This window comes from Macrotis lagotis, chromosome X, assembly GCF_037893015.1.
Source record: "Macrotis lagotis isolate mMagLag1 chromosome X, bilby.v1.9.chrom.fasta, whole genome shotgun sequence".
Taxonomy (NCBI): Eukaryota; Metazoa; Chordata; class Mammalia; order Peramelemorphia; family Peramelidae; genus Macrotis; species Macrotis lagotis.
In genome coordinates, this window is record NC_133666.1 from 67,649,428 (window position 1) to 67,791,016 (window position 141,589).

Sequence of the window (141,589 nt, forward strand, 5' to 3'; positions counted from 1 at the left end):
TAATATAGCCCATTTCCTTATATTGAATGAACCTTTCATTCCTTATCTAAATTCAATCAATTTATAGTGTATGATCTTTTAAACATATTGTTGTGGTCTATTTGCTAATATCTTATTTATTATTTTTGTAACAGTGTTCATTTGGGTTAGTGATCTATAATTTTCTCTCTCTGCCTTGTCTCTCTCTCTCCATGTTGTAACTACCAAGACCATATATATACATCATGGATAAAGTACTGAAGTGTTCCTTTTTTCCCTATTTCTGAAAGCCATTTATGTAATATTGGAATTAATTGCTTTTTGGTTGATAAAGTTCTCTTGTAAATCAGTAACATCCTAGACCCTTTGGGAGTTCATTTTTGACTTGAATTTGACTTGACATTTTTAACTTAAATTTATTTTTATTTAAATGACTTGTGTCTTTTTTGTTAATCTAAGTATTTTGTGGTTTTTAAAGTAGCTGCTATTTCATCTAATTTATGAGATTTGTTGTCAGATAATTATGCAAAATAGTTTCCTATGATTTCCTTTACTTGCTTTTCAGCTGTTATGAATTTTACTTTTTCATTTTTGAAATGAAAAATTTTGTTGCAGTGGATAGAGCACCTACCCTGGAGTCCAGAGTACCTGAGTTCAAATCCAGTCTCAGACACTTAATGATTACCTAGCTGTGTGGCCTTGGGCAAGCCACTTAACCCCATTGCCTTGCAACAAAACCTTTAAAAAATTTTGCTTTCATCTCTGGAGATTAGCTAATTGCTTATTTTATTCATTTTTTCCAAAAACATCTCACTTCTAGTTTTATTTATTAATTCTTTTTTATGCTTTCAATGTCTAATTTCTTCTTTCATTTTTATAATTTCTACTTTGGTTTTTAGTTGAAAGATTTTGCTTTGTAGCTTTTCCTAGGTTTTACGTTTGTAACTCAATTTATTAGTTTGCTCTTTCTTTTCTTGATAAAAGTCTTCAGAAATATAAATTTTCCCCTAAGAAATCCTTTTTTTTTTTTTTAGGTTTTTGCAAGGCAAACGGGGTTAAGTAGCTTGCCCAAGGCCACACAGCTAGGTAATCATTAAGTGTCTGAGACGGAATTTGAACCCAGGTGCTCCTGACTCCAGGGCCGGTGCTTTGTCCACTACACCACCTAGCCACCCCTCCCCTAAGAAATCTTAACTGCCATCCATAAATTTGGATCTATTGTCCTATTGTGATTTTCTTGGATGAAATTTTCTTTTATTTCTATGATTTGTTCTTTACTCATCAAGTTTTTAGAATTTATTTGACCTATACTTTCTCCTTCTTGTGGCCTGAAGCCTAGGTTAATACTGTGTAAGTCTGGAGGGGAGATGAGGCTTACCAGAGAGGGAAGGAAAAGAGTTTTGATATTTTTGTGACTCAGATGCAATTCCTTTGCATTTTCTGCTGGGTGAAATAAATTCTGTCCTACATTTAGTGACTTGCTAACCTGAGTGCTTCTTTGGAAACTTGAGGACTCCCTACCTTTTCTGTAGGATTATAGGCATAATCCCAGATGTCTTGTTCTTGAGGGAAACCTTAGGTTGAGGTACAAGCCAGAAGGAGATTTTCTTAAAATGTCCCCCAAACTAGACCTTTTTATTTCAAAATGCAAGAAGATAAGGGCAGCTAGGTGGCGTAGTGGATAAAGCACCAGCCTTGGAGTCAGGAGCACCTGGGTTCAAATTCGGACTCAGACACTTAATTAATTGCCTAGCTGTGTGGCCTTGGGCAAGCCACTTAACCCCATTTGCCTTGCAAAAAAAAATGCAAGAAGATGGGAGAGGACTGGTCCTGTAGGCCAACTGGAGAGTTTGCTGCTTTGGAGGGTCTGCAATAAACAAGAGAAATGCTTTAGGGCAGAGACTTTAGGGAAGTGATAAACTACCCAACCTCCCTAAAATATTTTGACATTCATCTTCTCCCTAGCCCAGCAGGACTGAACTGTCAGGAGAAGTATTCTTAAATCTTAAAAAAAAAATCATGCTAATGACATAACTTCAACCTTCAAAGAAAGAGTCAGAGCCAAGACTTTCTCAGTCCTAACTAGGAGACAGTGCTTGATTTTTGTCTCTAGGAAATGGGCTCCCAGAGTTCTGAATCAACCACATTTATGAATGTGCACCTGGAGAAAGAACTGACAGCAGACTGAGAAGACTGAGATTAATCAGGCCCATTCAATCCCTCTGTGAAAGTTTGCCACTGGGCATCCCAGACTACTTTGGAATCCGCAGGCTGACCTGTAGGGGAGGGACAAGGCAGTGCAGAAAACAAAAGGAATAATGGTAGCAAAAGAACTAGCAGGGAACGGGCAAGGGGCTAAGGAGGGGCAGAAATCAGCCTCAATCTAGAGAAAGCCTGAGCAGCCAAGAGCTAATGAGGACACAGATGGCTGAGATGCTAAACTTCCTCTTTCACCAATTGGAAATCATTTGCATGGAACCCAGTTTCATCTCCCTGTCAATCGATCAATCAATCAATCATTCAGCATCCTGCCGAACTTAATTATTTCATTTTATTATTGTTTTATTAAAATTATTTAAATCTAATGAATTGTAAAAACTTAATTTAAAAATAATTATTTACAAGTACAAAGAATGAAACAATTTCTCCATTCAAGGAATTCTTCTGGGAGAGATAACATATACAAATTTTTACAGAAGGTGTATAAAGTATTAATACAAGGTAATTTAAGGGGGAGCAGGGAGGCAGCGTTTGGGGTGAGCTTTGAAAGAAGCCAGGGATTCTGAGGAAGAAGTGAATATCAAAACAGTATATTATCATTTTGTTCAGATCAGTTAAGGGCTCAGCTCCATGGAATGCCATTGGCTAAGTCTCCCCAGATGAGCGTCTCAAGTGTCTAACTTCCTAGAGTAATGCTGCAGGTTATTGGAAATGGAAAGTTGAAGTCTTGAAGCCAGGAAGACTTTGTTTCAGGTCTCACCTCTGACACCTATTAGCTGTGTGATCCTGAGCAGAGCACTTTCCCTCTCAGTGCTTTAAACAACTCTAAGACTTTTAAGTTGCAGGGAAAGTTCTAGCTCCATCAGAAGGAGTCTCCTGTTTGGGGAGTTCTCAGTATCAATGAAATCAGTCAAAAAGACTGATGAGTTCCATGAAGGTATCAGTCTACACTAATTGGTCCCTTTTTCACCTGCCTCATCTGCCACAATTCTGAAATTTCTAAAGCCTGGGGTCCATGCTGAAGAGCTTCCAATAGAAAGTAAGCTCCTGCAAAGCCTCTGTCTCCCCAGTACCTAGAATGGCACCTGGCATCTAATAGATGGTGACTAAATCTTGTTGAATTGAATCAAAGAAAATAGTCACTTGCAATCTTTTCCCAACAGTGTCAAGATTGCTATGTCTTTCCTGATTGCTTTCCCCCTTGACCTACTTCTCTCTATGTCCAATTGCTAGCGGCAGAAACAAAGCAGGAGCTAGGGGGAAGGCTTGGTTAGTCTGGAAGAGTCCTGTACCCTGCCATGAAGTAGGGGGCAGATTGTCTATCATTGATCCTAAGGGGAAAGCTCCCCTCAAACCCAAAAACTACTTCCCTGGGCTCCTCTGGCTCTTTTTTCCCAGTGGCCTAGCCATTTCACTGGGCCCCCAGTCTCTCTACCAATGGAAGAAGAGCTCCCAGCTATATGACCCTTAGCCACTCTGTACAAGCCAGTTTGTGTGGTTGAAGCATATTGCAGAGGCCTGGAAGCTTTGGGAGGGCTACTTCTCCCTGGCCCAGTTGTGGCCAGGAAATGGGATTGGTCAGGCCAAAGAATCTTCAGTATCAAGGGACTGACTTGGACCCTGGACCAAAGGAAGTCTACACTGCTCTTGTTTCCCCTTCCCATGATTCTGAGATGGACAAGGAGTGCCATCAAGGGACCCCCAGCTTCAGGCTAAACTCAAAAACAGTGTGAGTGTAGAGAACAATCTGAGCAGTTGCCCAAAATGCTAACATTCCAGGCCATGGGGGTCAAGGTGGAGATAGGCAACCTTCTCTGTATCCTAATTTTGCTGAACTCTATCCCACCTCCATCAAGGGGACTGAGAGAAAGGCTCCTGAGAAAGGACCTTGCCAATAGCTCTAGGTATATACATGTCCACTGGGCTCTAGATGATTAAGTGCATGTTGGGTAGACCAAGTCCCTCAGGGTTCCAAGTGACAGTGAAATTCTTGATCCAATGTAAATCTGGAGAAAACTCAGGCTAGACCACAAAGCTGCACAGGAAGTACAAATCCAGAGAATGTCTTGGCCCATGAAGGCCCTACAGAAAAGAGGAGTATTGACTTTGGAGAGGAGATAGAGTCCAAAGCCTAAAGTGGCACTACTAATCTCAACCCTTTTGGGCTTATTCGCAGGATCTTGCTTCTCTTTCAGTCATTGCCTTTCCTTTCTTCCCAGTCTGGAAGAGCTAGAAAGAGTTGGAGCTCAATTTAGGTTCTTTCCTTTAATATCTCCAAGCTTCATAGTCATCATTGTGTTTCCCTCTGTATCAGTTCATACAAGTCTTTCTAGTTTCTCATATTAGTTCTTTTTTTTTTGCAAGGCAAATGGGGTTAAGTGACTTGCCCAAGGTCACACAACTAGGTAATTATTAAGTGCCTGAGGCTGGATTTGAACTCAGGTACACCTGACTCCAGGGCCAGTGCTCCATCCACAGTGCCACCTAGCCGCCCCCATACTTATTTCTTACAAGAGAATAATAATCTATTATAGTCATATGTAGTGGCAGGACACCTGAGGTGGAGATGGGAGGCCGAATGTGCCAGGCAAGTCAGACCAGTCATCACCACCTTGACCTCCAACTGTATCAGCTCCAGATGGAGACCAGGACCCTGAACCAAGAGTCCCTTAAGCCACCAGACCAGCCCAGTCTCTGCAGCCATAATTGTGGAGAAGGGGCCCACCTTCCTCATCCTTCCTCATGCAATTCCAACTGCTCAAAAACTGCCACCTATGGGCAGATAAGCATAGAAACCCCAAGATGGGCAACCATCCTCAGATCACTAGTCCTGCTTCTAACCCAGCCCCCACAGTCATTATCCATGGAGGCATCTTCTGAAGGGAAGGGATCAGCCATCCCTACTGCCACATGTGGGTTATTTTGAGAGACAGGAGGTAGTATGTGCCATGTAAGCCAAGCTGCTGCCACCCACTTGACCACCATCTTCCCTCAGACCCTGATGGAGACAGCCCAGGACCTTGAGCCCTTGAGGATAACAGGACTTCCAGTCATTTTGGGAAGCAGCTACTGTTGAGATTGTAGCCTCACCATTGCCCCTGTGGGTGCTATGGCCACAGCTACTGAAGACCTAGAAAGGAAGTCCTTGGCCAAGGTACTTCAGGGCTCTAGATGCTTTTATCTATGAAATGAGGGGATTGGACTAGATAACCCTGAAGTCATCTATCCTGCCTAGGCAAGGTTATTGAGTTATAGCTTCAGAATTGGTTAGAGGATACACCAAGAATCCCATTTTCTTTGTTCCTAGAGTCCAAGGGAATAAGAGAAGGCACAGACAAATGTTTTGAGGGGGTAAATCCTAAGCCTCAGCTGTACCCTCTAAGTGGAAGGAAGGAATGCTAGTGCCCAAAATACCAAGTGGAGGACCATTTGGTTCCAGTAGATCAGGACTTTTGCTAGAGGTGGGCACAAGACTAGGATTGAACAGGTTGTGGGGAACAGAAGAGCAGAGCAAGATTAGGAGTCCGGAGCAAGGGGAGAGAATTCTGCTTAGGGCAGCAATTTGTGTCAACAGAGTGGAAGAGGTAGGAAATACCATTAGACTAACTGGCCTCAGAGGTCCTTTCCAATTCCTGATAATATGATTCAGGAATGTTGAGATGTGACTCAGGAGACCTAAAAACAAAGGCCCAAGAAGATTGCCTGAGGTAGTTGGTGGGCTGGTGAGGAGGCAGGCATGCTGCAGAAGCCTTGACCCACCTGACTCTTCCTTTTTGTTGAGGAGCATCTCCAATGGGGAGCTCATCTTCCACAGTTGGTTACCTCCCACCCACTTCTGCGAATCCCAAGCTTCTGGTAAATTGGGCCCAGCAGCAGGGGTGTTATGTAACCAAATGAGGTGCTCTATTTAGACCAAAGCTAGGCTGCAGTCAAAATGGGAAAGTGGAAAGAGGACTAGGCTAGGCAGCACAAGCGGAGGAATCTGGTCCTGGCTCAGTGACCTTGGGCATAGCACTTACATTTTTGGAAAAAGAAGGCTATGCGTTGCATCTAAGTGTGTCCCATCCTCCCTCTCAGAGCCGTTGTGAGGATGAATTCAAATAGAGCTTACTCATCCCAGCCCCAACCAATCCTGAGGAACACATGGTGATTGATATAAGAGCCCTAGCCCCATTCTGAAAAGTTCCCAAACTTTGGTCTCCCAGAGCTTGAACTTGGACATCACTAAATAAGTGTAAACCCACAGTGAATTTTGAACAGTTTTGATCCTGAAAAAAAGCAGATCCCAACCTGCCACACATCATCCCTCCATATACAAGGAAAACTATTATTGTTGCATGTTTTCTATGTCATAGGCACAACTCTTGCAGAAACCATTTAGGCAGCAAATTTATCACTATTTGGAGCCATGCACTGGGGAGAGAAAGTTTCTTCATGCCTTTGGATGTGTTTCTTTCATTCAAGTCATTTGTAAGTCCCATTTATATGCTTTTTGAACAAGGAACATTTCCCATTATGATAAAAAAAAGTTGTACAACTTTGGGTTAAGTACAAGGTAATAAACTGCTTCATCAACCCAGAACAAGTCATTTAATCTAGAAGTTTTCCTAAAGCCACTCAATCCTTCTCTGATGCCCCCCTATGAACCCTTCAACAAAGCTTGAAGTACCCCAGAGATGTTTTTCCTCTGTTCTGTTCCCTTCAGGGATAGGGGAAGGCAAAGCATCTTGTTCTAAGTCTGATTACCACTCTTAATCCGTTTTCCATGGCCTTAGCTTTCTTGTTGAATTTTTATGTTCTTTCTTAAAAGAATGGGATTAGGCCTAAGAGAAAAAGGGAGAAGACAATTTTCTTAGAAAGCATTGTTTCTTGAACAAAGAAGTCCAAGCAAATACTAATAAAGTTTCTTTCTTCGGGTACAGTCCAAGTCTAGAAAGGACTTTTGAAGGAATATTTCTTTTTTTCTCTGGAATTCCAAAGGAGGCTATAATATGCTTCTGCGAACCCAATCCAACAGTATGTAATAGCACCCCCCGCCCCAAACACTTGGTCAAGACTAAGAAGTCTCTCCTAGGAAGAGGCTCTAATAGCAGACTGAACAGAAAGCCCCAGGACCCTTCCTCCAGTTGCTCCTTGTTACGCCCCATAGTTCTTGCCAGGCCTTGCCTCATCCCTTTTGAGCCAGGTGGGCTCATTTGCTGGACGGCCCATAGACTGGCAGGAAGGTGCTTGGCTGTCTTACAGTAAATCAAAAGAATCAGCTCTCCTTACTGCCTTTTTATTGCAGCAGCCATTGCCACGGCCCTATTTCCTTTTCCTGTATTCTTTCTCTGCCTTCTCCCACCCCCAACCATTCTACTGGCCATTGAAACCTCTTTGCATTAGTCTACCCCAATCTCAAGCATAATATGCCTATCATTAACTAAGCTTTCCAGAGAGTACTCCAGAGGCCCACAATCATTCAGCTTCAATTACTGCTGCAGAAACCACAAGCTAACCAGATCTTCCCACTTGATGAGTGGAGAGAAACTGAGGTACAGTGGCTCAATGAAATGATATTCCAGTTTTTTTTTTAAGTCATCAAACCATTCCTATCCATAAGTGAAAAACCAAGCTTACCTGCCCTTCTGGGCCCTGGTTGTTCCCCTTAAGGGTAGTCAGGACAGCAGACCAAATGGGCACAGCTGGGTGACTGTCCGAAAACTATAGAGGGCAATTTCACTTTTCAGTTTCTCTTGACTTCTGACCATCCAACTGCTGTCCATGACCTAATTGTCTCAAGCCAGCTTCATTGACTACAATTTCAATATTCTCAGTTGACTGATCTGAGTTCCATTCATTGAAGGAATGGGGGTTGGTCAAGCCCATAGGGATCCTGAAAAAGGAAAGACCCTGTGCTCATACCAGAAGTCTCCTAAACATTAAAGATGCGGAGGCCTATGGGGCTTCAGGTTGAACCAGTGCAAACTCAGTTGACAAACAAAAAATGAGAAAAGATCATCCTCCTGTGTGGCTTGCTTGTATTTATCTGCCCAGAACTTTGCATAAAGGAAGGACTTGGGAAAAGCTCTATCAATCAATCCCATCCTAAGTTCATTTAGGTCAGGAAATAAATAGTGGCGCTTAGAAAAGCCAAGGCAATTAGGGTCATCCCTGTCTGAGGGACCTTGGATTTCTTAAGGGGGTGCCAGGACCTACGCTCCAATGCTGATGAGAGAAAGACAAAATTGAGATAATACCTGCCATCACTGAGCTTGCACTCTACAAAAGGGCAAGGCCAATCTAGTGGATGGAATGGAGGAGTCTATTCCTCTCCTCCATCCCCTTTCTGGGGGCCTTCCAAACATTCAGTAGTTGTGTCTCCCTGGACCCCCAGAGCTGAGGAGGATAGTAGAGACTGAGATTGAGGGGGTGGAGAGAAGAGAAGGTGGTCTGGGGCAGGTGGAGGTCGGGTCCATTTTGCTTCCTGTACAGGTTAAGACCCTTTTTGGCCATACAGAAGGAAGGGAGAGTGAGGGCAGCACTGAGAATAGAAAGAGGGACTAAGCTTTCTCTATTTTGCTGGGGAGGATCCTCCCCCTCCCAATATTTTTCTCCCCCCCCCCAAGAGAACCCAAAGCTCCACCTGGCTCTTTCATCTCCTCCCTCCTTTCTGGGTTCCTCTCTGCCACCCACTCCCAAGCACCCCGGCCTCCCAGGACTCCTCCTCCTCCTCCCCAGAGCCCCCACCCGCCCCCCAGGCCCGCCAGCTTTTCAGGATTGTCCTTTCTCCTCCGGCGTTCGCCCAGTCAAGGGTATCTTGGCCTGAGGTCGGAGTGATGCTGTTGGAACTGGGGATATGATTGCATAGCAACACAAGAGAACCAGGAGGAGGGGGGCGGAGAGGAGGAAGAGGAGGGGGAGGAGAGAGGGGAGGGAGAGGGAGGCGGGGAGAGGGGGGAGGCAGAGACAGAAGAGGAGAGTGTGTTCCCAGCAGCTGTGGGCATCCCTGCCACAGCGACTTCTTTGCTGATTCACAGAGGCTGCCAGCCCCAGCGCCCTGCCTCCTTCCTGGGCTTCTGCGACCTGCGGGCATTGCAAGGTAGGCCCCGGAGGAAATGCTCCCCAGCCCCTGCTGGTGCTCAGGTGGCTGGGGGGGCCGGGGGGGGCATGTGTGCCGGTGGCTCTGGCTGTTTGCGGCCGGATTTCCTGTTCCTGTGGGTGCTTCTGGGGAAACTTGCCCAAAGGCTTGCCTGCTGCAGAAGGAAGACACCCCAGGGTTGGGGGGGCAAAGAGGGGAGCAGTTTGGCCATCTGAGTTGGGGGGGGCTTTTCCCTTGTCAATCTCAGGCTTTGTTCCCAGAGCTCATTTGCTGATGGGAAAATCTGTGGCCCAGAGAGGAGGAGAAGGGTGGGGCCTAGGAGCTCCCCCCTCAGCAAATAAGTAGCCAGCCGTCCGGAACTGCCCCCCGAAGTTCCGACTCTCTGCCTTCACTCGATTTTCTGGCCTGTGACATTCCCCTCCCACCTCCGGTTTCCTTTCTGACCACCTGGAAAGTGTCGGGCTACTCCTAAGAACTGCCCTGGAAGGAGTGAGCCACAGCTTACCAGGTGGGAGCGAAGCACTGCCACTGGCCTGCTCTGCCTTGATGGGCTCCATCAGGAGCATAGTGTTGACTGTCCGTAGAGGAAGGCGGAGTTTGTTTTTGCTCCCCCCCCCCCCCCCCGTTGATCCAAACATCCATTGCCTTTTCTGGGTCCAATTCCCCTTAGTTCCTGACTTTTCTTAAACCATCCTCTCTCTTAGGTAGACCCCTTCAGGTAAGCCATCGGGGAAACTCTCCTTCCCCCTGCCTCCCAAGGAAAGCCAAAGGGATCTGGATGGGGCAAGATGGAACAGGCTTGCTGACCGTATCCAGGGTAGTTACTCCTCCCCCACCCCCAGATAGGGGTGCTGGAAGTGTAAATGACAAACATATGGGAGAACTGTTAGGACCTATGCCCACGTATGCAAGGCTGTGCTGAGCTGTGCTGCCCCTATGCTGCCCTGCCCTGCCCTGGCTGAACCCTCTGAGGGCCCCAGCCTCTGAGTCCTTGCTGTCTGATACTTATGAGTCTGAATATCCACTTAGCTCAAGGTGGGAGGCACCCGGCTTGACTTGGTCATTTCAGCTAAGCTGGGGAGTGTATCCCCTCCTCCCCCAAGGAGAGTGTCTAAAGGTCTTGGGGATCCCTAAGAAACCTCAAGAAGAGAACCGCTTAAACCTATACAGGTGTGTCCCTCGTGGTGTTCCGGTGTTCATGATGTCATGATTCATGGATGTCAGAACTGTACTTTACTGTTCTCCTTCCTAACAAAGGATACTGCCCAGACACATCAGTGCCTGAGATGGCAGCTTATGTTAGAGCCCTTTAGGAAAAAACAGTGAAAAGCTAAGAGTTTCTAAAATCTTACAAATAAGGATCCAGACTGCTCAAATTGGCCAGGCAACATGCTTTCTTCTCCCATGGGTCTCCCTCCCGAGAGACTCAGGGTATGTTAAAGATTTGATGCAGTAGGATTTCCACTTTAGCTTACTTCAGTGTATTGTTAGCAGAGAAAGACCTTTTGCCTTTAAGGAGAAGATTTGTTGCACTCTTCCTTGTCATTTTTATTGTCTCTTGGGACTAATTTTTCCCCTCCTTAATGGGAATTCCAAGTTACTAATGGAAATGAATGGAAAATAGGATTTGACTTCTGAGAATGGCCTGACAAGCAAAGCTTTCAGGAATTGTCTCTTTACCTTTGCCTCCTGTGAAGTCAGGTTTGGATTGGCTGATCCCTAAGGTCCTTTCCAGAGATACAATTCTGTAGTCCTGATTCTTCTGGTTCAATGAAGCACTTTCTTTCTTTCTTGAATTTGTTTCCAATGACATGCACTTTCCACTTTCATTCTTGAGCAAGTTTTTGAGTGCCACATTTTCCCACCCACCCCCCTTTCCTTCCCTTTCCCCAGGGCAGCAAACAATCCAGTATAGATGATATATGTACAACAAATTAGTCATGTTGTGAAAGAAGACTGGAAAACAACCATGAGAAAGAAAAGAAAACAAGAAATGTTTAAAAAGTGAACATAGTATGTTGAGAGGCCATACTCTCTTAGGGCAACCACCTTCAGGAAGGCTTGGTTCTTTAGGACTCTCACTATGGCTTTCCCCTCCACCTTGTCATTCTCCCTAACTTTCAGTTCTCTGATTCCCATATGGAAGTTCAGGAATTTGATACATCATGTGCTCTGGGTCTCTCTTCTCCTATCTGAGACTTTGATGCCCTTTCTTCCTGGGACGTTCTAGCCCAAGAACCTTCTGGTGACGTAAACTTAACTTTTGCCTGGCTGCCACCTGGATGAGGCAGAACAGTCAGTTCCTTGGATTTTAGAGTCAATAAATTGCTCTTCCCTCCACTTTACTCTTTTCAAAGAAACTCAGAAGGGACCTTAATTGTCCTCATATCCAGTCTCCCAATCACCATACCCTCAAGTGTCCAACCTCTGCTTCAAGACCTGAGTTCCATGATGGGCCAGACCTCATTGCTGGCAAGTTTTTCCTGATATTGAGCCAAATCTAACTCTTTGGAGGCTTCACTCATGACATCCAATTTTGCCCTCTAGGACCATATGAAACAATGGAGCAGCATTCTATCTCAATAGTCCTCTGCCACTGTTTCATCAATTGTTCTTTCTCTATCCAGAAGCTAGGGCAATTAGGTGGCACAGTGGCTAGAGCACTGGCCTTGGAGTCAGGAGGATGAGAGTTCAAATCCAGCCTCAGACACTTGACTGTAACTAGCTGGATGACCTGGGCAAGTCAATTCACCCTGATTGCCTCACATCCAGGGCTATCTCCAGTAGTCCAGGTTCTTCCTATCTTGCCACTGGACCCAGACAGCTCTGGAGAAGAAAGTGAGGCTGGAGACTCAGCACAGAACCCCCTCCAATCCAGGTTCATGTGCTTGTCATGGCATCACCTCCTTGAGGCCATGGTCTTCCTCGAGAACAAAACACAAACATCACCCAGGGGTTGCATCTCTGTCCCAGGTCCTCTTGTCCTGTTACACTTGCTTGGTGAGTCATATGGTCACCCATGACTTTCATTTTAGTATCTAAGATGGTGACTCCCAGATGAACATGTCTAACCCTGATCTCTAGTCCCATACCTTCAACTGCTATGTCTTCTTAAGTTCCTGTCTCTATAGAAGGCACAGTCATCCTGCCAGTCACATTCAGGTTCCCCTCTGTCAAATTTTATCACTTCTACCCCCTGTCATATCATCTTGTTGTCTTCTCTCTACTCACCTGGCCAGCACCCTGGTTTAGATCTTTGTCACCTCAGCTGGTCTAAAGTTATAGGTTCCTCACTAGTCTCTCTGCCTCCATTCTTTCCCCTTGAATCCATCTTGGACATAACTGCTCTAATGACTTTCTGTTACAAACTGCTCTTTTTGAGAGACTTATCCCAGCCCATCCTTCTGGGCTTATTATACCATTCTTCTATTTTATAAACGACATCCACCTAAACTGGTTTATTTGATGTTCCCTTGCTAAAGCTTCTCATTGCCCACCTTGAACCTTTGCTTGTCCCCCATGTCACACAGTGCTCTTCTTTCTCTCCTCCAACTCCCTTAAGTACCAGATTATCCATGTGACTTTTCCTGATTCCCCCCACTGATAGTTGCTAGTATTTCCTGCCAAATTACTTGGTGTTTACTTCATATATTTTCAAGCAATAAGCATTTAGTGAGTGGCAGTCAGTGTCCTTAGGTGGAGAGGAGAAAAACATCACTAAAGGAAAATAGAGAACATAGATTTCCAGGTTGTGGACAAAATAGAGCAGGACTTCCTGCCCAGATGGATGCCTGAACAAGAAAAAGGCAGGCTGCCCAGCTTCTTCCATAGCTACCCCAGCCAAACCCTGAAGCAAACATCAGACCAAATAATGATCAATAAATCCAATGAGAAACTATAGTAATTCTGTCTTCCACCCAAGAATGGCTCAGAAAATAAGCCAAAAGCCCAAGGACAATAGGAAAGGGGGTCCCTCCAGGAAAGCAAGGTCCGGCCAACCAGAGATAGAACACATGTAGCCTTCAAGCTTCAGTGTCCTGAAGAAGCAATAGCAGTAGGAAGTGACCAGCTTGGTACTGATCAGAGTTATGGTGCAGTTCTCAGACTTGGACAGTGCAGGCTCAAGGGCTCTGAGATCCCGAAATCTGTCCTGAGATGCCCAACAGGTCCTGAAGATCCAGTGGACTCAGCCTCAGAGATGCATGGAGATCTAACCAGTATGTGGGGCTCATCTCAAGAGCCTAGAGGATCCAGAGCAAAGCAAATTCAATCACCCCATCCCAGAGGCCAGTAAGGGACAAAGGTTGATGCTGGCATAGAGCCCCATTTCAGAAATTAAAGCTAGAAAGATGAGAAAATCAAAGAATACCCCAACCAAAATAAAAAAAAAAGTGATTGCAAAACCAGCAACTAGAAGAGACTCCAAGCTAAAAATAGCTTTTCTATAAGGACTACAGGAATGCCTAAAAGAAATGAAGCAAGGGATTTTAAAAAGTGGGAAAAAATGGGGCAGCTAGGCAGTGCAGTGGATAGAGCACTGGCCCTGGAGTCAGGAGGACCTGAGTTCAAATCCAGCCTCAGACACTTAATAATGACCTAGCTGTGTGGCCTTGGGCAAGCCACTTAACCCCATTGCCTTGCAAAAATACCAAAAACCAAAAAACGAAAAAAAAAGAAAAAAATGGAGAGTATCTTAGAGAAATTGGTAAATAAATGGAATCCCCCAAACTAGAAAAGACCAATCATAAATTAATGACTCTATAAGATAGTAAGAAATATTAAAATAAAATCCAAAGTTTGAAAAAGTGAAAAAAACTGACCTGGAAAACAGGAAAAAATTTAAAATCATTGAACTCCCTGAAAACCTCAAACTTTTAAAAGTCTGGACACTGTATTTCAAAAAAATCTTAAATGAGAACTACCAGAATCTATTAGAACCAGAGGAAATATTGGAGGAAGAAAGGAAACAAGCATCTATCAAGTGTCTTCTTTGAGCTCAGAACTGTAAAAATTGATGTAAAAATTGATCCTCACAACAATCCTGGGAGGTAGATACAATTATTATCCCAATTCACTGAGACAGAGGTTAAGTGACTTGCCCAGGGTCTCACAGCTAGTAAGTGCTTGAGGTTGGGTTTGAACTCACATTATCCTGATTCCAGCTTCGGTGCTCTATTCCCTGTGCCACCTAAACTGCCACTAAGAATCCCAGAATCTGAAAGGAGCCCCAAAATGAGCAATTTCAAAATATCATAACCAAAATCCAGACCTCCTGTGTCAAAGAAAAAATATTGCAATATCCATAAAGAAGCTATTGAAATATCAAGAAGTAATTTGTGTAGTATTGGTTCTAATTGTTCTATACAGTTTGATACAATTCTCCTATGAATTCATCTAGCCTAGAAGTTATTCCCCGCTCCCACCCCCGCCTTGGTAATTCCTTTATAGTTCGTTTGATTTCCTTGTCTGATACTGGATTACTTAAAATCTCTGGTCTTCACTTAGCTTGAGACCTTTATATTTGTGAAGATATTCCCCTCTTTCTTTAGTGTTCTCAGTCTTGTTAGCATATAACTGGGCATAGTGGATTCTGATAATTACTTTGATGTTTTTTCTGGTTTTGCAATCATTTCATCTTGCTTGTCTGCTATTTTGTGGGTTTGATTTTCTGTCCTTTTAAAAATCAGCTTGGCTACAGGTTCATACATTTTACTGGTCTTTTCAAAGAACCAGCTTTTAGTTTTATTTATCATTTTTTATTGCTTTTCTTTCCTTCTAGTTTATTTCTCTTCTAGTTTTCTTAATATCTCCTCTCTGGCGCTTATTTTGGATTTGTATATTTGTTGGCTTTCTAATATTTAGTGTTTATTTGTTCATTAATCCTCTCTTTTTCTATTTTGTGAATGTGTGTTTGTAGGGATATGATTTTCCCCCTGAGGACTGCTTTAGCTGCATCCCAGAAATTTTGGTATGTTGTTTAATCATTATCATTTTCTTTCACATAATTATTAATTGTCTCTATGATTTCTTTGATCCATTCATTATTTAGGATTCCCTTATAAATCTTCATTTGGCTCTCTGTTTTTTTGTTTGTGTTCACTGAAGAGATTCGTATGTTATTGTGTTATGATCTATAGGGGATTTGTTTACTATTTCTGTCTTTTTACATTTATTTGCAATTTTTCTGTGCCCTAATAATACATGTTGGATTTTGTAAAAAGTTTCATGTGGTACCAAAATGTTTAATTTTAGCATTTCTATAGTGCTTTAAGGTTTGCAAAGCGTTGTATGTATTCTTTCATTTGATCCTCACAATCCTTTGAGGTCAATGCCTTTATTATCCTTATTTTACAGTCAAGGAAACTGAGACAGGTTAAACAACTTGGCCAGGGTCATACAGTAAGTGTGTGAGGCAGGATTTGAACTCAGATATTCCTGACTCTTATATACTGTCCCACTGTGCCACCTAGCTGCCTCAGTATGTTTATTTTTAAGCATTACCATTTAGAATATGCCATAAGCCTTTAAGCTCTAGAATCACTATTGTTTGAAGCATATATGTTTCATAATGATAATTAGTTTAGAAACATAACAGGTTCCTTATTTGTCCCTTTTATGTAGTGGATTTTTGTTTTTGCTCTTTCTGGTAGAATGATTACAAGTCCTGCTTTTTTGAATTCACACAATGTATAACACATTTTTTTCCTAGCCTCTCATTGCTATTCTGTGTATATCTTTGGGTTATTTTTTTTTAACATTTCTTGTAGGCAACAGTTTATGTAGTTTTGTTTTCATATCCATTCCATTGTCCTTTTCTACTTTATTGGATTATTTGATCTATTAACATTTAAAGTTATGAATTAGTTTCATATTTTCTTCCAATTGTCTGTAATGTTTTTAATTAGCATTTTCTCTGTCTTTCTCTGTAAAAAACAGTCTCTTTAGTTATTTTAGCTTATCTATTCTAAGGCAACCTAAATTCCCACTGGCTCTCTTGGCTATCTTCCACATACAGTGGAAGTATCCCTTTACCCCTCACTATGTATTTCCTTGATCCTTTCTTTTAGAATTGTTTAACTTATTCTTTTTTCTTTCTTCCTTTTATTTAGTTATTTAATTTTTCCTCTCTTTTTTTCTACCTCTTAGTTAAGTAGTCAGGTAGTATCCCTTGTCCTCTCCCATTCTGAGAGAGAAGAAATAGTTTTTAAAAACCACATTAGTGTGTAAAGGAGGAGAAGGTTCATGAGGATGGTATACAGACATGGGAGAAAAGATGGGGCGAGTATCAGATGAATGAAAATGAACAGAAGACTGAACACACTGGTTCAAAGGAAGTGTGAAGCAAGGAGTAAGATGAAATAAGTCTCTGAGGTAGGGTTGAGGCCAGGTCATAAAGGATATTTATTGCTAAGCGGAGGAGATTGCATTTTTTTTAAAATTGTTGTAAAACTTTTTTGCAAGGCAGTGGGGTTCAGTGACTTGCCCAAGGTCACACATCTAGGTAATTATGAACTGTCTGAGGCTGAACTCAGGTCCTCTGACTCCAGGGCCGGTGCTCTATCCACTGCGCCACCGAGCTGCTTCAATTGTATTTGTATTTGGAAGTAATAAGGTATTACTAGAGTTTATTGAGTAAGTTAGTGACATGGTCAGATCTATTTGTATTTTAGTAAAAGCATTTTCCAAGCTATGTGAAAAATGTATGGGAATAGGGAGAGAGAGGCAGAGAGACCTATTAGGAGAGGTGGGTTATACATTTCTACATATACTATAGAATCTGTGTTGAAGCTAGCTTGAATTTGCTCATGAAAGCCAATTGTTAAATTTTCGCTGTGAGCTTTTTTGTTTTGTTTTTTGTTTGTTTGTTTTTTGCTAGGCAATGGGGTTAAGTGACTTGACCAAGGTCATACAGCTAGGTAATTATTAAGTGTCTGAGGTTGGATTTGAACTCAGGTAATCCTGATTCCAGGACCAGTGCTCTATCTACTGTGCCACCTAGCCGCCCCCATTTTGGTTTTTTTGCAAGGCAATGGGATTGACTCCCTCAAGGTCACACAGTTAAGTATTAAGTGTCTGAGTCCACATTTGAACTCAGGTCCTCCTGGCTCCAGGGTGGTATTCTATCCTCTGTGCTACCTTACTGTCCCTCAGTGTGAGCTTTTACACCTTAAAAATTAGCAAAGGCTACAAAATGGGGTTTGATTTATTGTTTTGTTTGTCTAGACTTAATAAAGTGATGAGATAATATTAATAATGCAGATTAAACTTAAAAACGTCATAAGTATATTTTCTTGAGAGCTAGTTGTTAAACATGCTACAAATTCTTTGAGGTCAGGGACTGTTTCAGTTTGATTTTTTTTTCTTTGTTTACCTAACCCCTAGAATAGTACCTGGCATTGCACTAAGTTTGCTTTAAATAAATTCGTGTTGAATTGAATTAAATTCTCCAGGCAGGACCAAGACCAACGATTCTCAGTACTCAGGATTCAATCTTCTTTTAGGGATCTTTTTTTTAAATTAATGTTACTGTAGATCTTGTGGATGTCATTTTTCAGTTTTGCTTACTTCACTGAAACAATGCCAGTCCAGTCACTATGCCATGGGACAACCCCTCAAGTCCCCCCACCAAAGGCCTCTCTTTTCAGACTCAAATAGCCCACTGTCACATGACATGGTCTCGGGCCCCTTCTCTGCCCTGTTCTCCAGCAAAGAGGCCCTCTACAGAATCAAGAGATATACTAGATGTGATTTGCCCAATGTAAGATCTAATTACAACCTGCAAGGTAAGTGCTATTAGTAACCCCATTTTACAGGTGAGAAAACTGAGGCAAACTGAGGGACTCACCTAGATTCACACAGCTATTCAAATCTGAAGCCACTGTAGACCTGACTCTGGACCCTGTGCTCTATCCACTGTGCCACCAGCTAGCTGTCTCTAAGGTTGACTTATATTAAGGTCATTGAAAAGCTTCAAGAATTTCCAGGAGAGGGCAACCAGCATGGGAATAGTCTTGAGTCCATAACATATGAGGATCACTTGAAGGAACTGAACATGTTTTAATTGGAGAAAAGAAGACTCAGTAACAAGTTGACTGTGTTCAAGTATTTGAAGGACTGTCATGTGGAAGAGTCCTGATCTTTTTGCCCTTTCTCTCTCCCCCCTCCACTCCCAGGGTAGGACCAGTTGGGAAGAGGCAGATTTAGACTTGATGTCAAGAAAATCTTCCTAACCTTGAGAGCTGTCTACAGGGGAATTTCTACCTTCACCCTAGGTCTTGAAATGCAGGCCAGATGCCCATTTGTTGAATATTTTCTAAAGGAGATTTCTTTGTGTATGGACCCTTAGCTCTCAAATTCTTCTCCAAAATGCCTTCTAGCCAAGCTTTTCCCTTGTCATTGTGAAGCTGATTCTTTTTGTATCCAGGTTCACTTTGCATCTATCCCAATTAAATTGAATCTAATCCAATTCTGCTCAGTGTTCTGGCTGGTCAAGGTCTTGACTCTTATTTATCCTCCCCAAATTTATGTCATTCGTGAATTTGACAAGCGTGCCATTTATAACTTCGTCCAATTCATTGCTCAAAATGTTAAATAGGACAGGGCCAACCAAAGATACCTGGAACACTCTGCTTGAACTCTCCAAGCTGACCACTGAACTTTTCATAACTATCCTTTGAGTTTTCCAACCAGTTTCAAAGCTATCTGATTGGACAATTTAGCTCATATCTCACTATCAAATGCTCCTCTAAAACTAGCATTCCCTTGATTTAACTTTTTAGGAACCATGTCAAAAAAGGCAGCAAGATTAATCTGGTATGTTCTGTATTTGGTGAGGTCAGCTGGCCAGGCGACGAGGAAAGGTTAGGAGTAGGGTTGAAATTGCAGGTGGGAGTCTAGTAGCCTTGTCCCTGGGTGACCACTTGTAGGGGGTATTGAGGGTGGGACTTCTTTTGGGGCTGGAAGTTCAAGTGATAGTGGCCTCACAGTTCCCATCTAACCACTTCTCTTGCTTTCCCTGTTCTCTGTTTGGAACAACTCTATTCTTAGACTATAGAAGATCCTTAACTTTGAGAAAAACATCTCTTGTCCATTCAAACCTGCAGTTTGTAAAGCAGTTCAGTCAACACATTCATAGGATCTTTGGCTCAGAGATGGAAGAAACTTTAAAGATCACTTAATAGATGAGGAAACTGAGGCCCAGAGATGGAGATCATTTGCCTGAGGTCACAGGCACATAGATAATCATTGGCAGAGCCAGACCTTGAATTCAGGACCTCTGATACCATATCCAGCATTCATGTCTCTCCCCCTAGATCTTTTTAAGGTACTCAGCTTAAGAAGAGAACAATGAATATTGCCATAGGCCTCATGAGAATAAAAAGAACCCCCATCATGGTTCTAAAGACCAGTCTTAAAAATTCCCCGCCACTCTTTGCCCTTACCTCAGTCATTCCTTCCCCTCTATCATAAGTCACTCCAAGCATCCCATGGGAACAAAGTGACTCCTGACAGAAAAGTCACCCAACCACAGCAGTAACAGGTGATGGAGGGAGGACAGTGACCCACTTCAGAGGCACCTGAACATCCTCTAGCTGTCCATTTCTTAGAGTGGAAAGAGTTTGCTGCCTTCTTTTATTTCAGTTGGGTTTCAAGACAATAACCTGAGGTTGGTTGTTTTATGGGCCATTGACCTGTGACAGGGTCAACAGAAGAATAGGAAGAAATTATCTACCAGGGTTCTTTTGTCTTTCCACACTTGGAATGCACCATCACACCTGTGCTTTGGTTTCTGATGATCACTCTCACAGACATCTCTCGTTCAAAGGATACTTTTTTTTCCTATTCATTCTAGGGAGCTTTGTGTAGGACTGAGAAGAATGAGCATTAGGGGCAGCTAGGTGGCGTAGTGGATAAAGCAATGGCCTTGGAGTCAGGAGTACCTGGGTTCAAATCTGGTCTCAGACACTTAATAATTACCTAGCTGTGTGGCCTTGGGCAAGCCACTTAACCCCATTTGCCTTGCAAAAACCTAAAAAAAAAGAGAGAGAAGAATGAGAATATTTTGAGAATTCATGTATGTTTCATGTGAGATGTGAAATATCGTAATCTCTGAAGAAATGAAAACAAACTCCTAGAACACAGTGGAGAGAAGAGCAGACTGTGACATGTTATGAACAGGGGATTACAAAGGATGATGTGATCAAAGAAATAATAAAAAATATAAGCTAGTTCCATGAAGAGAATGATGAATCATTGATGGGGGAACCCATTTACTCCATTGATCACCCCTCACTCGACCCTACTATTCTCCATCTACCCTTGCCTTTCCATTGCCTTCCCTCTCAGTCTTCTGAACCTGCTGCAGTCTGTTTTCTGACCTCATCACGCTACTGAAATTGCCTTCACCAAAGTTTATTTGCCAAATCTGTCTTTTTTCAGTCCTCATCCATTTTGGCTTCTCTGCAGCATTGAATCCTGCTGACCACCCTGAATCCTCTCTCTTTCCTTGGTCTTTGTGACACTCTTCTCTTGGCTATCATCATTCCTATCTGACCACTCCCTGGTCTCCCTTGCTGCCCTATTGTGCAGATCATGCCCTTTGTGGATATTCCCTAAAGCTGCCCTGAGAGTGTTTCTCTTTTCTGTTTCCGCTCTTGCAGTAACCTCATTGGCTTCCACGAGTTTAATTATCATCATTATGTAGATGACTCCAGGATCTCTATATCCAGCCCCAGTCTCCTGGGTTCCAGGCATAAATCACCATCTGACATTTTACCTGGAATGTTCTGCTGGTTTTCCAAATTCAGCATGTCCAAACAACTCACTCCTACCCCAGCACCTTCCCAAACCAGTACCACCAAGCTTTCTGATCTTGGTGAAGGAAACCATCATACTTCCAATTATCTAGATGTGTGACCTCAGGGTTGTCCTCAACTCCTTCCTTTTGCCTACCACCCATATCCAATCTGTTCCTAAATACTGTCACTTCCTTACATCTTTCGTACATATTCCCTTCTCTCCATAGAACCTACCACCTTAGTTTGATCATCATGTCTTCTCATCTGAACCAGAGCAATAGCCCTAATGGCTCTTATTGATTCAAGTGTCTCCCCTCTTTAATCCATCCTCCTCACAGCTGCCCAGGTGGATTTTCTACAGCTCAGATCCATGTCCCTCCCTCTTCTACTCAGTAAATTCCCTGTGGCTTCCTATTACCTCTAACATCTAATACAGATTTCTTTGCCATTTATAACTTGGTCCCAGCCTTTCTTTCAAGACCTCTCATGTCTCACTCCCTTCTGTATATTCTACAGTGTAGTCAAATTGACCTTGTGGGATACTGCCCATCTCTGCATAATTGTTCAGAATGCTCTCTTTCCTCCCCTTTTCTCTGGAGACCCTTAGTCTTCTTCGGGCCTCAGCTCAAGCACCTCCTTGAGGGCCTTTGCTGGTGTCCAAGGTACTGTTTTGCATTTACTTAGATTTGTGCATATTGTCTCTTCCATTAGAGTGTAAGTTTCCTGGTTTTGTCTGCTTTGGACTGCAAGGGAATCAGAAGACCTAAGTTGAAATGCTTTGCCACTTTGGGCAAGTTCCTTGACCTTCCTCACCCTGTTTCCTCATCTGTAAAAGGGGAATAATAATGGCATCTGCCTCCAAGGGTTGTTGTAAAGATGAAATAAACAACAAAGTGCTATGTAAATGCTCACTATTACTGTTATTTTGAGTTAGTATTTCCTGCACAGTGCCTGTCACCTAGTAGGTGCAGAATCAATTCTGACTGATCCATTGGTACCCTTGAGATGTTAAGCTGTTGGATAGAGTCCCCATCTCCACCTCTTGGGGGATCATGGATAGGTTGCCATCTCTACCATTGAAGGGAAATCAGATTCATTGGAGTGGAACAAGGTGGTGGGGGAGGTAACCAGTGGGCACACTGTAGTATCATTTGCCTCATAGACCTCTCAGGTTTGCTACCCCACCCACCCATCCTTTGGATCCTTCACTTCATTCTCTTTATTCCTTGTACCACTTCCACCAGGGAGACCAGGCTGAGAGACCAGGCATTGAATGGTGGGGCCTTTGCCAGGACCTAATAGAGGCTCTCTCTATTACTCTTCCAGGTGCTTTTGTCCTCCTGCCCTGCCCTGCCCCTCCATGAGCTGCTGTTCTGATGCAGCCCATGGTCATGCAGGGATGTCCCTACACATTCCCACGATGTCATGAATGGCGGGCAGCTGACCAAGCCCAGCAGAACGGTGGCCTCAGTACCACCCGCCCCCAACCTCAGGTAAGAACCAAAGGAAATAGAAGGAAGCTCAAAGGGCAGCTCTTTCCTTGACTGAGGAGGAAACTGAATCCCAGGGATGGGAAGTGACTTGCCTCAGGCCACCCAGGAAATAAATAAGAAAGAAAGATGAGATTTGAACCCAGGTCAGATGGCCTTGAAATCCAATATCCTTTCCTCTGTTAGGCCATCTCCAGTCCTTAGGAGCTTAAGAGTGAAAAGGACTGCAGAGGCCAGCCAGATCAATAGAGGAGGTCCAGAAGGGCCAGTTGCCTGGCCTGGGGCATACAGGAACAGAGGTAACATTTCACCCTAGGTCTTTTGTCTCCAGATCTAGTGAATGATTTTGTCTTTCAAATGGTGCCACTTGGCCTAACAGAAGGAGTAGACTTCAGGTGGATAGGCTCCAGGTGGGGGTAGTCATCTTTGTGTGAATATCTAGACCCCCTCTTCCTCCACCCATGGCCTGGATGATCTGTCCAAATGGGGCCTTCCTTTGGTATGGCCATCTAGGTTTTCTCCTTTCCTTGCTTCCTTGGAGGATAGGGGAGCAGAGCAGAACTGGGGGTCCCCTTGAGCTGGGAAGGGCCAAGTTAGATGGTTCCCTGGCCTGGGAATGCCAGGTGTGACACAAGCCCTCTGCTGTCCAGATTCAGAAGTGATTGCCACTGAGTTCAGGAGACTTGAGCCTGGCTAGATTTCAGCTATTTCCCACATTTCCCTCATCACCACCTCCAATCCTCAACCCCCAAGACCTTTCTCTTTTTCATTGACCTATTCCAGTGTTGCTCTCTTTCATCCCCTTTTTACCCTTTTCCAGCCAAATCTAAATCTCGAGGGGGGGGGGTGGGAGCTGCATCTGGCTCAATGTCTCTGTCTCCAGTGAAAGGATCCTGGGGAAGAAGGAGCCCCTAGAGGCTTGTCTGGGGTATGCTGTATGTAACTTCTCCCCTCTCCTTAGGGCCTCCAATTCAAGTCCTAGGGCTCACATCTTACAACAGAGAGATTTGGGTGATTGGCCTCTTCCTAAGAATCCTCAAGCAGCTTGGGAAAAGTTCCCCCCCCCCCCACCTTCCCTATCCCACCCCCAGCCACTGACATTGAGAGAGCTCATCAGGATTGCCCCAGCCCCATGAAGGGGAAAATGGGTTCGATATCTTTAGGCTGGAGTGGGGGGTAGGGGATGGTGGGGAGAAAGTAGTTTCTCCCGTCTAGAAGCCAGGGGCTCACAGCTGGGCCTGCAGTGCTGACTCACCAATGAGGGCCTTGCGGGTGGCGGCTAAATATATGGTAGACAGGAAGGGAGCCAGCACAGCACATGGGAACTGAGGTGCAGGGACATCTCATGAGAGATACAAGGAAAAGAAGATGGGATGGTCAGAAGGCCTAGGAGACAGGTTTCTTCTGACTTGGCTCTCAAGGATCTAGATGGAAAACTTGGCACCTTCAAGAGGATCAGGAGAAATAGTGATCACCTAGGCAGGAGATGGGATTGAGCCAAGGCACAGCCACTTGTGAACACAGGAGCAGACCTGCAGAATTCTCTGGAGGGTCATCCTCAAGGTCAGCTACCTCCTTAAACACGCCAGGGCTCAGAGATCCTGCCCATTTCCCAAAGGCTGGCCCTCCCCATTGTGCCCAAGGCAGACCTAGCCTGATAGCCCACCAGAGCTTGAAGATGGAATTGGATCCCTTAACTTGGAAAGAGGGTGGGAAGGCGGTAGCATTCTGCAGGTGACTGATCCAGCCTAGCCACACGCTCTGAGGTGGGAGCAGGGAGAAGAGGCCTGGTGCTCAGCTGGGAGGGAGGAGAGAAGGCAGAAAGAAGGGCAGGGGTCCCTCAGGGCAGGCAGGCCAGAGAAGGACCAGCTCAACTCCAGGGCAAAGTCCGGGGTGGGGGAGGGGGGAACTGGAAGGGAGAGGTCCACTCTAGGAGGGCCAGGCAGCTGGGCCAGCTATTCCTGTAGGTGGGCCCGAGCATGGGAACAATGTGCAGCGGGTTCTGTGGGAGCAGCTGAGGACGGGAATGGAAACCAACCCTTTTGGCAAAAACAAAGTGTTTTCCATTGAGAGGTAGCAGGGAGGGGGAGCCCCCAAGCTTGGAATGTTAACCTTTCCCCAGGCAGGTCTGCTGGGAGGAGGAGGGAAGGTGGTGCTGAAAGGTCAGGCCAGGCCAGGCTGAGCCAAGACCCAGCAGAGGCTTCCTTGTACCACAACAATGGTGTCTTCCATAGCACAGTTCTAGGCTTGCCCTGACTCAGTTCACCTATGCCATCCCCATCCTTCATCATTCCTAGGTTTTGGAGTCAGTGAAGCCTCAGTTTACATCCCACCTTTGACACTGCCAGGGATGCAACCTCTCTCAGCTTCAGTTTCCCTGCAAAACAGGATAGTGTCACACCTACCTCCCAGGGCTGTTGGGAAACTCAAAGAAGAATCTTTGCTTTAATGTTATTAGGATGACTTTAGGATTAGGGAGCACTGTTCCTTAAGTTTAGAGCTAGTCTGCAGTGGATAGAGAGAGCTGAACCTGGAGTCAGGAAAACCTGAGTGCAAATCCAGCCTCAGATACTAGCTGTGGGACTGTGAATCACTTCACCTGCTTGCCTCAGTTTCTTCAACTGTAAAATGGGGAAAACAACAGTACCTACCCCTCGTGGTTGTGAGAATGAAATGAGATTGTATTTCTAAAGGCCTTGGCATAGTATCTGATGTATCCCAAGTTCAATATAAAAGCTTCTTCCCTTCCCCTCCCCTCCCTTCCCCTTCCCTCTGTTCTGCCTCTGGGTTAGTCCTTAATGGGTACCATTCACTGTCAAGGGGCACCTCCTACCTATCACTCCCAACCCCTACTCAAGCCCAGTAAATCCCCCCAACCACATTGCCCAAGATAACTGAACCAGTAGAGAGAGAGAGAGAGAGACAGAGAGAGAGAGAGACAGAGAGAGACAGAGAGAGACAGAGAGAGACAGAGAAAGCGAGCACAGAAATTCCACATGGACAAAGCTATGATTCACCATCAGATCTCTGCTGTAACCGCCCCCCTCTGGATTCCTGGAGGGTCAGTAAACAGGGTGACAGTGGCTGCCTGCTCCTGCTCCCAGCCCACCAGCCCACCCGCCTGCTGAGAGCAAATCCACCTCCCTTGATTGAAGTCAGTGCTCTGTTGGGTCTCTGCTTGGCAGTGCCAAGGCAGCAAGTGGGGTGAGAACATTAATGCCAGGGTCCATGGAGCTGCTGCTGCCTGAGCCTGTGGAGGAGCCCCTCCCCAACACAGGTAGGATTCCTCTATGGTGGGGAAGGAAGAGGAGGGCAGGGGGAAGTTTCCCAGGCTGTATCTAGTCCTCTTTGGGCCACCTAGAGGTCCTGCTGGTTCTGGATGGGGGGAGGAGGACATAGATGCCTAGGTTCCCCCCCAATTGAGTCCATGTTTGGACCTGCTTGGTTGCCACCTTGTGCCAGCATCCTTGAAGATGGGGGAAAAGATGTTGTCTAGGAGGATACAAGCTAAGTCCTTGCTCATCCCAGAGCCAGAAGCTGACAGGAGTTATAATGAGCTCAGTTTCCCTAATTCCTGTCCAACCATTCTTAAATAGCTTGGGGGGGAGTAAAGGGAAAAAAGGGGCACTGTTCCAGAGCTCCCTGGGGTAAACCAGCTTGGGCAGCTACAACACAAGGTTTGCAGAGAGGCAAGGTGACCTGGGTTCAAGTCCTGCCTTCCACATAGACTGCAGTATGACCTTGGGCAAATCACTGAACCACTCATGTCCTTTACAGCTCTCTCATCCGTGCAGTTCCTTCTACCAGTGGCATGCCTAGGTGTTCTCCCCTTTTGGGGGCCTCTGTTGCCCACCCAGGTGGAGTGTGATCGCCAGAGATGAGGCAAGAACCTGGCAGTGAACAGAGCTCCCTGGCCCTTGGGGCCTCTGGGCTTTTCTCTTTATAAAGCAAGGGGCTCAACTGGAAGGTGAAGCCCAAGTGCCACCGACCTTGGGGCCCTGCCTCTGGCCTAGCATCTCCCTTCCCCAGGGCATGGTGGTGGGTCCTCAGCCACTTGTGTGCCTTTGTCCAGGTTAGAGCCACAGCTGCGGCTTCTCAGGATGGCCCAGGGCCGGCCTGTGTGAGACAAGTCCTGAATGGTGCCATCGGGCCCCTGGAGGCTCCAGTCATGAATCTGTGTTGGAATGAAATAAAAAAGAAGTCACACAACCTCCGGTAAGCCCACGACTGTGACCTGGGCCCTGGAACTACCTTCTTGTGGCCTCCCTCACTCCCCTGCCTGCGGCCTTAGCTCAGGGCCAGCTTCCTCCCTTCTTTTTGTCGTCCCAGACCCTTGGGCCTCCTCCGCCCCTGCAAACCCCCTTTCTCCTTCCTCTCTCCATTCCCTCTGCCATCTGGGGTGAGTCCCAAACATGCCATTTCCTGTGAGGTAATTCATTTTATTTCTTGAAGTATCTCATTTGTCAAAAAATAAAGAAAAATGGGGGTGATCCCGATGCTGCTTTCTCACAGGGCTATTGGATCTGAATGTTGGTGCTGGGCAGCTGGCGCCTGATTTACCTTTTCTCTGGGGCTCCCCCAGTTCTCTAACCCTAACCCTAACCCTAACCCAGCTCCACCCTAGTGCTCTTCCCCTGGTCAGATCTCCAGTGGCAGGCCTCTGAGGCTTGAAGGGGGGTTGGCAAGCCTCTGTGCTTTCTCATCTGACTAAAGTCTCCCTGTCCCAGCACTGGAACTGTCCAATCCCCATTCCTGTTCAGCTTGCCCGGCCTGGCCTCCTCAAAGCCCTTACCGTGGCGGGTAGTGCATTACTGGTTCCACTTGTCTGTGGCTCTGATCATTAAGAAAGGATAAGGACAAGACCAAACTTGTTTTGCCACTGGGTGGAGGGTGATCACTGCTCTGCCATTTCTAGTCTGGGAGAGGTCACACAGCCCACACATACACTGGAGGTAGGACTTGAACCCAAGTCTTCACCAGGCTGTGTGTTGAAGGAGCTGCTGGAGGAAATTCCACCTCATTGAGGCCTCACTTTGACCTAGTTGGAATTCTGCTTCTATTTCCCTCAGGCCAAGATCATCTAAGTGAATCAGTGCCTTGATGAGCCAGGTAAGTGAGTGATGGGGCTGTTCATGGGTCTTCTGGTCTACTCCCTGCAGGGCTCGACTTGAGGCCTTCTCCGATCCCAGTGGGAAGCTGCAACCCCCTTTACAAGAGATCATTGACTGGCTCAGCCAGAAGGATGAGGAGCTGTCTGCTCAGCTGCCGCTCCAAGGGGCCGTGGCCCTGGTGCAGAAGGAAAAGGAGACTCATTCGGTAGGTCAACACTTCCAATGGCCACGAGACCAGTTCAGAGCCTGGGAACTCCCCCTTTCTTCCATTTCTGAGGGGCTCTGATGGCTTTATAGCAAACTGAAATGTACATATCTCCATTTAGGACCTGTTGGTCCTATTTTAGCCCCCCCCTTGCCCTAACACGAACCTTCAAATGTTTGCAGATAATGCCCAGAGGTCTTTTAGACCTGACTGTGTCCAGTTTCAAGAGCCCCGGGCCCTTAAATGCCCCATGGAACCCATTTGTTTCAGGAGGAAGGTCCCAAGACTGACTAGACTGTATTGCTGACCGGCATAGGGCCTGCTGATGTCACCTTACTCCACTCAGCAGAAGCCTTCAGAGGCTCCAGGAAGGACTGGGTTCTTGGGAAGAATGGGAGTCAATTCGAGCCGTAGGGGACTAGACCAGGTCTTCCAGGGGAGACAGGTCTTGGGGGGCCTGGGGACTCTCAGTCTTCCTGTTCTTCACAGGCTTTTATGGAAGAAGTCAAGTCCCGAGGCCCCTATATCTACTCAGTCCTCGAGTCGGCCCAGGCCTTCCTATCTCAGCACCCATTTGAGGAACTGGAAGAACCCCATTGTGAGAACAAAGGTGGGTGGCTTTTCTTCCTCCTACCTTCTACTGAGTGTTTCCCACCTTCTCAACACTGATGCCAATCCTAGCTGCCTTGAGGGGAAAGTGGATTGCAGGAGGGGAGATTCAGGACTGGGGAGGGCAAGAATAGGCAGGGAAGACCACTCTGTGGCCCTCAAAACCACCTATGGAAACTCTCTCTCATCTGGAAGTGATTGTTCTCACATTGGGTCCCAAAACATTCTAGAGCTATAATATGCTTTTCCCACTCTTTAGTTGGGGAGGACTTCTGGTGTGGAAATGCCTCCCACTAGTACATGTACACAGCTGGGTTGTCATCTATAGCCTCAGGCCCCCTCATTATGTATTGTCCTGTCAGCATTTGGATGATCTTTCTCTTTGTACATGGTTCCCCTTCCCCATCAGCCCTAGATTCTAAGCTCCCGGGGGGCAGAGATTTTGTCTCTTAGCCTTTGTCACTTCCAGGCCTCCAGTGTTGCTTCAGAAGCATAGGGAGAGGGACCGGCTCTGTGATGGCTCTGGTGCAGCACATTTCAAACCCTGGGGTGAGGAAATCCTTTCTACAAAGGCAGCTTGGCTCCTCTGCCCCTGATTTCTCCAGTTATGTGGGAGCCCTGAGAAAATGAAGGGCTTTGCCAAGGGTCCCCCAGCCAGTGTGTCTCCAAAGCAGAACCTGAACCCAGGGCTTCCTGATTAGGAAGCCAATTCTCTAGCTTATGTCTCATACTGCCTTGATGCTAGGATAAGAAATATGATGATGAGGGGTGGCTAGGTGGCGCAGTGGATAGAACACCGGCCCTGGAGTCAGGAGCACCTGGGTTCCAATCCAGCCTCAGACACTTAATAATTACCTAACTGTGTGGCCTTGGGCAGCCACTTAACCCCCTTGTCTTGCAAAAACCTATGATGGCCTTGGAAAGCTCCTCTGTCACTCAAAGGCCTCAATGAAGGGAGGGACATGATTTTTCAAAAACTTTGCGGAACTCCAGCCCTGCCCACCCCCCACCCCCCGCCCCGGCCTTTTGGGATGATCCTGATGCCTTCTGACTTCTCCCCTGCTCAGGCTGGTTATGCTTGGTCTGGATCCTCAGAAACCAGGCCTGACTAGGGGAGGGGCCTGACATTGGACCAGTCAGAAAGTCTGGGTCCCTGGGCCCCTTGGGATTGAGGTGTCCAGACAGCAGCCAGCTATTGGCTCTGGCATCGTCTCTGGATATTCGCAGCCCAGAGTGGGGTGCACACGTAGAGGAACTTGTTAGACAGACACATAGAGACAGACAGAGAAACAGACAGAGACAGAGAGAGAGAGAGACAGAGAGACAGAGACAGAAAAGAAAAGGACAGGAAAGAAAGCAGGCAGGCCGGCCCCTTGGGCCCCTCCCCATCATCTGGCCATCTCTGCCTCTCACTCCGTTTGATGCTCTGGCTGTTCCCACCCCTTCCTTGGCAGATGCTTCCCCCAGACAGAAGATTCAGAACCTCAGCCGTTTTGTGTGGAAGCAGGCGACTGTGGCCAGTGAGCTGTGGGAGAAGCTGACCGCCCGCTGCGTAGATCAGCACCGCCACATTGAACGGACCCTAGAGCAGCTGCTGGAGATCCAGGCGGCCATGGGAGAGCTGGGGAATGCCCTGACCCAAGCTGAGGGCATCCGGGCTACCTGGGAGCCCATTGGAGACCTCTTCATAGACTCCTTGCCAGAGCACATCCAGGCCATTAAGGTACAAGGGGCCTGCACCCAGTAGGTCTCTGCCATGGGCTCCTAGGACCAATTATCTTCTCAGACCCTCTTGTACTAATGCTAGCCTGGGCTCCAAGAGGGGCTGAGGACATCACTGGGCATGGGGGGGGGGGCTGGCCTTAGGCCCCAAGGACATCACTGGGCATAGGGGGCCTGGCCTTCGGCTCCTGCAGTGTTTCTAAAGGGATAGAAGTAGAGAGGGTCAGAGCAGTGGGTGAGGATCCTCATCCAAGGGGGTTGTTTGCTCACACTGACTAGCCTCATGGTTGCTTGAGATGGAGCCTAGTTCCTGGATGAGGAAGGAGGAGTGTAGGAGAGTGACCACCGGGCCCCTTGTCCCTCCTGGCTTCTTCCCTGTAGCTGTTCACAGAGGAACTGTCACCAGTGAAGGAGGGAGTGAAGCTAGTGAATGAGCTGGCTCACCAGCTGGCCATCTCTGACGTCCACCTCTCCATGGAGAACTCCCGGACCCTGGAGCAAATCAATACTCGGTGGAAACAGCTTCAGGTAAGAGCACTGACAGGCAGGGAGCTGGAGGGGGCTAGAGGAAGCTGGCTACATTAGGTCTCACTGAAGTCAAGGAGGAAAGCCCTCGAGCCCCCAACTCTCCCAGAGGCCAAGGGAAAGAGTGGCTCTCAGGGTTTAGGGTGAGGTCAGGGTGGGGAGTGCCTGTGGCCCAGTTTTAGGAGCTCAGGAGAAACCAGTCCAGGAAAAGATTAATGGATGATTCCAGGGCATCCAGAAATCTCTTGAACTCTGGAGTCACCTTCATTTCCCACAGGCTTCAGTTAATGAACGGCTCAAGCAGCTCCAGGATGCCCACCGGGACTTTGGGCCGGGATCCCAGCACTTCCTGTCCAGTGCGTGAGCCAAGATGGCGTGGCTCACCAGAGCATACCCAAGTTTGGAGAGGCCCCCTTAGTCACTTGGGAGCCCAGAAACCTAGTGAAGGGTCATGGGGGGAGGAGGAGCCCCTGACACTGAGACATACCTCTGAACTGGCCACTTGGACATGGCCAGCCTCAGGCACTAATCAGGGGAGAGCTTTGTTCCCTTTACAAGGTCCACAGGTAGAAGACCTTTCAAAAGGCCCCAAGGCCCCATGTTCTAATAGCTTAGTATCCCCTAGCACCTGAGCCTTCTCTGACATGCTGCCATTTTCATAGATACCCCTGAGGTCCTGGGATTGTGACATTGGCCAAGGTTAGGGATGGGGTGGGGGGGCAATAGAGCCAGCAGTCATGGGGCACAGACAGAAATAGGCTGGGCTTTAGCCCAGTGTTAATGCCCTTCCCCCCCACCCCAGCCAGCTGTAGATTGTTTGCCATCTTCAGCATGTCAGGGGGAGAGGTGGGAATCCAATGCTTTTGCCCCCAAACAGGCTGGCTGCTTGGCCACCGTGGGTGGTGGGTTGGGTGGGGGCCACAGGACCAGTTGGCATTCTCATTTTTCCATTCCCAGCCTCTGTGCAGGTCCCCTGGGAAAGAGCAATTTCACCCAATAAAGTGCCCTACTACATCAAGTGAGTGTGAGAGTGGGGGTGTGTGTGTGTGTGTCTGTGTGTGTGTGTGTGTGTGTGTGTGTGTGTGTGTGTGTAGGTGGGTGGGTGTGTACCATCTCCCTATGCTGGTGCTGAGTGCCTCGGCTCTGGATTCTGTTGGAGATGTTTTGGAATCTCCCTTGTATCTGGGGGGGGGGGGGAGAGTCTGAGCAAACCCTGGGGTGCATGATTCTCGGGTCTTTCTATTTTGTAGCCACCAGGCTCAGACCACCTGCTGGGACCACCCCAAGATGACAGAGTTGTACCAAACATTGGGTAAGTTGAATGTGCAAGGGGAGCCCCACAGCTGCCTCAGGCTTTGGGGAGATCCTGGCCCTCTTCTTCCTTGATTTCCCAGTCAAGCTGAGGAGCATCATTTGGCTGGGGTCACGCTCTCCGACTTGGAGGTCCAGAGGCTGCCCCATTCCCCAGGACCTCACCCCCAACTGATCCCCAATGACTCCAAGAACCCTTGTCCTGTCTCTGACCCCAGAGAGGTCTCTTTTTTCTCTTGGCAGCTGACCTCAACAACATCAAGTTCTCGGCATATCGGACAGCCATGAAACTGCGCCGAGTCCAGAAGGCCCTCCGCTGTATGTCTCTAGGTCCCACCTCCCTGACTGCCTCCAAACCCTCCTGGTCCCCCCTGCTCATAGTTGACTGGCCTTTGGGGGTATGATGGCAAGGGGCAGTGTCCAGAGGCTGGGAGGGGTGTTTGAGCCAAACCCAGTGCTCATTTCTTCTTGGCCCCCTTGAGTGGGCCCCAGATCCTCAGGTTCTTCGCTGGAGTTCCATAGCAAGCATGTGGAGGGAAATGCTGGTGCTTGCTCCATGCCCCAGGTTTGCCAGGTCTGAGGGTAATGAAGTGTCTTCTAGGGCATGGCAGGACGAGCTCCTCACAGTGGGCCTTCTGTGGCCAGTATCCACCAAGGCAGACAGGACTGAGGAGGGGGCTTATAAGAGACCCAGAGTAGGAGTGACAACATTCCAGAACAGATGGACCTGGATGGGGCATCCTGGAAGGAGGAAAGGCTCAGACTTGGCTTGTCCCCAGGGGGCAGGGGGGTCTGATATTGGCTCACCCTCCCCGCAGTGGACCTGGTAACCTTGAACACAGCTTTGGAGATCTTCAATGAGCACGATCTACAGCCCAGTGAGCACGTGATGGATGTGGTGGAGGTCATCCACTGCCTGACAGCCCTGTATGAGAGGCTAGAGGAGGAAAGGGGCATCCTGGTGAACGTGCCACTCTGTGTGGACATGAGCCTCAACTGGCTCCTCAACGTGTTCGATAGGTAAGCCAGGATGACTCTGGTACAGCTCCGGGAAAGAGGTGTAGGTTGAGAAAGTTGCCAGCCCCCTCTGAAATGAGCCTCATAGGCACCCAGGGCCCTCCCCACATCAGCACTCAGTCTCTTTCCCTTTCATCTCCCAGTGGGCGCAGCGGGAAGATGCGAGCCCTGTCTTTTAAGACTGGCATTGCCTGCTTGTGTGGAACAGAAGTGAAAGAGAAATTTCAGTGTGAGTTTTCTTCTGAAACCCGGGAAGGGGGCATGGCAGGCATGGGGAGGGGCATGGTACATGGGACCACAGAGGCATGGTTCCCCTAACTGGATTTGAGAACTGTCCTGCAAGGCTGCTTGGGCCTACAAGCTATCTGGAGAGCCCCAGAGAGATGGGAAGCCACCCTTGAGGCATATTTTTGAAGACCTGGCCCAGGGCCCACCTGGCAGCCCAGGGCCAGGTGGGTTTGAGCCAGAATGAAACACTTCCTCTTTAGCTCTTCCACTATTGATCTGTCTAGGGATGAAGATGCAGGAAGCTTGCAGGAGGCCCTTGATCTTGGGGTTAAGCGGAGCTATTTACCATTGTTCTCCTATCTTGGAGAGCCGCTAGAGAATTTGCCTTGTTTCCATCTTGTTTCTTCTCCTTCTCTGCTGTATGACCCTGAGCAAGGAATTGTCTGAGCTTCAGTTTCCTTATTTCTAAAATGGAGATAGGAATTGGATTCAGGAGTTTCTGTTGGAATCCATAGACAGTGGGTAGGCAGGGAAGGGTTTTGAGGTGAGGCAAGGACTTTGTCAAAGGGGATTGAAGAGAATAGTGGCAGGGGGACAAGTGAAGACACTTCTGTCCTAGGGGAGAACACCCCACAATCACCAAATTTCCGAGTTGGAAAGGATTCAACTGCCATCAGTCCATTCCTGAAGGGAATTTTCCAGTGTCACACCCCCTCTGAGTAGTTGACTAGCCTTGGTTGAAAGACCACCACAGAGAGGGAAGTGTCTGTCCCACTCTGGAACATCTCTAGTTTTGGGGAAAGTTGAACCTAAGCTGGCCTCTTGGCCACTTCCTCTCCAGTGCTCTGAGTATTGGCCTCTTGTGCCCTTTTCCACCTGCCAGCCTTTCAAATACTGGATGACAGCCCTCCTGGCCTCCCTGAGTCTTCTCTTCTTCAAGCAAAACACTCCCTGTTCTTTTAACCAGTCCTCACATGACATGAACCCAAGACCCTTCCCCACCATTGTCACTGTATTCTGGGGTTCTCTTCAGCTTTTCAGTGGCCTTAAACCACAGTGCTCCAGATTAGGCCTGACCAGGGCAGAGGTTGGTGAGCCTGATACTTCTTTGTTGGCCCTCCTGATGCTGCCCAAGATGGTGGCAACCTGTTTGGTGGCCACCTCTCGTTGCCAATTCATATGGAACTTGCAGTTCACTACAACCACTGGTCTAAGACTTTCCATTTGTCGCCATGAAATTCCATCTTCTTTGATTCAGCTCAGCACTGGAGCCTCTCAGGATCCTTGAGGATCCTGATGCTGTCAGCCAGTGGATTGGCTCCCTCTCCCAACTTCCAGAAATCTGTGTCTTTATCTGAGTCATTGATGAACATGTTAAGCAGCCCAGGGCTCCCTGTGAGCCTTCTGTGGAGACCTCTCACCACACTGAAATTGAATCGTTACCCACTCCCAGGAAGCTGACCTAGGCTAACTGCAGTGGAAATGGAAAGATATTGCCATGATAGGACCCATAGCAATTAGCATCTCCTAGCAGGAAGGGGCAGAGGGAAGAGGCCAGGCTACTTGACCTTACAAACCTGGGTGACTGGGAAAAGGATGGGGCCTTCCAAAGAAATTGGCAAGTTGAAAGGAGGGATAAGTGGGACATTGGCAACCTTCTTTGGGAATATGCTGAATAGAGGGAAGAGACCCACTCCTTCCAAGGGTGGGGAGATCCATACTTTCCCAGCAGGGAGCTTAGGAACTCCCTGAGCGTAGGCTCAAAGGCCTCAAGACCAGAGATTCCAGAGCCACTTTGATTATTTGCTCTTTGAGGATGATTCATGTGGTTAACCAAGAGCTGACCACAGTTGTGGACAACTGGCCGAAAGAGGGGATGGACCAGGGAGCCTTCCATTTAGCTTCCCAAGACTTGTGTAGATCCCTGACCTATGCTTCCGCCTGTCTGCCCCCCCCTTCCTCAAGACTCTCTTTTGACTGTTCTCCTCTGACCTATCTTGCTCTGGTCTGACTCTGTCCATCACTCAGGGACAATATGCTCTCAGTGTTTCTGGCCATAACTAGGCCAAGTTGAACAGGGTTTTGTACCCAGTGCCAAACTTTAGGGGGGGCCCCGCATTTCTATTTCTTCAGCAGGGAGAAACAATTGAGCTTAGTCTCTAGTTAGCAAGACTATTACTGAGGAGCTAAGGCCAGTCTTGCCTAGCTCCCTTCCTTGGCAGGGCGGCCTTCCTAGCAGCAGCCTGGTGGTAACTCCAGGCTCCCTCTTTTTATCTTTTACCTCTTCCCTTCATCCCATAGTATCCCATGCTTCCAGACCTCTCCCTGAGTTATCTCCTCCCACCACACACCCTCAACTAAAGCCACCTTAAAAAGTAGAACCTGGGGCATCTTTTGTACTGCCTGCTCAGGGCCCAGCTTTCACAGAGCCATGGCTTCCTGGGTCTTCAGCAAAATGTGGGTCTTCTTTGCTCTTTCCTCCTTGCTGGCTGGCCTGCAGATCTCTTCAGCCAGGTGGCCACCTCAGGCAGCCAATGCGACCAGCGTCACCTGGGTGTTCTGCTCCATGAGGCCATCCAGGTGCCTCGCCAGCTGGGAGAAGTAGCAGCCTTTGGAGGAAGCAATGTGGAGCCCAGTGTCCGCAGCTGCTTCCGCTTTGTGAGTACAGACTGAGAGGAAGGCTTGTTGAGGGTGGGACAGCAGGGCTGATTGAAGCCAGCAGAGGGGGAGTGGGGGGGGCTTGGGGGGAAGGTATTGACTGGGAAGGTCCCCCACCCCAGGCTTACCTTGGGCCTCAGCTCTCTTCCTGTGGCACTGGAAAAACATTTCCCCAGAGCACCGGGAAGCCGGTCATTGAAGCTGCTCAGTTTCTGGAGTGGGCCAACTTGGAGCCGCAGTCCATGGTGTGGCTGGCTGTGCTACACCGTGTCACCATTGCAGAGCAGGTGAAGCACCAGACCAAGTGTTCCGTCTGCAGACAGTGCCCCATCAAAGGCTTCAGGTAGGGGCACCACTGCAGCAGCAGCCCCAGGGCCACCTCTCATACTTCATAACCTGGCAGTACCATCTGTAGGGCTGCCAGTAGAGGGTACCCCCACACACATGAAGAAACTGAGACACACAGATTGAATCAGTAAGTGGATGAGGCAGAAATGGAAGTTAGGCATCCTGAGGCCCATGATGGGACAGGTGTCCTGGTTGGCACACCCTATCCCCCACATCAAATGTAGGAATTAGAAGCCCAGGGAGTGCCATGTGACTTAGTGTAGCCATCAGGGCTAAAAATGGCATCATTTCAGCAGTCTTGGGAAATAACCACTTGCTGATTGATCCATTCAATTAAGGCTCAATCAAATAGATGAGAGTGGAAAGTCTTGCATGACTGAGTCACTTTGAGCCCCTTCATCAAGAGGGAGCAAAGGCTGCCTTGGGCCTGCCCTTGATCTGGTTCATGTTGGGACGGGGTCTTTTTCCACATGGCCTCACTCTCTCTAAGCACCTTTTCTCTAGTCCTGGGACTGGCCCAAAGCAGGTGTTTTAGTCAACCCTTGTTGAATTGAATTGAAGCCTTTGGGAAGCTGGCGAGATGAACTTCTGACTCCCTTCCCAAGGGGCCAGACTTGGGTTCATTCAATCCTTCTTGTCCCCCTCATCTGCCCCAAGGTACCGGAGTCTTAAACAGTTCAATGTGGACATCTGCCAGACCTGCTTCCTCACAGGCAGGGCCAGTAAAGGGAACAAGCTCCATTACCCCATCATGGAATATTACACACCGGTAAGGAGGGAGCATGCCAACGAGATTTTGGCCTTCACCCATTGGCCAACATGCCTGGCCTGGGCTGGGGGATGAAGGGGATTGAACTCTAGTTGGAAGGAGAGAGCCAACTCCACTTTAAGGACTATGTCAGCTTGACTTGGCCCCAGTCCCTTGCAGGTTTGCCCTGTTTGACCCTCCACAGTGGCTGGGGTGCCCCAGGGCCAATTCGTATACAGGCTGAAACTCTTCCTACCCCAAACTTGGCACTGCCTTGGGTCCCTGGCTACAGAATTTCAATGAGCTGCTCTCTCTATTCTGGGCATCCACTTGCTTCTCCCTACACTCTGACTCATGCTTACTTACATACACACATACACACACACACACACACACACACACACACACACACAGCTTCCCTTTTTCTTCAGGTTTCTTATGTCTTTCTTCTCCTCTGGATTCTCTGAATTGCAGAATTTCTGACTTGAAAGAAGGCTCTCAGCAGCCCTTCCATCCTCCCTGCCCCTCACCCCTACATCCAGGCCCCACTTGCAGACTCCTCCTTCTTTTCCTCCTCCTCCCTGGAACAGCTCTCATGGCTAAGAAATGTCTCCCAACACTCACTCAAAATCTGCCTCTGCAACATCCACCATAATTGCCCTAAATAGAAAGACTGAGGCTGGCCACCTCGGACTTTCTCAGGTTAAACATAATGAGCATTTGAGACCATCCTCATCTTGGCAGCCATCCCCTCCCAGTGGCCTTATGTAGGGGAGAATTTGGCATGGCTGGCCCAGGGCAGCAGGGGTTCCCAGTGACCTTTTGGGCCCCCTGCTCTCTAGCTTTCAAGTCTTACCAAACCCCTCAGATTCTTTTCTGACATGCTGCTGTCTAGCCCTGCCAGTGTCTTCCTGGACCTGAGAAGGGTTTCTAGTTCAAGGGCAAGAATTTACATTTATCCTTCCTGACTTCCATTTTGTTAGTCAAGCCAACACTCTCTATAGGAATACTAGATGGCGCTGCAGTGGATAGAGTGCCAGGGCTAAAGTCCCTAAATCGGCTTCCTGAGTTGCAGTCTGGCCTCAGACACTTCCTAGCTGTGTGACCCTGGGCAAGTTCCTTTACCCCGTTTACTTAGGTTTGGTCAACTATTGTGGAGAATAGCCAAGCAGCTCCAAGGCACTGGGGCCAGTAGAGGCAGGTGTCAAGCCGTCAGCTCTGTCTCTCTCCAGACTACTTCGAGCGAGAACGTGAGGGATTTTGCAACGACCCTGAAAAACAAATTCCGATCCAAACAGTATTTCAGCAAACACCCTCAGAGAGGCTACCTGCCTGTGCAGTCGGTGCTGGAGGCCGACTACAGTGAGCCGTGAGTCTGTTTCCTGAGCCCTGGGTGGCTCATCGGAGCTAAGACACCCCAGGATCAGATGCATCCCTCTGTGCTGAATCTGGGAGCATTTGGGAGGGAAGGTGACACCGTGCCCTGCCCATGGGAACCTATGGTGGTTTGGGGGCAGGGGCTTGGGATAAAGGCAGAGGCATCTAGGTGCTGACCTCTGGCTGCCTTCTCCCAGGCCTGCCTCCTCCCCGATGTTACCACACTCTGATACACATTCCCGCATCGAACACTTTGCCAGCAGGTACCAGAGGGGCTGCTGAAAGTCCAGGGTCGGGGGAGGGCAAAGGAGGGGGAGCACATAAGGCAAGGCCGTGAGGGTGGGCAAGCTAGCCAGACGACGCATCCCATAGGCCCATACCCCATGACGCAGGAGAGCTTTGACTAGAACAGTGGAGTAAGTTCTAGTGAGAAAATACTAGTAGGCCTCATGTCTGACCAGGGAAAGCATGGAATCCCAGCTCTGGGAGGCTGCTGGTTCTGTTATGAAAGCTGGGCTTTTGGCAGCAAACAGGCATCCTCCCCTCCCCATCGCCCCCTGACCTTACTCCTCTTTCTATTTCTCTGTGTCCAGGCTTGCTGAGATGGAAAGTCAGAACTGCTCCTTCTTTAATGATAGTCTGTCCCCTGATGATAGCATGTGAGTCCTTCTGGAACCTCCTGCCATTTCCTAGGGAAATACTGCCTTACCATGTGGAAATTAGGGTGCTTGGATGGGGTGGGAATCAAACAAGAAAATTGGATGTCACTAAGCATGGCAAGATGGAGGCTTCCCCAGATCTACTTCCCCACTCCCTCCACCCCACATTCTGCCTTTGGTCTCTCCCTCCACCCCACATTCTGCCTTTGGTCTCTCCCTCCACCCCACATTCTGCCTTTGGACTCTCCCTCCACCCCACCTTCTTCCTGTGGTCTCTCCCTTCACCCCACAGTTTTCCTTTGGTCTCTCCCTGCACCACACTTTCTGCTTTGGTCTCTCCCTCCACCCCACATTCTTCCTTTGGTCTCTTCCTCCAACCCACTTTCTGCCTTTGGTCTCTCCCTGCACCACACATTCTGCCTTTGGTCTCTCCCAAGGCCCAGTGTTTTCCTTTGGTCTCTCCCTGTACCCCAAATTCTCCCTTTGGTGTCTCCCTCCAACCCATTTTCTGCCTTTGGTCTCTCCCTCCACCCCACTTTCTGCATTTATTTTCTCCCTCCACCCCACTTTCTGCCTTTGGTTTCTCCCTCCACCCTATATTCTCCCTTTGGTGTCTCCCTGCACCCCACCTTCTGCTTCTGGTCTCTTCCTCCAAGCTACTTTCTGCCTGTGGTCTCCCCCTCCACCCTACTTTCTACCTGTGGTTTCTCCCTCCACCCCAATTTCTGCCTTTGGTCTCTCTCTCCACCCCACTTTTTGCCTTTGGTCTCTCCCAAGGCCCAGTGTTTTCCTTTGGTCTCTCCCTGCACCCCACTTTCTTCCTTTGGTCTCTCCCTGCACCCCACTTTCTGCCTTTGGTCTCTCCCTCCCCCCCTTTCTGCTTTTATCTCTCCCTCCACCCCATTTTCTGCCTTTGGTCTCTCCCAAGGCTCAGTGCTTTCCTTTGGTCTCTCCCTGTACCCCACCTTCTGCCTTTGGTCTCTCCCTCCACCCCACATTCTGCCTTTGGTTTCTCCCTCCACCCTATGTTCTCCCTTTGGTCTCTCCCTGCATCCCACTTTCTGCCTTTGGTCTCTCCCAAGGCCCAGTGTTTTCTTTTTTTTTTCCTTTCCTTTTCTTTTTTTAGATTTTTCAAGGTAATGGGGTTAAGTGGCTTGCCCAAGGCCACGCAGCTAGGTAATTATTAAGTGTGAGGTGGGATTTGAACCCAGGTACTCCTGACTCCAGGGCAGGTGCTCTATTTACTGTGCCGCCTAGCTGCCCCCCCCCCCCCAGTGTTTTCTTTTGGTCTCTCCCTCCACCCCACATTCTGCCTTTGGTTTCTCCCTCCACCCTATATTCTCCCTTTGGTCTTTCCCTGCACCCCACTTTCTGCCTTTGGTCTCTCCCTCCACCCCACTTTCTGCCTTTGGTTTCTCCCTCCACCCTATATTCTCCCTTTGGTCTCTCCCTGCTCCCCACTTTCTGCCTTTGGTCTCTCCCTGCACCCCACTTTCTGCCTTTGGTCTCTCCCTCCACCCCACTTTCTGCCTTTGGTTTCTCCCTCCACCCTATATTCTCCCTTTGGTCTTTCCCTGCACCCTACCTTCTGCCTCTGGTCTCTTCCTCCACCCCACTTTCTGCCTCTGGTCTCTTACTTCACTCTATTTTCTGCCTTTGGTCTCTCCCAAGGCCCAATGTTTTCCTTTGTTCTGTCCCTGAACCCCAAATTCTCCCTTTGGTCTCTCCCTCCACCCCATTTTCTGCCTTTGGTCTCTCCCTCCACCCCACATTGTGCCTTTGGTCTCTCCCTCCACCCCACATTGTGCCTTTGGTCTCTCCCTCCACCCCACTTTCTGCTTTGGTCTCTCCACCCCATTTTCTGCATTTAATCTCTCCCTGCATCCCACTTTCTTCATTTGGTTTCTCCATTCACCACACCTTCTGTCTGTGGTCTCTCCCTGCACCCCACTTTCTGCTTTTGGTCTCTCCTTCCACCCCACATTCTACCTCTGGTCTCTCCCTTCACCCCATATTCTGTGTTTGGTCTTTCCCATCCCCTTTGCTTTTTTGCCTTTGTTCACTCCCTGCACCCCACTTTCTGACTTTGGTCACTCCTTGCACTGCACATTTTGCTTTTGGTCACTGCCTGCACCCCACATTTGTCTTTGCTTTTTCCCATATCCCACCTTCTGCCTTTGCTCTCTCCCTTTACCACACTGTCTCCCTCTGGTTTCTCCCACACCCCATTTCTTGCCTCTGGTCACAATGGCCCAGCTTTTGTAGGAGGGAAGGAATCTTCTCCTGTAATTTCTCCCCAAGATCCCAGGGTTCCAACTGTCCACCTGGGGGAATACCGGAGATTGACAGAGACCCGCCTCAACAAGGGCCCCCTTCCTGCCCAGAGTGGTCCTTGGAAGGAAAGTGATCTCAGGTCCCAGGGCCAGTGTCCCTTGGACTGAAACTGAAGTATTACAGCCACCTTCCAGATGGGAAGCTCAGGCACAGAAAAGGGAGGTGTGCTGCTCCCAACTCTACAGTGACCTGCAAGACCCCGTTGGCCCCCAAAGCCAAGCCTTCTCCCCAGCTCCATGCCAGCCCTCTTCTCCCAGCAAAGTCTGGATAAATGACCCTCCTTTCTCACTCCCATGACCCCCTTAGGAAGAGAGCTAAAAAACAAGAGCCCTCTGCCAGGGGGTCCTCTGCCTAGTGGATGATGCTCTCCTTTCTCCCCTGTCTCATGGCAGAGATGAAGATCAGTATTTGCTGAGACACTCCAGCCCCATCACAGACCGGGAGCCTACCTTTGGACAACAAACCCAGAATGCCATGGTTGCTGATGACAAGGGGGAACTGGAGAAGATCCTGGCTCACCTGGAGGATGAGAACCGGTGGGTGTGGACTTGGGTTTGAGGTGGGCTGACGAGAGAGGCTGGCTGGAGAGCGAGGAGCAATGGCGAGGCCTGCACTGCTTCCTCTGGAGGTCCCCCAAGGGTGATCTGAAAAAAGAATCCAGAAGAAAATAGGATCAAGCTATATATGATGTGTTGGTTATTGGAAGTGGGGCTGGGCTGGGAGCAGGCCTAAGGCCAGGCCCTGTACTCTCACTGTGTTGAGGCAAAGCTCCCCTTCCCTCCTGACCAAGCACTGACGTTCGGGCTGTTGGGGGATGGATCGGGGTGGAAGGATGGAGTAAAATCACCCTACAAATGGCTCCCAAATGAGCTGCATTTCTAGGCAGACTGCCTGTGGTTCCAAAGGAGTGCTGGAAACTCAGCAGGGATCTGTCCTGTATAATGTGGACTCTTGTTCCTCTGAGTTTGGGGTGAGGCTGAGGATTGCTTTGTCTTCCAGATGTGCAAATATGGTCAGTAAGAAGGTGTGTGTGTGGGGGGGGTGGCGCCTGCATCTGGACAAACCTGATCCAAGCTCCCCTCCATGACAGGTCTCCCAGCCTAGCCTGAGGAGCTGGCCTCAGGGTCCGTGGTACATTGGCCAAGGCCCCAGCTTGGGCTTTGGACCTCAGACCCCATATATTTGGCAGGATCCTCCAAGGGGAGCTCCGGCGCTTAAAGTGGCAACACGAAGAGGCTGCCGAGGGTCCCCCAGAGGCTGCCCAGGACTCCCGCAATGAGGAGCTCTTGGCTGAAGCCAGGCTCCTTCGGCAGCACAAGAGCCGTCTGGAAACCCGCATGCAGATTCTAGAGGACCACAACAGGCAGCTGGAGTCTCAACTGCTGCGCCTAAGGGAGCTGCTGCTGCAGGTGAGGAGGCTGGCAGCCGTGGGCGCAGGCCTGGGAACAGAGAACCACTCTGAAGCAGCTTAGTTTGGGCCTATTTTATCTGGAATGACCTTGGAACCCTGTGACCCAACTGCCCCCCTACCCCCCATGCTCCATATGCTCTGACCTGTCATAGAGGCTCTGTTGTCCAATACCAAGTGTTAATGAGACCATGGGCATCCCTATGATGTCAGTTAGAAATTGGCCACAAATTGCCCCTAAGCCCCAGGCCATGGACCTTTCACACTTTTGGACATAGCTATGGCTCCTGGAGTCTGCACTTTTAATCCCTTCCAGGAAATGGTTGGCATAGAGCTGGGTGAAACCAGCTATTGGACAGGGAGGGGTGTGGGTGTGCATGGTGGTTGTTTCCAGAACAGAGGCCAGAAAGAAGTGGCTTCAAAATAATGCCACAGATTGTAAGGCTCTTGAGGGCAGGGTCTTTTTTTATCTTTGTATTTTGGGCCTCAGTGCTGGCTGACTGAAGTCCTTGCTGAACCCAAGGGAGAGAGTAGAATGTTGCTGTACACCAAGCCCTCAGAGGTCCTTGGCTCCCCAGCTGCAAAGGACAGGAAAGTCACTCTTCCTTCCCCTTTGCAGCCACCCCCTGAATCAGAAGGCACTGGTTCTGGGGGATCCTCTCTGGCCTCTTCCCCGCAGCAGTCAGAGGACAGTCATGCCCGGGAAGAGGAGCGGGCCACCCCAGACACTGAGGTGGCAGGTGAGCTGCTCTTTCCTCCAGGGCTCTGGCCCAACCTTTCTCCATCTTCTGGCAGTGGGTGCATGCAGTGGCTAAAAGGCCCCTCCCTTGCTTCCCTCCCTTCTCCACCCTAGATGACTTGGGGCAGAAAAGCCAGGACGTCAGCCTGTGCTTGGAAGACATCATGGAGAAGCTCCGCCATGCCTTCCCTAACGTCCGAGGCCCAGAGGTGCCTGCCAACACTCTATTGGCTTCCTGAGGTGTCCCACCATTTCCCCCATCCTCTGGATCCCTTCCCCTGGCTCTGGCCAGGCCCCCTCCCCACACCACACCCAGGCCCACCCTGTGACATTTATCCCCCCTGGCTTAACAGGCTTCAGGTAGCGCAGCAGGAACTTGAGAAAAGCCAGATTGGGGGAGGGGGTAAGCCAGTAGCCTGCTTCCTCTCCACACACTGCTGCCATAGCCCATGGGTGGGGGTGGGGTTGGGGGGTTGGGGCAGTGCCTATTCTGTTCCCTCTCCTCTTTTTAGACCACAGGAGCTGTTGCCTTCTAGCCCAGCTCCAGGTCCACGTGGGCACAAACCCACCCCTTTCCCGGAGTATTGATGGTTTGCTGCCTGGAGCTCCTTCCTCTCTCTGCTTCACATTCTCCCCCACCCCCTAACTCAACCTCCCCTCACTTGGCAGGCCTTCAGACTAGTCTTACTTGTTCCACTAACCCTCAGTGTCATGCTGGCAGCCACTTGCTCCTTATGGGCACTCTGATAGGATGGGCGCTATGGGCTCTTTCTGCTTTTGGGAAGGAGCCTTGGTTTTTGCTGGCTCCTAACAGCACTTAACACTTAGGCCACACTGGGAAAAATGGAAGTGATGCTAGTAGAGGTGCCCTGCCCCCTTCCAGTTCCTCAAGGCCTCCACCTCCTGGGAAACTGGCCAGCAGTGCCCTGGGAAACCCCACTGAGGAGCTTTGGAATCAGGAGAGGCCACATCAGGCCAGCTTTCTGAAAAAGCTTTTTCCTTTTGATCTAAAAGTGCCCCCCCCCCACCAGCCTGGCAGCTTGGCCTCTAAAGGCTTTGGGAGGAAGGAGCAGTTGCAAGGATGCCTTAGCAATTCCCTGGGCAGGGATCAGACCTAGTGCCTCCTCCCAGGGTGAGGCGTGAGGCCGCCCAGCTTCATCCAGCCCAGCACATATACTGTTGGTGGCATTGGGTGGCAACTGCTTCTCCAGAGCATCTAGAGATAGCAGGAGGGCTTTCCCATTTGCAAACTCTGATCTGATTCTATTTTGCCAGCTGAACTAACCTGCCTGAACCTGTAGCATGGGCCCTGGGCCCAGAAGTAGGTCTGAGCAGGCAGAGGGCTCTGGGCTCCAGGCCCTGGGCCTTGGAGACACTCTAGAGCTGCCTCCATCATCCTCTGCTCCAGCTGGCCAGGGCTGTCACTTGGATAGGTAGATCCATCTGTGGCTGTCGAGTGCATCGGTGTTCCCATGGCCTCACTCCCACACTCAATTCTAATACCTCCGGAAATACTCCTGTTCTGCCTTGCTCTTTGGCTGCTAGGGGAAAAGTGCCTGGGGGACGGGACTCCCGGGGGACTCCCTGCAGCTCCAGCAGGGACCTTTCTCCAGGTTTGCTGCAGCTACTCTGGGACCCAGGCTCCTGAGCCTGTGGCTGGAATCCCCAGGACCTAGGTCAGATTAAATCAAAGCTGTCCTGGATCTCCAAGGATCCCAGAGAGGAAATTAAGGGCTCGGCGGGGGCTTCTGCTTCTCTTCTTCCCTGTCCACTCCTGATTCCTAGGCAAGGCAATAGAGCTCATCCTCCAACAGTGGCTGCCCCCCCCCGGGGGGGGGGCCAGCCATGAAGCCAGCTTGGTGGTGAGGAGAGGAAGGGAATCCATCTGCATCTGCTGCAGTCAAGCTGGGCTAGCCAACGCTGGGCACAGGGGGCGAAGAGTTTGGTACCATCAGCCACCTAGGCCTCAGGTCTCCAGGCACAAGGCCTCAAACGGACAGGGTGACAATGGCAGAAAGGCATCAGGGAGCTCAGACAGGGCAAGCACAGGGTCTCCCCTGGGACCCAAGGAAAAGCTGTTGGATGGAATGGGAGACACTTCACTTGCTCCCAGAGCAAAGAGCTCCTTTGGCGAGCAAGCTAAGCTGGCAGGCCTGGATGGGACCTGCCTAGTGCAGGTGTATGGACTCCAGTCCAGGGGGATGACTAACGCCATGTAGTCCCACTTGAGCCAGAGGGTTAATGGGCCTGAGAATCCTTGAAATGTGCAGTATGTTAGCAAAGCAGTTATCGTGTTGTGAGTTGGATGCTGTGGAATTTCTTGTCATGTATACAAGTGGTTGGGTGGGGGGTGTTGCTAGCAGCCTAGAGAAGGTCTTCTCATTGATGGGTTCGAGGAGCTCGAGGAGGCGGAAGTTAAATGATGCCAGTGAGAAGTGAGGAGTGACAGAGGGTGTCTGCTGCAATGTGTTTGGGGACGATCCGTGGTGAAGTGGCCAAGCCACACAGGGAGCCTGGACGAGCCTGACTCATGTCCCCCTTCTCCCAAAAGGGCCATGAGTCAGGTGAAGGGCAGGGCTGGGAGGAAAGGGGAAGCTTCCAGCCCCATGAGCACCTTTCCCAAAAGGAGTGTTAAGAATGGCAGAGGCCCAGCTCAGGAGCTCTTCAAGCTGGGTGCCCAGCAAGGTTCAAGTGAAGAAGGGGCCAAACATAAGAATTACAAAGGGCCTAGAGAGTCCTGACTGGGGTTGAGGAGCCTTCCCTTCTTTGCGCCAGCTGCTCTGACCCCAGGTCCAGGGGCTACTTTCATGTTTCTCGGGCAACACCAAGTGCTGGAGCGGGAGCCAGAGCCACGGATTGAGGAGGGGTCTGATCAAGCAGCTGGGCCCTCCCATGTCTGGCTCAGGCTTCCAGAAGGTCTAGGGCTGATGAAGGGGGGGCGGGCCGTTGCTGAAGAATTGGGGCTAGGGGCAAACTGACCTACTGTGGTGACCACTCCCCGTGGTGCTGTTTCCTTGTCTCTCTAATTCTGCTTTGGAAACAATAAATTTGTATTTATATGCTTTGCCTCTTCTTGCTGCCTCTCCTTTTTGCTCCTAGCCTCCAACCCCATTGCATTGTGAGTTCTGGGCATGGGCATGGGCACAGTCACAGGCCCTAGCCCAGGAGATGAACCCACTGCCTGGCAGAGCAGAATCTCTGCCATCAAACCAAAGCGAGCCCTGAGGCTAAGACTTTGGTCCGCATCGGCCCACCCATGCCCTTGCAGGCAGTTTCACTCCTGTGGAGTGAGCATGTCTGCTCTCCTCTGCATCTGGCCTGTTCTCTCACTTCCCTAAAATCCTTGTCGCTTCCAGTTTTCCCTCAAGCCTAAAGACCCATTTCTCAACTTCTTAAGTTAATTGAAGGGGTGGATGGAAGACAGACCTTGGATCTGAGGAAATAAGGCTTTTGTGGGGCAGAGGGCCAGGCCCCTGGAGGAGTCGCTATCAGAAAAGGGGGGGGGGAATACCCCTCCAGTGCTGGGGGAAGGGCAATGTATCCCCAAAAGCATCCCATTTTCTTGTTCTGCTCATGTGTGCAGAGGCCATTCATTTCAGCACCCGAGGACACAGCTCTGGCCCTGCCTCAGAGCCATAGCCTGCGGCTGCTCTTGATGCGGGGAAAGGCCCCACCAGCATCTGGGAACCAGACCGGGCCTCCACTTCAGCTCTGAGCTCTGCAATCCTGGCCCCTTAGAGCAAGGGCTTGTCACCATCATGTGAAGTGGCAGTTTAGTGGAAGCCTCTGGAACCCCTTCTCAGGACCGTATTTTTAAAATGCATAGGAGTACAAAGGGAACCAGTGAACTGGGAGCATTTCCAAAATATTAAAAATGCGTGTGTGCATGTGTACATGTCTAGTCCCTGAACTCTGGCTGACGGGAGCACACAAATGGGCCTTCAAGCAACATCCGTGGCAGCAGGAGCTTGTTTTCTCCAGGGATATGCTCTCTCCTCCCTTCCTTACTTCCCTTTGGGGCTTAACTCCAGTCTCTCCAGCTGCCCAGCTGCTTGGGACCTCCTTCCCTGAGTTCACTGATTCAATTCAGATATACTTTGCTCCACAGACGCTCCCCCCACATAGGTCTATGTGGACTTCTCCAACAGTGCACTTCCATCTAAAGATTTTAAGCACAACCCACCATCTCCCCCATTAGAACCTATGTTCCTCAGGAAGGGCCATCCTTTAGGCCTTTGTAGGTGTCTCTCTGGCAAACAGTAGGTGCTCCATATAGGTTTGTCCTTTTTGGATTCCTAGCCAACCCAGACTGTCAATAGGAATCCAGATCTTCAGCCTGCGTCAAGAGAACAAGGTGCAAAGTCATCCAAACCAGCTACCTAGCTCTGGGGCCAGGAAAAGGCAGGAGCCAGCTCCAACCCGCAGTTGAGAGCAGAGTGTGAAAAGTCCAGTGGGAAATCAGCCGATCCAAATTGGCCAAGGCTACAAATCAGCTCCCTTTATTGCTCCACTGATTATCTAGGCTTAAAAAGCAATGGAGAAAATATTAAGAATGAAGCCATCTTTTTCTGGAGGAGAGGATTTGCTCCCAGTTTAAGAGCTGAGGCTCCAGCCTGTGCCTCTTTTTTATGGGCAAGAAACTGGGACAGACCACATGTGCTCTCATGCTGTGGAACTCTCACTCCCTCGTAGACTCTTCTGTCATTTCTGCTACCTAGCCTCTGATAAATCTCACTACTGCTTCTGTAGCCACTGATTGGTGTCTTGGGTTCAGTTCTGCCCTGTGAAGAATTGTGACTCAGACTCGGGAATGCAGGTTTTAGAAAGAAAATAGAGATTTATTAAAGGAAGTTACAACATATTAAGAAAGGGATAGAAAAATTATTTTCTTTCCAAAACCTACATTCCTGAGTCTGAGTCGTGATTCTTTGGGCAGAACTGAATCTAAGAAACAACTCAGCAGCTACAATATGTCTAAAAAGGAAAAGGATCAATGCTCGAGGGGATATGAAAAAACTGGGAAGATAATGCACTGTTGATGGACTTGTGATAGGATCCAACCTTTCAGGAGAGCAATTTGGAATTATGCCCAAAGGGCAATAAAACTGTGCCTACCCTCTGATCCAGCAATGCCACTACTGGGTCTGTATCCTGAAAAGATCATGAAAAAGGGAAAAAACACACATGTAAAAATATTTATAGCAGCTCTTTTCCTAGTGACAAAGAATTAGAAACTGAAGGGATGCCTATCCATTAGGGAAGAGTAGAATAAATTGTGGTCTATGAATGTGATGGAACACTACTTTTCTACAAGAAATCATGAGGGACAGGACTTCAGAATAGTTTCCAAAGACTTGCCTGAACTGATGCTGACTGAAGTGAGCAGAACCAGAACACTGTCCACATGAACAGCAACATGGGGTGATGATCAACTATGATGGGACTTGTTCGTTTTAGCAGCACAGTAATCAAAGATAATTCTAAAAGTCTTGTGATGGAAAATGTCATCCAATATCCAGAGATGGAACTCTATAGAGTTTAAATGCAGACCAAACTTGACTTATCTACAATTTTTAAAAGCTGTCTCAAGTATTTTTTTTCTCTCTGATCTTTTTTCCAGTTCAATTTGATTCATCTTTCACAACATGATTAATCTGAATCTATGTTTAGTATGGTTATCCATGTATATATACTTTAGATTGCTTTCTGTTGGGGCGTGGAGGAGAAAAATGTACAACTCTAAACCTAGCAAAAAAAATGATTATTGAAAACTACCATTGCATGTAGTTGGAAAAATAAATAAAATACTTCCTGCAAAAAACAAACAAACAAAAAAAACAAACTCAAAGAAGCAACTTCCTATACCCAAATCACTGGAAACCTGGAATTTGAATAAAAGAGGAAGTTGGTGGATAATTCAAATTGGACGGCTGTTGGACCATGGAAAAGCCTGGCAAGATCAACATCCCACCATTTGAGGAAGCCTTTCTAAGATCGTGACTCAAGCAGACCTAAATGAACTCTTGACTTATCTAAAAATCAAGCTAAACTTTTAGTATCAAGACTGAGAGGAACCTTAGAATATATCTGGAACATGAACATTTTTGGATCCACGTACAGCATGAAGAATGGCCTTGGGAAATAGGTGGGAACCCCAAAGAAATTGTTCTTTTACTCAGATTGTAACTTGCTTTCAACACACACAGTTGTTTTATTTGTAAACAGGAAAGAGCAGTTTAAGAGAACATTAAATAACAGCAGCTCAAGAGAACATTAAACAACACTGATTTCAAAAAAAAAGAATGTTAAGGAAAAAAATCATATGACAAGGTAATAATTTGAAGAAGAAAAGTTTTCTTACCACCACTGCACATTATAAACTTGATTTAATAAAAAGTGTTGTGAAGATGATGAATTGAAAAAAATGCAGGTTTTCTTTATCTGAAAAATAAATTTCCCAGAATCAATTGAGTTGAACTTAAGGAAGGGACATTTTGGGGTTCTCCAATAAGGGAAAGGGTCAAAGACAAGCATTCTGAAAACCAATTAGATTGGGCTGAAGAGGCTGTCTGGACATAATTAATATACAAACACTTTTGGGGGGAAATGCAAGGCAGAAGATAACCAACAAATAAATGTCAATGATCGTCTCAAAACCTATGAGGAGGTATAGATTTGGGGGTTATAGCATATTACTCAAGATCCATTTTTTCAATTAACATTTGTCATCTTTCTTTCCCAGAAAACGAAGTGATGACAAACATGGGGAATTACTTAAATTAAGAACTCCTCTTTCGAATGGAAAAGCAAGGCTAGGGTAAGTAGAGACCCTGCACACTGCTATCAATTGTTGGAAGCCAAAGTTGAATGTTGCATAGGTGAAATAGCAATCATCACAGAACTCTCAGCAGAGCATCTCACTTAAAAATAAATGTCATCCATTAAGACCTTCAGACTCCTTGAATGGAGACATGTGTCTGTGAAATCGTCAGTAGTTGGCACTTTAGGTGAAATAAAAATTAACTATACAATTGATTCCTGTGAAAACAGTGGCTGACAAGACAAACTTGAAACAGTATTTGTAATCAGCCTTCAAAACAAAACATCAGGTTCACCTGCTTTTATGGGTATGAAGGATAAAAAGCTGCTTTTTGTTTTTCAGCCAGCAGCTGGCTTGCACACCTATCACTTTACCTGATGGGTGTGAGGTAGTATCCTCAAAGTTGTTTGAATTTGTATTGCTTTGACTCAAAAGAATGAATTTTTCAAGTAATTATTAACAATTAATATTTCTTCTTTTGAAAATTATCCTTTGATAATTTCTCCACTTGGAGATTGGGTCATGACCTTTATGAATTTGTAAGCGTTCCCTCTATCCTTTGGATGTCGTTTTTATCATTTCTATCTACAATTAAATATTTCTTCAATTTGAATGTATTCAAGCAGAACTTAATCTAACATTCCTAATATTTCCTTCTATTTGTTGAATATAAACAAAACAGATGAGAGATGTTGTGGAAAACTGAATAAGACATGACAACTGGTGGCAAATTGGAAATGGGGGGGGAGTCAAGGATGGCAAACAAGTTGTGAATGTGGGTGATGTGACAAAAAATGGCCCTAGGACATTCAGTTGGAGATCACAAGCAGGAAATTGGTACTGTGCAATTGCTGTTTTGGATCAGAAAAAGATTTGGGGACCATCTTCAGAAAGATAATAATTGAACCCCTAAGACTGACGAGACCACTAAGGGAGTGAAAAAGGAGAGAGAGAGAGAGAGAGAGAGAGAGAGAGAGAGAGAGAGAGACAGACAGAGAGAGACAGACAGAGAGAGAGAGAGACAGACAGAGAGAGACAGAGAGAAGAGGGCCCAGGAAAGGGTCTTGAGGAATATTATGCTAGGTGGCTAGAAGACAGAAGATGCAATAGGGCCCCATTTTATGAGTTCATCAGAAACCATGGGAGAAAAAAAATCCAGTTGGATGGGGTAGTTGACCAAAAGCAAACCTGGAGAGATGGTTAAGTAGAATGAGGAATGAGAGGAGGATGGATTTAACAGCTAAATGATCACTGAAACCTCAAGGAAAGTAGTTTCAGACAAGCACAGACACCAGATTACAAAGGGAAAATTGGAAGACAAACAAATGGAGACTGAGTTTAGGTGACTCCTTGGATTGAGACATTTGTCTGTGAAAGGGAGGAAATATACTGGATGGCAGATTGCAGGATAGCAGGGGTGAGTGCAAGTTTTTAAGGATGGTGGAGACCTGGAAAGGTTGATAAGACAGTAGGGAAGGAGCCAATGGTTGAGAAGAGAATGAAGAGAAGAAATGGAAGAGGATAATCAAAAGGGAAACTTCTGGGGACAAGAACAAGAGTTGGAAATGATAAAGAAAAGGGAATTCTTCCTCAGAAACTGAACAAAAGCAGAGATGGGGAGCTGATAGGGAGAGTATAGAAGAGAAAAAATGAAGGACTTAATGGATGACATTTATTTTTAAGTGACATGCTCTGCTAAGAGTTCTGTGGTCTAAAGGGACTGGAGAAGAGTTCAGAAGGTTTAAAACAGCCATTGTGGGCACTGTGATTGTTTATTAAGCAAGAATAACAGGGTGGCTGTGCAGCAGGACAGCAATTTTTTTCTTCACATTATGGGTATCTCCTAGTGATTCCTCCACCTCCCCCAACCCCCACCCCTACCCACAAATTGTTGTGGGGTTTTCCTGAGTAGAGTTCAGGATTCAGTGGGTAGGAGAAGAGGGTGGTAAAGGGGGAGAAAGAATGGTAAAACAAACATGAACTACACAGAATAAGAAGAGAAAGGGGGATTCAAAGGTAGATAGCTGTGTATTGTTGAACTGGTTAAGATTGGGACGAGAGAGAGATGACTAAAGACTAAGTTTAGGAATGAGGAAGCAGAGTAGGAAGGATAAAATTGAAGAAAAATTTCAGAATGAATGGGGGTTGGTGAGATCTAAAATCTGACCATACTTGGGGGTGTTATGAGGCTTGAGGGTATTACCTCAAGTATAACAGCAGAGATTGGGAATGGGGTAAAACTGTGAACCAAACAACTGAACCCCTCAGGAGAGAGAGAAAGAGTATCTCAGAGGCCAAAAGAGCACTACATTAATGACCCAGACTAAGCAATAGAAAGGGATGGAGTAAAACTCCATGAAGGTGAAAGTTTCTGAGTAATAATGGCAAAGGGACGATTTGGGGACAGTAGCGTGGAGCAAGGAATGTGCTACTTCCTTCTCCTCCTGGTCCTGTGCTAGAGGGTGTAAGAGGAGCCCCTAGGCCTAGGGAGGGTGTAGCAAGAGAAACAACCACTTCCAGAGCCACATTTCTTTCAGGGGCAGAAGATGGAAAATGAAAAGGAGAAAAATGAGAATAAAGTTTTCTTTTTACAAAAAAGGGGCTCCAGAAGTCCCGATGGAGTAAGGTTGAGGAGGTATAGCACAGTGGAGGTTGAGAAATCCGAGAACCTGGGGAAACTTAGCAAGGCGGTGAGATTTTTCATGGCAATTGACAGCAACTTTGAAAGTCAGAAATAAAAGTAGGCCTTGGGAGTTTGTCTGACACAGAACAGTTGAGTGAAGTGCCCCGTCTCCAAAGGCTTGTGATGGCTGACCAGGACATCAGTTTGGGGTCAGGAATGGCAGCTTCCCCAGTTGGGCACACCAATGCTAGGGTGCTAGGGCGCTAGGGCTATAGGTCTCAGGTTCTGCCTAGTTATCTAAGTCAAGAAACATACAGCATTTAGGCTTTCAAGGCTGGAGTTAACTCACAGTGAATCTTGGCCCCAGTTTCATTACCTCAAGATGGTGGAAGATAAACCCCACCCAACCCTTAGTACCAATGCAAGTGCCTGTAAGGAGACGTTCTCTAGTAACCTTTGAGGCTCAAGATACCTGCTGGTGAAATTGCTCAGGATTTCAAAAAGTAAAGTTACCTCTAATGCTTCTTCCCTCGTGAGCCTTGGGATTTATGATGGCAACGGCTCTTCTTCTTCAAAGGCTTTTTACTGCTTTGGACTTCCTAAAGATCACAGGATTATAGATTTTAGATTTGAAAGGAACTTCAGAAATCTTCTAGTTCAATCTTTTCATTTAACAGATAAGAAAAATGAGATCCAAGATGAAGTGATTTGCACAGGGTAATAAGTGGCAAAGCAGGGACTCAACTGGGGTCCATGTGACACTGTCACCCTGCTTCTCAATTTATACAATTCTTAAATTATTCAAAATATTTACATACAATATCTTTCCAGATCATTACTTCACATCCCAGAACTGATCTTTTTTGGGTTCTTGAGAGAACTCGATAGATGGCAAGTCCTGGTCATGATGGACTCAAGAAATACATTACCTTTCACAGCTTGCCATTACAGAAAACTTGTTACTTAAAAATAAAAAACAAAATAGTCTATATGCATTTCTAATGAGCAGTCATAATCAGGAATGCAAAGTCAGGCCCAATAGAAGTGAAGGCTAGAAGAAAGTGAGAATCTATAAAGGATGTCAGATGAACTACTTCTGATGGACTTAGGTCCAGACTCCAGAGGCTGGGATTTTTTGTTTTTTGTTTTTTTGGTTTTTGTGAGGCAATGGAGTTAAGTGATTTGCCCAAGGTCACACAAGCTCATTAAGTATCAAGTGTCTTGAGGCCACATTTGAACTCAAATTCTCCTGACTCCAGGGCCAGTGCTCTATCCACTGTGTCATGCAGCTACCCCTTAATGTGACACATTTTAAAATTTAACCTGCTTTATTAACATTTTCCCCCATCACTTTTTTTGGGGGGGGGGTTGCAAGGCAATGGAGTTAAGTGACTTCCCCAAGGTCACAAACCTAATAAGTGTCAAGTGTCTGAAACTGAATTTGAACTCAGGTCCTTCTGGCTCTCTCCACAGCAGCTCCACTTAGCTGCCCCTAGAGGTTGTTTTTTAAATAGACTTAGTGTTTCCTACGTGCAGGGCACACTGCACGGCTCCCATTTCTATAGGCTACTAGGAGTCGGGCAACACAGCAAGTACAATTAGGACCTCACTCAATGCTCATAACAACCCTGGGAGGTAGGTGTTATCACCCCCATTTTTGAGATGACGAAAGTGAGGCAGAGTTGTCTCTAGGGACAAGACTAGAGTCTTGAGTTGGAACTCTTTTCTCTGAGACTGGAGGCAGCAAACAGTAGCAGATGGTGCCTGGGTCCTTAGCCACATCCCAGATACAAAGGAAGAGACATACCCAGAAAGTACAACAGGCTCCTCTTGGTTTCATGGTCCTTTCCAGTCCAGGCCTTCCAGCCCCATTTTTTTTCAGGGGCTCAGAACCTCCAATAGGCCTAGTTAGAATATTAAAGAGATGCAAGCCCCCTAGTTCTCTGAGTTCCCTAGGGCTCTGCATCTTCTACTGATGCAGGTCCCCCCTGGGCAAAGGCCACCAACTGCTTATCAATTCTCAACCGAGTAACTGTGATGCCCTGATGATTGGTAAATCTCCCAGAATGGGGAAGGAAGCCCACATTCATGGACCCTGTGGCAAGTGCAGGTGGACAATGAGCACAAGCTATCCTGGGCTTTTTCTGTCAATATGTCTTGATTAAAGAAGTACATTTTTAGTTTCCACATTGATAGGTATCACTTGTTCTTACAAAAAGAAATGTCACTTCAAGGCCAATACTAATGTCCTTTTCTTCTCTAAAGCTGAACTAAGACTGCAGAGGAGGGAAGATGGATGCTGGAGGAGGAAATAGAAAACAAAGCTTTGGGTCTCATTTTTCTTTATTTTTTTATTAATACTTTGATTTTTACACCAGTCATTTCACAATATGTCCCCCCCACCCTGAAAATGACACAAAGAACAACGATACAACTCCAACACAAACACCACATAGGAGAGTATATACAGCATGCCACATCAGTAGTCTTAAGCTTTTTTATAGATGTTTAATCACATGTGCTTTGGGAACAAGTTTAGTCTTTTCAATACATCAGAGTTCAGTATGTTTTTATTTTAAGGTTTTTGCAAGGCAATGGGGTAAGTGGCTTGCCCAAGGCCACACAGCTAGGTCATTCATTATGAAGGGTCTGAGGCTGGATTTGAACTCAGGTACTCCTGACTCCAGGGCTGGTGCTCTTTCCACTGTGCCACCTAGCTGCCCCCCAGTATATTTTTTTAAACTTATTGTTGTTCTGTTCTACATCAGTTTTTCAAGTTCTCTGAAGTTCTCAGGCAGCAGCAACCCCATTCCTGTACCATTTGATGGGCCACTCCCTAATCTCCGGGCACCCACTTTGTTGTTTTGCTTTTTGTGCTACTGGCAATGCTATTCATATTTTGATGAACTCTGTGGGGACCTTGCCATTGATTCCCCTGGGGTAGATGGCCAACAGTGAGCCTGGTGGGTGGGAATATTTTTCACACAAAATTCTGAATTGTTTTCTGGGATGGCTGAACCAACTGCCACTTCCATCAAACAAATAATGTGTTGGGTTTTTAGCAGCCCTTCCACTAGCAACTATTTCACTCTTTTCACATCTTAGACACAGATTTTTTCACATATTTGTTAATTTGCAATCCTCCTTTTAAAAGCTGTTTGTGCCTATCTCAATGGAATGGCTTTGGGTTCCGGTCTGCCTGAAAGGGCATCATCTACAAAAAGGGCTTTGGTTTGGTGATAGAAATTTCAGTATCACACTTTCTCTTTCCTGAAAGCAGATTGGCCCTGACCCTACCTGAACCCTGAAAATGGATGAAAAGGCAGTGACTGGGTTATGGCATGCTTTGACCTTAAGAAGCTTCCCTATGATGATGGGGATACAGTCACCACCTACTCCAAACCTATAGATCCAAAGAAACACACCAAGAGGCAGCAACAGCAGCAGACCCTGGAACCTCTGCTCTCCAATCACCATAGGGATACTTTTAGTTCTCTAAAGAGGATCCCCAAGGGGCCATACCCCAAAAGAATATGATGAAGAAGAATGGATTTCCTAATTTACTTGGCTTTGGAGAGTTGGTTGGCAACCCTCAGTAAGCACAATAAAACACTGTATCAGGTCTCATATTTGAAAAAGTTTCAAAAGTATTCTAGCTCTATTCTTAGGAGCAAAGGGCTAAGCTACCTGACTCTGATTTGCACAAAAGTTCCTCCATTCCAGAAAACTGCAGAATATTTTTCACAGGAGAGCTTAGGAAAGAGAAGTCAGCCCATGAGTTTTCAGGTGTCGTCCTCTTGTTGGCACCTCAGCCACATCACAGTGGGCATTATGTGAAAGCTAAAAAAGACATCTGACCTTACTTACAAGAAGTATAGAAACTCGAGTTACAGAGAAAAAAATACGCACAACACCACACAGACCACTTCTGTACAAATGAACTCTTTCCCTTCTTAATCTTTAGGTTTCTACTTCTGACCAAGACAAGGCAGGGACTATGAGGAGTTTAGAGTTGTATTAGCCAGGAGGGTGGAGGGACAATGGGATAGATAGCAGAGCAAATGAGGAACCATCCTTGGGGAGGTGAGCCTGGCCAGCAAGAATGGATGGATGGCTTCCATGTAAAATATGGTTTTTCCCATGACAAGCAGCAACATTTCATTCATTCAAGAACCTCCATGAAGGCTGTCCTCCAATGCTGCACCATGGCGGAGAAAAGTGCCTAGGTTCCTGGAAAAGCTTCTGGTAACAGTGAGTCCTGGTCTGCATGTTCAGGCTCCAAGGACCAGCTTCCCTACAGCCCTACACATAGAGAAGTCTGAGAGACACAGTTTATCCTTTACTTTTTCATTCTCTCTTTCTGAGGCTTATTTAAGATTCAAGCCCAATTCCTCTCAAGATATTTTGTGACAGTAGAACTGGAACCACCTTTAAAAAAACCTTTCCTCTCTGCTCCCCTTTCATTGCTCAACAAATCCCAATCTTGTCTAATGAATCTGAGAACCATCTAGTCCATTAGGAATTATTTGGAAAACCTCTTTCATTTTGTGACCGAGGTGCTGATTGAGGTGCTGATCTAATCGGGAAGCTTTGCTGTTTTTTGTGTCTCAAAAGCTTCCATGAGGAAATAAATCTTTTTTCTTCCCGGGACAGCCCCTACTAAAGGAACCTGTTTTTCAGGACAAGATCTCCAAAACCATTTGAAAAAGCATTAGTTGAGATAGTTTTCCACACAAAACACAAAGACAGACCTTCACATCGAAGCACAGGACAAACTTAGGTGGGGAGGAAAGGAATTTCAGAAGTCACTGATTTTCCCGATTGAGATGGTTTTGTTCTATAGACTTGAGCTAAGGACAACAGCTACTTTACTGGCCTTCTGACTCACAGAAGCCAAGATAACCCATTTTTCTTTAGGCACCTCAATGACACCAAGCTAGAAGTTTTCTAAAACCCTTCAGGTCAGTGGTGTCAGTGGGCACAAATTTCTGCCAATTCATCACTGCTCTTTCCTAGGCTGACATAGAGGACAATGGATATGACTTGTCTTCCTTGGCATAGGAGAGAAACAAATGCAGAACATCTACAATCTCCAGGTGCAAATCTCTTTGGATTATGGCCGAGTCCTTTGATGATCCCACAGAACAACAGAGAGCTGAGTAGTTATAAAAGGAAGAGGTCCAAGGCAGTGGCAGAGGTGAGCTGGAGTGACTAGGTTAGTGTGGCTAGCCCATGAATCACAAGACTTCACCACAAACCGGTCCCCTGGTACCCAGCATCTTCTACTTAGCTGTGAAGATGCTTCTAAGAAAGCAAAAGGGTGATGCAAAGACAGAAAGAGGACGAATTCAACAGGTCCAAGAAACCCAGAGAGGTGTGAATCCCATCACACTGGCAGCTTGACATTCTCCTGGGCTCAGAGGATGCACCTCAAGTTAGCCTGCAGGATGCTCACCAGGATGAAGACTACAGGCACCTTGAAGCCAAGGAGCCCTTACTTCTCCAGGAGTGCGTTGAGCTGTTCCTGCAAGGAGCTGAGCTGCAAGGGGAGAGGTGAAGACAGAGTTCAGCTGGAAATTGAGGCTGACTTACACAAAGCAAAACACAGGCTTGCAGGAAACAAAAAGAACACCCTCAGGGGCCATTTCTGGGTTGCTGGCTTTTGGTCTTTACCAGGAAGCAAAATGATGCCCTGATGAAGACAGCACTTACAAAATGCTGCAGTAAACCCCAGGGACCCCATGGCCGTGGATGACAGAAAGCACACAAAAGCAAGTTTTCAAAGGTGGCAGTGAAGCCGCTAGGAGAGAATACACAGGAAGACCAGTCTCTGCAGGGACTGGGAACCAGGACAGCAGTGGCCTCGGCACCAAACCAGGGTCTTATGTCTCTGTGCAATGCCCGGGGGGGGGGGCCTAAACTCCCTTACTTCTCTGGGGGGGGGTTATCTGATTTAAATGCATTTTATCTTCTACCTTGATTATGTAAACTTTATCAACAGCACTAATAAGCGTTCACATTCCTATGGCACTTTAAGGTTCACAGAACTTTCAATACACCAGTTTACTGGAGCTTCTCAACACCCCTATGAGGCAGGCACTGTTATTGGTCCCAGATTACAGATTAAGAAACTAAGGCAGGGGCAGCCAGGTGTCGCAGTGGATAGAACACTGGCCCTGGAGTCAGGAGGACCTGAGTTCAAATCCAGCCTCAGACACTTAATAATTACCTAGCTGTGTGGCCTTGGGCAAGTCACTTAACCCCATTGCCTTGCAAAAAAATCCCCCAAAAAACCAAAAGCAAGAAACAAAGACGAAATGACTTGCTTAGAGTAAGTAAATGTGGAAATCCAAGCCAGCTCTGCCAGACTCCTGGTCAACTGCTGGAGCCTAACTACTGAAATGACTATTATTTAATATCACTACACCAAGTACCGATTTTTACCCTACAGCACTTAAGTAGGGAAAGTATTCCCTTACTGAACAACTGTGGACCCAGGGGAGGGGTCCCCAGCCAACCTCATCCTAAGTGATACTCAGCAGCCATAACGCCAAGCTGTGGTTCTTCTCCACACTTCTTTCATGTTCTTTGATCACTTACTCATGCCTACATCCTCCTCATCCATTACTTCTATGTAAGCAACTCCATAACCCCTATCTTTGAGCTCCTCCCTTCTTCAGCTCCTAATTACAAAGCTGGACAACCAACTCAGCCTGACAAGCCAGGACCCTTCCAATCAAGATGACCACTCCCCCAAACAGCTGTTCCCCTGGCTTCTTCCCATCAATGGTACCAGCCCTCCCTCTCCTAGGCACTGCATACTTACAGGGCTCCACCCCTGCACTTGCCCTTGGTAGAACTGCCTGCCCAGCATTTTGGGAAAGCGCCTCTGTCCATGTCCTTCTTTCCATTCCCTATGAGGTCAGAGCAGCCTCTCCATCTTCAGAGACTTCCTTTCTGATTCAAAGACTTCGGCTAAACTGGGTGCCAGAGAGCTTAAAGGTTCAACATGGCAGGGCCTATCCTACTCAGAAGCTTCCAGTGTCTCCCACAGCCTCATGAACCCTAGTTCAAACTCCTTAGGTTTGACATTCCAAGACATGCATATCCTGATTCCCAGCTATCTGCACAGCCTTGTCACCCACTACTGCTCCCCACACACACAGTATACACAGGCCCAAAAGGATGAGCCTTTGCTCATTCTGCCTGACCTCTTAATGACCTCCCCTCCATCTCAGTGTGTCCCAATACTACTACTGCCATCATTGCCACCACCGCCACCCCTTCCTTCTACCACTTACTTCTACAATAAATCCCTGGTTCCAGGTCTAGTTCAAATGCCATTCTCTCCAAGAAGCCCATGTGCTTACTTACTATTTTGGTTGTAAACAATTTTCCTGGAGTCAAAGTATTACCAGAAAAGGTGGAATCAGCGTAAGGCCATTGAGCTCCTCTCCCAAACAACCCCAGTGTTCCCAGGGAGTTTAATTTCTTTCCCTCTCAGAGACCTTATAGTATCCGGCTTCTTTAATCCAATCAACACTTTTTAAGCACTTATTATGTGCTACTATGTGAAAAATGCTGTGAAGATGAACAGAAACACAAAAGACCCTGCCCTTGAGGAGTTGGGAGATGGAGGAGAACATATTTAAATACAGTACAAGGGGGCAAATTTCAGAAAGTCTTCCTACAGGTTAGGGGTTGTTTTACCTTGGATAGATGTCAGAGGTCCGTGAGCTTGGATGAAAACAAAGTTCCACCTTTATTTCAATCTAATTGGTTTCCTTTGCAATTGGAAGTACTTTATGAATCACTTAAAAGCACAGTTATGAGAAGGTGCCGGCAGGCTTCTCTGGCTTTCCAATGCTTTAGATCACAGCACGTGAGATAAATCTCAAACAAACCTTAGGATGCCAAGAAGCAGATGGGATGGGGAGTGTACCCCCCCCCCATTCAGGGCACAGACTCCACAAAGGAATAGAGGGAGGAGAAAGAATGCTCAGTTGGGTCGATTCAATTCAACTGAACCAAGAAGTATGTGAAGGAGAACATAAGGAAATCAACATCAAAGTATTTTGGAGGCAAAGTCTATGGGGCTTTGACTGTTAAAGGGAAGAAGAGCCTGTATTTAATTCTAGAGGAAACAGGGAGTCACTGCAAACTTTTGTTCAGGGGAGTAGTGTAGGGAGAAAAATGAAGAGCACCCTTGAACTAGTCCAGCAAGGGGTGATAAGGGCTTCAATGTGGCCACTGGTCTTGTGATGAAAGAAGGGGAGTTGTGTTGTGGAGGCAGAAACGGTGAGATTTAACACTTGCCCAGAGGGTATTTCCACCCGGACAGAGAGCTGTGTGTCTGGATAGATGAGTTCTTCGAGATCCATAGGACATGGGGACATATTCCACACTGGGAAGCAAAAACCAGTCTAACCAAAAACTTACCCTTGCCTAATCTAAACAGGCCTCTTCCAAACTGCCCCAACAATGTGAGGACACAGCTACATGGGGAAACAGCTAGTAGACCTTTTTCACATGGTTACATATTCCACACCATCCACCACAGATATTCCTCCCTTTGGGCCATCTTACTCAGGGAGGATTTGGCCACTGTTGGGCTTGCCCGTTCCAACTGGGGCAAACAGTCAAAATAAGATAGGAAGTAATGGCAGTTGTGACAGAGGCTTCCCTTCTTGGTCTGCAGATCATCTCCTTACCTGCTGCTCTTCTTCTTCTTCCTGCTGTTTGAGCTCATCCAGCACAGCCTGAAGACGGTTCTGAAAAAAAAAGTCAAAGAAGCAATGAATGCTAGGCCTCATCAATGAAGAGACAATAAGCAAGTGAGACAAAGGAACCCTGGGGTATAACAAAAGCTCTCTCTTTCCATCAATTTAGTGTTTTTAAACCATGCTCCCCACTGTAGCTCTGCACCATTTGACTCCAAACTCTCTACAAAACATTCTTTTTTCCCTTGAAATGAATGATTACAGAATGCCTTCAGATGAACTATTAACCCTTTTCTAATTGAGCATCAGAACTACTGTAATCCATTGCTTACCTTGAACCCTGAAATAAAATGGACTATGCGTAAATGGAATCCTATGCTGTCTCATCCCAGTCCTTCAGAATGATAGGGCTCACAGGACTCCTCCTCACAGAGGAGTTTTTCAGAAGCCCTGCAGGACCAAGAGGCATTTTCATAATAATACTAAGATTTTTTTATTTCTAATTTGATAACTAATAGATGTAACTCACATAAACAAAAACTTTTGGAGAAGGGTCCTCAATAATTTTTATCAAAGGGTATACGTTCAAAAGCCTACTATTTTCAATTTTTAAAATTTATTTTACATATTATGGGTTTTTTCCCTCTGACATTTTCCCCTCCTTTTTTGATTTATTCTTCTTTCACAACTTGATGAATATGGATATATATTTAACATAGTTATACATGTTGAATCTATATTAGATTGCCTTCTATCGAGGAGGGGGAGGCCTCAGAAAAGAGGGGGATTGGGGACAAAAAAGAGAAAAATTCAAAACCTTACCAAAAAAGTGATTGCTGAAAACTACTTTTGCATATAAATGGAAAAGAAAGAAATTTAAGGGAAAATAATTGTAAAGGGATTATGAAACCAAAAAGTTTGAGAACCACTATTATAAAACTAGAGCAAAAATAAAAATGGCCTTGATTTGCATAATATTTGCTACACCATAGCAAAATCATTAGAAAGCCCTGCTTCTGATGTGTGTGTATAAATAAATATATGTATATAGACACACACACACACACACTCTTAATCTCTTAGTGCTCCTAGTAGCTCTCTGGTCTGCAGAGAATGTTGCAGAGAGGGTGAGATTCAATAATGGAAGAGGTAGTTTCTTCATCTAGGACTCTGCTATGCCAATGCAAGCTCAAAACCCTTCTGTTCATATCTCTGCCCTTTCATATCAATGATCTCAATACAATACATTCCTCCTTTGAAGGACAGGAGCCCAAATTTGTCCTGTTCTGTGACCAGTGGTTCCAGCAGAGGACTTGGCCTCACCAAGGATGAAGTCAGCATGGATTTCTCCATCTGGCCCATTTCAGTAGGAGCTGGCTTGGAAGCCTCCTTTAACTCAGAGATAATGTGTTTCCCATAATAAATTTTCCTGTCACCGAAAGGTGTGTTAAAACATGTCAGAATAAAAGGGAAATTATTCACCTTTGCAAGCATGCAACAGAAGATAGTTAAAAAATAAATTCAAGGGCAGCTAGGTGGCGCAGTGGATAGAACACCGGCCCTGGAGTCAGGAGTATCTGAGTTCAAATTTGGCCTCAGACTCTTAATAATTACCTAGCCGTGTGGCCTTGGCCAAGCCACTTAACCCACTGCCTTGCAAAAAGAAAAATAAAATAAACTTAAAAAAATTCAATTCTTGGTCTTCATAATGTAGGTAAATGGATGCCAAGAAAGGAAAATGGCACATATAGGCATTTTTAAAAAGACAATAGTCTTCTTCTGTGAAAACAGTGAATGGAAATTGATTGAGAATCAGTATTCTTTAAAGCTAAATCATTTCTGACTAATCTACTTTGTAGATTCACATATAGTGTTTAACACAAATACATTTTAAACCAGTTGACTCTTTCCCCCAAAATGGTCATTAAAGATGTTCAAAATGATTTTTCAGATTTTATGTATATTCTCATTATAGAGAAAAAGATGGAACATGGATAATGCTGCCGCGGAGTGATGTAGAAGAAAACACAGAGAGATGAGAGTCAGGCAGGGGAACTTAGCTGAGGAGAACATATCACTAGGAGAAGAAATCCCTATTCAATATATACAGTATATAAATGACTTGAAAAGAATTGATCACAAAAAAATAGGAGACAACCTTACATAACCATGGCTAGAAGAGAAATTTTAACTATACAAGAAATGATTATTAAAGACAAAAAGAACCTTTTCAACCACATAAAGTGGTTGTGATTTCTGAAATATAAAGGTATGTGTAATATGGGATGATAAATTTCTGTGATTCTGTGAATTATGATGATTTCAGAGAAATACAGGAAGATCTATGTGAACTAATGTAGAAGTAAAAGAACATACATGATAACAATGTAAATAAAATGATCGCTAAAAGTAACATAAGGTGAACAAATGAAAAACTAACAATGACCTGAGAGAACAGGCCTGAAATTCCTATCTGAGGAGTGGTGGAGAGAGCAGAAAGAAGGAAGGGAGAAAAGAAAGCACCATTCATTTCTAGAAAGGACTTGTGACATGTATGTTTTTTTTTTTTAGGTTTTTGCAAGGCAAATGGGGTCAAAGTGGCTTGCCCAAGGCCACGCAGCTAGGTAATTATTAAGTGTCTGAGACCGGATTTGAACCCAGGTACTCCTGACTCCAAGGCCGGTGCTTTATCCACTACGCCACCTAGCCACCCCAACATGTATGCTTTTTTCTAAAAGAGAGAATAAAGCTTCAGTTCACTCAAACGATAATAATATTAAGAGCCAGTCTGTGTGACTAATAAAGGCTAACTGCAAAAGACAGAAGAGAAATTCCACTTAAAGTAACTGCAGACAACACAAAATACTGGAGAATCTACCTGCCAAGACAGACTCAAAAAGTGTATGAACACAATTATAAAACACAAATAAAGTCAGATCTAAACAGGAAAAATAGAAATTGCTCATGGTTAGGCTGAGCTAATATAATAAAAATGACAATTCTACCTAAATTAAATTACTTATTCAATGCCATACCAATCAAACTACCAAAAACTTACTCTACAGAGCTAGAAAAAAAATAACAAAATTCATCTGGAATAACCAAAGGTCAGGAAGAAATTAAAAAATAATGCAAAGTAAGGTGGCCTAGCTGTAGCAAATCTAAAACTATAATATAAATAGTCGTCAAAACTTTCTGGTACAGAAACAGTAGTAAATGACTATAGTAATCTACTGTTTGATAACCCAAAGACTGTGGTTTTGGGGGATAAGAGCTCACTATTTGACAGAACTGCTGGGAAAACTAAAAACTAGGCATAGACCTACAGCGCATACCCAAGACCAAGATAAGGTATTAATGGTCTTAATGGGGGAGCAGGATTTAGACATAAAAGGGTAATACCACAGGCCAATTAAGAGAACAAGAAATAGTCTATCTATCAGATCTATGGAGAGAGGGAAGAAATTTATGACCAAACAAGAGACAGAGAATATCATAAATTGCAAAATGGATGATTTTGACTACATTCAATTAAAACGTTTTTGCACAAACAAAACCAATACAGCCAAGATTAGAAGGACTACAGAAGATTTGCATGAACTGATACTGAGTGAAGAGAGCAGATTCAAGAGAAGATTGGACACATTAACACCACTGTGAGATGATCAACTATGAAGGAGGCAGTTCCTCTCAGCAATTCAATCATCAAGAACAATCCTGAGACCTATTATGGCAAATGACATCCACATTCAGAAAAAAAACTAAAAAAGGGGTGGCTAGGTGGCGTAGTGGATAAAGCACCGGCCTTGGAGTCAGGAGTACCTGGGTTCAAATCCTGTCTCAGACACTTAATAATTACCAAGCTGTGTGGCCTTGGGCAAGCCACTTAACCCCATCTGCCTTGCAAAAAAAAAACAACAAAAAAAAAACCTTAAAAAAACTAAAAAGCAACGGAATCTTAATGCACAGCAAAGGATACTATGCTCACTTTTTAAAATTTCTTTTATGTTTCTTTTCTCAGTTTTTTTCCCTTTAGTTCTACTTTGTCATTCCCAACATGATTATTATGGAAATATATAAACACGACTGTACATGTACAACTTTTCCCAGACTGCTTGCTGCCATGGGGAGGGGAGATGGGAGGGAGGGTAGCAGGAAAATGTCGAACTCATAAATCTGCAATTGGATAAATATAGAAAACTACCTTTGTATTTAACTGAAAAATAAAAATAAAAAAATAAAAAAGCTACTCTGTGAAAAAAGGTGCTGGGTAAACAAAGTCAAAAAGGAAGAATTCCTGCCTTCTCAAGGATTTTTACTTCTTTAGGAGAAGAGGGCAGTACATAAGGACAGATGAGTAAATATAGGATAATATGGGAGGGGGGAAAAGTGCTGTCATCTGAAGGGGTGATTATACAACTCACCTTAAGGGCCAGATTTTCCACTTTGAAGATGAGGTCTTCCTGGCGTTTTGCTCTATCTCTAGTCTCTTGGTGCTTTCCCTTCATCACATCAATCTGCTTCTGGAGTCCTACAACTAAAGGAAAGTTTTCTCCTTATTCTATCCTGTATCAGTGGCAGATCATGATCATGACCAACCAGTTCTGCCACACATCTGATGACCACCTTTTCTAAGCTGCCCAGTTACTCATTTGGGCATTGCAGCTCAATCTCCAAGTCTGGCCCCTGAGTTTTGGGACTTACCAACATGATTTGCTTTCATATCTTCTTGGCGCTGTTCATCAGACCCTGCAAGTGCGCTTTGTGTTGGTCTCTCCAGATCCTCCTCAGTGTCAATGATGTTTAGCTCTTCATCATCATGGTGATCTTGCTCATCGTCATCATCACTGCTGCTGCTAATGTCATTAAATATCTCTCGAAGTTCATCATGGTCTGTTAGTTTGAAATAACAAGAAACAACAAAGAAATGCAATGTTTCAAATATCTCCCTCTAGAGTGAAACCCACTAGTGTAGTAGGCAGTCCTCAAAGTCCATTTATGCAGCATTATTACAGTTTATTATTATACTCATAGGCAATCCGGGTAACAATGTAGTCATAAATAAGTATTAAATTCTATATGCAGCTCTTGACAAGTTTTGATTGATAGATGTAGCTCAGAAGAGCTAAGAGGTTGGATACCTATGCCTTAGTATATAATCCCCCTGCATCAGTGGTTGAGGATATTCCTGACAAACAGGAGTTAGGCCTAGGAAGTGCTGAAAAGTCCATTCCATACAATAAGTAATTAAGGATGGAAGAGAAATGAGAATACTAATCCCAAACCAAAGGTCACTAAGAAAAGTTAAAGGGAATCCTACAGGTTCATGGAAACTGCTTATCCAACAGTCTGAGAGTCCCATCTAGCAAAGGCAGTAAGGCAGTACCTGATGAGCTGTGGCCCTGCTTGTGGCTACTCATTCCTGGAGAAATGTCCAAGCTGGTCAGAGACCCATGGTTTTCTGTGTCCTTTGTTTCATCTTCAGCAATGACCTCCCATCCTGAAAACAGGTCCAATTAAGGAAAAGGCAAGAGAAGAGGGGAGGGGAGGGGAAGAGTATAAGGAGAAAGTCCAATGAATCCCTTTAACTGAAGCATAACCTAATTTGGTCTGACCTCAGTCCAATTGTGTCGAGCCATAGCATATAGCAAAGTGGCCCAATAGTGGTTCACAGAGGTCCTCTATTAACACAAGCACCAAATAGCTCTCATTACCTGAGTTTCTGCTTACCAAATGAAAAAGATACATGGCCACTTTATGGAAGCGTGTGCCTCTTGTTTGAATCAATTATTCTTACCATCCCATCTCAGTAAATGCCTCAGCTAAAGGTAAATGAAGAAAACAAGTCCACAGGCCCAGAGAATCTCTCAGGCTCCAAGATTTGGGATAGAAAAGGATACGAGTACTGACAGCTTCAGCATCTGTACTCAGCAGTCTCTTGACTTCCTTTTCCACATCTGGAGATTCGATATACTAGGCCAGAGGAAACAAAAGAAAAGGAACACTATTAAGTGCTCTGTGGCTGGCAGGGATGAGCCGAGTATTGCTGGCAGTCACCAGAACCACCAGTATTCTTCGGCTGCAAGAAAGGAAGGCTTTTTTTCCAGAACCTGGGCTAATACAGGATATGGGAGCTTTCCTTCATAGAACAAATGATTTTAGGGGACTGTTTTTTTCTATCTTAAGATTTTGTAGTAGAGTTTGTACTCTAAGAACCCCCGCCCTTAAATTCTAGCTATTTAGTAAATATTTATACTGACTTTGCTATAATAGCCTGCATAACCTTATTAGCTAGGGAGAAATGGATTGGCCTGAAAGTTTAAATTTTCAGATTTCTTTTCCTTGCATCTTTGTTATTTTTTGTTGTTTAGTAATGTCTGACTCTTTGTGACCCCATTTGGAGTTTTCTTAGCAAAGATACTGGGGGGAGGGGGTTTCCATTTTCCTCTCCAGCTCATTTTATAGATGAGGAACTTAGGCAAACAGAGTTACGTGACTTATCTAGGATAACATAGCTAAGAAGTGTCTAAGACAGGATTTGAACTTAAGACAAAGAGACTTCTTGACTCCAGGTCCAGCACTCCATCCAGTATACCACCTAGCTTGCCCATCTTTATTATTAGAAACACTTCTACAAAAAGCAAGCCATAATCTGACATTCCCCCTGAATTTTATCTCAAGCAATTATCTCCAGAATAACCAAAGTGTCAAGTCATGAACTGAAATCTGGACCTCCAAAGGAAGATGCAGCAATAGCAAACAACTCTCTGTAAAACAAGAGTCCTGATTTCCTGATATTGCCTTTACAGTGCATATTGCTTTTATATAGAGAGAAACAGATTTCAATTATCACTGACAAATAAAACATTTTCCTCTAGGAGTTATCTCAAAGATCCAAAAAGGTAAAATCATATTTCAGTGAAATAAATGAGGGGAAGACTTAGAGAAGCAGTTATTCCTTTCACAGCTTATTCAAGTCAAATGAACTATTAACTCATGGCAAAACAATGAACAGTGTTATATAGCATCTGACTCCAACTCTTGTGAAGCCTATGCAATTCCTTTTTGGGAGGGGAGAATTAACAAATTATCCTTATGTTCTTGGCCTCCTTAAAATAAGGGCGACTAGGTGGCACAGTGGATAGAGCACCGGCCCTGTGATCAAGAGTACCTGAGTTCAAATCTGGCCTCAGACACTTAATAATTACCTGTGTGGCATTGGGCAAGCCACTTAACCCCATGTGCCTTGCAAAAACCTAAAAAAAAAAGAATATACAAAGATGAGGCAGTTGGGAATAGGATGTAATCCGTGTACTGATGTTATGTGCAATCCAGGGCTGACTATGAGACCAGGCTGACTTGGTGCCTTCCATTTATAAACTCACAGTCCAAAGTGTTACCTGAACCTCCAAATAAGTACTTTAGCCAGACTTCCTCTTGACACCTTTTTCCATCTTCATTTTCCAAGGCCATCTAGCAGAGAAACCAATAATCTGTATGAAGTGAGAACTTACCTTCTTCTTGGCTGTCTTCCGGAATCTTCTCTTTCTGACATTCTTCAATGGCAGAGTGACTAAAACAAAACAAAGTGACATATATCAGCCTAATTCTTGGTTAAACAGACTTGATAAAAAGAAACTTCATCCTATAGAACCTATCAAACAAGTCATAGAAAATGATTATGAAATTACAGCACTTGGGGGCAGCTAGGTGGCACAGTGGATAAAACACCGGCCCTGGAGTCAGGAGTACCTGAGTTCAAATCCGGTCTCAATCACTTAATAATTACTTAGCTGTGTGGCCTTGGGCAAGCCACTTAACCCCATTTACCTTGCAAAAACCTAAAAAAAAAAAGAAAAGAAAAGAAAAGAAATTACAGAACTTGTAAATAAAAATAGATGCTAGGATCTGAAGTCATAGGTTCAAGCTCAAGCCCCTTTTAAATTCTGGCTAGGAACTAAATGGGTTTGGGGCAGACATCTGATTCACTATTAAGTAGGATTCAGTAGATGTAAAAAGGAGGCCAAGACAAGAAAAAAAGATTTCTCACTTACTGCCATGGTTCCAGATGAATTTCTTCTCTCTGTCCTTATCTTTTTTCTTATTTAATTTTGGATCATTAGTGGCAACTGGTTCTTCCAGAGGTGGATAAAGATCACCATCCACAGTACTCACAAGCATCTATAAACACCCCCCAAAAAAAATTTAGAAAAGTTTTTTTAGGGTTCTATGGCTTAGATGTTACCTGGTGACTTTAACAATGGACCAACACCCTTAACACCAAACAGGAGCCTGAATGCAAGAGGTTACATAAAAAACTTAGAGGAAAATGAGAAGTACCACCTTACTAGGGAGAAGTTTCTTAAACAAGCAAGATAGAGGTGATCACAAAAGAGAAATAGAAAATTTCTATTATATAAAATTGTGAGGGCCTTTTCACGAAAAAAATCAATACAAAGAGCAGAAGAGAAATGATCAATTGGGGAAAATCAATCGATCAAATAAAACTCATAAAAAATCTGGTATCCAAATTACATGGAGTAAAGATATAAACAAACATTTATCAAAAGAACTGCAAAATGGGGCAAGTAGGTGGCACAACGGATAGAGCACTGGCCCTGCAGTTAGGAGGACCCAAGTTCAATACTGCCTCAGACATTGAATATTTACTTAGCTGTGTGACCATAAGTCACTTAACCCCACTGCCTTGCAACCCCCCCCCAAAAAAAATCCCCTACAAACTATTAATAACCATATGGAAGATTGCTTCAAATCATTAATAATTCAATTCAATGGACACTGATTAAGTACCTCCTTTTTGTGAGGCACTACACTAAAAAATAGAAACAAAGACAAAAGCAAAACTACCTCTCACCTGAATAAATTTATATTCCTCTGGAAGGAAGCAACATGTATAAAGAAAATTAAATGCAAAATCCATTCAAAATGATTTGGGGGAGGGCATTAATAACTGGAAGACATCAGATAGCCTTCCTACAGGAGATGGCACTTGAGCTCTGCTTTTGCTGGAGGGGTCCTTCAATTATAACCAGAGTGAGTCATTTCTTAGCATCTGGTAAGTGCTTTCTATGACCATATGTACTAGAATATGTTTCTCAACATTTTTTAACTATGCCATCCTTCCTTTGAGGAGTGTAAATGAATTGTCACTGCTTGCCATAAAACAAACAGGTATGTACACACTCTGACTTAGCTCTATTAATAATTGGAGTCTTTTCCCCCCATAGTAGAACCTTTGTGTCCCACACCTATAAGGTACAAAATATGGGGTTAACGTTCACACGCAGAATCCCAAGGAAGAAAATGGCAGGCATCCCTAGGAAAGCTTTTTGGTTCTCACCTGAGAGAACAATCCAAAACCATTCTTCCACACACTGAACTTGGGAACACTCATGCCCAAACTCATCAGTTAGTTTCCTGTATCCCTAAGGGGTCTCAGTTGCTTTTTGATTAGAAAACCGGCAGAGAAAGACTTCCAGTCTTCCCTAAGGTTTCAAAGGTAAATAGTCACTTGGGGCCAAATGGACCCACAGTACTTAAAAGATCACAGATAAGATTCTGCACATTTCTCTTAGTAGCAAAACTCAATTTAAGGAGGGAACATTCTGATCCTACATTGTTATGTCATCAAAGATCCCAAACCACTGATCTGGAAATAGATATAGAAGATAAACACTTCATTCCCTGCCACTACCACCACCCAAGAACCTTTCAACAGAAGGAAGCAACTCTAATATATGTCAAAAAAAAGAAATATTTTCCTATACAAAAAGGGAAAACTGGGGAGTCAACATGGCAATTGCCTTCCCATTCCTCCAAACTGGATAAAGATGTGATAGATCATCCAACCCCTTTAATCTCTAATAAATCAAAGTTGGACATCTAAGTCTATTATGTGGGGTTCCTTCTTTTCTTCCTCCAGGATGAAACTCACAGAATGAGGAACTGAAAAGAACAGGATCAACTCATTAAGCCTTTTCTTCCAACTCCTTCAACTGACACAAGGCTGAAGCTTCTCAAATGGTTGCAGTGAGTAGTTCTAATTGAGTTTTGAAGGAAGCTACAGATTCTATAAAGTAGAGATGGGAAGGGAGCACATTCTAGGCATGCTGTAAAACCTAGAGAATAGCATAGCCAGTTTGTCTGGCATGCAAAGCACGTGAAGGAAAAGAATAATTAACAAGCCTGGAAGGGTAGTCTGGAGTTAGACTGTGAAAGGTTTCAAAAGCCAGGTTTTTAAAAAAAATTTTATTTATTTAAAGCAATGGGGTTAAGTGATTTGCCCAAGGTCACACAGATAGGCAATTATTAAATGTCTGAGATTGGATTTGAATTCGGGTCCTCCTGACTCCAGTACTGGTACTCTATCCACTGTGCCACCTAGCTGCCCAAAAGCCAGCTTTGTACTTTATCCTAGAAGCAAGAGAGTCACTAAAATTTTTTTGAGGAATGACAAAGTGCTTTAGGAATATCAATTTGTGAAATAATGCTATAAAACTTAAATGTCCAAGGTTGGTCCCAGAGCTAGTATTTAAGGTTTGCAAAGCACTTTCTAAACATCACCTCATTCAGGGCATTGTCAAGGAATGTTAGGAGCTGACAGGATCAGAGAGTGTGTAAACAATGCAAAAAACGTCCAGGAGAAATCTTGGGGGCTACCACCCACATAACCGGCAAGACAAAGACATGGTTCAACAAAGGAAACTGAGAGGGACTGGCCAGGAAAGAGAGTGGTCATGAATGCTGAGGGGGGGAAGCATATGAGGAAGGACAGGATAGTCAATAATGTCAAATGCTGCAGGGAGGTCAAAAGGAGGAAAGCAATCAGTTGGCAATTAACAGAGCAAGGTACCCTTGTAAAGAAATTTCAGCTGACCACTGAGATCAGAAACCATGTTGCAAGGAGAGGAAGAGATACCGTAAGAAAGTGGGCACAATGAGTGTAGGACAAATAAGTGTAAACACTTTTTTCTAGAAATCTGACTAAAAGGAATGATATCTTGAAGGGATGGTAGAGTAAATCTGGGAATGTTTCTAAGCAATAAGGAAGGAATCAGCAGTTCAAGACCAAAAGCAGAAGAGGAGAGAGTGGAGGTTGTTGTTGAAATGATTTGGAGCAAGGAGGGTGTTCATAATTGATAAGAGAAACATCTTTGAGGTTTCACCTTGTACCTAGAACACTGAAAAGATGCCAAAAGATCTAAATAATCAGTGCTAGGGAAATTGGAGTAAGGCAGGCACACTAATCTACTCTGGTGGAGTTGTGAATTGATTCAACCATTCTGGATATTAATTCAGGGTTATAGAAGAAAAATGAATATATACCCTTTGACCTAGAAAACCCCTACTGGACACAGCTCTGAGGGTGTTAAAAAAAAAAAAGAAACAAAGGTGTCATAGACGCCAAAAGATGTGGTACTTTGTGAAATAGCAAAGCAAGGGAATCCAATAAGCATTTATTAAACATCTATGAGACAGGCAAGATGCTGAGTATAAGAAAACTTAGCAGCCACTGACTGGGGAACAGTTGAACAAGCTACAGAATCCTACTGTGTTGTAAGAAATGATCAACCAAGATTTCAGAGAGACAGGAACTGAAGCAGAATGAAGTAAGCAAAACCAGAAAAACAACTTACACAAAACTACAATATATAAACAAAAAGACACCAAAAGAAAGCTAGCCCTTTGTAATTATGATGACAATTTGGGCCCCTGAGAAGAGATGAAATGTAAAACCTCCGAGGAGGCAAGAGGGGCTGGGAATAGCTGAAGTGGGAAATGCTATATGTACTGTCCGATATGGTCATGACAATTGATCCTGCTTTTCTTGTTTCCATGGGGATTGGAAGTATGTGAATCCACAAATGACTCAGATGTGCAAAGAAAAGGCATCAGTTATATTTTCTGAAAGGTCAAATGGCAGTATACATGGCAGTTTACTGAAGTCACTTTACTGTGAAGCAGCACTACAAATCTAGAATAAAGAAAAAGGCTTTTGGGAGCTAGAGTACTTACCACTGCAGAAGAAGTATGTTGGAAAACATGCCGAATTTTGACTTACAAAGAAAACAAGAAATCAACAGCAGAAATGATGATTAAGAACCGGTCTATATACCGCTATGGTCAACTGCAGGTTGCTTCAGCAGAAGGAGCCAGAGAAGATCCCAGCTGTTCCTATTTTTCAATAAATGAATCACTACAAATGACAAACAGGAGGTTCAACACTCCACAAGATGTTTACATGACAAGAGGTAATGGTAATGAACAGTTAAGTCTCAAAACACCAAAGTGAAGCATGAAATTTCATTCTTGTGTCTTTAGGTTAGAAATCAGGGATAGCAAGTAGTCATTCCCCACATACAATAAGAATACCTGGAAAATGTGAGAACTGGTGGACAAAGGAAAGAGCAGCCCATCCATACCTGGCAAATATCTGCAGTCTTGTAAAAGGTTTTCTTATCAATGGTTTTCAAGCTTCCAATAACGCAGGGCAGGTCAACCAGCTTTGAGGCTAATGGGACACGATCCACACGGACAATTCCATGACGTCCATCAGCTAAGGACAAGTAAACAAAAGCTTAATCCTGAGATTTAAAATATTTTTTAAGTTATATAAATATTTTATTTGTTTTCCAATTAGGATAACAATGGTAGTTTCTACCAATCACTTTTTTTTGCAAGGTTTTGAATTTTACAATTTTTTTCCTCCTTCCTTCCCCCCAACAGAAGGCAATCCTGATACAGTCTTTACATTTGCTTCCATGATATACATAGATCCAAACTGAATGTGTTGAGAGAACAGATTCAAAAGGAAGAAAGAAACCATTAGAGATAGAAAATTATGTAATATATAAGACATCTTTTAAAAATTGAAGTTAATAATCTTTGTTTAAACTCCACAGTTCCTTCCCTGAATAAAGATGGTATTCTCCATCACAGATCCCCTGAAATTGTTCCAGATTATTGCACTGAGGGAGTGACCAAGTCCATCAAGGTTGATCATCACCCCATGTTGTTGTTTAAGGTGTATAATGTTCTTCTGGTTCTGCTCAGCTCACTCAGCATCTATTCATTCAAGTTTTCCCAGGCTTTTCCAAAATCCCATCCCTCATGATTTCTTATAAGAATGATAGTGTTCCATTACATACGTACACCACAATTTGTTCAGTCATTCCCCAAATGATGGGAATCCCTTCAATTTCCAGTTCCTTGATGCTACAAAAAAGCTGTTACTAATATTTTTGTATGTGTGGGATCTTTACTCTTTTTTTTGATCTCTTCAGGATATAGATCCAGCAGTGGTATTGCTGGATCAAAGGATATGCATATTTTTATTGCCCTTTGGGCATAATTCCAAATTGCTCTCCAGAAAGATTGGATCAGTTCACAGCTCCACCAATAATGCATTAGGCTGACGTCTTTTCAATGCACTGTATCCCTCCTAGGGTCACTATAAACAAGGATCTACATGGTAACAAGGTACACGTATTGTGTTTTATTGGGGAAACTACCATTTCTTTTAACAGTACAGCTGTTAAAAGTTGTGTCATGAAAACAAAAACTTCAAGGAAAAAAAAATGTTGTGTTATGTGACCTCTGAGGGAAAATGTCAAGTGACCCAGTATTCCCAACTCCCAACTCTTTTAGGAGTTGCTTAATTTCTTAATTAATGACTGAGGACTGAGCAGCTTGGTGAAACTGTGGTTTTTGGAGGGAAATTTAATATTAATATAAATATATTAATACAAACATAATTTATATATCTAATATAACATATATAATACAAATATATACAAAAGCTATGATGTAACATATAAATATAATATATTAATATATTTTGTGTTATGCTAAGCAATCTATTCCATTCAGTCAAATAAGTCTTCAGAAACATTCATGTTCTGGATATAGACATCACAGGGTTTTTGAAAATAGAATATTTACTACCACAGGGGAGGATCATTGAAGATATGTACTTTATTGGAAGGAAAAAAAGCTTTGCTTCTAGAATGGTGCTAGAGCTCACAGTTGGGGGTTTAATGTTCAGTTCTGTTAGAGAAAACTCATTCATAGCCCTGAATCATTATTTCACTACAAAATGCAAATTGCAAGGGAAATTTTTCCAGATTTTGTTAACCTCTTCAGTGAAACATTAGTCATTGTGGAAAGCTCCCTTCCTCCCTAATGGGAATCTGAAATGTTATCTCTCTAAACAAAGGTCAGTATTTGTTATTCCCTTGGAAGGTGAGGTACCAAGAAGGTTGAATATATCAGATAGGAGACAGTGATCATTATCTGTCTGATCTCTAGAAGCCAACCTCTTGGCACTCTCAGAAACACAATATACATAGGTACACGCCCATAGTTTTTAGCTGTGTTGCTCTGGATAGTTTCAGAGAAACCTTGGGAAGACTCATATGAGTCAAGTGTGTGGATCCAGGAGACTAATGAACATAGCAATAGCAATACTGTAAAGAAAACTTTGAAAGACTTCAGAACTCTGATGAACACATTGACCAGCTGCTGTTTCAGAGGACTCCTGATGAAACATGCCTGCCCACCTCCAGAGACAAGAAAGCCAGCTGATGAATTCAAGTACAGAATAAAACATAGTGTTTCCAGACATGTTTTTCCTTGCTTTCCCAATGGCAGGGTTGGGGAGGGGAAGGGAAAAAAAATTCTAACCTGAAAATAAAAATAAAAATTGAGCTTAAAAAAAAAAGAAAAAACACTGCCTATTCACTTATAATAAGGGAAAGAAGGGACCATGAAGAAGACATGGATCACTTACGATGTAATTCGATGCTTAATTTGTCTTTCAGGCTGACAGTTCCAGATTGTATTGCCCTTCTCACAGTAGAAGCATATTCCTGAAAAGAAAAAAACTTAGATCAGTCACAGGTATGCCAGATAGCAGAAGAGATATGCCAGAGAAACTCTGCTCTTAAATTCAACCTTCAACCCATTTCTGGATAGACATTCTATGGAGCCATTCTACCATTTATCAGGGCATCTGAGTCAACCCAACACATAGGTTGACCCTCATGCCTAGGGCTCCAATTAAGGGATTCGTCCCTCCCCTAGGTTTTAGGCCTTCCCCACCAATTCTCAGCTGCATAGTCAGGAGAGGGTCTGATTGGCAAATATTCTATGTATTACAAATTGACCCCAATTTAAGAGATGACTTTGTTTATACCACTCAAGGACACAATATGTTCCATTTCCCATTAGATGCTACTTTCTGTTGGTCCATTTCAAAATTTAAATTCAAATATCAAGGGGGTAAAGAGGCCCTAAAATAGTACTCAAAAGGACTGTTCTTTCTTTTCCCAGATGGCATCCAGACTTCAAAAGCACAGCATACTTTCATGTCCAGGGAAGAGTGCCATATATAGCATACTACTAATTCAACTCTCAATCTCTTTATAGGTACATGAGCATTCTAAAACAAAAACATGCTTGGTGTCTAACTAAAAAAGGGACTATCAATTGTGGCATGACAGGGTAACATAGGAAGACTACAGGATTTAGTCACAGGACCTGGATTTGAGTCATGGTACTAACCACTTAATAATTGTGTAACCATAGGCAAATCGCTTCGCTTTTCTGGACTTCATCTGTAAAATGGTATACTGAAAACACTAATTCCCTTTGAAAGTTGATAGTCTATTTCAAGATAAATATTATTTGAAAAAAAATAGCTCTCAAAAGTAAACAGGCATGAACAAGGGAAAAGAAAATTTCAACAAAGAGACTATACAATGGAATGTTACTACATTTGGTCCTTAATGACCCATTTTCTCTTAAATAATGGTTTTATATTTATCAACTGACAACCAAATGGAATCTTTATGTCTGAAACTTTGTCTAAAGTAACACAGTGTGAGTAAAAGCCACTCAAACTCAATCTCCAGTCATCATCCTCATCTTCGAGAGTTCCTTACCGGAGGCAGACGTAATAAAAACTGGCTCTCCAGCTCATGGGGAGGATCCTCTTTGTTCTTGCTCATTTTTTGTCCTTCAGTTTGGAGGGGGAAAAAAACAAAGTCACAAATAGTGTAAACACCTTTTGTTTCCTTCAATTGTTCACTACTGATGTTATCTCTAAATTTGTTTTATGTACTCTAACAGGTACTAATGCCACATGAAATATATACAGCTCAGAAACACTTCATTTTATACCAACCTCTCCTCTCTAAGAGGAGGCAGTTATGTGGCTCAGTGAATGAATAGAGTGCTGGGCCTAGGGTCAGGAAGACTAATATTCCTGAATTCAAATCTGGCCTCAGACACTATCTAGCTGTGTAACTTAGGTAAGTCATTTCACCCTGGTTGCCTCAGTTTCCTCATCTATAAAAGAAGATAGGGAAGGAAATGACCAAGAAAACCCCAAATGGGGTGACAAATAGACACAATAGAAACATGTGAACAAGTACTCTATAAATAAAAACTATTTAAATTCTGCTTTCAAAGAGAATTTTAAGTTACACAATATAATTTCTCTTAAAATCAATATATATCTATTTCATATAGCAAAAGTTATAAACAACAACATTCTACATTTTCATAAAGAGAATAGTCTAACAACAGAAGAGAGGATTCTCTCTACATATTTTCTGCAAGAATCAGAGACAAAAAGAAAATTAAACTGAGTACTGTAGTCAACACCAAAACCCTTTGAAGTAGTTCATGGTCTATGTGATGTTTTGAGAAAAATATAGTTAAACTGTTCCTTATCTGTTCACATCTTGGTTGAAACAAAGTAAGCATTTATTTGAAGGACAAGCAGCTTCTCTGGACTGTGACTTTACAATCAGTCTATGTCTACCAAGTCCATTTCACCTTGGAGAGATGCCCAAGGTTATGAGTCAGTTCTTGTGTAGCTGGGGTATCAACCTCTCTGCCTTCTAAGCTAATAATAATAACTAATGGTGAATATTCAGTTTGTTGATAACTGAAAACATAATATTAAATTTAATATTCCTTTAAACAACAGAAAGATGGGCTTAGCTTCCTGTGAGGTTTATAATTTCAACTTCAGCAAATCAGAACACATCTTAAATGAATTCAAGAAACTTTTTACAAGGAATTCTATAGTAAATCCTTTTGACAGCAAAAACTTTATGTAACGTGAATAATCACCTTTTCTACCCTTTTTATGTCATTTCTAATATTCACTTATTGCATTTAAGTAGGGTACTATTTATACCTGGAATAGCTTGGCTTTCATAAATCAATTCCTGGACGGCAGTATCTCCAAATTCTTCAGTTTAAAGGACTCCTTAGGGGTGGAGAGAATGTAGTGTATAATTTTTCGACCTGATGATTAGATTCATCGTTAGATGTCATTAAAGAATAAAAATAAGATTTTGTTATGTGACAAAACAAGCTAAAAAACCCTTCACCTTAGGTTAGAGAATAAGATAAGAAAGGCAATGTGTCACACAGTGGATAAAGTACTGGCCTTGGCATCAAAGAAAAATCTGGGGTCAAATCCTCTATTTGATGTTCACCAGTCATATAAGCAGTATCAAGTCTTTAATCGAATCTCTAGTTCCAACAGCTGTATAAAGAGACTAATATCTATAGTATCAACCTTACAGGGTTTCTGTGGAGTTCAAATGACGTACTCCATTCAGCACATTACAAAACTTTAAACTGGTACGTGTCTATTTAGTACACATATCAGCTGGCATTATTAATTCACAAACCCCAGCAATCTGTAGATCATGACAGGGCTTTAATTTTAAACTTCACTAAAGAGTTAAAACAAATTAAACCAAATTGTTGTGTGTGTAAGTCTGTGCTTATAGTGATATGAAACTGAGAATGATAATTACAGGTAGCTTTTATATAGTACTTTAAAGGTTTGCAGAACGAAATGTGATATTATCTCATTTGATGTTCCAAACAACTCATATTAGTTGCTGTAACGACTCCCATTTTACAGATGAGGAAACTGAGGATGAATGATATTAAGTGACTTACACAGGGTCATATAACAAGTCTTGAAATTAGGCCTTCCTAAATATCAAGTCTCGCTCTGGCACTTTATCCACTATGCCACCTAGCTATTTTATACATTCAATCCCTAAAGCAGGTTCAATAAATTTTTGGAAAGGCAGAGAAAGGAAAGAGACTAGTATCTCAAAGTACCCTTTTCCCCCCACAGAAGGCCAAAAAGACACCCAGCATGAGAAAGGAGGAAAAGCAAAACAAAAAACCACAAATGTATTACGTGTGATGGCCATTTCTTCTCTTCTTGCTTCATGAAAACATTTATACATACTCGTATCATTCAAAAACTAAACATAAATGTAAGGGAGGAGGGGGGAGGTTCATTAAAATTAAGCAAATAAAATAAAAGCCAGAGTCCAGAAGGTTATATCAACCACCCCTTCATACCATTCCAATCTTGTACTGATAAGAAAGCTTCTACCAGAGCAATCTGTACTGAAAACTTTCCAAAGGGATACTTCTAAAATACTTTGGCCAGATAACTCAGATACCATTCCAATCTTGTACTGATAAGAAAGCTTCTGCCAGAGCAATTTCAACTGAAAACTTTGCAAAAGAGATACTTCTAAAATACTTTGGCCAGATAACTCAGATACATTTGAGGCTCTTCTCTGGGGACAAAATGATTTGATATGGGTTTTCTAACATGGAGATACCCATACCTTGGGGAAGGGTCAGGAAGAGAAGCTCATCAAAGGAAGAGAGGGAATATTTTCACAGGATTTAAAAAAAACCCAACTAACTTCCAATCAATGAAGCTGCAAACATTTTGGAGTACTCTTGAAAAAGTATGTCCCATTCTTACTGTTACTAGTTACAAGATATAAAATGTATAAATTACATAAATGCATGAATATTTTAATTAATTTCTAAATGAATCTGCTTTTGTAAGAGCAAATGCATAGTAAAGTGTACAATTTGTTCCCTTCATACCGAATAGTCCAGTAAGGTTTTCTATCAGTCAAAGGGCACAGGCCAGCAAAAAGTTAGGACCCCCTAAGGTTCTGGAATTCCTAGCTCTGCCACTACTTGTGTGAGTTGGGGAAGTTACTTAGACCTCTCAAAGCCGTAGTTTACTCATTTGTAAATAAGATAGCAGAGCTCTATAGTCCTTCAGGACAGTGAAAGACTGCTACAGATTTCTCACCATTCTTTACCATCATGGCTTTAAAAAACCAAAATCAACAACGCCGCCCACAACAAAGGGCTGCCCCCAAACGTGTGATTTAGTGGCAGGTGAAACGATGCCTCTGCCCTTTACTACTTGCTTGCTCTTACAGTCTATCGAGTCTGCAGTCTGGGAATTCATTTTCAAGTTATTCCGATGTCATTTTCCCATCATTTACTGGTTTTCTGTTGTCATTTTGGCCCTTAAAGAGGAGACTCTAAGAGAGGGTCCATGCAGGGTGGTCCAAGGGGGCCGAAGGAGCCAAAAAGACTTCGTGGCCCTGAGTTACATTCTCACTTGGCAGAGGAGGAAACTGAGGCCCCGGAAGATAAGTGAGCAGCCCACAGAGACACAAGGAGTAGGGAGGTTGGCAGAAAGGTAAGCGGGGTCTTGGGACGCCAAATTCAGGGCTTTCCACCGAACCACACTGCCTCCTAGCTGGGGACGGTCCCTTCCTTTCGCCTCAGTTTCCCCAAACGTAAAGTGAGAGGAAGGCTTGGTGGGCCCCCCGGCCCCGCCCCCTCCCCCTTTCTCCCCACAGAAGCGCCGTCACGCTCCCCCCGCGACCCCGGCCCACTCACCGACCCCCAAAGAGGGCAGCCCCCGCTACAGAGGAGCCAGACGAGGACCTCCGGGCGACGACGACTGGCCGATGCAGGGCGGGCACCGGAAGTGCTCGGAGGCCCTGCCCCCTGGCTGTGCACGTGCGCCTGCACGCTCTGGGCGGGGTTCCGGCCGGGGGGGGGGGGCAGCTGGGCGCGAGGCCGCGGAAGGGCGGCTGCGGAGGGGCGGGGCGCGGCGTCCCTTCGCCCCTCCCTCCCTGGTCGCGTGGGCAAGGCGAGGTCAGGGCTTGGGGAGCGCGCACCCGGCTTTTAGGAGAAAGGTAGGCGGGGCGGGAGGGGCAGGTGTGGACCGCCGAGCGGGCCGAAAGGGATCCCAGCCCCGGCCCTGCCCTCTCTAGGCATCCCCAACAGCTTTCCCCTGCAGCCTGGTGTTTTGGGTACCCCTCTGCCCCATTGTAAAAAAAAATGTATGTGTTCCCAAGGGTGACGCCCTGAGCGGGAGGAATGACTCACACAATGAGGATGAACACAGCCATCTGTTTTTAAGGAAAAAAATCATATGCTGTCCCCGCCCCCCCCCCATCCTGCCTTAATGCTCCAGCAGCTCCCCTGGGAGAGTCAGCAGTGGGGAGAGGAAAGCCAGGGGGTCACTTAGCCCAAAGAAAACCCTCAACCTAAAAGGATTGTCCCCCCCCCCATCATTGGATCCAAAAACCTTGTGGGAAGATGCTAAAGGCTTCCCCCAGGCCTCAATTTCACACCTCCCATCCTTTAACCAGGCCGTTTACCTGGCTCTGGTTGGATTGGACTGACTAAACACCAGCTTGGGAGATGCACAGAATCCTGACAGTCCAGGGGGAACCTTAAATATAAAGGTGGGAAATGGGAAAGGAACTGGGCTAAACTTACCAATGGATATTGTGACTGAAGAACATCTAGGGGGCTTCTTATGTTTCATCTTAAACTTCTTTAATTTAAATCAATTTTGAAATTAAAAATGGTTACATATAATCAATAGAATTTTCTTTTTGGTTTTCAGTTCTTTGAGCTTTAAGTCTTTGGTTGTTTTTTTTATATCATCATGATTTACCTCACTATCCTTCCTCTTCCTAGAAAATCATTCCAAATTATAAATAGTATTTTTTTCTTTTCTTTCTTTTTAGGTTTTTGCAAGGCAATGGGATTAACTGGCCTGCCCAAGGCCACACAGCTAGGTCATTACTAAGTGTTGGAGGCTGGATTTGAACTCAGGGACTCCTGACTCCAGGGCCAGTGCTCTATCACCTAGCTGCCCCTATAAATAGTATTTTTAAGACAAAAAAAAGGAAATAATCGGCACAACTGATCAGTTCTTCAGAAAGGCTTTTGGAGCTCCCACCTCTGCAAAAAGGAGCAGAGTATCTTCACATATTTCTTCTTTGGAGATAGGCCTGTTCCTTATAATTTTGCAACTAAAATTTGAAAAATTAATTTCAGTTACATTTGGGATATTTTTAGACTGATGGGGAAAAGACAATTGTTTTGTATTTAACAAATGTTTATCTTTTTTTAAAAAAATTGCCTGGATTTTCACTTGAACCCAATGTGTTGTGGAAGCCTATAGTGTTTAGTGAATGATAAAGGGGATGCATGCAGAAGAAAATCAGAGTAAACGATTACTTACAGCTAAATTGGAACTTGAGAAATGGGTTGAATTAATTAATATAGGTGAGAAAATGGGTGAAAAAATCCATAAATCTGAACATAAGAATGGAGCTAAGAGCAAAGAAATTAAGAAAAGTTAGGAGATTGGAACAGGTTGAATTGGGCTGAGAAGAGAGATTAGGAGCCATAAAGACACTGAAATATGAAATTGGACGATTTATTACAAAACAGCCATTTTAGAAACATTGGCATGCTGAATTTGTTCTGTAAATGGCAGGAGGAGTCTAGGTGTTGTGTCATATTACTGGAGAATTACTCTAAATTACTAGAAGTTAAGTTCAAAAGCAAGACTCATATATAGCTATATTGTATACATGCATACATGTAGCTTCCCTTCAGTATTCTTTAATATCATTGCTCCTGCTCCCTTTCAATTAAGTTACTTTGGATTTTTTTTTGCCTCCAGAATCTCAATATATTTCATGCTAACAAAGCAGACACCACATGTATGGCAACATCTCTATATTTAGATTGCCTAGTCAGTGCCTTAGTTAATGAATGCTTGTGAATGAGGAACAGGAAGAGGAGTAGAATCTGATCATTTGCCTGCCTTTGAAAAAAATCAACTTTAACAACACACCTAGAGCATGTAAATCCTTTTCAGGCTGATTACATAAACCTAAAACATTTAAGCAGCTTCAAAGAAAAAGCCAACACACTGTCCACATGCCAGGGATGAGAAAATGAGGCAATATGCTCAAGAAGAAGGGTTAAAATTGAAACAGTTGAATTGTCTTCATAAAAATCAGATGATCACAGTGAAAAATAAAATTACTCAAAAATAAAGTTATTCAGTTTGATCAACTGTCTTAAGTCTTCAAGATCTTCTCTAACCAGCCAGTTTGATCATTTAATGCTGCCCTCAGAAGGATTATTTTGGCACCTGGTCTTCATGAATCTATAGTGTAGGTGTTTAACTTTGTGAAAGGGTTGTGTCCTCAAATTTGCTTTTAAAAAAAATTTTTTTAACAGGATAAGTGATGATCTGAGGTGATGTCTGGTCATATTACCTTCTATATTGGTCTGAGCTTGGCTGTCAGCTCCAGCATTTTCATTGGTGCAAGCTTCATCCTAAAAAAGAAAGGACTTCTTAAGATTGCCAGCAGGGGCTCTGTGAGAGCAGGTATGGGAAACTGTGTTCCTGGGTTGCTTTGTCAGAGTTTTTCTTTCCTCTTGCTTCTTACCTTTGGGCTGAAAAGATAGATGGTGTTAATATGGAAAAGAGGCTAAATGGTAATTTGTAGTTGGTATATTTACTAATTGACTCAAATATGGTTGAAATTTGTTTAAGGGTAGGTTTTAGGATTGCCTCTGAATTTGATTATCAGTAATCATGATAATAGAGGAGAGAGATAACAGTTGAGAATGTGATGTACTTTCTGGTTTGAAGAAGACCTGATATTTTGAAGGTGCTGTACCGAAGACATGGCAGTTACTTAGTAAATCTCTAGAAATAAGTGATTTAAAGAGAACAGTGGATAGCTTCCGATTTTTAAAAGCTTGGTCCAATATAATAGATACCAGAATTAGGTTTTATTTGCTTCTGCTCTTGCTGTCCCAAACCCAAATCGTAGTCTTTGGGGCAGAGTTTCCCTTCCCTGGATGTATTGAAAGGAACTGCCACAGGTACTGGGTGCTGTGATGAATCTTTTGCATTGGCGATTCGCAAGTCCTGGTCAAAATGCTAGGTCTTTTGGGAACTAAAAAGAGAAAGGAAAAGAAAAATTTTTAGAACGTTGGCAGGAGGAATCCAAGACCCCTCCAAATTATAACAGGTCAGTAAGAATGGGACAATTGTCTTTTTATCCAAAGAAGAATGTTTCAGTTGTACTGTTGCTCTCCTTTATGCCAGTCCTTTAGGTCTGGTAGACTTGTTACTTCTGTTTTTTCTTTTAGGTCATGGTGGCCATGCCTACTTAAAGGAGTGGCTCTGGTGGGCTGGACTATATTATCCAGTAAGTTTTTTGGTTTGTTCATGAAGTTGCAGATTGAAAAGTAAATAGCAAAATAAGGCAGCCATTTATTTTAGAATAAGATGAAAAGGTGACCATTCCACATTAAGCCTGAAAAACAGTTTTTTTCTATTGTATTTTTTTAGGTTTTTGCAAGGCAAATGGGATTAAGTGGCTTGCCCAAGTCCACACAGCTAGGTACTTATTAAGTGTCTGAGACCGGATTTGAACCCAAATACTCCTGACTCCAAAGACAGTGCTTTATCCACTACTCCACCTAGCTGCCCCCTTCTATTGTAATTTTATTCCACCAATTGTATTCTGGCAAAGATACACGTAAATATGTATGCTAGATTTTTGATCACATTGATTATAACCTGGTTTGGTATCGACCAACAAGCTCTCATGATTTTCTCTTTTGTTTCTAAATGCATGTTTCTTTTGCTATATCATGAACACTAAAATGTGTGAGTATACTCACAGATGGTCACATAGGTAGAGACCCATATTACTCCCCCCTTCCCTTAAGAGAAACCTCTTTAGTATCTTTCTATCTCCTATCCTAGCTTCTTGTCCATTTTCCAAGTAGCCAAATGAATAGCAGTGACAACATGGCTCCTGGGGCCTTGGTTTAAAGTCACAATACTTGTGCCTCTCACTGCTCACAGATGACTTCCTAGAATAGCTGTATGAACCAGGGTGACATGCAGGACTATCATAGTGCTTGGAGGTGTTTGGGAGCTTCAAAGTCAAATCCTGCCTGCTCAGGCTTTTGTTCTTTTTTGGGGGGGGTAGAAATAAAACAAAAATTATTAAAAAGGTTACAAGACATAAGGAAGAGAGAGAGAGAGAGAGAGAGAGAGAGAGAGAGAGAGAGAGAGAGAGAGAGATAAAAGAACAGCTAAGCTAAGCAGCCTTGGCTGGGCCATGGTCAGAGAAGACTGAACCAGCCCTGAACTGGAGTCCAGCTCAGGTTTTTATGTCTTGTCAGGCTTTTGTTCTAATATAATGGTCTCGTAGTCATAGTGAAATGAAGTGCTTATCACTTTCTGTTGGCTCTGTAAATTTATTTAACATTGAATCACAGAGTCCATATTTATTGATATTTAGCACAGTACGAATTAGGGTGCAATACTCAACCCTTGCTTCCTGGGCTTATATTTCCAATCTGCCACGGCTGCAATCAGTTACAAATCCACAAGCTATTGATCTCACTTCTGCTCAGGAATTGATGTCATCATGGAAGAAATCGAATAGAAGAGCTCAGAAAGAAGTTTATTGTGTATGTGCACGTAAGAGCCCAAGACTATACTAGAAGACTTGAGGAACCGTGTGGATGAATGAATGAAGCATTTCCCATGTACTGAACACTGAGCTAAGCCCTTGGGGCACAAATGGAAAAGCCAGACGCTTGATACTCTTAGGGAGCTCACATTCAAATGGGTGGATAGAGAATAACCTATTTGGGAGATTTTCACTCCAAGTGGAATGTAAAAGTTAGGGCACAGCCGCAAACCAGATGGTCTGGCCTCTTCTATAATGGTATCTTTACTGTTAAAATCTTATTCATTTCTGAGGTTGAACCATCAGGCAGGACCAAGGATCTTGGCAGAAGAGCTCCTTTTTTTTAGGTCTTCAGTAACTGTGGCTGTTGCACCTTCTGGAGCAGTGGCCAGGCTGCCTCTCTACAGGGTTGCTAGCTGAGGACACTGGGCTGTAAGAAGGCTCTTGGGCCCAGGGTTCTGGGATCTCCTCGTTGGGATCTGAAGGGAATTGATGGTGAAGGTGGTGATGGAGGTGCTTTCATTTGTCTGGCACATGCTGCCTCCTGTTTTTCCTTCAGGGTGCCTGACTGCTTCATCTAGGCTGGCTAGCCTGCCCTGTGCATGACAGGTGCTAGGGCTGACTGACCTGCCCCCCTTTTCACAGGAGTTGCTTCCCTAGATGATGACAGGATCAGTGGTCTGGGAGGTGCAGTCACTCTCAAGGCTCCTGTGCCTATCAGCCTGTTGGATTAGTTAGCATTTGTTATGGTGACAAGGAAGGTGGGCCCTTCCTCCACAATGATGACTGGAAGGCTGGAAGCAGACCTGGTGATTTGAGGGGACATTGTTATTCCCAAAGTTCTTGGGTTCAGGGTGCTCGACTGTCTTCATCAGGATCCAAGAAGAGACGGTGGTCAACCTTCAGTTGCGATAGATAACGTTGTACTCATGCCAAATTTTGTATGTAATGAAGATCACTTTCCTAACCAAGAAAATTGCTTCTTCTTTGCAGTGGGAGTTGGAGAAGCTGCCAATTTTTCTGCTTATGCTTTTGCTCCAGCCACACTAGTAACACGCCTGGGTGCACTGAGTGTATTAATCAGGTAAGCAGTATTCAGGTGCTTTATTTGTCCTAGCAATATAAAGTGATGATGTAGTATTGCTCGAAAAATTTCACACCATTTTTCCAACATCCTGGTTATCTTGCATTCTTTTCCTAAAGTTTAGTTACTGAAAGTGTTTCACTTCCTAGGAGAAAACTGCTTTTCTTTTCCTTAACTCAATCTAAGGGAGAAAGTTTCATTTTAAAATTTCACAAATCTACTATTGTGATGAATTCTTTTTCATGAATAAGGTGGTTTGTTTTCTTCCTACCTCCCAACCCTAACTCAGCTCAACTTACCTATTTCTGCATCCACTTTTGGGAGCTTTTATTTATCTTCCTGTGTCCTCTACTGTTCTTTTTTTTTTCTTCCTAGGATCTGCTTGACCCAGTTAAATGCTTAGCTATCTCACTCCTGCTGAAGTTTTGATTGTGAGAACTCTTGTGAACAAGTTTGTTTTCACTGCCATTTAGAATCTTCTCTTGAGTCAGTACGGTATTGCTTTAGAGATAAGTGTTATTGATGAAGGAATCTCTGCCTGCGTTTATTGACATGTTTTATGTTTTCCCTCAGTTCAATTTTGTCCTCTTACTTCTTGGATGAGAAGTTGAACATTCATGGGAAGATTGGCTGTGTGCTAAGTATTTGGGGCTCAGCAATGATGGTGATCTATGTCCCATAGGAGGAGATAATCTTCACCTTGGCAGAGATGTCTGAGAAGTTGAGAAGTCCAGGTACCATCCAGGAAATTTTGGCATGATTTTGACATGAAATACTTTAGTATGACAAACTCCTCCATCAGAATTTTAGTTTCTTTTTTCCCCCTTAATGGGAGAGGATAGATGGTTTGGGTAATCCCTGTTTTCTACACTGTTCCAATCTGATACTTCACTCCTCTGATTGCTATAGTTTCTTAGACTTGTACAAGCTCTGGTATATAGTATTCAAAAGAACTCACAAATGTGATTAATAAAGTCCAGTGTATACAAAATACACTGTTTGAGACCGAGATGATTATTTCTGTCTTCCAAGATTATTTCCTGTCTTCCAAGAAGGTAATTTCCACGAAGTTGCCGTGAAATTTGATTTTCTGTCAGATGTACTCAGATTAGTGTAATCAGAAACAGAGGCAGGTACTGAGAGTCTGGAGTTTGGTGAATTAGAAAATCAAAGTATCAAAAGTAGATTATGGAACAAATTGGTTGCCTTGACCAAAGATTTTATTGATTAATGACCAACCAACTGATAAGGTGCTGCTTTACATTTAGGAAGGCTAAATTCAGACAGTAGATATCATCAGCAGAACCCTATATGAAGCCTTTCCAGCTTGGCCTTTCTAGGTTTGTGTCCTCTGTGAATTGATAAGCTTGATGTCTCTGCCTTTATCGAAGTCATTGGTTAAAGAGTGCTGAACTGTTTGGCACTGAGCCTTTCTAGTTCGTGTAGGAAGTCTATATGGAGCTAATTTAAAGTAGCAACAGCACCAAAGAGGAACCTAGAAGTTTGATACGATCATGTCCCTTTTATCTTTGAAATGTTTGTTGCTGTTGCTACTTTAAATTAGCTCCATATAGACTTCCTACACAAACTAAAGCTAGAACTGAAAATAAGATCCAGTTTTAACATATCACATTGATCCCAAATTAATAAGACCCAGGGGTCTAGCCTGTGGAGGTCCTTTGAGATCCTAATCCTAATTCAGCCTTTCTAGGTTTGTGTCCTCTGTGAATTAATAAGCATTCTGTCTCTGCCTTTATCCAAGTCTTTGGTTAAGGAATGCTGAACTGTTTGACACTGAGCTAGGGCTTGTGAACATCTCATTCCAGATGTTCCAACCCTAATTCATTACCTTCCCTCTAGCTAGTATAGATCCCTTATGCTATCTCACAGAAAGTTATCTTTTTATCCCCCATTAAACACATATGATTTCATTTCACAGGTCTTCTGTACCTTAGTTTTGGAGAGTTACTTGGGAAAGACCAAAATGAAACTGGCTCATTCAGGGTCACACAGCTAGAATAACATGTAAGGGCCAAGGCCAACCTCTTCTACTAAGCCAGCTACTTCATAGCTGTATCATGGAAGTTATCTTAAGAAAACTTCCATGATCTGGGCAAAGGATGTAATTTATTATGTATGGCTGAAAGAATCTAGAACTTTTATATTTGTAAAGAATGGCTGATATTTACCCTCCACTTACCCTGTTGATAGCTTGGCTTCATTTTTCTTTATTGGTTCTCAACAACTTGTATATTTGTAAAGAATGGCTGATATTTACCCTCCACTTACCCTGTTGATAGCTTGGCTTCATTTTTCTTTATTGGTTCTCAACAAATTATGGCACCACGCCATACAGCACTCTGATCTTTCCTCTCTCCCCCCAGCTATTTTCTCTCTGGAGGATTAACCAAGTGAGGCAAACACATCCTTGCTGGATTTCTCATTTTCCAGAGTTTACCCAGATTTAATCATTCATATGATTGCTCACCTTTTTATGTTTTGGGCACTCTAATGTAGCTCCAAGCAGTACTTCCAGTTGGAGAATTATTAATTTGATAGCTCCAAACCCTATTGGCCATTTGCTCCCTAATGAATTCCCTACTAATGTACCTATACCCTGATCTGATGTATGCTCCCCCCCACCAAGTTGTTTTCTGATAGGTATTTTTGATGTAGAAACTGTCCTGCACATTAAACCTTTTTTGATAAGGACAGATAAAAGGAGAACATTTAGTACTAAGACCTTAATATGTTTAAAAGACTTGCAAATTGATTCACTGTGCCTCTTGCTGAGATATTTGTTTTAAAAGATCTGGCATTTCCCATGCCTGTCACACATGACTGAAATGATTAACATCAACAACAAAAATGTTTGTATAATAATAGATTTTGGATTTTTATATATTGGATTATTATTTATATTTTTAATTTCATTCTCTTTTTTTTCCTCAGGATTCATTGACTTTGCCATCTGTATACTGGCCAGTTCCACTCTTCTCATCTTTGTGGTAGGACCTCGATATGGCCATAGTAATGTCCTGGTATACATTCTGATCTGCTCCTCAATTGGTTCCCTTTTTGTATCTTGTGTCAAGGGTTTGGGCATCTCCGTGAAGGAGCTGTTTTCTGGGAAGCCTGTCCTGAAGGACCCCCTTGGTTGGGTGCTCTTGTTTTGCCTGGTGATTTGCATAAGCATTCAGATTAACTATCTGAACCAGGCTTTGGACATTTTCAATACCTCAATAGTTACTCTCATCTATTACGTCCTTTTCACCACAGCTGTCATGACTTGCTGTGCCATTCTTTTTAAGGAATGGCAGTATATGGTCCTTGACAGTGTCATTGGCACAATTAGTGGTTTCCTAACCATAATTTTTGGTATTTTTCTTCTTCATGCTTTTCAGGATATCCCTTTTTCTACTAACCTGATATATTTTTCTTGGAGGTTACGTTCAGGTAATTCTCATGATCCCCCCCCTGGAGGAAAAATGAAAGTCAAAATCAGCCTCTCCTAGATGGAGGTGACTCCAGCAAAGATTTCCAGAACATTGATGTTGAAGAATTTGGAAATCTGTGAATTATCTTGGGCAAAATACTGTTTCCATTGGGTAAAGTGGCCTATGTACTTTTGCTTTAGATCTGCCCAGGCCTCTGACATTCAGCCAGACTAAATCTATTCTGTTGTGGAGAGGAACAAATTAATGCTTAACTAGTAAACAGTGGAACCTTCCCAATTGCCATGTTGTTCCTAAAGTTTCATTTGCTTCTCTTGCATAATATGCTGAGTTATTGTAAGCCAAGGTGCTCAGTGTATATGTTAATATATGTGTCTATAGACACCGATGAAGTATTTGTGAAAAGAACTGTCTCTTCTTCATCAGTCTAAAAGCATTGATGTTAGTCTGTTTACTTGTTAGAATTTCAAATGAATGCTAGTCTTTTTCAAATGTTTTTAAAGGTGTTTTCATGTCACTTTTAGTGCTAACAATCCTGACCAGCCTGGAGTTTGCATGAAGGACTTTGAGTATAATTCATAATAACTGCTGGCTGCTACCATCTTCCTGGTAAGAGAATTGGATTCTAAAAATAATGTTCCAGACAGTATTAACAACCCCAAGCCCCATGCCCATGCCCACCCCACCCCCACCCACCCCAACAAACTCTTGTATCTTCGGTCCTGGAGGGCAAAGATTATTTAGCTACCCAGAACTTCTGTTCCAGTCCTAGCAGACCCTCTTTTATACCTAGAGAACTGAGTCTGCCCAATTCCTGTAGCTGATGCCATTAAAGTACATTCAGAGTCACTTGTAATATAATGTGTGCAAGAGTAGAGGTCCTCTGTCTCTGTTTTCTTAAAGACTTCAAAATCTAGTGGCAGCTTCCACATGAGGACAAACAGCAGTTATAGGTATTATACTTCCTGTCTGCAAGTCATCTTGGCATTTTCCTGGAATAGTAGCAATGTACTGTCTATAGGAGGCTCCTGGTGAGTTTGAAAGAGATCACCAATCACTAGAACATAAGCTCCTAAGAGGGCAGGGGAGACTGGCTTTTATTTTTGCATCCATACTTGATGCTTAATAAATGTTGATTCTTGATGAGTAATATAGGCATTTCTGGTACTCTTCTTCCTTCTAGGAATAGCTTCAACGTTCTTTCCAATCACACTTCCAGAAGGAAATTCCAATTCCATTTGGAGAAATTCAAACAGCAGTACACTCCTGCAACTTTGAACTCAATTTCCCCCTAGCTAGTATAGACTCCTTTTGCTATCTCACAGAAAGTTATCTTTTTATCCCCCATTAAACACATATGATTTCATTTCACAGGTCTTCTGTACCTTAGTTTTGGAGAGTTACTTGGGAAAGACCAAAATGAAACTGGCTCATTCAGGGTCACACAGCTAGAATAACATGTAAGGGCCAAGGCCAGCCTCTTCTACTAAGCCAGTTACTTCATAGCTGTATCATGGAAGTTATCTTAAGAAAACTTCCATGATCTGGGCAAAGGATATAATTTATTATATATGGCTGAAAGAATCTAGAACTTTTATATTTGTAAAGAATTGTTGATAAAAAAAAATCATAGGAGTCAGAGCTAGTTCAATTCCTGAACCTGAGGCTGAGATTGAGGAGTCCAGTATCATACAGATTCTAAGGGGTAGAGATGTACTTGCTTCTTTGATTCATTTCTCCAAAAGGGCAGCTAGGTGGCACTGCAGTGCAAGGAATGGGGGAATGGGGTGAGATTAGTCAGAAAGACACCTTGCTGAATTCAATTGTAGTCACTTGTTTCCTCATCTATACAAAGAGGTGAAGGATATGGCAAACTACTCCAGCATCTTTGCCAAGAGAACCCCAAATGGGGTCACAGAGACATTCCTCTAAAGGAAAATAAACAAGTGATCCAATGTTTTTGGTGACTAAACTGGGCCATAAACTACTTCAGATTTATGTACTGAGGTTGCCTTTTATTTGTTGTAGTTGTTAAAGCAGCAAATATGAAGTGGCTGCAATAAGGCATGGCGCTGGCATACAGAGAAGAGGAATTTGGCAACCTCACATATCCACAAATCACAGTATGTAGAACAAGAGAAATTAAGGGGGATAGGGAGGGGCAGCTCTGCAGAGGAAGCCTCTTGTAGTTTGTGTCTTTATACTTAGAATGATTTGGATGGACTACCTATTCTGGATTTAATAATAAGGACCAGACTAGGAAGGCCATTTCTTTAAAATAAAATCATTACCTAATGCCTGTCCCTCAAAAGCAGTATGGCTCTGCTTACCTTCACAAATCCTTTATTAATCCAGTCTGGTTTTAATCATTCCTGTACTAGAGTGCCCCCTCCAGCTGTGAACTCAGTGCTTCCTTTGTTTTGTATCTGTTGTCCAGGTCCCTAAATATTCTCAAGTAATTTTCATGTGTGAAATTATTTTCTATATTTTGTCTACATGCCAGAGAGTTTGAATGTAGGAAAAAGTCCAATTCTTTGTTCCTTCCAACCCAGTAGTCATGCCTGTAAATTTGGAAAGGACCTTTAAAATCATAATGCCTTAACTCAGATCCACAGCTTAGTAAGTTGAGGCTTAGAGATGTTGACTTGCCTAGGGTCTCCCAGGTTCTATAATGGAGAGCTAGGACTAGTATTAACTCTGGCCCTGATTCCAAATCCCACTTTTCCTACTCTACTACCACCTCCCCTCTATTTAATAGTTGAGGACATTCAGCTAAGGTGTATAAAGCCTTATTTGAGCATTTCTAACTCGGAGATCAGTGCTTTGAGATCTGTCTAGGGGAAGAGTGTCTCTGACAGCTATCATTCTGTTCTGCTAAAAAAAACATCAAAAAAAAAAACCCCAATGTGATCATCTTGGGGAAAACAAACCTAATACCACAGGTTGGGGGCTCTTCCTAGAATTGGGCATTACATACAACAGTAACTCAGCAAATCCTTGTTGAGTGGCCACTTGAAGTCCCAGCACCAGTTTATGTTTGAATTAACTACAAGGCATTTAGCTAGTAAAGGCAGCATTGGAGGTAAAGGACAAGGACCAGAAGCCCTTAACTCTGCCAACTGGAACCTTCGGCCAGCTCAGCATTACTCTCAGTTGTCTGAAATGGCCTTTCATTACCCTGTAAGTATGAGGAAAGTGCTCTGTAAACTCTGAAACACTACAGAAATGAATTATACAGGTGTTGAGTAGTCAGAACCAAGGAAAGAAAAGTTTTGGTAAAAACATGTCAACCTGAGGCAAAGGTTTTTATTTCAGTAATCAGAAGATTTGCAGTAAATGAACAATGAATCAATGCCCCTCTACCTGAAACTTGGCTAGATGGGGTGACGGCTGGTTTAAAACCTTTACAATTAAAATTCAGGCACAGCTTTCAGTCGCTTAATACCCTGAAACTGAGGGCAAATTATTCCCATTTTGAGACTGCCAAGGAGGCAAAAATTATATTCATTAGATAACTGAGCTAGATTTCTCTGCATCCAAAGGCCTCTAGCCTCTCAGCATTGTCGACTGAGACCTATTGTATATAGGTTATTTAAAGTAAGTCACAGTAAAGGAGAAAGATGGATACCACTGTGAGGCCCTCCCAAAGGTTTGAATTTAACAGGTACAGATGAGGGAGTCTACCTTACATGGTCCCAGTTTGAATACCTACAAAGAAGCCAATGGAACGTTAAGAACACATCCCTGTATATAGTTTTAAGTGTACTTAGTAGTCTTCCATTCAATTGCCCGCAATGTTCACAAAACTGGCATTTCAAAACAATACAAATCGTTAACTCCCAAACTTACAAAACTGTTCCTTGCTCATTCAGATAACAGAACATCCCAAAGGCTGGGATAAAAGATGTTAAGTCTATCTTCCCACAGCCTTTTCTTTCATAATCAACCCCTCAGTCCTTTTTTTTGAACTATAAAGTTTTTTTGGAAAATAGAACAGTTATGCTGAAGAATCAGTCAGACAAGCTTTCGGTGAAGGCTGGTCTGGACTTTTGTGTCTGCTCCAATCGGTTCAGGATGAACTGGCTTGTGTCGATAAAACGCTCCACACAGTTAACAAAACAAGTTTCAGCTCGACTGTCCAACTTGGGCCCAGGCTTGTCCATGCACTTTTCCTGCTCAAGAAAAGATATATGATCATAAAGAGATATTTTATATACATATATACATGTATGTATATATTTGACAAGGAAAAGAAACAATTTTTAATCACACTACTTTAGAATTAAACAAACATTGGAAAGGGTAAAGGGGGATAAGGCAAGGTTTTTTTTATTTTATTTTTTTTTATAAGGCAAGGTTTTTACCAAAAATTGCAAATTCTCTTTTTTTTGGTTACATAACCCTACATACATACATACATACATACATACACTTGTCTCCAAGTCTTTGTTCCTCTTGGCTCTATGGAACTGTCTGCAGGGGGAACTGAATGGACACACAGTGCTGACATAAGCTGGCCAACTTTCACCTAACCTTTGGGCTGGTAAACTTTGCTCCCCAAAGGAGTTATTGTGATCTCAGTGATCCAACAAAGAAGGCAGAGCTTTGTGGAGGGTGAGAGATGGAGGCTCCCACCTCCTCACTCGGAGAATTTCCCTTCCCTTCATGGCCAGGGAAGGAAAGTTGCCTATTACCAAGAGACAACCTGAATTAGTCTAGAAGCGTTCACGTTCTTGGGTTCCATGGGACCTGAGCTTCCGAAAGGGAAGACCCCGGGGCAAGGGTGGGCTCCCATGACATTCTTGTCCCGCACAGAGCAGCAGCACCAAAGGGCGGGGCCGGGGCAGGTGGGAGAGAGGGGCAGCCTTTAGAAGGGGCTACGGTCCGCAGTCCCGATTCAGTCCCCTCGGAGCTGACTGCGAAGCCCTGATTTCCAAAGGGCCACTCCAGGGTTCGAGGTGGGGTCCTTTCTACCTTCCCGGGTCCCTGAGGTGGAGTGGGGCGGGGCAGGAGGCGGAATGGGTGGGCCATCCCAGGCTCCCAGCTTCTCACCCAGCACAGTTCAGTCATCTGGTGAACCAACTGCTGAAAGCGCTGCTTCTGGGTCTCCACCTCGATGAAATGCTGCAGCTGCGGGTCCACGTTGCCCAACCCCGCCATGGCATTAGAGGAATCCATGCCGACCTGGCCCCGCCAGCAACCAGGAGCCCGCCAGCAGAAACAACCCACCGACCTTCACGTGTCTTCAGGCCGGAAACGGAAGCAGATCCACCGGCTCCGGCACGGCTCCGCCCCCACCGATTCTCCTCACCCACTCCCGGGCTCCTGGCTTGTGCGTTCGCGCCTGCGCATGGCCTCAGCCAATGGCTGGGCGGGAACCGGAGGGGGAACAGAATAAATAAGCTACGCCTATACGTGGCCTGGACCAATGGCCGGGCGGAAAAAAAGCAGCGAGGGCACGAACGCACTGCGCCTGCGCTTCACCTGGACCAATGGTGGGGGATAAACTAGCGAGGGCACGGGCGCGCTGCGCCTGCGCGTAGCCTGAGCCAATGGCCGGGCGGTAAACTGCAGAGTTCGCAGCGCTTGCGCGTTATCTGGACCAATGGTTGGGCGGTAAATTGTAGGGAGCGCAGGAGCACTGCCCTAGCTGCGCACTTCCGGCTTTAGGCCCGGCTACCTGGACGGGGCGGAGTCGGGAGCGGAACTCTTAGCAGCTTCGCGTGCTTCCACCACCATGCACTGCCTCAATTTCTACCTCTGTAAAATTGGCTTGGCCTTTCGAACCTTAGCGTTCACCAAGACTCCAACCTAATTGCGGGGAACCCCAGAGGCCCCCTTGGTAGCGCCTTCTGTGGGCCGTGTCTATAAAGGCCCCAATGCAACATTTAGCAGGCCCTGCCCCTGTCTGGGCCTCAGTTTCTTTTTAAGTGAGGGACTTGGGCCACATGCCTTTCCTGGGCCCTACAAGCTTTAATTGCAGCATGGAAAATCACAGAACCTGGCGCTGGAAGGGTCCACAGGCCAACCATTCTCCTACTTCAAAATAAGTCCTAAACTTCTGTGCTTTAGCATAATTCCTAGGGTTAAAAAATGGCCCCTAACATTAAGCCTAAAGTCACCCCGTTCGTTGTTCCTGCTGCTTTTCTCTGAGGCTGCCCAGAACCAGGCTAATGTCTCCCTCCTGCTCAATCCCAATTCAGTGACCTGCAGCCTGCTACCTCTCATGCTCACCACTCCTCTCTAAGCTCCTTCACCATCCTGGTCTCTCTCCTCAGGCTTAAACGTTCTTAAAAGGTGGTACCCAGACAATCTGGAGGATGTCGTCTTTCCAAGGCACAGGACCTAGGAACTATCAGTCAGCCAACAAACATTTTTAATGCACTTCCTTTGCTAGACACTGCTAACCTGTTGGGGATGGAAAGAAAAAAATTAGCCCCTACCCCTAGGAAGCTCACACTCTCATGGAAACATCGAATACATAACACAGGGCCTCAAGCCAGTTGGTATGAGACTCTCGGTGGTGGGGGGCAGGGAAGAATTGGTGAACTAGAGCTTCAGCCTTTGTACTAGCTTCTAGCACTTTCTGGCTTCCAGCTTCAAGAGAGAAGATGGAAAATGCCAGTTTTACTTTAGGATGCTGAAGGGCCAATCAGACTCTCCAAAAAGGATGACATAAGAACAGCCAGCAGCCTTTAGCATGTGTCTCTCCCCAACTTGATACTCTAGACTTCAGGGAACTCCCCCTTGGGAAGTCTGTCTGTGTTTCTCACACTGTCTCTTAATGGAAGAACCCCTTCACTCTGCATTGTTTGCATATATTCTCCTATGCATTCTTTATCTGATTTCTGTTTGTCTATCAGATTGGATAGATGGGTTTCTTTACTATTTACTAAAGGACTAAAGGCTTGGCTATAAAGCTGGGGTTCTCTTTTTCCAGTTAATGAACAGTGACCAGTAGTTTTGCTTGAACCTGAAAGTCAAATCCCTAGATTGACTGTTTAAGAGAGCAGATAAATAGAATTCTAGCTTTGGGTCTCCTCCCCTGGAGGAAAGAAGAGTAACCAAGCCTCTGGCCTCAAACCCTTTCTTCCTCATTTAGTAGAAATTCAAGTGTTTCTTGGAGAAAGATGGGGGAGAAGAGACTAGAGATATTTCTTATACTTCCCACTTCCCTTGGCATCACATCCTATCTGTAGAGGATAACCTTGACTACAAATATATATGGTGTAAATTGGAGGTGATCTCAGAGGGAAGGCAGATCAGTGGGGTGGGCTGGAAAAGTTTTCTTGAAGAATGAGAGATTTAAACTGAGATGTGGAGGAAGCCATTAGGCAGAGATGAGAAGAGAGCTCTCCAGACATAGGGGACAACCCATGCAAAGGTCCAGAAATGGGAGTTTTTGTGTCAGGAGCTACCAGTAGTGCAATGTAACTGGGAGCACTAAGGAGGGGAGCGAGGTGTAGAAAGACTGAAAACGTACGAAAGAGCCAGGTTGTGAAGGGCTTTAAAAGACAATCAGAGTTGTATGTGTACAACCTATATTAGAATGCTCCCTGCCATGGGGAAAGGGGAGGAAAAGTGGGAAAATGTGGAACTCAAAAGCTTGCAAAAGGATGAATGTTGAAAATTAACTTTTCATGTCATTAGAAAAAGAAAATATTTTTAAAAGTCAGAGGATTTTACATTTGATTTTGGAGGTAATAAGGAGTCACTGAAGTTTGAGTACATGAAGTAGGGAGTTGGGAGGTGACATGGTGGGACCTGTGCTTTAGACTGATCCTTTGAAGACAAAGGATGTATTGGAGTGGGGATAGCCTGGAGGCCAGGATCACCCCACCCCACCCCCAGCAGATACTGTAGTAATCAAGCATGAGGACCTGTACCAGGGTGAGGGGACTGTGAAGGGAGAGAACAGGATGTCTATTAGAGATAAACAAAGACACAAGAACATTGTGAAGTTACAAAGTACAAGATTTAGCAACTCACTGGGATGGGGAGGAAGAGAGTCATGGAGCAGTGAATGTGAGTAAAGTTGCAAGCCTGAATTACTAAAAGAATGCCGGTACTCTTGCCAGTAATAGAGATGCTGGGAGAGAGGCTGATTTGGAAGGAAAGCTGAATTTTGTTTTGGATATGTTGAGTGGAAGATGTCCAAAAGATGGTGATGCACGACTGGAAGAAGTTGGGAGATAGGTTAGGGCTGGATAAATAGATCCTTGCATCATATTTTCGAGATGACTGCTTTTTTCCCTGAGAGTGAAAGTAAATATAGTGAAGAGGGACCAGGACAAAGGCTTGGAAGACCCCCTTGGGTAGTGTGCAGGAATTGGTATTAGATGAAGATTCAGCAAAGGAGACTGAGAAAAGTGAATGGACAGCTAGGAGGAGAAACAGGAAAGAGCAAGGTCATGAAAACCTAGAGGTGGGAAGAGTAGCCAAGAGAAATATGTGATCAGAAGTCAATGTCTGCAGAGGAAGTGAAGAAGGATGATTGAAAAGAAGCCATAATGACATCTGGCAATAGAAGAAATCATTAGATATTTTGGAGAGAACACTTTCAGTGTAATGATGAGGTCAAGATGCCAGTTTTTTAAGGGTTTTGAGGGAAAGGAAAGGAACTAGGAGCACAAATAGGATAAGGTTTTCTCATGGTGCCCTGGTCCTGGCAATTATGTCTCTCAGGGCAGCCAGGATCACATGACCAGATTCCTACATCCCACATATTGTGCTTATTCTAGCCTACACTGAAAACTATTCTCTGTTTTTCCAAAGGCTTTGGCTGAAGATAAGATGGTGATTAACAATCAGATGGGGGAAAAAAGATGGCTAAGAGGGTTTCATAGTTTACTGGATAGGATCCTAGACTTGAAGTTATGAAGATCTAAATTCAAATCCTGCCTGAGATATTTATGAGTTGTTACCTTCTATTTCTCCTACACATATCTTCTATCTGCATAGTTAGTTGTATGTTGTATCATCCTTCAGAAATGAATCTCCTTGAAGATGGTCTGAAATGTGTTTTTACCTCTCTGTATTCCCATGCTTAGCACAGTACCACCACAAAAGTACATTTTTAGAATGCTGGCTGACTGAGCCTGGCAATTTACTTAGTTTTTCTGTGCTTCAGTTTCCTCATTTATATAATGAGATTATATTCATTGACTTGTAATAAGATTGCATCCATTTCCCTCCTCCCTCTTCCCTGTAATTTCTGAGGACCCACACTCTAGGAACATTAAGTCTTAACTCCCTGATTAAAGGCATTCATATAATGGCTGAAAAACAGCTTGCTCATAGTAATCCTGAGAAGCATATGCCTACCTTGGATTGCTCAGCTTTGGGAAGTGAGTACCTATGGGAATGGTTTAGCTCTCAACCAGCCTTCAGGTCCTGTTTGTTGAATGAAACAGGTCATCCCGGGCTCTTCAAGGGATCAAGAGGAAGGTTGATTCCATAGTTCATAAGCCTAGCAGAATTTTTCTGGGGTGTTGAGCTCAATAGAACGTAAGCCAATTGAAGGCAGAGCCTTTTTTCATTTTGTCTCTGTTGCCAGCATTTATTTAGCAAAGACTAGGGACTTAATAAATGTTTGTTGGATTAGATTGAAACTAGGAATAATAGCTATAAATGATGAGAAGGCATATTTAACCATTACAGCTGTCTCAGTGTAGATGAGGCTGCTTTGTATTTTCTGTGCATCTGTTTTGCATCTGGAAGAGAGGCAGTGTGATATAGCTGCAACTGGCTCTGGAATGAAGAAGGCCTGGATTCAAATCTTGAAGCTTACACTAAATAGCATGACTATGGTCAAGTCATTACTTATTATTCACATTTAGAGCCCTAGGCCTCTCTGTAAACCAAAAGTTAGAAACACAAGTAAGCTCTACTCATGGAGAAACCTGACAATCAGTTTTCTCCGCCAGTGGAAATCACAGATCCTGACCCAAATACTTTGCATTGACTGGTCTTTCTCCTACAGAATGTCAACTCCTTAAGCTAGGCCTGTTTTGTTTTTCTCCTGTTCTGTTGTGTTCAACTCTTTGTGACCCCAACTAGGGTTTTCTTAGCAGAGGTACTGGAGTAGTTTGCCATTTTCTTCTCCAGCTCATTTTACAGATGAGGAAGCTGAGGCAAGCAGGGTCAACAGCTAGGAAGTGAGTGAAGCCACATTTGAACTCAGAAAGAAGAGTCTGGTTCCAGACTCTAGATCCAGTGTACACTGTACCACCTAGTGGCCCTATTTTTTTATTAGCCTAGTGCTTTGCACACCCAATAGTGTGAACTCAATTAGGAAGCACTATTTGCCTGCTTTTGTGTGAGGACAAAAGTTAGCAGAGACCCAAGCACTTTTGTCAAAAATAGTTCCCCCATCATGCCTGTTATTATGACCACTTCTTATCACAATCAACTTAAGCCCACCCAAAGGGTTTATTTGCACATATGCACACACACATCCACATCCATACGTCTATTACACATTTGATCTTACTGCTAGTACAGATTTTTCTCTCCTAGAGCAATGGCATATTCTGAAGAATGGAACTACTGTTCATCAGCTTTGGCCCTGTCCAGTGAAAGTCCCTGGGGATCTCAGGTGTATGGTATAGCTGTTAAGGAATGCCCCAACCCTCTCCCTCACCCCTTCCCCTTCCCTTTCCCACCCAGACCCTGGAAGCCTGGAATTTCTTCAGAGAACAGTGAGTGAGCAAATGGAGCAGGGAGGGAAGATGAAAGGAACAGGAGGTGGGTTGTCCAGTTCAGGATTCTTCGTCCATCACATCCAGAATGTTGCTCAGAAGAAGTTTGAAAGTGGGGCGTTCATCTGCTTTCTGGACCCAAAGAGAAAGAACATTGTTGGGAAGGGGCAGAAATCATGGGCCTCCTGGCCATGATGCATCACTTTATTTATATTCTATGGAAGTGCATCAGAACAGTGTGTAAACAAGTCCCTGAGAATTGGGGTGACTTCTCCTTTGCCACATAACCCACCTTCAGTGTTTCCCAAGTCATCTGGCCAAGGGGAAGGAGAGCAGCATGAAAATTCTGTTCTGACTCCAAGCCTCCCTTACCCTCCACAATTAGACATTTATGTACCAGTGTTCTACTGGGGAAAGGTGAAGTACCAAGGGCAGGAAGGTCTAAGCCCAGGACAAAACCTCAATTTGGGTTACCAAGGGATAAAGAGTGGTTATGAAGGGGCCTCTTGAAAGGAGTGGAGGAGGACTTAGTGGAAACTAGGAAGGTTCCCTACTTGAACAAAACAACAGTTGGGAGTTTTTTTTAATTAGGTAATTTCAAAATAGTTTGTTTTTAGGCCTTCAGGACCCATCACCTTCACTTAAGGTCACAGAAAAGAAAGGTTGGGAAAGGACCAATGCCACACACAGGAGAGGACTCTGAACTTCTGATTGCTTTCTACGAATGAGGCCAGGCCTGGCACAGACCTGCTTGTGTGTATTTGGCTGCCTGACTATACCTGTGGTAGGAAATTACAACCCATTCAAACCCTGAGCTAGCCTTTAGGTTCTCTATGAATTACAAAGCAAGGAAAAGGGATCTGTGCAGCAAGCAATCTGTGGCCAAGTCTTATGTTTCTTGGAAAGTGGGAAATGGGTACCTTGTTAGTAGCCTGGGAAGACTATTTGTGCTAGTAGGAAGAAGGCTCACCTCATGCCAGCAGCTATACATGATGGTATACACCCGCTCTGAAGCCAGCTGAGGCCGATAGAGCCGGAGGCCTTTGGCAATGTGTTCTGCTGTTTCACTGTTACTAAATCTCTCATATGGCATCTTTCCCAGAGAATAAATTTCCCACATCAAAACCCCTATGAGGCAAGAAAACCCAAATAAAAACAAAATTAATTATATGTATTTATGAGACTGGGCAAATCACTTCACCTTGTTTACCTCAGTCTTATCCCAGAGGGGTCATGAAGAGGTAGACATGATTGAACCCACTCAAAATCAACCACTCAAAATCAACATATCTACACTTAGTCTCTGAAGATGATACCCTACTTGATAAAACTGTAGGCCTCACAAGCCCCTTAATGTGATTCCAGATACTAAAGACCACAGCTTCTTGGAGTGTAGCATAAAGGAGGTGTTACCTTCCATGGTGTTGTGGCACAGAGGAGTTGTCTTAGTGAAGGAGAGACCTGGGGTTGAATCTGTTCTCTGGTCCTTACTAGCTGTGCGTTCATGGATGAATCACTTAGTCTCTCTGAGCCAGTTTCCTTATAAAATGTTTTTTCATAAAACAGGGCTCATAATACCTCAATATTCCCCTTCCATACAGGAATATTGGGAGAATCATACAATGGGAATGTAGGGAAAGAGCCCTTAAAATACTTTAGAAATGGCAGTTGGACAGCTGGGATGATTATTTGAGCTTCTTTTCTGCTTCTTCCTTTCTACTATTTCCTCTCTGTACTACCTTGTCTACTCACCAAAAGCCCAGATGTCAGATTTGCTACTGAACTTGCTATACATGAGGACTTCTGGTGGAGACCACCGAACTGGAAATTTGGATCCTGCTGAGCTGGTGTATTCATCATCCAAGACATACCTACAAGAGATTTAAGTCAAATTGTTGATGTTCATCTTGCTATCTGCCTGGACTTCTGGACAGAGACAAAAAAACCAAAGCAAGGGGAGGGTCAGCCACATGTTTCATGTTGTTCAACCAATCTCTTCTGGAAAAAATTAGGCAAAAGACATTCAGGTTCTACTTAAATCAGGACAGAAATGGAGGGCCAACGTCATTGGACAATGCTATGCACAGTGGTCTATTGTTTTCTTTCTATAACTGATAAGCTTTCTGAGTTGGCTTCATTGTCACATTGTGTTGGGATCCCCAATTGGGGGTGAAAATTACCTGCATGACTAGGAAGAAGGCAAGCAGTAAAAACAGCAAGACTATGACAGGAAGAGAACCTATAATGAAAGAAGTGAGGAGGAAAAGAGGCAGGGCCAGAGACAGAGATCAGAGATCGGGGTTAGGTCAGTGAACTTAAAATGACTCGGAGGGGAAAAGCAGGAAGCTAGGGACAAGTACTGGACTGAGCAACAAGATGGAGAGAAGATGAAATAGCCATAGTTCATTTCTATTTTTCAAGAAGGGAAAGAGGATGAGGAGACACACTGACCTGGAGAGACCAAAGTCAGATACTTTGACAATCCCTTGGTCATTGACCAAACAGTTTCGAGCAGCCTGTGGAAGAAGAAATGTCAGTGAGGCCACATTTGCTTGAAATCCCTCTAGGGGAATCCTTGGGGGACCCTTCAGAAGTGTTTGTTGAGTTATTGTTGACATCAGTAAGACACGTTTTGTTTCTTCCATGTAAGAAATCTCTCTAAATCCAATGGGATTATCCTTTGACGTTTTCTGTATTCCCAGAACACAGTAGGCATTTTAAAAATGTTTCTTGACTCTGAGACTCACACCTGAATATGTAGATAATGAATAGAATCAGTGGGCTTTCCTTCCCACATGCAGTTAGTAGGGAACCTATTCTTCTAGGGAGATGTTAAACTACAACTAAATGGGGTCCAATTTGGGGCTCAAAAGCAATCCAACAGGGTTGAGCAGAGGTGTCCTCAAAGGAAGGTGCTCCTGAGTCTTCATGCTTTCCTGGATACTGGGAAAATGAAAATAATACTGACCTGAGAGATCAACCCCACCCCCACCCCTGCCACTATCACTGCCACTACCTCTAGCCCCAGAGGAGCTGGGGAGAAAGCACACGTATGATGCCAAACCCATGAGCTTTGCAGCTGAGGCTGAGGTAAAAGGGCAGTTTTCCTACTCAGAGAGAAGCTAGGAAAATGACACCGAATTACCAAATTCATTCCCATCTCCTGAATCCCTGTCTGAAGTATCTTCTGCTGTCTGGGTTCTGTTCCCCCTTTGAAATTAGTCACCTTCTCTTCACAAAACCCCAGGATTTCTATGGAGCCTTTCACCTGTCCCATTCCATAGGTACCACATCAGTGGATTACTCCAGTTATAATGCTAGGCAGAGGAGGCACATCTTGCTATGAACCTGTGCTGCTCCATGTGTAGCCTTAATTGGAAGACTTCCATGGAAGACCAGTTCTCCACCCTGCCTTTCCTCAAACCCAGTCCTTAATCACAACTCTCCCCACATGCTCCCCCACCCTGCCTTCTTTGCAGTCACACAATCCCCCCAAGGTCCTACTAGATCTCGGTGAAGGAACTGCTTCGATTCCAGATAGTCCATGGCCTCGCAGACATCCCTGCACATCTCCAACAACTGCTGGGTCTGGAAGCGGTGCCGCATTTCCCTCAGGTAGTTCAGGAGGCAGCCATTGGCCATGTACTCAGTGATGATGAAGATGGGACGCTGCTTGGTGCAGACCCCATATAACTGGACCAGTTTCTCATGTGACAGGTTCCTACAGGATAGGTAAGAGATCCAGCCTCCCCTGTTGCTCCATAGAGTAGTCAAGGAAAGGCTGGGGAAGACTAGATCTGATGAAGGAGCCAAGAAACATCACCAGAGCAAGTGGTCCTGGTGACTATATTGCCTTTCTCCATCCCTTTCCCCCCTCCAGCCCCTAGTTGTGGCCAACACTTCAAGTCCAGTACTCAGCGGAAACTTGGAATGACTTAATAATCCAACACCGGACAGTCATGGAGACTACCTACTTGAGAGAAATGGCTTTAGTCCATTGCATTCAGGCTATAGAAAAGACACTGGAAACAAGACTGGCTCTGGCAGCATCCTTTTCCACACCCACCCTCTTAATGCTGATAGAAGTAGGACACCCCAGGACCAAGACTCCCACTTGTCACAGTATTAACCCCAGGTCCCGGTCCCAGACCTCTGAAGTCAGACACAATGTACGGCACACTCACATCACAGTGTAGTGTGCCTGTTGATATAGACACCAAAGGTTGGATGGAGAGTTTGGGCAGTAACTCACATCATGACTTTGGCTTCCTCAATGAACTCATCCTCTGACATGGAGCCTTCTCTGATCATCTTGATGGCCACGTCATATTGGCCTCTCCATTTCCCATACTTCACCACCCCAAACTGTCCAGTCCCCAGTTCCTTCAAGAATGTCAGGTCCCTTGGATCAATCTCCCATGACCCTATAACAAATAGCAGCTTTTGTGTGATTCTATGGAAGAGGAATCATATTGGAGGGGAGGGTCTATGCTACTGGAAGGATTGGGATATGGGATCAAGGGAAAGTCACAGTGCATCTTTCCTCATAGGACTGCTTTGGCATTCCCTGCCTGGACTTCTGGGAGCTTGGAATGTTGGAAATAGTGCTGTCTTAAGGTAACGGACTGGTTTAGATGACCTCTTTGATGAGGGTCTTTCAAGCCCTAGCATCCTCCAATTTCTCCTAGTGGGTACTCATGGAAAGAAAACAGAAAAACAAGTGCTGCTTGGAGCCAGTCTGGTAGTCCTGGAAGCAGACACTGCATGGCAGTGTTGCTGTAAGGATCATTCTGGGGAAACTCAGGGCTGACCTACTTCTACCTCAATTCTGCAGACACTGAGAGAGACAGGAGGTGAGGGTGGGGTGGGGAGGAAAACTACTCGATTCAGGTCAAGAAAGAAGCAGTTACCATAGCCCAGCCCTGCTGTGGAGGGAGCGTTCTTGTTTTGTTGAGACACTGGATACTTGAGTCTGGAGATGAGCCCTGAAATACATAGCAGGGGGTTCCACCTGCCTAACTCAGCTTCTAATTCTGCCAGGGCCCAGGTGGCCACAATTGGGGCAGGAGAAGCTGAAGGCCTTCCACACAGAGCTGCCTGGTGCCAACTCACTTACATAATCCCACATTGTCTGCAATATCACAGGACTGATGTCTCTTCTCCCCCCACCCCCACCAACTTCTCCCTCTTTCTCCCCTCAAAAAGTACATTCATGGAAGAAGGAAAGTATGGTTCTCAATAGCAATATACCCCTATAATGTGGCTCAAATCTGGCATTCTTAGACAGCTAGGTGGACCTGGAGGCAGGATGATCTGAGTTCAGATCCAGCCCTGAACATGTACTAGCTGTGTGACCATAGCCAAGTAAATGAGGCTCTATTTGCCTCAGGTTCCTCATCTTTAAAATACAGATAATAACAGCATCTGCCTCCCAGGGCTGTGAGGATCAAATGAGATATTTATAAATATCAAATGAGATATTTATAAAGTGCTTAGGATAAGATGTGTAGCCTAGATCAAAGCGATCCATTATTATACTCATTATTCAGGTGGTTTTTTTTCCTAGTTGTTCTAACTCCAACTGATTCATTTCTCCCCTTCTCCAAACTATCCCTATAATTAGAGCCTAGGCCACACAAGCTACCGCTTCATTTTGTATTGACTATGAGCTCCATGAGAGGAGAGGTGATAGCTTGCATTGAGCAGAAACATAGGCATTGTGGGTAGAGGAACTGACCTGGAGCCAGGCTGACTTGGTTTGCTAAAATCTGTTTCTGACACATAATATTAGTGTTGTGTGACTATGGGCAAACCACAATTAACTTCTTTCAGTCTCAATTTTCTCTTCTGTAAACTGAGGATAATTATACCTATTCCAGTACCTCTCTCATAAAGTTATTGTACAATAAAATTGAGACAATCTATGGCAGGTGAGTTCTTTGTCTTCTTCATGTCATGCCTTCCCCTCTGGTGGGTTAGTGAAGCTAAGGACCTCTGCTCATAATCGTGCTTATTGCTTACATTCATAATTGAAAGATATGCTAAATCTCAGGCAGAGGCTAATGAAAATCAAGATTTCATTTCTTTCCCCATCTAAGTTCACAGATTTGGATTCCACAGATGCCCAGTTTTGTTACTTCTGTTAAATTTAAAATATAACTTTTAAAAATTATTCATTTAAAACTTAAATGTAAAATGAGAAATGAAGAACATTTTCATGTATACAACAGAACATAGATTCAAAATAAACCAATACATTTCCATTTCAAACTGTTTATATTTTTTGAAAACCTATATAATAAATGCCACACATTGTTTTCAAAGTTACCCAGCTTTTTTGTGCTCCCTTCTAAGTTTTCTCTTGTTCTCTGCTGTGAACTTTGTATTTCTTTTTTCTTCCTTCCTCCTCACCTACCCTACTAGGGAAGGCTACAATTAAATACAAATATATACATTTATATATATATATATATATGTATATATATATACATATATATATATATATATATCTCCATACTATACATATTTTTATTTGTCAGATCTTTCTCTGGAAATGGATAGCATAGTCCTTAATTGGTCTAACTCCATGTTTTTCTAAAATCAACTAACTCTTAAGGTAGAGGGATAGTATAGATGACCTCTTTGAGGATCTTTCAAGCCCTAGCAACCTACAGTTCTGTATCCCCTGTTTCTCTTAGTGGGGAATCATGGAAAGAGAGCAGGAAAAAGTCAAGTGCTACTTGGAGCAGCTCAGTTGACCTGCAAGCAGGCATCATGGCAGTGTTGCTACAGGGTTCACTCTGGAGAAACTCAGGCTTGACCTACTTCTATCACAGTAGTATTCCATCACAATCATACACCTCAACTTCTTTAGACATTCCCCAGTTGAAGGGCATCTATCATTTTAGTCAATGTGACAGATGTAAGCTGATATCTCAAAGTGGTTTTAATTTTCATTTCTCTAATCAATAATAATTTAGAGCAATTTTTTCACATGACTATATATAGTTTTGATTTCTTCCCAGAAAAACTGCTTGTTCATTTCCTTTTATCATTTATCAATTGGGGAATAACTCATTCTTATGATTTTGACAAAGTTCTTTATATATTTAAGACATGAGATCTTTATCTGGGAGATTGTTAATGAAAGCTTTTTCCTATTTTCTTCTTTCCTTTAATCTAGACTACATTGGTTTTATTTGTACAAGAACTTTAATTTAATATAATCAAAATTATCCATTTTATCTCTCAACTTCTATGTCTTATGTCATATCATACATTCTCCTGTCCATGAGTCTAATAGGTAATATGTTTCATGTTCTATTCTGATTTTTTGTGTTAGCTCCCTTTATAGCTACATCATGCATGTAGTCATTTTAACCTTATCTTGATATTTGATTTAAGACAGGGTCTAACTTGTGATGGAAAATAGCACCCACCTCCAGAGAAGGAACTATAGAGTCTGCATACAGACCAAAGCTTGCTATTTTCAGTTTTTTCAATTTATGTTTTATGGTTTTGTTTCTTTCGTGTTCTGATTCTTCTTTTACAACATGATTAATATGGAAATATGTTTAATATAGTTAAAATCTATAACTTATATTAGACTGTTCTTTGTCTGGAGCGGGGGACAGAAGGGAGGGAGGGAGAAAATGTGAAACTCAAAACCTTACAACAAAGTATTGTTGAAAACTTTGCATGTAGTTGGAAAAATAAATAAATCATATATATATATATATATACATGCAAATATATATGTATATATTAGTCTAAGTCTAATTTCTGACAGACTACTTTCCAGCTTTCCTAATAATTTTTACCAAATAACAAATCCTTATCCCTATCTTATCTTTATACACGTGTCTACTCTGTTCTTAGCTAGTATAAGATAATTTTGATATTTACTGCCTTATAATATAGTCTAACATCTAGTACTGCTGAATCTGCTTCCTTTACATTTTTTCTCATTAGTTTCTTTGCATTTCTTGACCTTCATTCTTCTAAATAACTCAGTAAAATAATTTTTTAGTAATTTAATTGGGATGGCATTGAATAAACAGATTAGTTAAATTTAACATACATTTTTTATAAAAAAGTTATGTAATAGATTCACCATTTCCTATATAATCTTTTTATTTTTCTTGCATATGGAAACATTCATATTTATTAAGTTCCTAATTTTAAAAATGATTTATCAGTGTCACCAACTCTAACTATAATTATCTTCCTATATTGCCTATCCTTTAAGCATTAGCATGCTAGTAGCAGGAAGAAGAAATGGACAGTCATATCATGTTTTAAAGAAACTAAAGTCTTTTACACCCATCATCTTATTTGCTATCCTAGGGCCAGAGTATGGATCTTTACCTCTTGCCAACCTCATGGTTGCCCTTCTTTAACATCATGTTTTGAAATGAACTCTGCCTATATGAACCTTGTATTTCACAAATATAAAAATTTAAGTTTTGAGGATCAGAATTCATTATTTGGTAAAAATTATTGGGAAAGCTGGAAAGTAGTCTGGCAGAAATTGGGCATAGATCCATGTCTTACACCTTTTTTTTATCAAGATATAGTCAGAATACATCCATAACCTATTTAGAAAGGGAAATATCACAAGCAAACCAGAAGAACATGGAACATATTACTCATCAGACATATGGATAGGAGAATACTTTATGAATAAATAAGAGATACAGAGATTGTGAAGTATAAAATGAATAATTTCAATTATATTATATTTTTAAAATTTTGTGAAAATAAAACCAAGATTAGAAGGAAAACAAAATTGGGATAAAATTTTTATAGACAGTTTCTTGCATAAAGGTCTCACATCTCAAATAAATAAAGAACTTTGTCAAATTTATAAGAATGAGTTATTCCCCAGTTGATAAATGATAACAAGATATGAACAGGCAGTTTTTTAATGAAGAAATCAAAATTATATATAGTCATATAAAAATGCTTTAAATCACCATTGATCAGAGAAATGTATATTAAAACAACTGAGATACCATCTCATACCTATCAGATTTGGCTAAAATGATAGAAGGGGAAAGTAATAAATGTTGGAGATGTAGAAACATTAGGACATTAATTCATACTGTTGGTGAAGTTGTAAACTGATCTACCAAATCAGAGAACAATCTGGAATTATTCCCCCAAAGTAATAAAACTGAGTATATGTTTTGACCCAGCAATATCATTATTAGATCTGTTTCCCAAAATGATTATGGAAAAAGGAAAAGAGCTTAAATGTTTTTATTGTTTTGTTTTTTAGGTTTTTGCAAGGCAGATGGGGTTAAGTGGCTTGCCCAAGGCCACACAGCTAGGTAGTTATTAAGTGTCTGAGGCTGGATTTGAACCCAAGTACTCCTGACTCCAAGGCTAGTGCTTTATCCACTACACCACCTAGCGGCCCTGCTTAAATGTTGTCAAATGTTTATAGTAGTTCTTTTTGCAAGGGGTTGCCTATCAAATGGGAAATGGCCAGACAAATTTTGGTATGTGATTGTGATGGAATACTATTGTGCTACAGGAAATGGTGAGCTAGGTTGATGTTAGAAAAACATGGAAATGAAATAATGAAAAATGAAATGAGAAGAACCAGTAACAGCATTATTATTCTAGGAATAACTTTGAAATAAGCCATTTTGAGTATTACAAATCCTCAAACCAACTACAAAGGACCATTGAAGGAAAATACTAGCCATCTTCAGAGAAAGAACTACTAAATAAATGTATGGTATGGTTTTACATATATATACATGTGGGGTAGGGTGCAATGGAGAAGAAGAGAGAAAAAAATGAAAAGTGCCCAACAAAGAAGAAAAGAAAACTTAAAAGGAAGAGTAGAAAAGCAGGATGGTTTTGAAAATGATGTGTAGTATTTATTATATAGTTTTTAAAAAAATACAGTGTAATTGAAAATTCATGTTTTTTCATTGAATCCTTTTTTCATTGTACTGTATAAATGGAAATGTTCTCTTCTTTGTCTTTCTGTCTTTTTGTTCAAAATGAACAAAAAAATATAAAAAAAAGAACTTAATCAGGTCACAAATCTTCCTTGAGGATCAGTTCTGTGTAAGCAGCTGCTGAATGCCTCCCTCAGCCTCTGTGATAGAGCTCTGCTCAAAATGCTGGGTATTTCAACTTCCCATGTACCCTCTGCCTGCTTGTAGCCCCTTCTTACACAGACTCTGGTACTCACCAGCAGAGTTGTGCTGGTGGTAGTGGATGAGTTCAGGAATGGTGCTGAAGAGGTGTTTCTCAGCCAGATAATATTGACTCTGAGGTGTGGAGCACACGACATAATGGCGGATCACCCCTTGAGGATCCCTGGGGAAGTGAACACACAAGTCAGGAATTTGGGAAGCAAATAGAGAGGAGCTGCAGACTCCAAATCAATGAAGTGGAAAGGTTCAAAGATGAAAGAGAAAAGGGAGCCTGATGGGATGATCAGAACACAAGTGTCGTGAGGAACCCACCCCTGTCTCACATGATGAGGTGACTAACCCATCTTCTCCGGCAGATGTCCCCTCCCATCACTCCACTTTCCCACTTATTTTCACTGTTTCCCTGTCTACAGGTACCTTCCCTACAATCTATAAACAGGCTCACATCTCCCTGATCCTCAAAAGACCCTCAGTTGATCTTTCTATCTCTGTTATTATAATCTTTTATTTCACTTCCCCTTCTCAGCTAAACTCCTTCAGAAAGCCATCTCAATTCACTGAAACTGCTCTTCAAAGTTACCAATGATTTCTTTGTTGCCACATCCCAAGGGCCTCTTCTCAGTCTTTAACCTTCTATCTCTCTGTGGCTTTTGAGACTAGTGACCACCCTCTTCTCCTTGATACCCTTCTTTCCAGTAGACTGAGGAACAAGTGGAGCTCCCACCCGCATCTATCCTGACCTTCAATTCCCTGTTGCCAGTTGTCATAGTAACTGGTAAGCTTAAGTGGAGTCAAGCTTTGCAGGATGGCAACCTCATCTTTTAGATTTTTCTGGTGGTCACCACTCTCTTTCTCCTTGGTCTTCTTCTTCTCTAACCTCTCTCTTCCTTCTCTGGCTCCTTTACTGGATTTCCCTCTAGGTCAGGCTTATTAACTACTGATGCCCCTCATGGTTTTGTCCTGGGTTCCTGATCTTTTTCCTCTCTGTACTATCTCACTTGGTGATATTATCCCCTGCCATGGGTTCAATTATTCTTTTTTAGGTTTTTGCAAGGCAGTGGGGTTAAGTGGCTTGCCCAAGGCCACACAGCTAGGTAATTACCAAATGTCTGAGGCCAAATTTGAACTCAGGTCCTCCTGACTGCAGGGCCGGTGCTCTATCCACTGCACCACCTAGCCGCCCCTTAATTATTCTTATGCAAATGATTATTAGATTTTTTTAGTCCCAAAATAATGCCTGGAATTCTGTAAGTCCTTAATAAATGATGTTGATGGACTGATTCTCAGTACTTATCACTTACCCAGTTGATTTGGTAAACACAGACACAGTGTATTTTCCTGCTTTACTGGAATCTCTGACAATGAAACCACCTTCTTTACCCTAGAAGGAAGAAAAAGAAGCCAAGATGACCGAGGAACAATGGAGCTCCCACCTACATCTATCCTGACCTTCCATGTCCTGTTGTCAGTTGCCATGACAACTGATGAGCTTAAGGGGAGTCGAGTTTTGCATGATGGCAACCTGTCTCCTTGAGCTTGGAGGTGACATCAGTCCTTGACTTAGGAGGCTGCTTGGATATTCAAGTACACTATGGGGACATTAGAGTACACTAACCTCTTGTTTTAGCAGTTGCTCTGCTTGGCTCCGGGTCATATGTTTGGAATACCATCTGAAAAAGAAATAGACCAAGTGTCCAAGTCTTGTACCCAGCCACCACAGGCCCACCTGGGCTTCTCTGACTGTCCCTCAAATATTCAACACTGAAAGACTATCATGTGCTTATGATGTGCATAGAAGACATCAGTCCCCCTTTCTCAAACTGAGAGTGGGGTCAAAGAGACATAACAGAAGAGTGATCAGGAAAGGAAGGACTTAAAAACAACCCACTTCTTGGGCTAGGAAGGAAAGTAGAAAGAATTCAGTCTGGGTTAGGCAGGTAGACTCTTGTGGCAGTGAGTTATGGTTGCCAACTCATTTGAAATTTTAAAATGCACAAAGAAGTGAAGAGAGATAGTCTCTTCCTTGTGAAATACTATAGCCAAAGGTCCTGTGCATACTTACTCATACATCTCAATGGAGTCTTCTGCCTCGGTGACATAGTTGTTAGGGATGTAACCTTCCCGTCTGCAAAGTAGACAGAGACATGAGTTACCCTGGGTCATCTCTCTGCAGGAGGCCAGAAAGTCAAATGTGGTGGCCCTGGCCTTAAAGCTTGAGCATCTCAGTGGCAGATGGGTTTTATTGCCTCTGGTGAAGAGCATCAATAGAGGGAATGAGCATCTCTCTTTCTATAGGGTAAAGAAATACCCAATGGCACCTTCTTCAGAGGGTAGCTGATGACTCTGAATTGTTACTCACAATATGGTTGACTGACTAGGGGTTCAAGGCAGACTGTCATAAGAGCCACCCCCCTGTATGGGCCATAAGAGTTCATACAACACTCTCATATTTGAGGTCTTTTCCCATATCAGAGAAGAGCCAGAACACTGCTTCATCAAATGAGTGATCTACAGGTGAACAGAAAGTTGTGTGTACGATCTTCTCCACCTCCAGGAAGAACCGTGGAGCAGGAGCACATGGGAGTTACGTGATTTTACCCATGAAAAATCCTGAGAAAGAAATTCCCAGTACATGAGAGAATAGCAACTGGGATCATGAGACTTCTTTCAGAAGCACATGGCAGCGGCAGACATGGGCTTGTCTACACAGCCCCCATTATCTACATGTCATAGATAATGTTCCTGAAGGCCAGCTTCTGTCTAGAGGGCAAATTTCCATCACTCTAGGCAGAATGATCCCAGAAGTTAGCCTTCTGGATAGAAGGACAATTGCTTAGGCAAGGCAGCAGCATCAGCCCTGGGAGTTCTCTCATGAGGAACCCTGAGTTCAAGAGTTCAAAGATCAAGTCTTCTAGAAGAAAGAGAGTTTCCAAACATGCATGCTTCTTGCCTTTGGCAGAAAGAGACAGATCACCACCATGGCCCCCAAGATTAGAGGAGAGCTGAAGGTGACTCAGAGCCCAGGAAAGAAAGGAATCTGGACTCTCACCTCTACTCCTTCCCCTACCAGCAATTTTTTAGTGATTGGTTGAGACAGTATGGATCTGTTAGGAAGGGGACTGCTTCTGTGACTGCAATCAATCTTCAGTTGCGTTGCCTTCCAATGAGAACTGAATAATTGTAGGCTCTTTGTGTACTTATGTGGATAAGTTTAAGGGCTACTTGAGTGCCTTATGTGTTTTTTGTATCTGTTCCTGGACATGTCTAAATCTTTCTGGGTCTTCTGCATTTTCTGTGAAGTAAAATAAAGCCAAACCTATAAACATTCTTTACTTTGAGTACTTGTCCCAGATGGCTCTGGAGGAGCAAGTGAGACTGGTGACTTAGCACAGCCCCCCTCACTCAAAACCAATTCATGGGCTTGTCATGGCATCACCTCCCTGATGTAGTGGTCTTCTTCGAAAATGAAGTATAAACATAATTATTATTATTTGGGAGCTAGGAACTCTGCAACCTATATTTAGGTAAACCTAGAAATGAGCTCTATGTAAACTATTTGGAAAACAGTACCATTCACCTGGGCTATTGTCCCATAACTCTTCTCCATTTTGTGACTAAAGTCCTTGAGAAGGCCATCTATAATAGGTTCCTCCCCTTCCTTTCCTCTCACTCTTCTAAACCCTGTATATTTGGTTTCTAACTGCATTATTCCAATGAAACTGCTCTCTCTAAAGTTGTTAGTCATCTCTTGGTTGCCAGAACTAATGGTCTTTTCTTGGTTTTCATTCTTAAACTTCCTGCAGCCTTTGACACTGGTCATCACTCTCCTATCCAGTTGTTTTGTAAATGACATATTTTTCTCTTGGTTCTCCTCCTACCTGTCTGATCCCTCCTCATTTTCTCCTTTATTGTATCTTAACCTAGGTATTGTTCTTGTTTAGTTGTTTGTCATGGCTGATTCTTTGTGACCCACCTTTAGGGTTTTCTTAGCAGAGATACTGGAATGGTTTGCCATATACCTTCTCCAGCTTATTTTAAAGATGAGGAAACAGGCAAACTGGGTAAGCCCATTCTCCCATCTTCAAAATGACTTGCTTAAGGTCATATGGCCAATAAGTGTTTTGAGTTTGTATTTGAACTCAGCTCTTCCTGACTCCAGGCCCAAAGTACTATCCACCATGGTGCAACCTAGGTGCCCTGTTCACCTAGGTAATAAACCCACTAACCACAAAGCATCCCCCAAGACCCTCTTTTGAATTCCTTTCTCTCTATATACTAAATTACTTGGTGATTTTTTTCAGTTCCCATAGATTCAATTATCATATTTATGCAGATAATTGTCAGAACTTCTTATCCAGTTCTGTTGTCTCTGCTGACCTCCAATCTAACATCTCCAACTGCCTACTAGACATTTCAGACTTGATCTACTACAGACATCTTAAATGCAATATGTCTAAAACTTTTCCCACAAATCTTCCCCTCTTCTTAACTTCCCTATTACTTTTAAAGGTTGGCAACTAGGTGGCACAATGGATAGAGCACTGACCTTGGAGTCATCCTCAGACCCTTGACACTAGCTGTGTGACCTCAGGCAAGTCACTTAATCCTGACTGCCTCTCATCCAGGGCCATCTCCAGATGTCCTAATTCATCTCTGGCCACTGGTTCCAGATGGATCTGGAGGAGAACATGAGGCTGGTGACTGAGCACAGTCCCCCTTCACTCAAATTCAATTCACGAGCTTCTCAAGGCATCACCTCCCTGATGTCAAGGCCTTCTTTAAGAATGAAGGATGAGCATCATCATTACTATTAAGAGTACCACTATCAACCTAGTCACTCAGGTTTATAATCTCGATATCATCCTCAGCTCTTCACTCTCTCACTCTGCCTTTCCCCTCTCCTCCCAGTCCAATCTGCCTTCTTCCCCTCGATTCTATCTTCACAACGCTTCTCACAGGTGTTCCCTTCTTTCCTCTGACACTGTTCCCAGCCTGGGTGAAGGTCCTCATCACCATTGCAATAGCCTATGGGTCTGACCATGGCATTCCCCATTTAATAAACTCAGGGGGCTCCCTGTCACTTCCAGGATCAAATATAAAATCCTCTCTTTAGCTTTTAAAGCTGTCTCCAACCTTTCCAGGCTTCTTATTCCTTTCCAGGTCATCCTTCCCACTGATATTATCTCCACTTTACCCTGTCTCTATCTTGTGTGTACATAGTTGTCTGCATGTTCCCTCTCCCTCTCCTTGAGGAAAGGAGTTCTTTTTGCCTTTCTTTTTATCCCCACAGCTTAGCACAGTGCCTAGTAAAGAAATCTTTGTGGATTTATCTCGATTTGACTCAACTGTCCAAGATTACAAATGGCAGAACAATTGCAGATCTGCTTTGGTAGCTGGCATATGGAACTCACTGGTATTTCACTATGGCAATGAAATTGCAGGACCAGACCAAAAATCCAAACAAACAAACCCGCCCAAACTTCCAGCTGGCTGATGCTCTATTGGGGCCTGAGCCAGGGGCTCTAGGATTCTTTGTGTATATTTGGTATTAGGTGAGTTAAAACTCTTTCTATCCATGAGAACAGATTTTGTGACTGTGTGTGTACCAGGGCGCAGTGTCTATGGGTCTGAAATGGTTGGAATGGCTTCTCACCCATTTTTGTCCCGAGCTCTCCACCAAGGCAAGGTGCTCTCCTCTAGGATCAAATACTCTTCACCCTTCTGTAGCTGCAGGTCATTTGCATTCATTGGCTTATAGTCATAAAGGGCAACAACTCTCTTGAGCTCATTTGGTGGCTCAGGTGGTAGTGGTTTGTTTAGAATCTGGAGGATGGGAAGTCAAAATAGATCATGTAAATAGAAGCAGAGCCCTTTCTTCTCCTTCCTCTCTGTAGTGTTTTCCCAAATCAGATATTCAACTACAAGTCAAGGGGGCATAGCTTTTAGTCCCAGCTCTTCAACTTTGGACTTGGTTGATTATGACCAATTTGCTTTGCATTTCTGGGACTCAGATTTTCATCTGTAAAACAGAGATTAGCTGCCTATGTGCCTCACAGTGTTATTTTTAATCATCATTGTTTGGTTGTTTTTAAGTTGTATGCAATTCTTTGTGATTCCATCTGGGATTTTCTTGGCAAAGATACTAGAGTGGTTTGCCATTTCTTTTTCCAGCTCATTTTACAGAGGAGGAAACTGAGGCAAACAGGGTACAGTGACTTGCCCAGGGTCACAGAGCTAAGAAATGTCTGAGGTCATATGTGAATCCATGAAGAAGAGTCTTCTTGACTCCAGGGTCAGTGCTCGAACCACTGTACCACCTAACTACCCTTCAAAGTATTGTTGGAAGAATCAAATGTGATAAAGTACATATGGGCTTTGTTAACCACAAAGTGCTGTATAAATGGTAGGAATTACTCAGAATTTAAGTGTGTTGCAACACCCAATGGCAGCTGGAGTGCTTTACAATTTTCTACATTTTCTCTGAACTGGAAACGGTACCCTCTAATTGTTAGGCTTTAAAGTGCCAGGCCCTGGGATGCTCTTTGGTTCATCACCTTTAGGATTTGAGCTCGGCTCCAGAGTCAAAATGTTATTTTACTACTCAACCAGTAGCCAAGTCCAGGGTCCCCCATACCTGGTCCTCCTCGGGGGTGGGAGGAAGAGGCTTTTTGGTCTTCCGATGAGAGCTTCCCGGTTTTAAACCTGAAAATAAAGAAACCAATGATGAGACAGCAAGCATTGTCGGGGAGATCTTAGGAAGATTAAGGGTAGGTCAGTCACAGAAATAACGGAGATAGGATACAGAGAAGCAAGAAATGTCTCTCACTTCCATTGCGATTCTCCAGGATTTGACAGCCCATGGCATTTTTTGCTGTCTGAGAACAGCAGAGGTACTGCCCATCAATCCAAAAGCAAGGGTGGTATTTCTGCACAAGGTCACTGTTGTACCGGATCACTGTGGGGAGGGGAGAGAAGAGTAACAGGTTATTCTGCAGTCGGGGGTCCCCCCTGGTAGTACTTCAACAGGAGGATCCAGGGCTTAGATTGTTCCCCCTTCATTGCACTTAGCTTAACTCTTCCCCATAGAACCGATGATTAGTGTACTTTGGTCTTCAATAGGCTTTAATACTGGAAAACCTCTCAAAGAACATGTGAATGCTATTTGATGTCTTCCACAGAGCACTGGAACAGCATTTGACCTGGGTTTTCTCAGGTTGCTCTTATAACCATCCTGTGAAGCAGGTGAGAATTGGTTTGGTTTCCACTTTCCAGAAAAGAGAGCCAATTCTCTCACTCTTAGTCCTACTCCATCGACATAAGAAGTATTAGTTAAGTGCCTACCATGGAACCGCTATTATGCTGGCACTAGAGAGACAAAGACAAAAAGGAAAGTCCCTGTCTATCTTTAAAGGATTGCTTTAGAAAGGAAGGTGGGAGCTGGCTTGTGTGTTACTGTTTAACTGCTGCATAGTTCAATAGAAGAGAGCCCATATTTAGAGCTTGTATTATGGATGGGAATGAGAATGACTTTCTCTCTCTCTCTCTCTCTCTCTCTCTCTAATGCATCTGTGCCTCTCATTGTTCTGGGCTTGTTCAAATGAACTGAATATATTGCTGAATTAATAAAAGGCTGTCCCCAAAGTCTTAGTGCAATTTTAAGAACTATGCTAAGACTTTGGGACATCTAATATCTCCTCTGCCTATCTTAGAGTTGGGAGGGTCAAGCGAGATAACAACTGGAAAGCCCTATCAAAAAATATGATTTTGTCATTTGTGACATTTCAACAACTCTAACACTTATCTCCATTAGAGAAAATCTCCAAAGGTCAAGTTGGAAAGGTCCATTTTCCAGTCAAGATGGACAAGTGATGGCTCTAAGAGATCCAGGATCTTCACATTACCCTCCAAAAACTACCAAGAGGACAAATTGGTAAAAAAAAAACAGCACAGAAAAAATGAGCTCAAAGAGAAAAATCAGCAAAATGATCAAAAGTACCATTATTGTTTTTCAAGAGTGAATTTCCTGCCAGGACATTCAGGTTAAGGTGCTTTGTAGACAGCCAGAGAGATTGCTGTCAGAAAAAAAAGAGACAAAGACTGGAGATTTGGGAGTCATTTGCATAAAATGGACAAATGCCCTTAATAATTACCCCAGATTCTGCTTTGGTTTTTGTTTTTTTCCAATTTCCATTGTTGTAGTCAACAGGATCCTTCTCTCATGAAAAGAGAAGAGGGTTCAGGCTAGAACCTGGGTAGACACCCATGCTTAGAGGAACAGGAGCAATATACTGAGCTGGCAAAGGAGGTTGGGAAGGGTCAAAGAAGCCAAAAAAGAACCAGGAGGAGGGGGTCACAGAAGTCAAAGGGAGGAAGGAGCATCCATTTACATTGGTGTAAGGAAGATCCAAAAGAATGAGAATTGAGAAAAGACCTTGTGATTTAGAAATGAAGAAGGCATTGCTGCCATTGGAGAGAGCTGTTAAATAAAGTAGCAGGGTCAGAAAGCCAGATAGTGAGAGCCTGCAGCATGGAGAAGTAAGGACGTGGAGGCAGTGACTGTAAACTACTCTCTAGGGGTTGGAATGCTGAGCCATATGTTACACCGAATAAGGAAAGAAACAGCTCTGTGAAAGGATTTGGACGAGGTGATAACATTAGACAGGGAACATTTCAAAGGAGGAGGACAGAGGGAACATCTGCAAGTGACTATTACTGGATGATTGGGGTCTCCAGAATGAAGATTGAGAGGCTTTGAATAGTGAATGAATTCATGCACATCCTTAAGATTTAAAACTGCTCAGGATTTATTATATAGGCCTTCAAAGTGTACAGATTAAAATTTTTCTCCTCCTAGAGAAGTAACCACTGTGAGGACAGGCTAGTCAAGGTGTGTTTGTCTGTGTGTCTGTGTGTGTGTGTGTGTGTGTGCGTGTGTGTGTGTGTGTGTGTGATATGGGCTGGCTTAGCCCAGGCCTAGGCTGGGAGCACATGGAGTAACTTAGAAAGAGAGACATAGCCATATTTGCAAGGCGAAGGTAGGGTGAAGAAGAAAGAGAAGAGGCAGATGCTTCTCTTAAATGTACTTCTGTAGTGGGGTTGGAAGAGGGTGACACCTGGTTCCAGGTATTCTCCAATAGGCAAACTATATAATGGTCCTTCTTGTCCCAAGGTTCATGACCTCTAAGTCGAACACATCATTTCCTGTCATGCCAGTAAACTTAACCCAATGATGTCCAAGGACAGACTGGAGGTCAAGGTGCAGTGTTTTAACAGAGTTAGAGGATTGATAGGTTACAAAATTTTAACGGTGCAAAAAAATTTACAAAATTTGTTTCCAATTAATTTAAGTATTCCCTGTGCCCATGATTCCTGTATCATGCCCATCAGGGGTGCAAGGAATAGTCCAATGGGGAGCAGTGAGGGAAGGAAATGCCTGCACTGGAGAAGACAGTCAGAGATGGGGTGAGGTGGGGGGGGAAGGGGTGTGTTCAGGAGAAATCTAGATTGCTTTTAGCTCCAGAGGACAGCAAGAATATAAGAGAATCAGGGCGGCTAGGTGGCGCAGTGGATAGAGCACTGGCCTTGGAGTCAGGAGTACCTGAGTTCAAATCTGGCCTCAGACACTTAATAATTACCTAGTTGTGTGGCCTTGGGCAAGCCACTTAACCCCATTGCCTTGCAAAAACTTAAAAAAAAGAATATAAGTGAGTGAAAATGGAAGGAAGTCTGTCCAAAGCAGAATAAGGAGTCCAGAGGACACAGTGAAAAGGACACCCCACTGGAGAAAGAGAGGATTGAACTGGACAGGAGTTTAAGTAGAGGAAGGAGGTGGCAAGGAAAAGAAATGCTTGTTTCCTGACAGTCAGTGGTTCCAGATTCCAGGAGTCAGGGGACCAGGAGGTAGGAATAGGGCTAGCTCTAAGGCAGGGGCAGTGTCAGCTACTGGAAACTTGTTAGACTAAATTGGGCGTGAGCTTCTAACTGGAATGTTGTGAATGCTGTACTTTCAGCAAATTGGCAAAATAATAGCAGATGGAAAGTGTTGGAGGGGGCAGAAGAATAGGCACAATAACACTCACATGGAGCTATCAGTTGGTTCAACTATATTGTAATTCAATGTGCAATTATGTGATTAAAATGACCTAATTGTTCATGTGCTTTGACCAAAAGATCCCCTAAGGAGGTCAAAGTCAGTGGGTGCCCTTTGACTAGGGTATGGCTGAACAAATTGTAGTATAGAAAGGTAATGGAATAACATTATACCCCAAGAAATTATGGATATTGAGTACTTAGAAACATGGATAGACATCTACAAACAGAGTGAAATCAGTAATCAGGAAAATGTTATAAAAAATGACTACAGAAGCGTAAATGAAAGCAAAAACAAACAGGAACTGAGCCCTGGGTAATTATGATGATGAATTTGGGGCTTGGAGAAGAGAAGAGGAATCTTTCTGCGAGGTAGAACGCATATGCTATCAGACAAGGTTGATAGCTTGGGGGTGGGAGCATAATATCTAGAAATGAAAAGAGATCAATAAAGCTTCTGCAGACACCACCTCCCATGTGGAGCTCCTGCCTTCTAGACCATTGGCATCAACTCTACCTGGGGGGTAGCTAGATGGCTCAGTGGGTAGAGCTCAGGCCAGAGAAAGGAAGACTGGAGTTCAAATCCAGCCTCAGATACTTACTAGCTATGAGACCCTGGGCAAGACACTTTAATCTTGTTTGCCTAAATCCACTAGAAAAGAAATGGGAAACCATTCCACTATCCTTGCCAAGAAAACTCCATGGATAGTAGGGTCCAGGGGGCCCATGAAGACAGCAACATACTTAGAACTCTGAGGTTGGGCAGAACTCTGGAAATTGGACAAGGTAAATGTTTCCCAAGGAGGGAGCAAAGCTGGTGTGGTTCAAGAAGTCTCTGCCTGAGAATCGTTATGTTTCTGAGGACAAGTGACTGTCATGCAATAACCCAACCGTACATTATCAGCCTGCCATCCTTCCTGTTTCTCTAGGCAACCTTTCCTGATGGCAAGTCAGCCCGTTAATCTCTCAGTCCCCAACAGCCATGTAGCTATTTATACACACACACACACACACACACACACACACACACACACACACACACATACATGCATCCTGTGGAAGTTTCATTAAAGCTGTACACAGAGTCAGAAACTGTGGGTTCTGATCAAATTTAGATCCTTGGCAAGTCAGACAAGGAACTCCTGAGATGATGCTCCTGACCCCGACCCCCACCCCATAGTACAGAGATCTAGCCTGGTGTGGGTTCACAGCCTCATGTGTGTTCTTAAGCTAGTCTCGTCCCCCTCCCTGGCTCTCAGTTTCCTCCTCTGTAAATGAGATGACCTTGATTGGCCCTCCCAACCTGTGCTCTTGCTATGCCATGTGGAGTAGTCCTTCCTTAAGGGAAGGAAACCAAACACATCCTTCTGGCAGGTGCTGGAAAGAAAGGGGGATAGCCCAGTCTTTGATAGGTGTCCAGTGGTGCAGAGGCAACAAAGGGACAGAATGAGACCCAGGGTCAGCCTGGCCTGTTAGCCTGGTTTGAGTTTTGTGGTTTAGGTCACTAGGGGGATTTCATAAGGATGTTCCCAAATGGCCTAAGTTCTGTTGTTTTCAAAGAAAAATGTCATTTGTTGGTTTTCTAACCCAAGCCTCACCGTTTTTGAGCTGGTGAATCCAGCGTTTTCTCAGTTCTTCAGTTGGGGAGAAGACGTAGAGGGGGCCTTCATCATACACCACCTGGGGACCAACAGAACCACAAACATCAGACTTCAGAGGACAGAAGGCACAGGGGACAATTGGGACAGTGGCTTTCCAGTCAATGGAATGGGCTCAGGTGATCAGGAAATGGGCAGAACTCTCTACATTATTTTAGACAACAATAACAATAACCAGCATTTATACAATGCGTGTGTGTGTGTGTGTGTGTGTGTGTGTGTGTGCGTGTGTGTGTGTGTGAGATCTTCACAATAACCCTGGGAGGGAGGGAGAAGCTATTATTATCCTCATTTTACAGAGGAGGAAATTGAGGCTAAGAGGCTAAGTGACTTACCCAGGGTCACAAAGCTAGCAAGTGCCTTAGCAACAAGCATTTACTAAGGATCTGCTATATACACCACCCTGGGGTTACAATTGAAATAATCCATACTCTCTAATAGTTTGCATTCCAAATTTCTCAGGGCCTCCAGACTGGTGGTTTAGTTTCATCATAGTTTGTGGTCACAATGTTTACCCATGTCAGGCTAGAAGTCCCTCCACCCCTGTGCCTCCTCACCCCCCATGATTATAAACATGGCTCATGGATTTCAAGTTTGAAGGGACCTTGGGCCTCCCTTAATTTAGAGATAAGACAATTCTCTCTAATGTAGACCCTTGGAAGTTACATGTTTGAGCCAAGTTCACTAAGTTGGTGGTGCTAAGATTAAAATCCAGAGCCCCCTCCTTCCCAGTGCATGCTGTTTCTCTGCCCCACAGTGCCTCTGTCTTTTTTCATCTGATTTTTAAAACTGGAGCTCAGGAGAGGTGGGTGGAGGTCATAATTAGTAGGAACTTGACTCTGGACTAACCAAAGAAAATGTTTACTCCTAAATTGATTGTATCCCACATGAGTATACTTAGGACAAGAAATATATTGTAACTTAAATGAAAGTAAAGGGGCAGTGAGGTGGTGAAATGGATCAAGACCTGGGCCTGGAATCAGAAAGATTTGAACTCAGGTCCTCCTGACTCCAGGATGGGTGCTCCAACCACTGCACCACTCAGCTGCCCCATCAAGCAAGATCTGAATGCCAGTCCAGCCTCAGACACTTAACTAGCTGTGTCTTACTAGCTCTGTGTTCCTGGCAGGTCACACCATCCTATTGGCCTCAGTTTCCTCATCTGTAAAAGGAGCTGGAGAAGGAAATAGCAACCCACTACAGTATGCATCTCTGCCACGAAAACCCCAAATGGGGTCACAAAATAGGACGTGACTCCACAACAACAAGAGTAAATTGTAATTGGGAAGATAAACCTCTTGTCACACGCTGATTAAGGCCCCACCACATAGAAAGAAGGCCCCAACAGCAGGTGCTGTGGGAAAAAAAGCCCAAGAAGAGACCTGCTTTCTTTCCCCAGGGAACATGGAGCATCACGTGGTGAAGTGGGAAAGCAAAGAGAAATGATTTGGGGGCTGCTGCTGGTTTGTATTCTTGAAACTGTCTGTCTCCATTAGCACCTTGAGGGGAGAAGACAGCAGGAGGATAAACCCTGTCGGAACAGGCCCTGCTTCCCCTGGCTCCTTTCTCTCTCAAGAAAGGGACTTGGTTTTGTTATTAGATCTTTGCCGTGCTCCTGCAACCATGACCGAGAGGCCCCCCCCTTCCCCTTTGCCTTCCCCGCCCCCTTCCCCTCAACTTCCCCCGCCCCCCCTTTACCCCACCCCTTCTTCATCCTCCCTATGCCTCCTTGCCTTCCCCTCCCCCCTTCCCCCCTCCTCCTGGGGGGCACTTCCGGTTCCTTCTCTGCCTTTCAGGGCCTTAGAGACAGCTGTGTTTCTTTGCAGAACAAAGGACATCTTTTGGGGGTGTTTTTTTACTGTGCCCCAGCGTCCTTTGTGCCCCCACTCCTTCCCATTTCAAACCTAAAATCCAATCGGGGGTTAATGGTAAACACAATAGCCCCCCCCTCGCTGAGTGTTAAGCCCCCCCAGCCCTGCTCCACTTGCTGATTTTTCAAATTCACAGAACCAATACTAGAGAAAGGCGACTCAGAAGGGAAGTGAAATTTTCCATCACCAAATGGGCATCACATCTCCATCATAATGAGTGGAGCCAGGGAGCCTTGTCTTCCTTTACAGGCTTTGACTCCCAGACAAAAGAAACTCAAGGACAAAATCACGCAGATAATAATCCTCAGCCTGAGCCAGCCTCATTTCTCACCCTGACTTCCTGGCCCACCAGCAATTTTGGCTCCCTGGGGATCAGTCAAATGATGAGACTAGAGGCTGACTGGCTGCTGGTGGTGGACTTACCTGAAAAGGGTAGGGGAACCTTTCGATGATAGAGATCTGCTCCATCTCACTGGCTTCTTCCCCCTTTCTCTGCAAGAAAAAAAGACATGGATGGCATGAGCCCTCATCTTTCACTTGTGAAAGGCTCTGACTCCAAGGCATCCTTGCCAAAGGGGCACCAATCCACATGCCTCAACACAGCCAGGTTCTTGGGATGTCTGATCTGACCAGGCTCAGAATCATGAAAGGGGAAGAGAGAAGGCCATCAGCAAAACCACCTGATGAACTGCATCTATCCTAGCTGAGGATGTCCATGAGAACACATGGCCTCTCCCCAGGGATCCAAGACCTAGGCCTCTATTTGAATCTCTAGGGAGGAGATGGGTGTAAGAACACATTCTCCAAGGCACCCGAGGGAATGGGTGAGGATCTCCTAGCACACACATTGAAGAAGACCTCACCATGCTGAAAATGTACTGGAGTGCTTCAGTTCTGGGAATCAGGAAGGGAGGTGGGGTAGAATACCCAGGAGGCCAAGAACTCAGGATCCAATGGTTAGCATATTGTATACATTGTAAGATACTAGAAGGAGCAATGTGGTACAATGGACAGAGAGCTAATCTCAGAGTCAGGAAGGCCCCATACTGGTTGTGTGATGTCCCCTCACCCCCAAGTCACCTTACCCCTCAGTACCTTAGGGTAGCTTAGGGTAGCATTCTAAAAATGGAAGTTTCAGAGCAAATGTTGAGCTGTTGGTAGAGGGAGCTTCCTCACCTCCTTAGGATTTCTTTACACTGATAAAGTCACAGGTCTGGCTCAAATAATATACTACAGACCGGAGGTATCAAACATGTTCACAGACCCCCCAAGAATCCCTCCTAGGACATCAAACAGATTCAAGTGTCCTTGGGAAGTGTTTAACAAAATCACTAAACATACAATAGGACATAGGTAATGTTGATTTGTGGTTTTCTAAGTCACAATGTGCTCACAGAGATCCTTATTTATTTTTTTAGTGACCTTATTTGAGTCAGACACAGATGACATTGATGGTGGACAACAAAGACAACAACCATGTTATAAAACTTTATATCTTTTAGTGAAAGAGAGACTGTATATCCTAAAAACTGTTTGCTGAATTGCATTCATCTCTATAGTTTGAGAGGCTCTAATGCCACCCAAATGTGGTGGGAACACCAAGGAGCTTATTTTTACTATCCTCATATTGTACATGGGGGTAAAGGTGAGCTCAACTTATTTAGAGGATTCAACTGGAATGCTGGGAGTTGTTTGAAGAACACAGGGCCGGGTGGGCAGCCAAGGTGACTTGTTCTCACCGGGATCTGCCGCTCGGGGGGAGGATTTTTTTCAGGAACCACAGTTTCAACACAGGTGATCTTCTCCACATCTACTGAACCCTTTTTACTTCCTCGTCTCTGAAAAAGAGAGCAAAATGAATGAGTTAGGGTTACCGATAGTGATGAAGACACAGGCATAATTCCGTTATGTTATCTGAATTCCACTGCCAAACATAGAGTCTGACAACTTGCACAGAGATCTAAGGGACCCTCTGACCTGCCATCCTTGTGGGTGACTAAGTGCTTATATTCTGGGAATGAATGAATGAATGAATGAAAAAGCATGTGCAAAAATCATATGCAAAATGCTGAAGGGCCTCAGAAAAAAACAGCAACAACAAGCCAGTCCTTGCTCTTGAGGCATTCACATTCTAACAGAAGACAATAAATCCAGCCCTTGGCCTTTGCCTTCATTTACATCAATAACAGTGTATATGAAATATCCACTGAGAGGCAGATTGGCCTAGGGGTTAGACTGTTGAAACTGCAACCAGAAGACAGGTTCAGATTCGGTCACTATGTGACTATGGACTTTTGCTTTTCTCCTTTGTAAAGTGGACAATAATACTCACAGCTCCATCCTCCCCCAGGGGCGGGGAGGCTCAAGTGAATTAATGGCCTGACAGTGCTTTGTAAACTTGGCTATCCTATAGCAGATAGACTCACCCCACGCTCAAAGTCATATTCATAATATGAAAGTTTCTGGACAGTCAAGAGAAAGAGACGTTTCTTGAAGTTCAGAGGGGAGGTCTTCTTTTTCTGCTGTGATCTCTTCAGGAAGATGCTTTCAAGGATTACTGCAGCCATGACTTTCCTCTCCTCTCCTCTCTCCACAATGCTCCTCACCTGTGGGCACCAGAAACAGAGAACTGGTGAACAGTCAGCAGACTGCTCCCTTCATCCTCAGTTCACCTCAAGGGTTCCCATTTTCACCAGTAGTACCATCCAAGAAATGTTGACCTTCACTGATTCCCCTCTTGCTCCAGGGCCTAGATATTCTGGAGCAAATCCTGGGGAGAGGAAGTTTGGGGGGTAACCCCCCACCATTAGGAGATTGTTAGACTGGGGCATTGAAGAAGTCGAGTGATCATCCTGGACACTAAACCTATTTACTCTCCAGATATCAGAGGAGCAGGTCTGCACCCACATCAACAAGACTCATTTTATATGTAGTTCCGACCAAAGACAGGCTCGGCGCAGCTATTGGTCTTGATGGTCAGCCCCTCCCCAAGAGATCAGGAATTTTACTCAGGAGATGATCTGAGACTTTAAGTTTCCGGTTTCCTGAATGGTTTATTTAGTCATTTTCATTGGGATCTGGAGCCCAATAGGATCGGGGGAAGGTTGGGGGAACACACAGATAGATACAAGGTAAAATTCACTATCTTCACATTGATCTGGGCAGGGAGGTGGCACTGAAGTCGATAAGGCAGCAGCCTGGGGTCAAGAAGACCTGAGTTCAAATTTGACCTCAGACACTGAGTAGTTAGATGACCCTTGGCAAGTTACTTAATCCTCCTTACCTCAGTTTCCTCATCATAAAATGAGTTGGAGAAGGAAATGGCAAACTACTCTGGTCTCTTTGCCAAGAAAACCCCAAACAGGGTCACAGAGCATCAGACATGACTCAGCAACAACTAACACACGCTGATCCTGTGTGAGCTGAAGGAAGGAGAATGCAAGCCCTGGGATTTTGCTGGGGACCAGGATGTGAGGTCCTTATTCTTGGAGTTAGAGGCAGTAAGCAATATTAACAAGAGCCGGAAGTGTGTGCTAACCCCACACTCTACAGATCACAAAACTGCCCCAACATGATGGCAATTTACTGCGCTGATCCTATCTTTCATCACAGATGTCTGAGCCAGGAAGGAACTTGGTGATTCTCCAGATACCCTAAGCAAGGGAGGGATGGCTGGTAATATTACTCACTGCTCTTTTGGAGAAATGAATAAAGACAGAGAAAGGGGGAAAAGGGGGGAAAGGGACTTGGCCTCAGCTTCAGGAATGAATTTCGTGTTAACAAAATGATGCTTTAACAAAGATCTTCTATTTCCAGATTTATGGCTGCCTTTTGTTTTTACATTACTGTCATCTTCAGATGTAGCCCTTCACATCTAGTACAGCAAGCCTTTCCATGTACCCAAAGAAAATCTTTCAGCAAAACCATCTGTATGCTACCTTAAGCAATCATCATAGGCCCCAACCTCTCCACAAAAGGAAGGTCTTTTGCTTCATTCTTCTTAAGGGCCAAGAGTAGACATAGCTTTTGTTCTTTTCACAAAGCAGTACTTTTTGTCTTTGGTTCATATCAAGCTTATAAGAAATGCTCTTTTTAGTTTCCATTTGAAAAATGAAGGAAAAAAGTGAGTAAGTGCTACAAATTGGTTGGGTTTTTTTTTTATATCAGTTCTTTCCCCTTGTCTATAGTGGCAAAATGGGAGCAGGATTATTGATTTAGAACAGAAAGGACCTATAAGGACAGTCTAGTCCAATGCTCTCACATTATAGAGGAGGAAACTGAGATTCCAGGAATTCAAGTGACTTGCCCATGAGGGTATATAAGTGGCAGAGCTAAGATTCCAACTCAGGGTCTTGGGGTGCAGTGCTGATGCTCTTTTCATTGTACCACACTTCCTCCAACATCTGATCTCCTTAGCATTGGCCCCCTTATTCTAGCCTGCCAAGATCTTGAATCTTACTTCAGCTACTGAATTAATTTAGCTTCCCTGCCAACTTCACAACACCTGCTAATCACACAGGCAGCCTATTTGGAGCTTTAATCAAGTGGTTCATCATGTTATTTTCCTTCTCAAGGACTGGGGGTGGGAGAGAGAGAGAGACAGCGAGAGAGAGAATTTGGAAAGCAACCTTTTAAAAAATGAACTGGGAAATATTTAATGGAATAACTATATATGTATATCTCTAGATGTATGGATATTTATATATACGTAAGTATTTATATTTATATATACATAAATATATATATCTCAGGGGGAAAAAACCATATCAAACAGAACAGGGCTATCCAACAACATAACCCTATGGCACATCACTACAGACTTTTTCCCCAGATTAACACCCATACAGTAACCAGCCCTCTTTAAAAACAGTTATTGAGGAACAAATCTCCCTGCTTGTTTTCCTTCTTTCTGCTGATTATCTAGAGTTTTCCTGTGGCCTTATAAGTAGGCTGAACCTGCCACAGCTAGACCTTGGAGACAAAAGGGAATAGCTGCTGGGTGAGGCCTTGAGATGCTCACATAGTAACCTACCGGCTCCATGGCAACCTATGATTTACCTAAGGGAACAAAGAACAAGGAGACCATCAAAACAGCAGGCTCTAATTCAGCTCTGAGATTGTGTGTGGGTGATGGAAAGAGCACTGAAATTGAAGTCCAAGGACATACATTCAAATCCTCCTTCTGCCACTTTTTATCTGAATGATCTTGGGCAAGGTCCTTCATTCTCTGGGCTGCAGCTTTCACATTTGTAAAATGAGGGGACTGATCTCTAAGATTCTTTCCAGTTCCAAATCTGTGACCCTATGATATGTACCTGTGTGATACATGCTTCTTGGAATTGAGGAGACCTTGGGGTCTCAAAGGCAATGTCAGTAGAGCATAAACTCTGGCAGGTACTACCATGTTGGAGAAGACTGTGAGTCGGGACCTGGCAATAGGGTGATGTTTGTTTTCTGAGCTTCAGCCAGGCTAAGTAAAAGAGGTCCATTACAAATTAGAAAATAAATTCTCTGACCACTGCAACCCTATGTTCAACAAAAGAAACCCAGGATCTCTAGGTTGGATGGGACCACAGAGATTGTCTGAAACATGAATTCTATCTTCAAGGTCCTTTATAAATGACCCCTCATTCACATCTCCAGGGCTTGGGAATTCTGCATATCAAAAAACAGTTCCTTCTGGGGAAAGCTCTAATTGTTAAGAGAAAAAAAAGAGAAAAAAAAACCATGAGAATTATTATAATGACCTAAATAATCTTTTAACTGGTCTCCCTAGCCTGGCCTCTCTTCCAAACAATCCTAAAATACCACTTTTATGTTGCCATTCCCCAGATGGACAATATACATACTAATTTTCCATTGCTCCTCAGATCAAAATGATGCTTCTAACCTGAAGACTGGGGGTTGCCATCTCCCATCACTATCATTGTGAGTGGAAAGACTTTGAAAGGGACATCCACCACCCTCTGTCCTGTTTCTTTTATGCCTTCCTAATATGGCTCTTTGCTTGAATGCATTTCCCAGGTCCCAGAATAAATGCTCAGCTGGCAGACAAAATGGTTAACACTAACAGTGTTCACATGATGCATACAGCAAGGGAAACCTTGTTCTCTTTTCTTCTCTTCCAAGGTCTTGCCCTTTCTTATGCTCCATTGTGAAGATTAACAGATTTCTAGAATGTCTGGTCAAAGGTAGAGAAGGTAGAAGATGGAATAAAGTGGGTACAAAATATTTCCAATCAGCTCCCAGGAGAAACTCCTGAGATCGAGCCTGGGCATCTCCTGGCCTTATAATCCCTGCAGTCAGGGGCTTTGTAAGAAGGTCAGATACAGCTCCACTGAGACTTAACAAGGACAAAGAATTAAGGACAAAGCCAATGTTGAAAGAAAGACTTCTGTCTGATCCTGAAGCTTCCTCAAATTTGTAGCTTGTCTCTCTAAACAGAAGCAGTTTTTTTGACATTCCAGGGGCCCCATTAGGGCTCATGTGATGCAGTATCAAACTCTGAAGGTCTTGGGGCTGGCTGCTGCTCCACTGTTGGCAATATTTTACAGGTTTCATCTGTGCCCTTTGCTAGCTTCTGGACTACTGGGGATCTTCCTTTCCCCTATCTTGCTTGAGGGGAATGGGCTCCTACAGTGTGATAAGGGCATTTTCATGTAGCTAATTTGTCAGTTTTGCATAAGGCAGAGGAGTTTAGGTATCCTTGAACCTGAAACTGTGTACCACTCTCTCTTCTGGTGTGGCAATCTGACTCCATTTTGGTGGGATCCTGTGGTTCTTATTTCTCCTTCTGTCTGCTTGGCTTCCTCCTAGACCTCTTGTACCTATCTAGCCTTTGCATCACATCTTGGCATTTCTCAGCTGTTTTCACTCACAGGCTCTCTTAAGTATCTTCAGTCTCTCCTTCTCCACTGGCTCCTTCCCATTTGCTTACAGCCTGTTCATGTTTGCCAGTTTCTAAAAAAGGCTTCCTTTTATTCTTCTGCCCTATCTTATCACTTCTCCAACCCCTTATCCTCACCAGCTTGTTTCTCTTTGACTTTCTTTTTCTGACTTCAGAGATTATTTTCTTATCTCTGTAACCAGTCCATCTTGTCCTCCTTTCCTCATTGTTCATCCTTTTCCCCAACACCTTGACTTGAGTGTTCTCAAAGATCTTGGCTTTGGTCCTCTTTCTTCTTTCTTTCCTTTCCTCTTCTTTATAAATTCATTTACTCCCATGGCTTCAACTGCCTCCTCTAACCTGGGATGTTAATAAATGTTTAACTAGCTCTCTGAAAAAAGTATTCATGACACATTTTAAAGTTTCATCTACATTATAAATACTTCCTTAAGTCCAGACAATCAATAAGATAATATATTTGTATAGTATGTGCACTTACAAACTGGTTCAAGTTGGCTGGAGCTTAGCCCTTCTCCCAACCCCTCTCCTATGCTGCAGAGTCTAAATTCCAGTTACCTCCTACCTAGGTGGCCTGCCAGCACCTCAGACTCACCATGACCAACAATAAGTATAATGGACACATTGGGGAGGTATAGGAGCAGATGCCACAGCTGTTGTGGTGGTGGTGGTGGTAGAAGAATTGAAAAATACTCTGACTTCTACCCATGAGCTGAGGGTCCTTTCCTTTTGGAGGATTCCAAGCCCTGAGTCAGATTCAAATATGCAGGCAAAACACTGGGTGGGGACACAAGAGGGATTCTGTATAAAAAAGCTCTGCTGTTTATTTGGTCCAAATCCCATGGATGTCTTCTTTGACTTCTCTGTCCCTCACTTTTCAAGATACAATCCCTGTAGGTCTGATTTCTACAAATGTCTTTTGTTTCAATCTTCTTTCTGTTCACTGTCATCCACTTAAGACCATTGCAATATGCTCTTTCCATACCAGTCTTCCCCCCATCCCCCATACCACAGCCTGAAGGAGGCTCCTCATACATAGATCTGGTCATGTCAACCTTAGGTTCAAAACCCCTGAATGGTGAGCATTTTCATGAGGCCTCAAATAAAGCTCAAACTCCTCTGCTTGTCATTCAAGACCCTTAATCAGTTGGTAGCATGGACCTCCCCAGCTTTTTCATGCTACTACCTCCTCTATTTTCCTATCATGCTCTTCATCCAATAGATATAACTTCCTTGAGGGAAGGGATGTTTTTTTTGTCCTGGTAACTGGTGTGTCTCCTTAACAAAGAGCTAAGATTTTAATCAGGACTTGTTGGAGTAAATTCATTTTTAAATTCATTGTGTATTTTCTTGCCTCCATGGTTTTGTTTCTGCTGCTCCTTGGAATGCCTTCCATCCTCTTCTTTATCTGCTGAACTGCCTTCCCATCTTCCATGGGTCAACTCTTCCATGAAGCCTTTCTCCCCTCCTATCTCATAGCACTTTGTTCCACCTCTCAAAAAGTAAGAGGTTCAGGATTTAGAGAGAAGGAACAGGGGAGATCCAAGAGATCCCTTCAGTTGATGAAATAGAATGTCTCTGAGGCTAAGTGATCATCTCCAAGTTAAATGCCCAGTAAGTAGTGGAGCTAAGAGCTTCCCATTGGAAATCTCACTGCTCTTTACATTCTGTTGTGCTGCCGCTCATTGTGTTTTACTTTGCACTGGGTAGAGCAAAGGAACAAAAAAATGTCAGCTCTTCTTTGTGTCATAACCTCTGGGGGTTATGGAACTGGCAATTCCAAGGGAGTAGGGATCTGGGCTTATCCAGTTGCAAACAGCAGGCGCTTAATACATGCTTGCAATTGTGAGTTGACTGGTCTGTGCCTGGCACATCCATCTCTCTCTCTCTCTCTCTCTCTCTCTCTCTCTCTCTCTCTCTCTCTCTCTCCCATTCCATTGGGTCATTTGTCTAGATTTGCTCCATTCTAACCTCCAACTTACCTAATATCCAAACTCCGTCCTATCTAGAATTTTAGGCATTTGAGAACAGTCCATAGTCCATAGTGCATTTTGTTTTGGGGGGGGGCCTGCAGAGGGCCTAAGCTGAGCCATCACTGGCCACTATCAACATCTGCCTGGAGGAAGGGGGTGAGTCTGAGGGGTTCAGCCCCCGCTCTTTGAATGCCTTCCTTCCTTGCTTCCTTCCTTCTTTCCCCCTTCACTGCATTTTCAGCCTCACTGAAACTGAAAGCCTCTTGGGGCCCAATGGTATCTTGGTTGGGACTGAGTTCCAGAGTAACTACATTTGCATAACTGAGAGGCCTCCCAGGGACATGTATCAGGTTGGTTAGCTATCTCTTGAAACCTCTCCCTCAGGGATGACTCACTGAAAGTCCTTATTCTCCTGCCTTCTCCTCCTTTCCAGCTTAAAGTTAGGAGGCACATGGGAGCTATACTCTCAGGGGAACCACCCAAACACTGGCTTTTGAAGGAAGTATTGTCCCTTCCATTTACGTCTTGCTTCCTAATAAAGGTAGACTTCATTTAAAAAAGAAACCTGTTTGAACAAATATACTCTTATGGATCTACCAAAGAGGACTATAATTCTTTTTTGTATGTGTTGGGTTTTTTTTTGGGGGAGGGGAGGCAATGGGTTAAGTGACTTGTTCAAGGTAATACAGCTAAGTAAGTATTAAGTGTTTGAGGTTAGATTTGAACTCAGGTCCTCCAGGGTCAGTCCTCTATCCACTGCACCACCTAGCTGCACCCCGCTCCTAATTCTTTTAAGGGACTTTGCTACCTTTGGAGAAGGGCAAAAAGATAAGCCTGGTAACCCCAAAGAATTTGGAAAGAATAACAAAGGAATAACATCTACAACCTCCAAGATCTGGAAATAGGACTTTTAAATATAACAGAGATGAGAAGGTAAAGCCTTTCTAGGGGCTTGAATTATTCACAAAGAGTGAAGAATTCACAATAGGGAAATAGAGGCAAAGCTAGACCCTCAGTGTAAAAAGGTGGGCCAAGCAAATCCCCCATTCTCTCATGCGTGGGGGGGGGGGTTGAGCCTCCAAATAAAGCAGTTTCAGACATAATATTTTCCTTAATTGGTGGACCAGCAACTCACCTATAACTTACAGTGTGAAGAGAGCTGCAATGAGAGGTGAATTGCTTGGACACAGTCACAGAGCCAGTCTATGCAAAGACATTTCCTATCTGCATCTTGCCAGGATACAGGTCAATCAGATAGTCAATATTACTTCAAAAAAACCTAGGTGCATGCTAGCCTCTCCCCACTTCTCCTCTCCCTAGTTCTTTCCTCCCTCCATATCTACAGCACAGAGAACAGGAATAATTAAGTTGTTTTCCAAGTTTCAGTTTAAACATTGCTCTGTTGGAATGCTATGGCACTGCAGGAAGCCAGTTCCCACCTCCCCTGACCCATGAAACCCTTTAAGCTTCTTTGGCCTGACTTTAAGTTATCTAGCAAACATTGTTTTCTTTTGATTTTCCCAATAATCCAGTGAATTAAGGTATCATAGGCAAGATTTTTCTTATTTTACAGATGAGAAAACTGAGACTCAGAGAGGTAGAAGATTTTGGTCAGGGCTACATGGCTCATGAATGTCAGCAGTGGGATCTGCACCTGCAGGCAAAGTGACAAAGGCAAAGCAAGGCCCTAAGGTTGTATTGTAGGTGCAAAGCATTGCCCAGGAGGTAAGTGGAGTCTTCCTCCCTTGCTCTTTGTTTCTTTCTTCCTTTTGACCAAAGGAAAGTGGGAGCCCAGGGTAGTAAAGGAATGTAGTATGGAAACAAAGCCCCTGGCACCATGTGGCCTGGGCCCCAGGCCTGCCTCTTCTTCCCATGCTTTTCCAATCATAGCCCTAGCTAGGGAGAGACAACAATTTTCCATTTCTCCTCTTCCATAGTCACAGGCTTCTTTTCCAGACCCTTCGAGTCCACCGTGTCCTGGCCGTGTGACCTCAGGCAAGTCTTTGACACTTCATGACCCAGGCCCCATAGAGAAAGTGCTGACATGATTGACAGGGAATATCTGCACTGGAAGTTCATTGTGCCAATGAAATCACAGGGGCAGCCCCCACTCCCCTAGGAGTTCCTAAGGGGATCTAGGAGTTGGGAGCCTGGCTGGCTAGACATCTGCGACAACCTTCTCTGCCTTGCAGGGCCCAAGCCTGGGGACACAGGCCTTCAAAGAGGGGAGGCAGCCTTGGCCAGAGACATTTGGGGAGATTCTAACATGCTCTGGCAGCCTGGAGAACAGGCGATGTCACACTGAAGGGGGCTGGCTCCTCTCCTAATGATAGATTTCCCCCCACCACCACACATGTTCACATGCACACACATAAGCCATACAAGCAACATAGAAACATAGAAACACACCATGACAAGGCACAGATGTGCACAGCCATGAATGCTTGTATCCTCAGAAATCCCCAAGTCACACATACATGTATGTGTAGACAACCACAGTGCACAATGTACATAAAACAGAAAGACACAAGGCATAGTGCATATATGTCCATGCATACAGAAACACACACAGCCACACATACATACAAAAATACACTCTTAACTACACACATACACCTGGCTTTAGAAAGGGAAGAGAACTTGGCAGCTATCAAGTCCAAGCCTCTCAAGTAGATGGCGCCAGGCCAGAGAGATGGTAGGCAGCCATGGATGAAGGACTGTGGGGAGAGAGGTAGGCCATGGACCAAAGAGACAGCTGCACATGTAGGCAGGTCAAGTGCTTGCTAAGGCCCTCAGAAGTGGAATATCTTGGCCATGATGAGCCAGGTAGTAAAAAGGCAGAGCCAAAATAGTGGCCCTGATAGAATGAGGACCCTGATTAGGGTCAGCCATAGTGATGCATGGCGCTAGCTCAGCAAGGCCCATCAGAACTAAGAGGAGGAGAGAAGGAAGAGAGAACAGGAGAGAGGGTGAAAAAAAGAGGAAGAAAGGTTACATGAGGATGAAAAAATGAGGAATGGGAAAGAAAGGGTTTCCAGAGATGCCCAGGCAGTCCACCGAACAACTCTTCCAGGGACACTGGCTGTCTTCCCTTGACCTAGAGAACTGGACTTTTAAAAAATCAAATATGAACACTAGGTTGGCTCTGACTGTATACTTCTCCTTTATACTAGATGGTAATGGAACATAATGTTTGGATTCATGGAACCCTGGGTAGGTATCCTTGTAACTGTGCCTTTTCTCAGCTACTTGTGGTCTCTTGATCATTCTAGGGTGGGACTTTGAGCTCACTTACAGAGGACTTCAAGGCCATAGGACTGAAGGTTTGAAAGAACCATCCATGTCTCTAATGGAATCCTCTTATTTTTCCCAGTGAGAAACTGAGATCCAGAGGAATGAACTAGCATGCCTAATATCTGGGCCAAGTACTTTTCAACTACAAGTCCTGGAATCCCTGATGGGAGATTTGGAAGTCGAAGCAGCTGCCTTGGGAGCTGATGGGCAACCTAGTTCAAAAGGCTGTTAAAAAAAGGCTGGCTAGCCAATTGTAGAAAATGGGGTAGGGGGATTCTGACATTGTCTGATTCCATGGTCACCCAGCAGAGTGGTTGAGTTGAGACTCAGACTTCTGCTTCTCACCTTCAAATCACCCCACCATGCTGCTACCTTCTAAAGCCCCGGTGAAGAAGAAAGCAAAATTTGCAAAGAGATCTCAACGACTGCCAGAAAGGCCCTTATGGTTCACTCTACACAGTTGTAACAGCTCCAAATAGGTTTGATTTGTGACTGTGCTTCTGCTTCTCAATCACCTGTGACTAATTCGAGGGTTCCTTTCTAGTCCTTCCTTCCACGTAGGTTCCTTAGGCCACAATATTTGCCCTCTTGGTCATCTAACACTGTCAGAACTAGGTGCTTTTGACCTGCCCATTGCCATCATCTACCTCCTGTGGCTAGCTCAGCCACCAGCCATATTTTCCCCCTACCCTCCCATGTGTCCCTGAATGGTGAAGGTACTCACTGTCATTACCCAGTCATGGATGTTCCATTCATTCACCACCCACCTCAGTCCTGCCTTAAGGCTGGCGGTTTCCCAACTGCATTAAGCTGGCCAGACTTGGAAGGGGGGACTCGCTCGGCACCGACACTGGCTCTGGAGACATATTCTTACAGTCCAGAGAGGAAGGACAGTGTGAGCAAACCCCACCCTTTCACAGCCACTCAGTTCCCCTTTTTTTGTTTCCTGACTTAACCCAATGTCTTTTTTTTTCTTCTCCCTTCTCAGAGGCATGGTATCTTATTTCCCCTTCCATTTGCTTGGAGCCCCCAACACTGCCACCATGAGTTAGGCTCAGAAAAAGTCTTCTCCACTTTGGCATGGCTGAGATTCACATTGTATAGAGCCTAGGCCAAGCAGCCAGACCACGAAGGTGGAGGATAACCTTGGCTGAAGGACTGAAGGAATGGGCAGGACAGGGAGCAAAGCCAGAGAGAAGAGAGAAATGCAGAAATGGGGAGCAGGGCAGGGAGAGGGAGATAGACAGGGCAAGGGCTTGGTGCAGAAGAATTGAATCATACAACCTTTGTCCCTAGAAGGCAGAGGGCTTGGAGGGGAGACAACTGGAATTAAAAGGGAGGGGTGGGGCAGAGGGGACAGTTCCTCCATAGAACCCCAGGTTACAGAAAATGACAGAGCTAGAGATAGGAAGACTTCCTCTGTTGAGTCATTTTCTAAGAAAGAATTTTTTTCTTCTGTAGATAAAATGTCAGAACATACGCCAAGGTACAAACTTGTACTCTTCCCTATTTTCCAGAGACATTGATTTTTGTTTTCTGGTTAAGACCCTACTAGGAGATCATGTCTTTAATTATTAAGGCTTCTAATCCTGGAAAGCCTCCCTCCCGTGGGTCATTCAGGAGACAAGCAGAGAATTATCCCCATTGGCTCTGGGGTTGAGCCTCAGTTCTGCCTCTGGCCTGCTGTTGTAGTAGTCATTATGAAAAGGAGCTCCTTCCTTGAGTCAGTCAGTTCAAGAAGCACATTTCTCCTACTGCTTCTCCTAGAAACACAGTTTGTGTGGTCACATGCTATGTCAGGAATTATAGGCAGCAGATGGTGAGGGTATCAAACTTCAGGGCTTGCCCTACCCAGCCTACCCGTATACCCTCAGTTGCCTCAACTCAGGTTCTTGTGCCTCCCTAGACTCCATTACCAGTTAGCAAATTAAGATTATTGAAAATGTTTAAGTCTCATTCTTACATTTATCTACAATGCTATCACCTGTGGCTTTTCTCCCTGCTCCACTGTCTCTCCAAACAGCCGAGTGAAAGAATAGACACAGACCATGTCTGACAACATAGGCCTCATACTGCACCCATAATCCACCATCCAAAGGAAGCCAAAGTGGACATTTGGTACCTGGGATGTTTTAATGGATTACTGGATGCTAGTCTTTGGCCCTCCGGGGAGACAGGGAAAAAGGCTAGGAGGAATTTCTCTTGGATGGATTTATTTGCAGCTTTCACATTCTTTAGCATTTCAGGGTGATCCTAAAATTGGGCAGCTCCAAAACCAATTCTATAAATTCTGGTAGTTAGTCCAAATGAAATGGGAGTGACAGCCACCCTGGCTAATCCTATCCACTGGGTTTTTCAGCAGTGCTATTGAGTGACTGAGGTCTTGTGAACTTCAGATCCTTTAGGATTGGTCAGTCCCCCCTGAGGAATCCTGGGGAACATGGGGCTCAGGGCTGGGGTGACTTTGGTAATCATACAGTCCATCTTACAGATAGAGAAATGGAGGCCTAGAGAGTATGATTTCCCTAAGGTCGTGGACATCATAAGGTGCAAAGACAAGGTTTGATTCTAAGGCCTCTGACTCCACATACTTATTACCCAAAGTTCTCAGAAATTAGCTCTCATAGCGTTGGCTCGTTTTGCACAAGAATAATTAATAAATAATGTCTGGGAATAGTAATTATTTGCCACCCTATTGGAAAGAAAAGTGGAATGGGTGGCAGAGAGCCCTAGTTCAGCTCTCAGCTCTGCTACTTTTTATGGGACATGGAGCAGGTTTTTTTTTTTTTTTATTTCCCTGGGTCTCAGCTTCCTTTACTGCACAATGAGTTTTCTGAGATGAGCTGTCAGCTCTGCATGTAGTCCCCAGGACTCTATGTAGTTTAATGTATCATGCTATGGAGAGGACTTGGGCTTTGTCAACACAGCATCTCGTGGATTTGTGACAGAGCCCTACCAAGTTGGAAAGGCTTTGAGTGTGGACTGGGTATAATAGAATGGCAAAGAGGTTTCTGTCCTATGTTCTTGAGGAAGACCGTGACAAGCACGTGACCTGGATTGGAGTGAGGGGGGGCTGTGCTAAGTTCCCAACCTCACGTTCTCCTCCAGAGCCATCTGGGTGCAAGTGGCCAGATGGAATCAGGAAGAATGGAGAGGGACCTGGATGAGTGGCAATCAGGGTGAAGTGACCTGCCCAAGGTCACACAGCTAATGAGTGTCCAGTGTCCGAGGTCACATTCGAACTCCTGTCCTCCTGACTCCAAGGCCAGGGCTCTAGCCACTGTGCCACCTGGCTGCCGCAAGAGTGATCCATCATTTGCAGGAAGGGCAATTAGGTGGGCCTGGAGTCAGGAAGACCTGAATTCACATTCAGTCTTGGACATTTCCTAGCTGTGTGACCCTGGACAAGTCACTTCATCTGATTTGCCTCGGTTTCCTCATCTGTAAAGTGAGCTGGAGAAGGAAATGGCCAATCACTTCAGTATCTGCCAAGAAAAGCCCAAACGGAGTCGTGCAAGTGAGGCAGGTGACCAGCGACAATTGGCGGGATGGGGCAGAAAGACCCTTGAGCTGGGCAGAGACTCAGTTCTCCTGGCAGAAGAGTCGTGCATGGAAGCCCGGGGATCTCTGGAATCCCCGCCCCCTCCAAAGTCTCTTCCATTGGCCTTGGGGTCAGAGGGCCTTGCGGGGACTTTGGCCAAGTGATTTTTCCGGGCCTTAGTTTCCTTGGCTGTCAGAGGAAGCGGCGGGCAAAAAGCTCCTTCCCCGGGGGAGGGGGGGGGGAGGTCTGGGCTTATCTACCAGCCAGGCCCGGGGCCGGGGAGGGGAGGGGTTGAAGGGGCGGGGCGAAGGCCAGGGGGCGGGGCGAGGACCGGGCGGGGCGGGGCGAGGCAGGCCACTCCTCCCAGACCCAGCGCGTCAGAGGCGGGCCTCTGGCTCGGCTCCACCC

The 141,589-nt window shown here is 44.3% G+C and overlaps 4 protein-coding genes and 1 pseudogene across 19 annotated transcripts; 2 read left to right on the forward strand and 3 right to left on the reverse strand.

The window, feature by feature from the left end:
• Positions 1–9,181: 9,181 nt before the first annotated feature.
• Positions 9,182–50,395, forward strand: DRP2 (dystrophin related protein 2). Of its 5 annotated transcripts, none has more exons than XM_074205739.1 (24): positions 9,182–9,280; positions 15,198–15,248; positions 22,405–22,571; positions 26,641–26,783; positions 27,728–27,884; positions 28,374–28,494; positions 29,948–30,216; positions 30,597–30,743; positions 31,018–31,096; positions 31,698–31,758; positions 31,991–32,052; positions 32,295–32,369; positions 32,870–33,071; positions 33,212–33,297; positions 35,797–35,954; positions 36,077–36,297; positions 36,960–37,071; positions 38,283–38,419; positions 38,625–38,690; positions 39,021–39,086; positions 41,813–41,956; positions 42,610–42,829; positions 43,448–43,568; positions 50,310–50,395. In XM_074205739.1, the coding sequence occupies exons 3-24, from the start codon at positions 22,455–22,457 to the stop codon at positions 50,348–50,350; spliced, it is 2,805 nt and encodes a 934-aa protein (XP_074061840.1). In that variant the 5' UTR covers positions 9,182–9,280; positions 15,198–15,248; positions 22,405–22,454; the 3' UTR covers positions 50,351–50,395. The 5 variants fall into 5 exon arrangements, with proteins under 5 accessions (XP_074061840.1, XP_074061837.1, XP_074061838.1 ...); XM_074205736.1 differs by lacking the exon at positions 50,310–50,395 and adding an exon at positions 43,682–44,009; XM_074205737.1 differs by lacking the exon at positions 50,310–50,395 and adding an exon at positions 43,682–44,009 and having other exon boundaries at positions 36,095–36,297.
• On the reverse strand, positions 49,731–81,628 carry TAF7L (TATA-box binding protein associated factor 7 like). Of its 11 annotated transcripts, none has more exons than XM_074205747.1 (15): positions 81,516–81,626; positions 78,958–79,067; positions 77,693–77,766; positions 76,540–76,618; positions 74,174–74,307; positions 69,785–69,911; positions 69,245–69,303; positions 68,939–68,986; positions 67,631–67,703; positions 67,117–67,230; positions 66,435–66,623; positions 66,155–66,267; positions 61,722–61,781; positions 53,524–53,609; positions 49,731–50,008 (listed from the first exon to the last, which is right to left on the reverse strand). In XM_074205747.1, the coding sequence occupies exons 3-14, from the start codon at positions 77,756–77,758 to the stop codon at positions 53,526–53,528; spliced, it is 1,146 nt and encodes a 381-aa protein (XP_074061848.1). In that variant the 5' UTR covers positions 77,759–77,766; positions 78,958–79,067; positions 81,516–81,626; the 3' UTR covers positions 49,731–50,008; positions 53,524–53,525. The 11 variants fall into 11 exon arrangements, with proteins under 11 accessions (XP_074061848.1, XP_074061851.1, XP_074061849.1 ...); XM_074205745.1 differs by lacking the exons at positions 49,731–50,008; positions 53,524–53,609 and adding exons at positions 58,556–61,414; positions 79,987–80,053 and having other exon boundaries at positions 78,958–79,029; positions 81,516–81,628; XM_074205744.1 differs by lacking the exons at positions 49,731–50,008; positions 53,524–53,609 and adding exons at positions 58,556–61,414; positions 79,987–80,053 and having other exon boundaries at positions 81,516–81,628.
• Positions 81,629–85,192: 3,564 nt separating this feature from the next.
• LOC141501610 (magnesium transporter NIPA2-like) lies at positions 85,193–92,149 on the forward strand (annotated as a pseudogene).
• A 1,985-nt stretch (positions 92,150–94,134) lies between these two features.
• On the reverse strand, positions 94,135–96,210 carry TIMM8A (translocase of inner mitochondrial membrane 8A). The gene is made up of 2 exons (XM_074205752.1): positions 96,029–96,210; positions 94,135–95,148 (listed from the first exon to the last, which is right to left on the reverse strand). The coding sequence occupies exons 1-2, from the start codon at positions 96,152–96,154 to the stop codon at positions 94,987–94,989; spliced, it is 288 nt and encodes a 95-aa protein (XP_074061853.1). The 5' UTR covers positions 96,155–96,210; the 3' UTR covers positions 94,135–94,986.
• Positions 96,211–99,307: 3,097 nt separating this feature from the next.
• On the reverse strand, positions 99,308–138,547 carry BTK (Bruton tyrosine kinase). Of its 2 annotated transcripts, none has more exons than XM_074208402.1 (19): positions 138,365–138,547; positions 127,896–128,075; positions 127,209–127,307; positions 125,893–125,961; positions 123,539–123,620; positions 118,678–118,806; positions 118,486–118,553; positions 117,505–117,674; positions 113,914–113,976; positions 113,467–113,521; positions 113,153–113,232; positions 111,887–112,014; positions 106,587–106,661; positions 105,929–106,100; positions 105,181–105,397; positions 104,128–104,192; positions 103,429–103,547; positions 102,647–102,804; positions 99,308–101,808 (listed from the first exon to the last, which is right to left on the reverse strand). In XM_074208402.1, the coding sequence occupies exons 1-19, from the start codon at positions 138,368–138,370 to the stop codon at positions 101,737–101,739; spliced, it is 2,007 nt and encodes a 668-aa protein (XP_074064503.1). In that variant the 5' UTR covers positions 138,371–138,547; the 3' UTR covers positions 99,308–101,736. The 2 variants fall into 2 exon arrangements, with proteins under 2 accessions (XP_074064503.1, XP_074064504.1); XM_074208403.1 differs by having other exon boundaries at positions 99,309–101,808; positions 138,408–138,547.
• Between the last annotated feature and the right edge of the window lie 3,042 nt (positions 138,548–141,589).

What these genes read in the sequence shown, in the direction of transcription:
- BTK (XM_074208402.1), bottom strand. An exon ending in CCACCAGCACAACTCTGCTG is followed by an intron (nt 106,662 to 111,886) that starts GTGAGTACCAGA and finishes TATGTATTTCAG; the next exon opens with GGCTCATCTCCAGACTCAAG. An exon ending in TCTGACTTTGGTCTCTCCAG is followed by an intron (nt 103,548 to 104,127) that starts GTCAGTGTGTCT and finishes AATCTCTTGTAG; the next exon opens with GTATGTCTTGGATGATGAAT.
- DRP2 (XM_074205736.1), top strand. Translation starts at nt 22,455, where the DNA reads ATGCAGCCCATGGTCATGCAGGGATGTCCCTACACATTCCCACGATGT. An exon ending in AGTGAAAGAGAAATTTCAGT is followed by an intron (nt 33,298 to 35,796) that starts GTGAGTTTTCTT and finishes GCTGGCCTGCAG; the next exon opens with ATCTCTTCAGCCAGGTGGCC. An exon ending in GAGGCCGACTACAGTGAGCC is followed by an intron (nt 38,420 to 38,624) that starts GTGAGTCTGTTT and finishes GCCTTCTCCCAG; the next exon opens with GCCTGCCTCCTCCCCGATGT.
- TIMM8A (XM_074205752.1), bottom strand. Translation starts at nt 96,154, where the DNA reads ATGGATTCCTCTAATGCCATGGCGGGGTTGGGCAACGTGGACCCGCAG. An exon ending in AGATGACTGAACTGTGCTGG is followed by an intron (nt 95,149 to 96,028) that starts GTGAGAAGCTGG and finishes TTTCTTGAGCAG; the next exon opens with GAAAAGTGCATGGACAAGCC.
- TAF7L (XM_074205746.1), bottom strand. Translation starts at nt 77,758, where the DNA reads ATGAGCAAGAACAAAGAGGATCCTCCCCATGAGCTGGAGAGCCAGTTT. An exon ending in GCAGGGCCACAGCTCATCAG is followed by an intron (nt 66,624 to 67,116) that starts GTACTGCCTTAC and finishes TCAAACTAACAG; the next exon opens with ACCATGATGAACTTCGAGAG. An exon ending in TGGAAAATCTGGCCCTTAAG is followed by an intron (nt 61,782 to 66,154) that starts GTGAGTTGTATA and finishes TTTTTTTTTCAG; the next exon opens with AACCGTCTTCAGGCTGTGCT.